Source organism: Chanodichthys erythropterus, chromosome 24 (genome assembly GCF_024489055.1).
Source record: "Chanodichthys erythropterus isolate Z2021 chromosome 24, ASM2448905v1, whole genome shotgun sequence".
NCBI lineage: Eukaryota > Metazoa > Chordata > Actinopteri > Cypriniformes > Xenocyprididae > Chanodichthys > Chanodichthys erythropterus.
The window spans coordinates 16,388,840-16,533,018 of record NC_090244.1 but is presented as its reverse complement, the minus strand read 5'-3'; the positions used below and the strand labels follow the sequence as shown (position 1 = coordinate 16,533,018).

General features: G+C 36.4%; 3 protein-coding genes across 6 annotated transcripts in view; 2 read left to right on the top strand and 1 right to left on the bottom strand.

Moving 5' to 3' along the window:
* Nucleotides 1–26,674: 26,674 nt before the first annotated feature.
* Nucleotides 26,675–92,023, bottom strand: tafa5b (TAFA chemokine like family member 5b). The gene is made up of 3 exons (XM_067379308.1): nt 91,915–92,023; nt 44,267–44,416; nt 26,675–26,835 (listed from the first exon to the last, which is right to left on the bottom strand). Exons 1-3 carry the CDS (start codon nt 92,021–92,023, stop codon nt 26,675–26,677), a joined length of 420 nt encoding a protein of 139 aa, XP_067235409.1.
* A 20,000-nt stretch (nt 92,024–112,023) lies between these two features.
* Nucleotides 112,024–131,729, top strand: prr5l (proline rich 5 like). 3 transcript variants are annotated; one of them, XM_067379419.1, is made up of 10 exons: nt 112,024–112,266; nt 113,132–113,398; nt 114,130–114,277; nt 120,281–120,361; nt 122,396–122,444; nt 123,478–123,535; nt 123,655–123,746; nt 123,840–123,974; nt 128,135–128,255; nt 130,791–131,729. In XM_067379419.1, the coding sequence occupies exons 3-10, from the start codon at nt 114,159–114,161 to the stop codon at nt 131,162–131,164; spliced, it is 1,029 nt and encodes a 342-aa protein (XP_067235520.1). In that variant the 5' UTR covers nt 112,024–112,266; nt 113,132–113,398; nt 114,130–114,158; the 3' UTR covers nt 131,165–131,729. The 3 variants fall into 3 exon arrangements, with proteins under 3 accessions (XP_067235520.1, XP_067235518.1, XP_067235519.1); XM_067379417.1 differs by lacking the exon at nt 113,132–113,398; XM_067379418.1 differs by having other exon boundaries at nt 112,024–113,398.
* Nucleotides 131,730–137,031: 5,302 nt separating this feature from the next.
* api5 (apoptosis inhibitor 5) overlaps nt 137,032–144,179 on the top strand; it is an 11,904-nt gene continuing 4,756 nt past the window's right edge. The window contains exons 1-8 of one of the 2 annotated variants that reach the window (XM_067379093.1): nt 137,032–137,326; nt 139,147–139,308; nt 139,396–139,489; nt 139,619–139,684; nt 139,851–140,002; nt 142,731–142,937; nt 143,814–143,918; nt 144,062–144,151. In XM_067379093.1, the coding sequence (XP_067235194.1) occupies nt 137,255–137,326; nt 139,147–139,308; nt 139,396–139,489; nt 139,619–139,684; nt 139,851–140,002; nt 142,731–142,937; nt 143,814–143,918; nt 144,062–144,151 (948 nt within the window). In that variant the 5' untranslated portion in view covers nt 137,032–137,254. Of the gene's footprint in view, nt 137,327–139,146; nt 139,309–139,395; nt 139,490–139,618; nt 139,685–139,850; nt 140,003–142,730; nt 142,959–143,813; nt 143,919–144,061; nt 144,152–144,179 lie in introns of both variants that reach the window. The other variant, XM_067379091.1, reaches the window with a different exon arrangement.

The window sequence follows — 144,179 nt, the reverse complement described above, 5'->3', positions numbered from 1 at the left end:
CATAATAGTCATAATTTACTTACCCTCATCTAATTTCAAAAATGTATTATTTTCTTTCTTCTGTGAAATACAAAGATAAATTTAGAAAAATCTTTCAATGAAAATGAAAGTCATTGTGGTCCAATGATTTTGAACCCCCAATGTTCTTCAAAATATCTTTTTCTCAAGTCATTCAGGTTTGGAACAACTTGAGGGTTAGTAAATTATGACAGAATTTTAAACTTTCAGAAATGTACAGGAAAATGTATCACTCTCGTTACCATTTTGTCAGTTTTAACTAGCACTCAGATGTTGAAACCAAAAGTTTCTATGACTGTAAAAAAAAAACCCATGAATATTTAATGAGTTCAGCACTGAGGCAGTTTATGATTGGTTGTCTGCATTGCAGCTGGGATTTCTCATGAGTGGGAAAGCACAGATGTCACTTATCAATGTCAAAATGTGCCTAGATCAATTTTTTATTTTAGTGTCTGCAGTGTTTTTTCAAAGAGCTTCTTAAACTTCTACTTAACAGGGAAATTTCTAAATGGGTTAGTTTACCCAAAAGTGGAAACAATAAAGAAAGCCATAAGGTTTGAGGCAACATGAGGGTAAGTAGATTACAGAATTTGACATTTTTGGGTGAACTATCCCTTTAAACAATTGACCAAAATCTAATATATTGGCTGTTTGTTGCAAAGTCCCGCCCATTTAAGAGCTCACCCAATAATCAAGGTTCCAGGCTACAAAAACTATTTGAAAGCCTGATGTCCGATGAAAATCATCCAAGCAGGACTCAAAATGACACTTCAGAGGCTGTTGACCAATCAACATTAATCTTTGCTCCATTAAAATGAATGGTAAAGATACATAGACTCCCATTGAAGAAAGGTTGCTTAACAACTCTAGCATTCTAGATCCTCAATAGAGATCCTTTCAAAATGTCAAGTGTGAAACATTGCTTAACTACGGAAGAGGATTAGGGCCAAGCAATAATAAAAAAATAAAACCATCTTGAGATTAAAGTTGTTAAATTTCGAAAAAAAAGTTGAGATAAAATGTTGAGAATAAACTCGTTAAATTACGAGAAAAAAGTTGTTCAATTATGAGAACAAATTCGTTAAATTATGAGAAAAATGTTGTTAAATTTCAAGAAAAAAGTCGTTAAATTCTGAGAACAAATTCGTTAAATTATGAGAAAAAAGTAATTGAATTACGAGAAAAAAGTCGTTAAATTCCTAGAACAAATTCGTTAAATTATGAGAAAAAGTCGAGATAAAATGTTGAGAATAAAGTCATTAAATTATGAGAAAAAGTCGTTAAATTACAAGACCAAATTCGTTAAATTACGAATTTGTTCTCATAATTTAACGACTTTTTTCTCGTAATTTAATGATTTTATTCTCATAATTTAATGAGTTTATTCTCAACATTTTATCTCGACTTTTTTCTTGAAATTTAACGACATTTTTCTAATTTAACGAATTTGTTCTCGTAATTTAATGACTTTATTCTCAACATTTTATCTCAACTTTTTTCTTGAAATTTAACAAGTTTTTTCTCGTAATTTAATGAGTTTATTCTCAACATTTTATTTAGACTTTTATTTGGAAGTTTTTTCTCTAAATTTAACAACTTTAATCTCGAGATGTTTTTTTTATTTTTATTATTGCTTGGCCCTAATCCTCTTCCGTACTTAACCTGGGGTTAAAATGAGGATAAAAAACAAAACAAAAAACATTATCTCAGGGTTAAGAGTGTGTGGAAAAAAGCCCTTTCTGCAGTGCAATCAGCATGAGTGGGATGTGATGTTGGTTCCAGAAGAACATTTTCACTCCTCTTGTTTCTGTTCTCTTTGTTCTTTCTCTTTTCTAAAGTCTCGAAACTTTGATGCCCATTTTGTTCCGCTCCCCATTTCCATGTCCCAGGATGATTTGTGGGGCTCACTGAAGGGCGAAGTGGGATTCCACCAGGTTAAAACAATGAGATCTGAGTGGGAAAGTGATAGATGAACCGACTCCAACCACATTTGTCTTCGGTTTAACATTTTCTTGTATCAATTGTTTCAGGAAAGCTTGCTTAATATGCATTTCTGAGCGTCCTGGTGCTGAAGGAAGGAATGAATCAACTCTGGAACAAAAGAAGAATAGCAAGACGATTTGGGACTTCAAGACTCTAATTAAGAACAAGGTACTTCATTCTGCCTGTTGTAATGAGAGCCTTATGACGAATGTCAGGCCGTAAATACTATTTAATTTTGTCCAACTAATGTCTCACGTTCTATATTGAAGTAAATAGTCAATTATATTGTCCAGCTCTGAAACTTGAATTATTGCATGACATGTTTGATTTCGTAAAACTGGATTCATTGTCTGTTTATGAAGCCAATAGTGAACCTCCTCCCTCTACAATGTCATGAATTAAACGATTGGCTTGGGAATAAGACAAGGAGCATCGGGAAAATATGGAAGCGCGCTCGTGTGCAGCCATGTGCAAAATTGATATTTCACAATATCTGATTTATCACGGGTCTCATTCTGTTTAGCGTCATTGTCTCTTTATATTCACTTATTTTTTTGTAGTCAGAAGATTGTCTGTTTATGCACAGAGGTCATAGAGAACTTTACGATCGGACAGTGTACAGCTGTGATGAATAGTCAGTTTTGACAGTGAAATGGATACTCTAATCTATATATTGACAGGCAGTTGATAAATGGCTTGAAAGGCAGGTGTTCACTGATAATGAGCCAGCAAAGCAACCAGCTGATTAAGCTCCAACTTTGATTCCCGAGCTCGACGTCCTTTGATTCATCCTTTGGGAAAAGACAGCATAGATGAATGGAAGAACGTCTCACGGTAGCTCTACTTCTGGGTCAAAGATGTATACAGTTTTAGTAGCATCACTACAAATAGTGTGGTGGAAAACATTACATTTTACCTGACAGTATTTCAGCAAATCAAGTGCGTCTTATATTTTTCTATTGTCTTTTTAGAATCTGAACCAGTGATTCCTTAATTGTGAATGAATCACTATTTTGAGTTGATTCTTTTCAATGAATTGAAATAGGAACTGATTCAGAACATTGTGCTTATCAATTTACAGTCTGAACTAGTGATTCCTTAAAGGATTAGTTCACTTTCAAATAAAATTTTCCTAATAATTTACTCACCCCCATGTCATCCAAGATGTTCATGTCCTTCTTTCTTCAGTCGAAAAGAAATTAAGGTTTTTGGTGAAAACATTCCAGGATTATTCTCCTTATTGTAACGCTTTCTATCTGGCTAATAACTTGTAGATTTAATAAATAATTAACTTGTTATATGCCAATCTATGGACCAGCGTCTCAGAAGGACAGATTCGCTACTGAGAAAGATGCAACACCAACAGTGAACAGACTTGAAGAATTATTTGGTTGAACACACAATGTGTATTTGTTTGACTGCATTCAAAAGGTAAGTTGAATCAATGTGAAATAATAAAAATATATATATATATATATATTTTCACAATTGAAAATATTGTTTCTGAATTTTCCTATCAATCTTTTGTTTTCACAGGTTTCGTGAAACTTTTCCCTTGATTGTCAACAAGGTAAGTACTTTGTTCACTTTAACTCAGTGTTCGATTCACCCAAAAATTAGTGTTCAAGTATCAAAACCCAAACAATACATCACTTGTCAACCCAGAAAATTGACACTTCTCAATGAAATAAAATAATGTCCTTTGATCTCAAAACCTTCAATTTCTCAGTCTTTCAAGAAAAACAGTTCTTCAAATGGTCCATAGAAGTACAAATGTCTTTTCTTTGTCCATGAGGAACATCTCCATCCAAAACACACACACAAAAAAAAGAGTTATTCGATTTCCTACCATTCGCAGAGTTCAGAAAATCTTTTGTTTCCACAGAAAATCCAAGAACAACTCAAGGGAGGCTCGCCAGTCCAAACCCTCCTCAAAACCACTGGAAGGCCGGGACAAATCCAGAATATAGGCATCGGTACATCTCGTCACATCGGACAGGACAGCAATCCAATTTGGACAAGGGCAGAACAGGGAAAACAGAACAAAACCAAACAAAAACAAAAAACCTGACCTTGAACAAACAAGGTCATGAAAATATCATGAATATCTTCATTGTAACAACATACAATAAAGTTATCAATCACTATACATCATTCAAATTACACAGAACTTGAGTATTCTGAATATATGTACATGTATCTTTTCAAATAAAGAATATTTTCTTCATATATGCAACGTCTGTGACTATTTTTCCAACATAGCGCACTAATTATTATATGACTGACAACTTTTCGTCACATACTTGAGCACACAGTTAGCTCTTATGTACTAAAAACCGCATTACACATTTTTTCATATATAAATCAGACACAAATTCAATTTCTCTTGCTTTTTCCACTTAAACAATAATAATGATTCAATTGTGATGAATAACAAGGCAAAGTGACTTACCAAGGAGATCTTTAAACTCACAGAAAATTCCAGAATGGAGCGGTTAGAACGCGTCCGATTTAAACCCTTTTCTTTAACCTTTTTAATAAAAAATACACTTCGTAAACACTTTAGCAACACTCTGTCGCTAGTAAAATATATGCATATCACCATTAACTTTTATATTTTACAAATTGAATGTCCATTTCACTCACATTACAATATCAACGTCATTCACAACCAATGGAAAATAAAATGCGTCACTGACTCCACGAGAAAACCTCGTGCAAAATCCGGAAATTAATTTCTCGGCTGCGCCACATTCTGCGCTCTCATTGGCTCACGTTGTATTAAAAACTACTCTATTGGTCACATTAATAACCAAGTAAAATATATGTTTATATAAAATTAATATTTTCTTTTATAATAGCACTCATTTTTAAGTAGTTCTCAATAGTTTTGTTTATATATTAGTATGTTTATATATTAATAACTTTATTTCTATATTACTCTGGTAACCTTGGTTACATTATAGTGGACTTCAATGGCCTCCAAACGGTTGAAGGTAGAAATTACAGTTTCAGTGCAGCTTCAAAGGGCTTTAAACGATACCAGATGAGGAATAAGGGTCTTATCTAGTGAAACGATCGGTCATTTTCGAAAAAAATACAAATGTATATGCTTTATAAACACAAATGATCGCTTTGAACGTGCTTCCGCTTTCCGCATTCTTCAAAAAGCTTATGCTGTATATCTTCCGTATTCAACTTACGGAACAAATGCGGCACCAGTTTCGGGAAGGCGTATGACATACAGCGTAAGCTTTTTGAAGAATACGGAAAGCGCAGCGACCGTTTGTGTTTATAAAGCATATACAGTTGTATTTTTCCCGAAAGTCCTTTGAAGCTGCACTGAAACTGTAATTTTGACCTTCAACCATCTGAAGGTCATTGAAGTCCACTATAAGGAGAATAATCCTGGAATGTTTTCATCAAAAACCTTAATTTCTTTTCGACTGAAGAAAGAAAGACATGAACATCTTGGATGACATGGGGGTGAGTAAATTATCAGGAATTTTATTTGAAAGTGGACTACTCCTTTAATTGTGAATGAATCACTATTTTGAGTCAGTTCTTTTTAATTCATGGGTCAAATGAGTTGGCATTTGGCATTCTGAATTTGTTTGCAATTAAGTTTAGAATCAGAACTAGCAATGAATGAATCGCTGTTTTGAGTCAGTTCTTTGAATTTCTCACACAATTAACTGATCACACGGGTTAGCAAGATATTCTGATTAGGTTTGCAATTCAGTTTAGAATTAGAGCTAGCGATACTCGGTTCATGAAAGAATCATAATTTTGAGTTGATTCTTTTCAATTAATTGAAATGGGAACTGATTCAGAACATTGTGCTTACCAATTTAGAATCTGAGCTAGTGATTCTTTAATTATGAATGAATCTCTATTTTGAGTCAGTTCTTTTCAATGAATTGAATAGGGAATCTATTCAGAACATTTTGCCTATCATTTTAGAGTCTAAACTAGTGATTTAGTTTATTTGTGAATTAATCATTATTTTGAGTTGAAATGAGAACTGATTCAGAACATTGTGCTTACCAATTTACAGTCTGAACTAGTGATTCTTAAATTGTGAATGAATCACTTTTTTGTGTCAGTTTTTTTTCAATGAATTGGTCACATGGGTTAGCACAGCATTCTGAATTGTTTTAGAAAAAAAGAGCTAATTTTGAGTTGGTTCTTTTCAGTGAATTAAAATGGGAACCGATTCAGAACATTGTGCTTGCCACATTAGCTAGTGAGCTAGTGATTCTTTAATTGTGAATGAATCACTATTTTGAATCAGTTGATTTCCATGATTTGAATAGGGAACCTATTCAGAACATTTTGTTTATCGTTTTAGAATTTGAACTAGTTATTTATTTATTTTTTATTTGTGAATTAATCATTATTTTGAGTTGATTCTTTTCAATTAATTGAAATGGGAACTGATCTAAACTGAATTGAAATCACTGTTTTGAGTCTGTTCTTTTAAGTTAATTGAATCAGGAATATTCAGAATATTGTGCTTACCAATTTAGAATCTGAACTATTGTTTCTTTAATTGTGAATGAATCATTATTTTGAGTCAGTTCTTTCCAATGAATTGGTCACATGGGTTAGCACAGCATTGTGAATCGGTTTGCAATTCAGTTTTGAATCAGAACCATACACGATTAATGATTAAATCAAAATTTTGAGTTGATTCTTTTCAATGAATTGAACTGGGAACCGATTCAGAATATTTGGCTCACCCATTTGACCAATTTAGTATCTGAACTAGCAATATTTGATTTGTAAACAAATTACAGTTTTTTTGAGTCAGTCCTTTTCAATGAATTGCTCAAATTTGTTTTCCAGTTTCCATTCATAATCAGAACTATACTCAATCCAATGATTATTCATTATTTTGAACTGGTTCTTTTCAATGTGCTGGTCAAATTAGCAAAACATTTTGAAATTAAGTCTGAATCATTTCAACGGCTCATACAGACACTTTTTTTGGTTAAGTCTTTGTAATATAGGATTAATACAATTATTTGAAACCAAAGTTGTATATCCTATTGTTGGCCAGTCAACAATGTAGCGTAGCTGCTAACAAATCTATCTATATTTTTCTCAATAGCTTGCCCAACACTGAATGTATATGTGCTACTTTCCTTATTTATGATGGCACTCTTGATTAATCTTATAGTGGGAAGTGATACGCTTTCAATATAAATGTTATTCTTTCAATCAAATCAAAGCCAGTTATTCATGCTACAAGCTTTTATGGAGGGAAGCGGATACGCATCAAATCTTTTGCTGCAATAGCAGTAAAACGGCACGGCTGGGAATCCAAACTTGTAAAAACACTCCCAAGGACTATTGCTGTTCCAGAAGGTGCCTGTGGTGTGGTCCTTATGGGATTGCCTGACGAATAAGAAGAATGATGAATGGACTGTCTCTGGGCTAATCTGTCTTCTGAGGGGTTAAACAGCATTCAGTGCAAACCTCGCTAACTGTTCTACCGTCTGAAGACAACATGAAAGCGCTTTGTTGTTTTAGCTGTGGGAAACCTTGTACGTAGATGCTCATAAAGCTTTTTTTTGCTTTTCTTTCTGATATCAGAGCATGCCAGACATGACAATTTAAAAGCTAGAGTCTATTACTGTGCAAATGAGCGAGACAGTGCCATCTTTTTTGTTTTCAAAAGATATCTTCAATCAGTACCTTTTTTTTTTTTTTTTACTGCTTTACCTCAAAGTGCATTAGTATTTTACATATTTAAAGTGAAACACAGAAATGTGTCACAGGTTTAAAAGCATTCCTGGTGTTTGAACATTGAAAACTGTGCAATCTCTTGTCTTCTGCTGTCAGTGAATGGACATTTATTCTTCATTTAGTCATTTAGACTTCATTTAAACATTTAGTCTATAGTGATAAAAATATCTCGAAATGCTTACGTTTTACATTTCCCATAGCTAAAGCAATACACTAGAAGAGCCTTTGCAGCAAACTATTATAAATTTAGCCTTTTAGATATAAATGAGGCAATTAAAAGATGTTTATGAATTATATGCCCAGGGGTTGATTTGCACTCTGTGTATATCATGAGAGGTGAAAGGTCTCAATAAAATATAAATATAAACCACTCAAGTGAAGCAGCTTTAATTAAAACACAGCTGCTGCAAGGCCAAAGACAAGCACCGGTGCAAAATGACCAGTGGTTGCTTTCGCCACTTCATCATTCACATTAATCTTGATATAATTATGTATTTTATATTATAAAATAATGAATAGACAGTAATGATTTTTCTCTAGCAGAGAGGAGATTAATGAGACTTTAGAAATTTGGCTTTAAAAAAAATCCCTAAGGATTTATAGGACATTGATTTCTAAAGGCTTACAGTAAAATGTTCTTTATCAGTACTTTTGTCTTTTCTTCCCAATAAAAAATGTCAAATCATCCTTAAGAAGCAAAATTAGGCTACATTAGATATGAAGACTTGATTTAAAAAAAAAAAAATCATGAATTCTTTTTTTTTACTCTATATATGCAGATAGTTTAGCATAAATCTAACAATTTATTTTATAAATTGGGCTCAGTAGGAAATTAATACTTTATTAAAATGGATGAATTAAATTGATCTAAAGTGACCATCTAAATATGATCATATAATGTTACAAAAAAAGATGCTGTTCTTTTAAACCTTTTATTCATTAAAGAATCATGAAAAAAGTATCATGGTTTCCACAAAAATATGACGCAGAATGAAAACTTTTCAACATTCATAATATGTTTTGCATATTAATTCAGTTTTGCATCAGAAATAAATACAATTTCTAATATATTAAATTAGAAAACAATGATTTTAAAGTCCCCCTGTAGACAGTAATTTTATCCCTTAAAACTCATCTTTGACCACCAAAATTACATATTTCAACATTTTATTTCCTGTGAAAAAAAATTCTTATTGCCTTAAAATAGCTTGAATATAACTCTACACCCTTGCCTCATTTAATATACACGGATCTAAGAATATGCTAATTAGCCCCGCCTCCACTCGCACAAGCTCAGAAATCCACTCGGTCAGCTTAATGAAGTAAACGCTGCACAATGGTTTCGCTTTTTACAATGTCAGACACATAACGGTAATTAATATGATTAGCGTTTTGCTTGACTACGTTATCAAACAGCTGCTAATAATGTGTTGCTAATGTTACACAAACCATGTTCACATTCACGAGTCTGCCTTCTAACAATCAATATTAGAAACGCTTTGAACAACTCAGAACGTCAGTGGAGAAAGGCGTATAGTTCAACATAACATCGTAATGTACATCATACACCCGCCATATTGCTAAATCTACCCGATTTTTCATATCAGCAGAAAATATACCAGTATATACTAAAACCCGCGGCACATTGACGTGATTGGTTACAAGGTAGTTTGTGACATCAGAAACACCAGCAATTTCAAGCTGCTGGTTTTACGGAAGAGGATTAGGGCCAAGCAATAATAAAAAAAATAAAACCATCTCAAGATTAAAGTTGTTAAATTTCGAGAAAAAACTCGTTAAATTTCGAGAAAAAAGTTGAAATAAAATATTGAGAATAAACTCATTAAATTATGACTTTATTCTCAACATTTTATCTCGATTTTTTTCTCGAAATTTAACGAGTTTTTTCTCATAATTTAACGAATTTGTTCTCGTAATTTAACGACTTTTTTCTCGTAATTTAATGACTTTATTCTCAACATTTTATTTCGACTTTTTTCTCGAAATTTAACAACTTTAATCTCGAGATGGTTTTAATTTTTTATTATTGCTTGGCCCTAATCCTCTTCCGTAGTCTTTGGTTTACTGCATTGTTAAAGAGAATACTCAGCAATGGTGTTGACTTATGAATTGGCACATGGTTTGTCTTAAAACATGTTAAAAACACCAGTTAGACATATAAACAACATTAAAAACTCGATTTTCACCACGGGTGACTTTAAATTGTAATAATATTTCACAATATTATGGTTTTACTGCATTTTTGATCAAATAAATGCAGCCTTGGTGAGCAGAAGAAACTTCTTAAATAAATAAAAATATCTTGCTGACCCCAAACTTTTGAATGGCAGTTTATTTATATAATATTTTTTCTTATTTTTCCCCTTGAAAAACACAAAAAGACAAAAGTACTGATTAAAAATAATGTATGCATTGTTTATATGACAACTGCAATGTTTTGAGGAATTCACAATAAAGACGGGTGATATTAGTTTTTCAGGTTCATTTTCACAGCCACATTTATTTGTTCAGCCCGTCCCTGCGACGCTGGACCCACAGGAGGCTTTTGTGTTGACTTCCCCTCTGCAGTCAATTTCCCACAATCCCAATATGCGGTTGAGGGGTAAAGAAAGGCAAGCTGTTAATTGATTGGCAGCAGTTTGCATATACAGTACTGGAAAAATGTCACGTCAAGCTGTTTGTGTGACCTAACTGGCTCTCGGTTAGAGTGACTGAAGAGGGTAATTTATCATTTGACAGTCTTTAGAACGGGCTGTCCGTGCTGTCTCGCTATTGTTAGCATCAGCGGTCAGCTGTCACGCATGTTGGATTAGCAAGCATAGATGAGCGACTCAGCAGGATGGACACAAGCAAGGCCACACAAGGAAATGTCAGAGGAAGACAACCTTCGCATGACGATCAGAGGCAATGATTAATAATCTGTGCTGTGAATGTTCGAGATGGGACTAAAAGGGCTATGGGTTCGAAAACATATTTGTAGAATTTTGATTCATTTTTAATGTATGGTGGCTTTTAAAAAAAGTTTGAAAATGTCATGTCGTAAGTACTGGAATTACGAGCTGACATCCCGTGACGTTCTACTCGGAGCTGTTCACATTCTCGTATAGCGGTCACATGGTACAAGTCGAAGCAGAATTTGGATTTTTCCCACCTCACACTTGGAAATAATGTCTGGAATGCCGTTTGAAGTCAGACATCTGACCTGTGAACTTCAGTGATCGATCAACCCCGACCTCAGTGTAGGGAAAACACCCTAGGAAGTAAAATTAGCTCAAATGAAATATTTAGGGAATTATAAAGAGTTGTTTAGATTACGACCGAGCAACTGATTCGTCCAGCGTTCATTTGCTCGAGCCGTAATAAGCTCTTGTAACGGATATAAATATCCAACAATCGTGAAAACACTGATTAGAGCACGGTAACTTGATCACAGTTTAAGACATTAAATCATAAAGCACATAATACAAGACACTTTCCTTTTAAAATCTACACGAGATTTTATTTATTCTAACACAAACTAATCTAACACAAAGGCACGCACATACACACACACACATTCATACGCGTTGCAGTAAGAAGGAAATGAGAGAGAAAGAGTTTTGAAAGAGAGAGAGAGAGAGATCTGATTAACCGAATTCCTATCAATGCATTTCAAGGACCAGAACGAACCATGAATCATTCATTTATGCACCAGTTCAGTTTTGGTCTGGAGGTACTTGCTTGCGTTGACTTAAAGGTGAATTTCCCTCGTCGTGCAGAGAGGGGTTTCCCAAGTCGATGATTGGTCCAGATCAGGTCCGTGTGGAACAATGAAGGAAGTCTCTTTGTCGCTGGAGTTGAAGCGGCAAAAGTCGTTGGTTGAACTTTGCGGCGAAACGTAGGACACGAGACTTTCAGCGGTAAAGGAAAATTAAGTAAAGAAAAGAAAAGTGAGTGAAGGTGGGATGGCTTGAATGGGCGGCTGGTCTGTTCTTCTTGTTACTCCATTGTTCTTGGTACTCTGGTCATGGTTTCTCTTACCAGAACTAACCAAACCCAGTTCGTTTTCTAACCAACTTCTCTCGTTCACTATCTTGCCATATGATTATTTAAACTTAGTTGTTTGTCACACCTCTGAGGAGTCTTGGCCAATCAGACATTGTCCTGTTTCAAGAGGGCCTTCCTCTGCCCCCAATAAAACCTAAGTGTTACATCCCGGTCTGTCTCTGCTTTAGCAGAGTGCCATTTTAACATAATTGCTATTAAATGGAATACAATACATTTTAAACAGATTTCATTCAAGTCAGAATATAGGAAAGGGAGAAAGAATCAAATTAAGTCCAAATAAGGCATACTTCCAGTCATTCAGTCAAGAGTTAATGCATTTACACGAATTGTGAGTGTTCTAAAGCCTAACTGTTTACAGGTAGTACTTGTGGACACATAATGCAAAATGTATGTAGTTAAAAGATGTTTGATAAGTCCGTTAAAATTGTTGGAACAATTTTGAAGCAGATTTATTTGTTCAACAGTCTCTTTGGCTCTCCTGTGAAGTAAGGAAACAAAAGGGTCTGGATTGTCTCTCTGTCTTCTTGGGTGACCCTTTGGTATGTCGCTTCTGCTATCAGGAAGCATGTGTCGTAAAAGTAATCAGCCTGGCTTTATCTGCAGACGGTCCGGAGCCGGAACCTCAATTCTGAATTAGAATTATGTTTTGAAAGAATCATCTAAATGATTCATTTGTCTGGTTCGTCCACAGTTCTTACATCAGTGAGACGCATCATTTGACCTTCCAAAATGGCGGTAATCATTTTGACTTCCAAAATGGCAGCAAGTCCTGCTCCTAATGAGCATAGCATAGAGCTACCTTATGTCAAACGTAAAAACAAAATGTAACATTTTTCATTAAGTTGGTGATGTATATGTGAATGTGACCTGACTGGAACTCACTGGTTTCAGAAGTGGGGCCTTTTAACTCGGATATTCCCACTTCCAACTTTGCTTCAAACGCTCCATAAAATCCCAAGAATCAATCTTTTAGTCTTTGCTGTTTTCAGTTGATGCATGAACATATCTTCACTAAACATTATTGTTAACACTCCTTCCATCCAATAATCACAATTAGCTTTGTGCTTTTATGTGAAACAAAGTCTCAGCTTTTGAATTTTGTCAATTTTATTTCAAAATTCAAACAATAAATACTGTTTTGGTGCTCTTTAATGTGGTGATCGCTGTTGCCACCTCAGTTAAAGGGAAGCAGCAGCACTAATCGCACATGAACGGATCATATATTCCTCTTTACTACTAGTTACAACACAAAATTATTTTTAAACTTTAATATAATGACGTTAAATTACGAGAACAAATTTGTTAAATTATGAGAAAAATGTCGTTAAATTTAATGAAAAAAGTCGAGATAAAATGTTGAGAATAAACTCGTTAAATCACGAGAAAAAAACTTGTTAAATTTCGAGAAAAAAGTCGAGATCAAATGTCGTAATTTAACGAGTTTATTCTCAACATTTTATCTCGACTTTTTCTCGAAATTTAATGACATTTTTCTCATAATTTAATGAATTTGTTCTCGTAATTTAATGACTTAATTCTCAAGATTTTATCTCAACTTTTTTCTCGAAATTTAACAACTTTAATCTCGAGATGGTTTTATTTTTTTATTATTGCTTGGCCCTAATGCTCTTCCGTAGTAACATAGTTTTATCACTAAAAAGTTATATTATATAATAATATTATATAATAATACTATTATATTATTATTCCCTGTTTACAGAATTAGTTGAGAGATTTTTTTTAGTAAAATTAATGTACTGTACCTTATATATATCCAAGTAAATCAATATAGTTTAGAATTCAATTGAACTGCAAGCTTGTGAATCGAAATCAAATCGAATCATGAAATTTGTGTCAATTCCCAGCTCTATATTGTGCACCCCCAGGCCACTGTTGCTCAGTCGAAACATATTAAATGTCAAATATTAGAAACTTCTTTAGGGTCATGACAATGAAATCGCTTCGGCTTGTACTAAATATCCTGAGCTGGAAAGATGAACGAGGTGAAGAATGTGAGTATGATAGAGAACGAAATGAAGACACTGACATCAGGCTCTTATCAGATGTTTCCACCAGGTCTTGGAGACTCCTGGAAATGAAGACTTAGAGACCTCTGTAGCAAAATTAATGTTCCCATATCTCCCCGTCGTCAGCTGTGGCATTCGGTGCACCTCCACCCTCGTGCCCGTCTTCCTCTCTGTGTTCCAGCATTAAGTTCATATCTCCCCATGCCATAAGCATCCCGTTCCCTCTCACCTCTGCTCTCTCTTTCAATCACCCTGTGCAGTGAATGGCAGCGATGTGGAAAGGTGACATTCAGGTGTCTGGTGAATCGTAGACGTGAATCAATCAGTTTTGGTAGATTCAGCTCAGAATGACTTGTGGTCAGAGAACTGGCACCTTGCCGGTGTGCATCTCTATAATCCTATTTTGCAGGCGGCCCTTGCGATTCAGTGTTTCTCTATTGGGTGGCTGACACTGGAGGATGCTGTTTTGTTGCATTGTGTATTTCAGCTAAGCGCATTTACCTCTGGCATAGATACTGTAATGAAAGATTTTGGGCTTGTTTGTGTAGAAAAGTCTGCAATGTCTTCGACTAGGATCATCAAGGCTGTTCCGGCCTGTAGGGGATATATGTGCAAGGTCATACTTACAGAATTTAAAAAATGTGACGCTTTGAGTGGATTCGCAAGCACCTCTTATTGGCCATTGTGTTCATGCACTCATCAGATTTGTCTGTGATTGGCTACAATGATCAATGCATCAAAAACATGTAAATAGTCATCAGTGACACAGACATATCTGATGTGTGTGAACACAATGGCAAATCAGAGGTGTTTAAGAATCCACTCAACAGCGCTCAAAGCCTCACATTTTTAAAATTTCAGTACCGACCTAGTATTGAAGTTGGTACTTTTAACAACACTAATTGACAAAGACATGAAGCTTTTAATAAAGATCACTGTTTAACCGTATATTTTGTCAGGGAAATGTAGTTTGGTCACACACATCTGTCGACTCATAAATCAGCTAAATGAATTTGGAGTTTTCTGGCATGTTACATTACTATTCTTCATTTATGGTACAGAAAAACATTTTATTTTAACACCCTAATTATACTGTCAACATTCATAATTACATCATATTTTTTCAGTAATAGTTTTCTTCCACCACCATGATTTTTTTTCATTGACATGCCCCAAACAAGGAAAGTCAGGGCATAACCCTGTAAAGCCTGACATATGAAATAATAGTCAGAAAAATCAAATTTTTGAAATGGAACAGTTTATCTAAACATATTTTATGAATCAGGCTTTTATGGCTCATATAGTGAGAATATGGAGCTCATATTTAAGGAGGAACAAATACATACATTTTATTTCGAGGCCCAAACTGAGCAAAGATATGCAGTTTGCTGCAGTTGCAGATATTTATATGGCCTAAAAGATGAAATTATCATAGCTTGTAATATAAATCAGTGAGATCTTTATAACAGTATAGCAGTATACTTGCATAAAATGCATATAAATATCAGTTATCACTGATGATTGAGAGATGAGGAAATAAGAATTCCTCAAAAGCCTTATGTGTCATATTTGATACTCACATCAATTTTAGAAAAATCATGTTAAAATGTATGGATAATTAGTCCAGTAAACGTTCATCTTGAAATATCACTAAAAAGTTATTCTTGTGTTTACTCTATAAAAATCAATAAATATTTCAAAGCAAAGTCTTGTGTACCACAACCAGAAGGGTAGTGTTTTTACAATTATACTAAAAGCCCTTTTACTTCTTAAAAAAACTAGTATGAACTTTCAATCAGACGACAGAAGACATGTAGAAGATTGTGTACAACAGCTTTTACAGCAAAGTTTTGTTCATGTTGGTAATTGTTTTATTGGGCTAAAAGATCACATGTTTCTTATTGCCAACAAAGTCCATATATGACTTTGTACAATCATTCTGACAACTTGCACAATCATTCTGCATGATTTGAATGCACTAGTGCTTTACAACAAATGAACAGATCATTTCTGATTACGATCTATGCCGGAATCACAAAAAAACTTTTAAAGGATTAGTTCACTTTAAAATGAAAATTACCCTAAGCTTTACTCACCCTCTAGCCATCCTAGATGTAATTGACTTCTTTCTGATGAACACAATTGGAGTTATATTAATAAATATCCAGATGCATCCAAGTTTTATAATTGCAGTGAACGGGACCAACAAGCTTGAATCTCAAGAAAGTGACTCCATCCATCATAAACATACTCCACATGGCTCTGGGCGGTTAATAAAGGCCTTCTGAAGGGAAGCGATGGGTTTGTGTAGAAAAAATATCCATATTTAACAAGTTAACAAGTAAAATATCTTGCCTCCACCAGACTGCCTTACATATTCAACTTACAAAAAAAAACCCGTAAGTTTTGTAACTTGTTTCGTAAGTTGAATACGGAAGGCGTAGGGCGCAGCGTAAGCCTTTTGAACTGCGAGAGGCTTTACACTTTCTTCGTAAGTTGAATATGGAAGGCGTAGGGCGCAGAGTAAGCCTTTTGAACTGCGAGAGGCGTTACACTTTCTTCGTAAGTTGAATACAGAAGACGTAGGGCACAGAGTAAGCCTTTTGAACTGCGAGAGGCGTTACACTTTCTTTGTAAGTTGAATACGGAAGGTGTAGGGCACAGCGTAAGCCTTTTGAACTGCGAGAGGCGTTACACTTTCTTCGTAAGTTGAATATAGAAGACGTAGGGCGCAGAGTAAGCCTTTTGAACTGCGAGAGGCGTTACACTTTCTTTGTAAGTTGAATACGGAAGGTGTAGGGCACAGCGTAAGCCTTTTGAACTGCGAGAGGCGTTACACTTTCTTCGTAAGTTGAATATAGAAGACGTAGGGCGCAGAGTAAGCCTTTTGAACTGCGAGAGGCGTTACACTTTCTTTGTAAGTTGAATACGGAAGGTGTAGGGCACAGCGTAAGCCTTTTGAACTGCGAGAGGCGTTACACTTTCTTCGTAAGTTGAATATAGAAGACGTAGGGCGCAGAGTAAGCCTTTTGAACTGCGAGAGGCGTTACACTTTCTTCGTAAGTTGAATACGGAAGGTGTAGGGCGCAGCGTAAGCCTTTTGAACTGCGAGAGGCGTTACACTTTCTTCGTAAGTTGAATACGGAAGACGTAGGGGGCAGTGTAAGTGTTTTGAACTGCGAGAGGCGTTACACTTTCTTCGTAAGTTGAATACAGAAGACGTAGGGTGCAGCATAAGCGTTTTGAACTGCGAGGGGCGTTACACTTTCTTCGTAAGTTGAATACCGAAGACGTAGGGTGCAGCATAAGCGTTTTGAACTGCGAGAGGCGTTACACTTTCTTCGTAAGTTGAATACGGAAGGTGTAGGGCGCAGCGTAAGCCTTTTGAACTGCGAGAGGCGTTACACTTTCTTCGTAAGTTGAATACGGAAGACGTAGGGGGCAGTGTAAGTGTTTTGAACTGCGAGAGGCGTTACACTTTCTTCGTAAGTTGAATACGGAAGACGTAGGGGGCAGTGTAAATGTTTTGAACTGCGAGAGGCGTTACACTTTCTTCGTAAGTTGAATACAGAAGACGTAGGGTGCAGCATAAGCGTTTTGAACTGCGAGAGGCTTTACACTTTCTTCGTAAGTTGAATACCGAAGGCGTAGGGCGCAGCATAAGCATTTTGAACTGCGAGAGGCGTTACACTTTCTTCGTAAGTTGAATACAGAAGACGTAGGGCGCAGAGTAAGCCTTTTGAACTGCGAGAGGCGTTACACTTTCTTCGTAAGTTGAATACGGAAGACGTAGGGGGCAGTGTAAGTGTTTTGAACTGCGAGAGGCGTTACACTTTCTTCGTAAGTTGAATACAGAAGACGTAGGGTGCAGCATAAGCGTTTTGAACTGCGAGGGGCGTTACACTTTCTTCGTAAGTTGAATACAGAAGACGTAGGGTGCAGCATAAGCGTTTTGAACTGCGAGAGGCTTTACACTTTCTTCGTAAGTTGAATACCGAAGGCGTAGGGCGCAGCATAAGCGTTTTGAACTGCGAGGGGCGTTACACTTTCTTCGTAAGTTGAATACAGAAGACGTAGGGTGCAGCATAAGCGTTTTGAACTGCGAGGGGCGTTACACTTTCTTCGTAAGTTGAATACCGAAGGCGTAGGGCGCAGCATAAGCATTTTGAACTGCGAGAGGTGTTACACTTTCTTCGTAAGTTGAATACGGAAGGTGAATAACTTGTTTAATATAGATATTTTTCTTACACAAACACATCGCTTCCCTTCAGAAGGCCTTTATTAACCCCCAGAGCCATGTGGAGTACGATTATGATGGATGGATGCACTTTCTTGAGCTTCAGACTCGTTGGTCCCGTTCACTGCCATTATAAAGCTTGGACACGTCAGGATATTTATTAATATAACTCAGATTGTGTTCATCAGAAAGAAGAAAGTCATATACACCTAGGATGGCTTGAGGGAGAGTAAAGCTTGGGGTAATTTTCATTTTGCAATTGAACTAATCCTTTAAGGCTGAAAGTATGAGTTGATTTGTGGCCTTGTTGCTTAAATAAACGTTCTGCACAGAATTTCCTTTCATTTGAAGACATTTTTATAATCTTGTCTGGGGCCTCACAAACCCACTAGCCAGATCTGTGAAATTCAGGGTACGTAGCAACTTTTAGAAAATTCTCCATTCATCCTAAAGATTAGCTCTCAGAAGCTGAATAACATTGACATATTTTTGACCTTTGGTTTAATAGCAATGGCAAATACGTAATGCTTAAATGAAGGAAGGAGAATCTTTAGACATCATTTGTTATTGTATAGGATACTCCGGGACTTGTTCAAAGACTGTCCCTTAAGAGGTCACACTGTTATTCACTGCGTCCATGCTTCATCGGTCCTGCTTATGCTGACTGTGTATTCAGTGAACAATTCAATTAATTCTTACAAAACATTACTTCATCCTGCGTGACCCTCAAAGTACTCGCCTGAATCCAAAAATTGCCTGGGCAACATCCTTCAGTAAGGAGTATGCTTGGTCCCATTGGAAACTATCTCCCTCCACAAAGTCACCGCCTCTGCTTCATCTTTATGGTCCCGTATGAAGGACCCCAAGGGGCTGAGGGTGGACAGGTAGGGTGACAACCAGGTCTCAGTAAGGTTTGGAAACACATTCCAGGCCTCTTTTGAGAATGGGGACACTGGCCAAAGATGATTAATGGCGGGCGTGTATGACTGCTTGAAGGGCAGACCATAATTCACCACAAGGACCTGGAGGAACTCGCGCAACATCCGCCTAACCCGTGGGCAAACCCTGCGCCTCCACTCAGGTGCAAAGTTGCCGTCCTTTATGTGTGCAGTTGTTTTTATCATGCTAATACATAATTGCCCACTCGCAATTACCGATAATTGCGGGGAGTTCTCTTTTAGTTTGCCTTAATCAGAAATTTGCACTATAAAAAGGTCCTGGGTTTAGATTTCACACAATTACATATTCACTGCTTTTCATCTCTTTTTAATCTCCTGCAAATCTGAAACATGGAGTTTGTTCATAAACACAGCTGAGACCCGACGATTTGCTTTGACATTTTGCTAAACGAATGAAGCAATCCTATCAATGTTGTGCCTCTGTGTCTACTGATTAAAATCATTTGAATTGCAGATGACGTCTTTGTCTAAAGAGTTCAGTAAACAGAGGCATCACGTTGATGGGCATGCCAATTTTTAATTGAAATAAGATCGCCACCCGCTTTGAGCCATAATGCACATAATGATGTGTTACCATAGAAAGACTTTTTCCGTTTATCAAATGTGGCTTTAATGACTGAGATAATCCGGATTATTGTGGAAATCTATTATAATCTGTGTCATTCAAAATAATTTTGAGAAAACTATCAGCTGAGGTGCAGAGCCTACGAAAATCAAAGTGCCTGCCTTGTTGTCCTTTCATTCTTTTCCGAGTCTTTCTGCTTAGGCGAAAAACTGTGGCTAATTTATTCATGGCTCAGCATTTAGTACCTCTAATCTATGGCTGATACTGTTACTGGTGCTTGTAATTGTATGATATTGTTAAAGCTGGTTTTCAGGCAGGGTGCTTATCAGGGCCTGTTTAGTGTGCAGCTTGCGGGAAGGGAAGCCCAAATTGAGGAGAAATCAACTGGCGCCTTGGTAAGCAGGGTCGGAATTACCGTGATGGACTGGGGCTGGATTTCTCTCCCATGCATATTTTTGCCCATTGTCACGATCTTCGTCCTTAATAGGAGCTGACAGAATGTAAATGGGATTTTAAGGGAACTGGCAAAGTCTGTAATTTTTCTCATTTAGTCCATGGATGAGTGAGCCAAGCCGGTAAGATTTGTATGGGAATTTGAGATGGTTCAGTGCGACATGTCAAACCCTGATTATGAACTCAAGGGAGCCTTTTTACCTTAGCCAATCATCTTCGTGCCTTGCCTCCGCCTTCCTTGCAGGTTGTCTAAGAAGGGATAATTGTTCACAATGACATTTTCAGTGGATAAAATAGATATCTGCTAAATGACAAAAAAGATGACTAGACACTCTTACTGCTGAATATAAAATGGCTCCTTTTTTTAACGGGATAAATCAAATGAGCCAATAAGTAAACTCGTAATCTAGCATTTTTGTAAAAACTTCAGGCAGTAAAAGCTCAAACCAAACTGAGTTAATGAAAATAATGACACACTTCCATTGGTCAAACAAACAACATAGCTCCGCCCCAAATTCACATCATTTGTTGAGCCAATGCTGCTATGGCGGGTTAGTCGGGATTCTCAAAACACCACAGATTCAGTGTTTAAACTTTTTATGGAAATCGACCAACAGATGTATTGTAGATGTCTAACAAATAGATGTAATTATAGATGTCCTCACTGAAGAAAAAAAGAAAAACGTACTGACCCCAAAATTTTGAATAGTAATATTAGTCATTTACTTCAGTTATAAAGTTGTCAAGACCTTCTGAAAAGCAACAATAAAACCAGCAGCATTCAAACAGGTTTACCGAACAACTCTCCCTATATGCTATTGGTCAAACAAGCAGATAGCTCCGCCCCAATCTTGCACCATTGGTTGAGCCACTGTTACTATATCAGACTGGCCTGGATTCTCAAACAACAGTTGTTTTAGCATATATTAGCTTCAAGTTTAAAGGGTTAGTTCACCCAAAAATGAAAATTCAGTCATTAATTACTCACCCTCATGTCGTTCCACATTCGTAAGACCTTCGTTCATCGTCAGAACACAAATTAAGATATTTTTCATAAAATTCGATGGTTCAGTGAGGCCTCCATAGACAGCAAGGTAATTAACACTTTCAATGCCCAGAAAGCTACTAAAGACATATTTAAAACAGTTCATGTGACTACAGTGGTTCAACCTTAATGTTATGAAGCGATGAGTATATTTTTTGTGCGGCAAAAAACAAAATAACGACTTTATTCAACAATATCTAGTGATGGACGATTTCAAAACACTGCTTCATGAAGCTTCGAAGCTTTACAAATCTTTTGTTTCAAATCAGTGGTTCAGAGTGTGTATCAAACTGCCAAAGTCAAATTTCGAAACGTTTCGAAACACGGTGTAATGAAGCCTCGTTTACTGAAATCACATGACTTTGGCAGTTTGATACACGCTCCGAACCACTGATTCGTAACAAAAGGTTCGTAAAGCTTCGAAGCTTCATTAAAGGGATAGTTCACCCAAAAATGAAAATTTGATGTTTATCTGCTTACACTCTTAAAAATAAAGGTTCTTTATTGGCATTGATGGTTCTATAAAGAACCTTTATCTTCCATGGAACATTTCCATCATACAAAAGGTTCTTTACGGTGGCAAAAGGTTCTTTAGATTATTAAAATGTTCTTAATGTTAAGGAAAAAAATGGTTCTGTTAAGAAATGCTCAGTGAAAGGTTCTTCGAGAAACCAAAAATGGTTCTTCCATGGCATTGATGCGAAAACCCCCTTTTCAAAACTTTATTTTTAAGAGTGTACCCCCAGCGCATTCAAGATGTAGGTGACTTTCTTTCTTCAGTAGAACACAAATGATGATTTTTAACTGCAACCGTTGCCGTCTGTCAGCCGTATAATGCATGTCAATGATAACACAATTTCTAAGAGTCAAAAAACATGCACAGACAAATCCAAATTAAACTCTGCGGCTCGTGACGACACATTGATATCCTAAGACACGAAACGATCGGTTTGTGCAAGAAACCGAACAGTATTTATATTATTTTTTACCTCTAAAACACCACTATGTCCAACTGCGTTCAGCACTCGGTTAGTGAGTTCTGATCGCGCTCTGACGACTGCAGTGATGTCTCGCGCTTATACTTCAATGAGTGCGAGAGATCACTTCCGTTGTCATGCGCAGATAAACATCAAATTTTCATTTTTGAACTATCCCTTTAAGCAGTGTTTTGAAATCGCCCATCACCAGATATTGTTGAATAAAGTCGTAATTTTGTTTTTTTTGGTGCACAAAAAGTATTGAAGGTTGAACCACTGTAGTCACATGAACTGTTTTAAATATGTCTTTAGTAGCTTTCTGGGCATTGAAAGTGTTAATTATCTTGCTGTCAATGGAGGCCTCACTGAGCCATTGGATTTTATCAAAAATATCTTGATTTGTGTTCTGAAGATGAACGAAGGCCTTAGGGTGTGGAAAGACATTAATGACAGAAATTTCATTTTTGGGATAACTATCCCTTTAAGTATCAAGGGCCACTTTTTGTGATATACAACCTAGGCAAATAATTAATGCAGATTGTTAAGATCTTAACAGCGACAATAAAAAAAGCAAACAAACAGAGAGCTCCGACATTGTTTGAGCCACTGCTGCAGTTTCAGGGTGGTCGAGATCCTCAAACAAGCAGAAAAAGTCACAATGTTTACACTTTACAGGGAAATCAACTTAAAAATGGCTTACTTATATTTGTCTCTGCATATTAAACTGAGATAGAAGAAAGCATTTTAGCATCTGAGCATATTTTAGCTTAAGGTTTAAGTATGAAGGGCCACATTTGGTGATGTACAACCAAAGTAAATGATTAATGCGAGTTGTTAAGATCATATTAAAAGCCTCAATAAAGCCAACATCATTCTTCTTCAAACCCTCATAAACACTCAGGGTACTTTTGGGCCGGGGGGTGATATTGTGGGGCACTGCGGCTGTAGCTGAGAGACGCCGTGTGTAATGCAGGCTGTTAGTGAAGTTAAATGAAGCTTGAAGCCTGGCTGACAGCAGCATTCCTCCATAGGCTCGGCGCTGAGAGAGGAGGAGAGGGGCCAACAAGGGCAGAGTAATGGTCTAAGAGAAACCACGCAGGACACGGCGCTCGTTGCAGCGGACGGGCCATTATCTCATAAGAGCCATTATCTAAATGGGGTGACCGTCTCGATATGACAGATATCACAGAAGGACTGACACATAAACAGTTTTTATAAGATGAATTTACCAGTGTACAATCTCTGCGGTAAAACACAATTGACCCATAGCTGTATACTGATGTAAATAACCTTGTCAAGGTGGGTTACAGTTGCTTTTTATGTGTGTGTATATTGTTGAATGTTGTTACAAAACAAAAGTTTACTCACAAATACACAAGTACACTATTTTCCTTCCTATATTCATTCGCAATGAAAGCAATGCGTAAATAACTTTCCAGGACATAACGTTTTTCAATTCACCCTTTATGAATAGGATCACATTGTCAGTGTTAAATAAGGTTTGCTACAAAGGTACATCATATAAAACTGTTAAATATATATATAACTTTATGACTCTGAAAATACATAGGATGGTTTCTCCCGAAGCGCAAGTCTCTGCTAGTCTCTTCAGGTCAGGTAGGTAATGACAAATCGTCTGCCACACTCGCTACGTTTCCAAATCCTGACTGATTTCAGTCCATTACACAACAATGGCAGCAGATCTACAATCGAAGAAAAGTCAAACAGTTTCGCCGCAAACGTCTTTGTTGTCCATTTTGCGTGTGCTCAGTTGGAAAAACTCCTTACAAAGCTCAGGTATGTGTTTTTTTGCTTGCGTTTCTTGAAGCTGAAGCAGCTTATGTGTTTATTTTGTGTTCATATTGGAAATCCTTTCCCACAGAAATTGTATTTCTTTGGTCTGTAAAATTCATAGATCCTTACACGTTTCACGATCCAAGTCGCAAACTATCCTGCATCCTCCATGCCAGTTTCGGCATCGGCAAATGAAGCGTTGGCCCGTTCCAACTCTGATTGACAGCACAGGGGGATCCTTTCCTCACGGTCCACGTAAACTCCATGACTAGAGGTCCTCACCCCTTATCTTATGAGACTGAAGGACTAATGGAGAGACTGACAGACAGGGCTAACAGGACTATGATGAATGCTCCCCTCCCCCGCCCCGCTGTAGCTTTGGAGAATGACGAGGTTCTTCCATATGTTGCACCTCTCTTGGGAAAATCATCCCCCACTGGCGTCAGGATACCTGGGATTTAAAAAACCCAACAGTTAGGGTGTATAACACTATCACTTATCCATTTTGAGAGTTTCTAGTGTCATCCCAAATCCTACCCTTGTTGAACTCTAACCAAGGATGTTGACAAATATTCAGGGCATGTAGGAAAGGTAAAATCCCATTCTTAAAGGGTTAGTTGACCCCAAAATTTTAATTATCCCATGATTTAGTCACCTTAAATCCAGCCTAGGTGTATGTGACTATCGTCTTTCAGACGAACACAATCGGAGATATATTTAAAAATATCCTGGCTCTTCCAAGCTTTATAATGGTAGTGAATTGGGGGCACGATTTTGAAGCCCCAAAATTCATCCATCATAAAAATAATCCATACGGCTCCAGGGGGTTAATAAAGGCCTTCTGAAGCGGAACATTGGGTTTTTGTAAGAAAAATATCCATATTTAAAACTTTATAAACTAAAATAACTAGCTTCCGGCAGACGACTGCACGCATACTGCGCAAGTCGATTTGCGCCACAAGATTAACCCTTGACGCGCCGAATGACACAGGTATCGTAAACTTAGACGCCTCTCGTGGTTTAAACAAATATGGCTGTGCAACAAACCCACACTCAAAAAAAATAATTGTTGGATTTACTTAAAAAATAAGTGTCAAGTGGTTCCACGCAACAATATTGAGTAATTTGTACAAAAAAACGATTTAATTGAATGAACAAAAGAATTTCAAGTAAAGCTGACAAAATTCCTTTAAGTAAATACAAATCATTTGAATGTCACGTTACATAATCTTTATATGTGCAGTTTACTTAATAATGTTATGTTGATTACGTAAGGTGAACACATTTTTTTTTTTTTTTGAATAATCATTTAAATAAAAAAGATACAACATATCAGAATACAGCCCCTCACCCCAAAATGCACTCAAAAAATAACTAATTGAGCAAACTCAATTGAATTGAGAGCAGGAATTTCATCCTATAGACATGCGTATATGAGTGCGCACAGCCTAAAGACTCTTCTGCATAATGGTAACCACAAAATTCAAAAACATTACAGAAACTACTCTAAATGTCCAACATAACTGAACGTTAAACACTAGCATAAACTAACAACATCTTTCCCTTTACTGAAAAACACATAAAATAACACTTTAATCCCTAAATTTACTCTCCTAATGCAGTCCCTTGCAAAGCATGCTGGGAACTACAGATCCACTGCACAGTTAGTTATGTCAACAATAATGTGGGCGTTTCACACAGCAATGTTAAGTTGACTGAACAAACACTTACTAAGTAAAGCTGACAATACTCAGTTTTAGTAGAAACAACTTAAATTACGTTCATGTAGTTACATGACTTTTTTAATTAATGTGAACACGGGTGGTTGGAGTGAAACTAACAACAGTGAAAGTTCCTTTTTTTGGGTGCAAGCTCCTGTTCTCTTTTATCGAAATCCTCTGACATTTCTCTTCAAAATTTCCCATTTTAGACTTCTAATTCATGACCAGTATTTTGTTTTGCTCTAATCCTCTGTGTTTCTACATTTATCATTGCATCATGCGTATTCCACCGCAAATCGATGCGTATGGCTATCTGCCGGAATCTAGTTAGTATGTTAATACAGTTTTAAATATGGATATTTTTCTTACAAAAACCCATCGCTTTGCTTCAGAAGGCCTTTATTAATCCCCTGGTGCCGTATGGATTATATTTATGATTGATGGATGCATTTTTTTTAGGCTTAAAAAACTTGCCCCCTGGTCACTACCATTATAAACTTGGAAGAGTCAGGATATTTTTAAATATTTCTCCAATTGCGTTCATCTGAAAGAAGATATACACCTAGAATGGCTTAAGGGTGAGTAAATCATGGGATAATTTTTGGGCCAATTTTGGGTGAACTATCCCTTTAAATTTTAATAAAAAATAATAAAAAATCCCTCTTGTTGTCAGTGATACCAATGGCTAAAATCTTTTTGAGATTTTATTCAGTATCTAACCAGAAATCTGTAAAATAGCTTTTGATTGTAGTATTAAACATCAAAATAAATAAATTACCGTCTTTTAAATGATCTACCACATACATTTATATAACCAAAACATGGATATTAAAAATATGGACATTAAACATTGTCATTCTGTCTTGCTGTTAACAAGCTAAGTGATCCTGCTCAGATAACATCTTACACATATTACACATAATCATGGAAAACACTGATATAACTTCAGGCCATCATTGTTAAATATTGCATGCTTAATTGATTTTATTGAATTAAAAAAGGTATGCTGACGCTTTCTTTATTATTGTGATCCAATAGGGTATTTGGCACGACATTAGCCTTTTTGACAAGCAAGTCTAAGTCCTGAGTTGTTGTTTTGTGGCACTTACTGTGGTTGTTTTCACTCGGCCTCCCGGCTGTGCACACGTCCAGCCCGTTCTGTTTACCAATAGGTCACAGCCTTCGTCATCCAAACAAGGCATCATCTCACACCACTGTCTGCTCCTGACAATATGTGCTGTTAAAATAGGAGGAAAACAAATATGAAGAAGATAAATACGTGGAACAACATTCGCTTACTTCTGTAAGTCTATAGATTTCTTTGTGAAACATTAAATTGAAATTAAACACAGGGTGGGATCTTATTTATTAGCTATTATTTGAATCATAGCGTGGTCCCTATGTGATTGCCAATTGGTGCAACTGAAATGCAAAAGACTTATAGTAGAGGAAATTCATCTAAATAAACCCATTTTTAGCATTGTATATGAATGCCATTAAGGTCAAGTTTAGTTCATTCAGAGGGCAAGACACTGTACAATTAGGACATTTCATGCAACAAAAGAAAATCACAATGAAAGAAAAGAGCTCCAGCACTTGGCCTAATATCCTAAGCCTTTCTCTTTGAAACAGATTGCTAAGGTCCAACAGTGAGAATTTTTTCCTGAGGTAAGATTGTTTTTGCACTTAATCAAACATAAATGTCTATTTATAATAACTAGGGCACCCTTACATGTTCATTTGCATACCATGACACCCCAATTGGCCCTTAGAGAGAGAGAGAGAAAAAGGGAGGGAGGAAGGGAGGGAAACTGAGAGAAAATGAAACGGAGAGAGAAAAAAAAGAGTACATTTGTGAAGTAGAGAAAATGATAATCAGAGTGAAATATAACCCAGGCAAGCAAAAGTACATAAATATCAGGGTGGCAGAATTTGTACGTTTGGAGAAAGGCTAACAAAGTGTTTGGAGAACAAGTAGATACAAATGGAGGCGAAATGTTATTCTCTCCAAAGGAAAAGGCACGTTCTTAAAGGTAAAAAAAAAATAGTTGTAGAGATGGCTTCCAAACTCAAAGTAGTTTGTTATGTAGTGAATGTTTCCCTCACAGCGTCTACTCTAGGGACTAGCTTCCGCTACTAATCTCCAGCATTAGTATTCACTGTTATGCCCTGGGCCATAACGACAAATAAAAGAGCCTTTCATGCAAATTTGGTACGTCTTCATTCTGTAGGCATGATTCACAAATCCGTAGGTTGCAGACAGTGGTGCTCTTATCTACGCTTTGAGTTTACTATGCTATTTAACACCAGTCTTACAAGTAGGTTTTTTTTTTTTTCAGATGTTTAAAATATTAATTCAGGTTTGGGTGAGGGTTGGTTGGCTTGGTTGGTTGGTTTCACATTGATTGGAGGGCTTGAACAGAATTAAACGGAGTGCGTAAAAGTAAAGTCTATCAAGACAAACTTTGTTGTTTTGACAAAGCCTTTCCTGAATGCTTAATATAGAAAGCCTTGAAAGTTATGTAGGCCTTGTACTTTGAGGTGGATGGATGGATGATGGATGGGTTGATAGATGGATGTGTATATATTATCAATGGATGGGTGGGTGGATAGATGTGTATATATAGACGATAAATGGATGAATGGATGTATGAATGGGTAGATAGATGTGTATATATAGACGATGGGATGGATGGATGGATGGATGTGTATATATAGACGATGAATGGATGTATGAATGGGTAGATAGATGTGTGTATATAGATGATAGATGGATGGATGTGTATATATAGACGATGAATGGATGTATGAATGGGTAGATAGATGTGTATATATACACGATGGGATGGATGGATGGATGGATGGATGTGTATATATAGACGATGAATGGATGTATGAATGGGTAGATAGATGTGTATATAGATGATGGATGGATGGATGGATGGATGGATGGATGGATGGATGGATGGATGTGTATATATAGACGATGAATGGATGTATGAATGGGTAGATAGATGTGTATATATAGACGATGGGATGGATGGATGGGTGGATAGGTGTGTGTATATAGATGATAAATAGATGGATGAATAGGTAGATAGATGTGTATATATAGATGATGGATGGATGGATGGATGGATGGATGGATGGATGGTAGATAGATGTGTATATATAGATGATGGATGGATAGATGTGTATATATAGACGATGAATGGATGTATGAATGGGTAGATAGATGTGTATATATAGACGATCTGATGAATGGATGGATGGGTGGATAGGTGTGTGTATATAGAGGATAAATAGATGGATGGATGGGTAGATAGATGTGTATATATAGATGATGGATGGGTGGATAGATGTGTGTATATATAGACGATGGATGGATGGATGGATGGATAGATGGATGGGTGGATAGATGTGTGTATATATAGACAATGGATGGATGGATGGATGGATGTGTGTATATATAGACGATGGATGGATGGGTAGATGTGTATATATGGATGGATGGTTAGATGTGTGTATATATAGATGATGGATGGATGGCTGGATGGATGGGTAGATGTGTATATATGGATGGATGGATGGGTGGATAGATGTGTGTATATATAGATGATGGATGGATGGATGGATAGATGGATGGGTGGATAGATGTGTGTATATATAGACGATGGATGGATGGGTGGATGGATGGGTAGATAGATGTGTATATATGGATGGATGGATGGATGGATGGATGGGTTGATAGATGTGTATATATGGATGGATGGATGGATGGATATGTATATATAGACGATGAATGGATGGATGGGTAGATGTGTATATATGGATGGATGGATGGGTGGATAAATGTGTATATATGGATGGATGGATGGGTAGATAGATGTGTGTGTATATATAGACGATGGAAGGATGGATGGATGGATGGGTAGATAGATGTGTATATATAGATGATGGATGGATGGATGGATGGGTGGATAGATGTGTGTATATATAGACGATGGATGGATGGGTAGATAGATGTGTATATATGGATGGATGGATGGATGGATGAATGGATGGGTTGATAGATGTGTAGATGGATGGGTGGATAGGTGTGTGTATATAGATGATAAATGGATGGATGGATGGATGGTAGATAGATGTGTATATATGGATGGATGGATGGGTTGATAGATGTGTAGATGGATGTGTGGATAGGTGTGTATATATAGATGATGTATGGATGGATGGATGGATGGTAGATAGATGTGTATATATAGATGATGGATGGATGGGTAGATAGATGTGTGTATATATTGACGATGGATGGATGGATGGATGGGTGGATAGATGTGTGTGTATATATAGACGATGAATGGATTTATGAATGGGTAGATAGATGTGTATATATAGACAATGGGATGGATGGATGGATGGATGGGTGGATAGGTGTGTATATAGATGATAAATAGATGGATGGATGGGTGGATAGATGTGTGTGTATATACAGACAATGGATGGATGATGGATGTGTGTATATATAGACGATGGATGGATGGATGGATGGATGGATGGATGGTAGGATGGATAGGTAGATAGATGTGTATATATGGATGGATGGATGGATGGATGGATGGATGGATGGATGGATGGATGTGTAGATAGATGTGTATATGTGGATGGATGGATGGATGGATGGATGGGTTGATAGATGTATAGATGATGGATGGATGGTTGGATGGATGGACAGACAGTTGGATAGATAAATGGATGGAGGGATAGACAAATAGTTTAAATTATAGTCCAAGTTCTTCATTGGAAGTATGTGGGATTTTTGATAATGCTCTGGGAAAACCGTAAATCAGATCAGAAAGTAAAGTTATAGCATCCCAAGTCAGGCTGAAGGACATGAAAAGCTCGAAAGCTCTAGGAACCGTTATATTTTATTAATGTCTGTTCTTGCATTAGGGATTTGTCAAGCCAACATACTGTAATAGTGATGCCCCCAAAACCCTTTATTTCACAGTAAAATACTCGGCTACTCCAAAAACCCCCACATCCCACCACTAACTCATTCTCTGCCTGTCTCTGGTAGGATGTCGAATCACTCCGGGCTTCAATGATGCATGACACATGACAGATCATCAACATTTTAACACTTTAAAGAAGTCAACAAACACACAAACAACAGCTGAAGAGAGTCCTGTCAGCACAACACAGTAAGCTCTCAGACTCGCTCTCTAATGAGCTGTCCTCCGTCTCCTGGTATTGAGCATTGAGACTGTCACTCCACTGATGGCAAACCGACTATGACAGAGTGCACAAAGTGCCTCCGAATCAACACATTAAAGAACTCTGTGAACTTGGAGGTTTTGGTCAAAGAGGCACAAAAGTAATATGAAAGTTTATACTGAGAGATAATATGCTTTTATGTATCTGATTCTGAATAGAAACATTTTGTGCTTGCTTATATAAAGTGCTCAGCATAAATGAGTACACCCCCTTTGAAAAGTAACATTTTAAACAATATCTCAATGAACACAAAAACAATTTCCAAAATGTTGACAAGACTAAGTTTAATATAACATCTGTTTAACATGTAACATGAAAGTAAGGTTAATAATATAACTTAGAGAACAAAATTTTCAGTTTTACTCAAATTAGGGTGATGCAAAAATGAGTACACCCCACTGAAAGTCTCTGGAGCAAAGCTACATTTTAGACTACAAATGTCTAATTTAACAAGAATGCAACCACAGGTGGGTCTAATTATTCATTACACAGGTGTCCAGCAGACAGTTGACTATAAAAGGGTGTTAAAACTCCTTCCCCATTTCATGCTGTCAGCAATGGCACTACGTGGAAGAGAAATGTCACAAGACCTGAGAAAGAAAATAATTTCTTTACAGCAGAAACGTGAAGGCTACAAGAATTTCAGCAAAGCTTTGCTTATCAGTCAGAATACTGTAACAAAAGTGTTACAAAAATTTTAAAAAGATGGAACTGCAACCATCTCACAGAGACGTCCAGGTCGTCCACGGTAGTTAACACCTCGACAGGAGCGTCTTCTGATGAGAAGGGTTGAAGAAAATCGGAATGCAAGTTCACTGCAGTTATCTAAAGAAGTAGAAAGCCAAACTGGGTTGACTATTTCCTTTGACACAATACGGCGTACACTGCAGAGGAATGGCGTACATGGGTGCCGGCCACGAAAGAAGCCTCTCCTAAAGCCCAGGCACAAAAAAACCCGTCTAGAGTTTGCCAGGGCCCATGCTGACAAAGATGAAGTCTACTGGGACTCTATACTCTGGAGTGATGAGACCAAGATCAATGTTTTTGGAGCTGATGGCTTCAAAACTGTATGGCGTCACAAAGGTGAGGAATACAAAGAAAACTGCTTGGTGCCTACAGTGAAACATGGTGGTGTCAGTGTCCTTATGTGGGGCTGCATGAGTTCTGCTGGTGTCGTTTCATTGATGGCATCATGAATTCACAGATGTACTGCTCTATACTGAAAGAGAAGATGCTGCCATCACTCTGGGCCCTTGGTCGTCATGCACTTTTCCAACATGACACTGATCCTAAACACACATCTAAGGCCACTGTTGGATTTCTGAAGAAGAACAGGGTGAAAGTGATTCAGTTACTCCTGATCTGAACCCAATCAAACACCTATGAGATTTGCATTACTCAAACTCCTCTTATTGTTAGATGCTTAAAATTGAATCTGTTGAATTATAATCTGTATATCTGAAGTATCCACACGTTGGGACTTGGAAATTAGAAAAAGGCAAAATCAAATATCAAAATAATCCCTGTAAACAATTCTTGTGCAAAGATTTTCTTGCTAACTATTCATGCATCTCTCTTTGCTGGTACAGATGGCATCTAAATTGTGACAGATCACTGAATACCTCCATTATCACCCCCAAAATGATTTCTCTACAATTCTTTTTTTTTGTATACGTAAAATATGCAGTGTGCCTTTCAGCCGTGGCTCTGCAGTTCACAAATATTTAGTCATTATTCAAAATGATTCAATACAAAGAAAACAGATTTGCATTTTCTAAAGGAAATATTAGAGCTTAAAAGGCAGCAGAAGAATAGTAAGTTTAAGACTTCTGTTCTGTGTAACTGTTTATTCTCAGCTGTTTATGAGAGAACGTTTCTGCAGTGTAAAATTAGATGCAAGAAAGAAATGACCAATCACAAATCAGTATGCAAATTGACTTAAGGATAGTTCAACTTAAGAATGAGTAAATGATGACAGAATTTTTGGGTGAACTATCCCTTTAGGAAAGAACACCCATCACAATAAATTTCAAATAACAATTTGAATGTTTAAAAAAAAAAATAGCTGGAATGTTACATTGCAACAGCAATGACACAAATGAATCATTTGAATCAAAGATTTGATTCTTTTGAAATGAATAGTTGTAACTGATTCACAAATAATGTTGTTTTTTCACCTTGACTTTAATTCAGAGGCACTATTTCAGCATTTAAATTAATTGACAAATAAAAAAAAACATTAAAATCATCACAATATTGCCTAATTTTTATATTTCCGGCAACATCATTGAGAATATCATTGCGAATATTAGATATCTTGCCTCACTCTACATGCAAGCACTGTAATGGTCAAACTCTGGGTATTTTTTTAACCTAAATTTGTTTTTTGTAATGGGGTCTTCACAGTGTTCTGAGGAAAGGTAGTTCCAGTCCTCAAGGCCCTGTCATTCCTGCCCCAGTTAAGACTTTAGCTGTGACTGATGACCGATGCAGAGGCCGGACTCGAGATTTATCGGGACAATAAATGAGATGGGCTGCTCATTGCAGCGGACTGTGATTACTCAAACGTTTGGCACAGAGGAGAACATCAAACATCTGTCCATACATTTTTACAGCAGACACAGCTTGAGAATTCTATATGCTTAACATTCACAGTAATGCCACACACTAGTATTCAGATCAGCTTTGCTTACACAGGAAATGTCCATAATTTACAAGTAGCACATGTTCTTTTTTATAATGAATTCATGAGCTTACATTTTAAACAGTTTCTTCACCAATACCCCTTCTGTTCTCAGCGTTGAGCCCCCCACTGTGATGCAATCAGTGAGGGGAATTTATGATGTCATAATTTGCCTAGATAATGAATTGGATGTGAATAACAATGAATATTTTCTATTTATTGTTTTGCACCCATCTTTATTACACCAGTATTTTCTACACCGCTTTTCATGTCGCTGCTGAATCTATTTATCACACGTATTCCATTCAAAAACAAACATACACTACAACCAGTGTAATCAGATTGAATGAGTTCTATGAAGGAGTCAAAAAGACTCACAAGTTATTGGTTTGAATCAGTCTGAATGAAGGAAATGAGAAATCTGAATGAATCACTCATAATACAGTAAGTCTGATTAATCCATTTTATGAATGAATGAACTGAATCAGTCAGATTGGTTACTGAATAAACATTTTAAACAAGTTATTACTTTCATTTTCAAGTCATTCAACTCAAAATCAAGGGAAGAACTGTTTTGCGTACTTGAATCAGTAGCATTACTTTGATACAAGATACAAATTTGCAACAGTTTTTTGTATATTAAACTTAGTCTTGTCAACATTGTTTTAAAATGGTACTTTTTAAAGGGGGTGTACTCATTTATGCTGAACATTGTAACTCAGACTAAAGAAGATTTGCATTACTCAAACTCCTTATTGTTAGATGCTGAAAATTGAATCTGTTGAATTATTATAATCTGTATATCTGAAGTATCCACACGTTGGGACTTGGAAATTAGAAAAAGGCAAAATCAAATATCAAAATAATCCCTGCAAACAATTCTTGTGCAAAGATTTTCTTGCTAACTATTCATGCATCTCTCTTTGCTGGTACAGATGGCATCTAAATTGTGACAGATCACTGAATACCTCCATTATCACCCCCAAAATGATTTCTCTACAATTCTTTTTTTTTGTATACGTAAAATATGCAGTGTGCCTTTCAGCCGTGGCTCTGCAATTCACAAATATTTAGTCATTAATCAAAATGATTCAATACAAAGAAAACAGATTTGATTTTCTGAAGGAAATATTAGAGCTTAAAAGGCAGCAGAAGAATAGTAAGTTTAAGACTTCTGTTCTGTGTAACTGTTTATTCTCAGCTGTTTATGAGAGAACGTTTCTGCAGTGTAAAATTAGATGCAAGAAAGAAATGACCAATCACAAATCAGTATGCAAATTGACTTAAGGATAGTTCACCCAAAAATGAAAATTCTGTCATCATTTACTCACCCTCAAGTTGTTCTAAACCTGTTAATTAAATGAAATGAAATATTTATAATTGAATGTATACATTTAGTATTTATTAATAATATAACATTTTAATGTTTAATGTTATATTTTCTATTGTATTCTAATCTGTTGTATAATGTAATATTTATTTATTTATTTGCCATAACAAAATTCCAGACAATTATGTTTGTCATGGTAAATAAGTAAATACATTTGCAGCAGTTTATATTTGAAAGTTATTACAACATTAAACAATTTGATGATTTAATGATAATATTAATAAATATTATTTATAATACACACACAATATACACAATATTTAGTATTTATTAATAATATAGCATTTTAATGTTTTAAAAATTAAATTTATTGTATAATCATAATATTTTTGTAGTGATTTTACGTTTATACATTATATAAATATATAAACACTGTATATTTATTTTCATTTAATTACACCATCATAAAACTTGCTTTGATAATACTCTTAGATTAATCACCAAATACACAAATTTGTGTACACTGATGGTCCTCACTTGCATAATAGATTCAGGAAAGCAAAATTAAGGTATTTTTGTGAGAGGATGTTTGTGTAAAATAATATATGAGGAGTCAAGGCGGAGAGTCTGTGTAATCTGTGTTACCATGGGCACACCTGCAGACACTTCATCACAGGGCATGCTAATTTTTACAGCATTGTGGAAACACAGAGGATGCATTATATAATTAGTTTCTAGTGGGACCACTTATGTCAAGTCTCTGTATTTATTTAGTGAGTGAGCCAAATAACAATATAGTTTGTGTCCTTATTTATCCTTTCAAAAATATAAAGCCATGCCAGCAACTGCAACTCGTATTAAATTGTAAAGAATGTGAATGGCAACTCTAGCTTTTGGTGTCCCCGACGTGATATCCCCAGATGAAACGAGCTCCATCTTGACTTCGGTATTTTGATTGATGGCGTGGAGCTTCTCTAGCCACTCCCGGATGTTTTGGGGAGCCGGTATCCCATTTGTAATGCTGCCGCATAGTACCAGCGATATGAGGCAGATGCTTTGAATTGGCTGCCTGGGGTCAGCCCTGACCTATCACATCCATCTAGGCTGTGTGACTAGGGAAACATTACTAATCCTTGGACTGACATTCCGAATTCGATTGAGGAGTCAAAGATATGGAATTAATGCAGGTGCTCAGTGAGCGGGACTTGATTATCCTGACATCTGGCCGACGATCACCTTGTCTAATTGTTAAAATGCTCTCCTTCCCTTGACTTTCGCGCATAGTTTTCAGGGCATATTCCAGCTGTCGGCTCTCACCTCCCCGCTACCACCAGCTGAGGGAATTGGGTTCTGTTGCTGTCACTTCGTGCCCGCTTCCAGGCAGAATCCGCAGTCCCTTTGAGTCCCAACATGCTGCAGCCGCCTCTCGTTTAGCTTTTTCAGTCTGATTTGATATTGATGCCAGACTTTCCAGGCCACTTTGATTCTGTTGTACATGAAAACTTCATGACGGTTTAATTTCCTGTTGGTTTGATGATAAATTCATTTTAATTGTCTCGTCGACATCATTACCCAAGACATCTTAACGGATTCCAGAGAGCAAATGTGTTTTCAGCTCTGCTTTTCTTGTTATTCATATTACATGGAGGCAGTTTGCAGTCAGAACTGACCTGTCAATGTACTTGTACAAGTGAAAATTTAATTATGCTAGGAACATGAATTATACGTAATTTCAGCCTGGTTTCATGCCAAAGAATGTTTTTTTTTTTTTTTTTTTTTTTTTTATAAGGTTCAGTCTGTGTGTGAGTACTTAATTTTCAATGTTAAACACCACTGATAATACAATGCTACACCTCCAAGTTTTGACTATATACCCTAGTAAAAAAAAAATACTATACCAAAATCTATTTAAAATACATTTATTTCATACTAAGTATACTTCAAATCCATTAACATATTTATTGACATATCACTTAAAGGGTTAGTTCACCCAAAAATGAAAATTATGTCATTGACTCACCCTCATGTCGTTCCAAACCCGTAAGACCTCCGTTCATCTTCAGAACACAGTTTAAGATATTTTAGATTTAGTCCGAGAGCTTTCTGTCCCTCCATTGAAAGTGTTTGTACGGTATACTGTCCATGTCCAGAAAGGTAATAAAAACATCATCAAAGTAGTTCATGTGACATCAGTGGGTTAGTTAGAATTTGTTGAAGCATCGAAAATACATTTGGGTCCAAAAATAACAAAAACTACAACTTTATTCAGCATTGTCTTCTCTTCCGGAATCCTTTCCATTGAATTGTTTCCATTGAATCCTTTCATCTGTCGGCGTTGGTAATGCACTTTTACGTTGCCGTTTTTGTTTTTGGCGATTAGGACATCCGCGGCATGCACACTTACGCACCATTTTAAAAAAATACAGCAATACCAAAATACAAACAATGTAGAATAGCTTGAATACAGCGTGCGTCTCCCTCAGACTGTAAACGAAGCTCGGGCACACCGGATAACACGTCAGCAGCGTCTTACATCAGCAGCGTCACTGCGGAGTCGTGAACCACACTCCGGAGCAGAAGGGGGCGGTAATGCACCAATAAGCTGGATGCCAACCGCCGTAAAACAGGAAAGAAGAAGAAGAAGCGGAGTCGTGAACGCGGATAGACAACAAACCCGGAAGAGAATACAATACTGAATAAAGTCGTAGTTTTTGTTATTTTTGGACCAAAATGTATTTTCGATGCTTCAAAATGTCGCGGATGTCCTAATCGCCAAAAACAACCACGGCAACGTAAAAGTGCATTACTAACGCTGACAGATGAAAGGATTCAATGGAATCAATTCAATGGAATCAGTTCAATGGAAAGGATTCCGGAAGAGAATACAATGCTGAATAAAGTCATAGTTTTTGTTATTTTTGGACCAAAATGTATTTTCGATGCTTCAACAAATTCTAACTAACCCACTGATGTCACATGAACTATTTTGATGATGTTTTTATTACCTTTCTGGACATGGACAGTATACCTTACATACATTTTCAATGGAGGGACAGAAAGCTCTCGGACTAAATCTAAAATATCTTAAACTGTGTTTCGAAGATGAACGGAGGTCTTACAGGTTTGGAACGACATGAGGGTGAGTCAATGACATAATTTTCATTTTTGGGTGAACTAACCCTTTAAGACTTACTGATATAAAATTATAATTAAATTTTATTTGGAGCTATTAAACTATTAGTAAGCATTGTATGATCTTTGTATAATATCAGTCTTAAAGTATTAGTTCAGTTCAGAATTCAAATTTCCTGATCATTTATTCACCCCCATGTCATCCAAGATGTTCATGTCTTTCTTTCTTCAGTCGAAAAGAAATTACAGTTTTTAAGGAAAACATTCCATGATTTTTCTCCATATAGTGGACTTTAACAGCTACCAACGGGTAGTCCAAATTACAGTTTCAGTGCAGCTTCAAAGAGCTCTACACGATCCCAGCCGAGGAATAAGGTCTTATCTAGTGAAACAATTGTCATTTTCTAAAAAAAATAAAATAAAAAAAAATAATATTCTTTTAAACCACAAATGCTCGTCTTGCACTGCTCTGCAATGTGCCACACATGACATAATCACGTTGGAAAGGTCACGGGTGACGTAGGTGGAAGTACTGAGCAAGTGTTTACAAAACAAACGTGCAAAGACAAGTCAAACTGCCTTTACAAAAAAAGTAAAATTGGATGAGATGGAGTTTTTCAACCTACCGCGATACTTCAGCCTACATCACGCGTGACCTTTCCAACGTGAATACGCATCGCAGAGCAGTGCAAGACAAGCATTTGTGGTTAAAAAGTGTATACATTTTTATTTATTTTACTTTAACAACATGTACTTACTATAGCATTGGGGTTGGAAAAAGGTAATTATGCATGTAATTATGCAAAATTAACTATTATTACAATAACAAGGACACTGTAAAATATAGTGTTATCAAAATGAATTATATTTCATATTATATTTGTAAAATATACTTTTACATTGAAAAATATGTAAGGAGGTATTGCAAAACATGACATTTTAGAGTATTCAATTGATAATTTTCTTTAAAAAGGTATAAACATAAACTTGTACAATACCTTCTTTGACATGCACACTCTTATTGTCACTGAGCCACATGAGATCTACAGTGTCATCTTGTTTTACTGGTCTTCAATGTGCTAAATACAAAAGTCTGCTCACCTTCCATCAGCAGGGCTTGTTTACTCAGCACCTGCTGTCATGCAACTAAAGCTGGCGGTCTTAGTTCTAATACATAATGGCAGACGTGACGGCTATTCTTTCTCAGTATCAAAACCTGTCTGATTGCCTGCCTTTTATCAGATAAAGCCACAGGGCACAGAACAAGATAAAACAGCATCAACTCATTTGAAGAGTTTGGGCTATACTTAGCAGAAGCCTTTTATCTAAAGAAACAAAACGACTGAAGAAATCAATAATTCTTTAATAGCTGCAGACACTCAGAGAGCCAAATTACACAAAATTAAAAGTGAGTGGGGTAAATAGTTAAACAGCAAACAAAACTGAGGGGATATTGAGGGAGCTTTGTATTTCAAGAAAAGATTGTCTTCACATGCAGGGGGTAAATTGTCAATTGGATACACTGAGATTTTTTTTTCTAAGGCTTAAAATTATATCTGAAGAGAAGAATCCATCGGTTGTTATGAAATAACTGCATTTTTGAAAGGCCAAAGCCTCAAGATCTCTGCTCGCACCGATGGAGAAATTGCATCTGGCTATCTTGTTAGAAAATGCCAATGTAGAGTGACTGATTTTTATTGTCAATTTGTTTGGTAAGCCATGAGAAAATTTTCCAATAATGGCAATGAGGAATTACTGAGAGACGAAATCCACAGTATTTTTTTTTTTTTTTTCGACTTGCATTGTTCTGTTTACACTAATTGTATTATTTCATCTTTATCATTTACTGGATTCTGTGCTATTTTATCATGCTTTTGCTTTTTTAAGACTTTTTTTTCCCAGCCACGGTTACTGATTGGCATGTGGTGTAGCCCACTACAGGTGATGTAAGGTCGTAGAAACATGGAGGACTGTGTCTTTCAAAAGCAATTACTCAAGAACACCTACTTTCATCTGGCCACGAAGAAACTCCTACCTTACGAAATATGTCTTGAAATTACTCGGGTGTCATAGCAACAACTGAAAGCAAGAAGACATGCGACCACATGATGATAAGTGCAGGTCACGCTGAAAACCAGTCCACACAGGACTAAAACTAAATGCAACCTATGCAAATGCAAAATATCATTTAAAAAGCTCTCGATTAAGTGGTGCCATTTGCTTCAAGTTGACATAATCAGTTTAATCACATTAAAAAAGCTCGGATACAGCAGCTGTAAAAGGACCTTGTATTACATCTTTCCATTGTGTTCACTTTACGGCTGCGGGTTCTTTTGAATCAAATATTTGAGAAACTTAAGTTTAACTCTAATGAGCCAGTTCATTTAAAGGATTAGTTTAATTCAGAATAAACATTTCCTGATAATTTGCTCACCCCCATGTCATCCAAGATGTCTTTCTTTCTTCAGTCAAAAAAGAAATTAAGGTTTTTGAGGAAAACATTCCTTGATTTTTCTCCATATATAGGGCCCTATAAAATCAGTTTTATTTTTTCCCAAATTCCGTTTTAATTTTTCTAGATTCAGTTTTTTCCGTTTTATTTATTTTTTGACTCCGTTTTAATGGTTAGATTAAATTTTAGTAATCAAAAAGCATGTCTAATTTATTGAAATAATAAATCTTGTCCAATTTACCAACAATTTAATTAAAGTTTAACAAAAAATTACATTTTTTTTAGGGCCCTACGTTTCATTCTTTCCCCTCAAATTTTATTTTTACCAAATTCTGTTTTCTGGATTCCATTTTAATGGTTTAATTCCATTTTAATAATCAAAAAGCATGTCTAATTAATTGAATTCTTAAAAACAACAATATTAATGAATTAAAAAATATATTTTTATGATTTATTTTTTCTTCATAAGTTCTGTTGTGTATTTAAATTTTTCTGGCAATCAATTGAACGCATACCATTTAATTTAATTAAATTTTTTGTCCAACAATGTGCTGCACAACAGAGCTTTACTGTTAAAATTAAAACATCGAAGAAACACTGAGATTGTTTAAAATATATTTATTATTAAATTAATTTATCTAAATTCTACTGTACAACAGTAATATGTTTCTGTCAAGTTAAATCTAACTTTTATTTTGACTGTTTGCTTTGAGTTTCTCTGTGTTTATGATGGTAGTTTTCTCAAACAAAGCAGTTAAATGCTGATGAAGTGACTTTCAGAGCAGCTCTGGAGATGAATTCGTGTGTTCATATAGTGAGGCGACAGAGGAGGAAAACACCTCGAGCGCAGCATGTGCTTCAGTGTGTGTGCGTGCGCGCGCCCGCGCGATTGTGTGTGAGGCGATGTGAGGTAAATGAAACTGCGCTTCCACATCATTCATTTCAGAGTCACACAAGCATGCAGGATTCATGTTTAAATAGTCTTTTTGCGGTTTAATGTTCACTCACTAGTCTGTATCGCGATTTAATTTACGTGTACTGACCTGCTTTTAATTCATTCATCAAACATTTGACAAATTCCGTGACATTCCACGTTATATAGTAAATTCCGTTTTCATGACTGGATTCCGCGATTCCGTGATTGCGCAAAAAATATACTGCCCTACATACAGTATAGTGGATTTCAACAGCTACCAACGGGTTGAAGGTCCAAATTGCAAATTCAGTGCAGCTTCAATGAGCTCTACAGGATCCCAGCCAAGGAATAAGGGTCTTATCTAGCGAAACAATCGTCAAAAGTATATACTTTTTAACGACAAATGCTCATCTTGCACTGCTCTGCGATGCGCCACGCATTACTTAATCACATTGGAAAGGTCACGCGGAAGTACCGCCAAAAAACTCAAATTTTCTCCAACTTTAAAATCGTCTGATATTGTTGTTTTACCTTTTTTTGTTTGTAAAGGCCGTTCGACATTCTTTGCATGTTCACTTTGTAAACACTTGCTCGGTACTTCCACCTACATCACGCGTGACCTTTCCAACGTGATTACGTAATGCGTGGCACATCGCGTGATGAGCATTTGTGGTTAAAAAGTAGGGATGGGCATTTTTCCAAAATATTGTATTCGAATATTTTTTTTTTTTTAATTCATCAAGATTTTGTAACCATTTCTGAACAAGCTTACGATTAGGCAACATGCAAAACAAGCTTATGTTATATATTAAGGTTTTCTTTTAGTTCAAAGCATTAAACAATTTGTGCAAACAAAAAAATATATACTATATATAAAGAACAAAAACATTTAAGCTCAAGCAGCACGAGCGGGAAAAACGCTTATAAAGCAGACAGCGCCAGTTATCATAGAAACGTTCATAATACACTCGAGTCAGTAACGTTATATGGTATGGTTATCATTTTCATATTGTTTCACATGTTCATGTTGAGAAAAACAATAATATCCACATGCTCGGGTGAGAAAACGAGCCGCAACAGACATTACAGAAACAGAAAGATAACGAAAATACATAACGGTATGCTAAGCTAAGTTTCTAACAGCAGCACTTTGTGATTTCTGTTAGTAAATATATCTCCCTCGACGAAACTTAACGAAAAAGCATATGTCTCAAAATCATTTTGCTATCAGATAAGTTCTTATCGGCTCATTCGGGTTACAGCTGCACTTACCTGCCGTGAATGCAGTAAGTTAATGGATAGCTGTCTTTCCTCATTCGACGGGTGTTCAGATTTCATTTTCATGACGATCAAATAAAATAAACTTGTTGAACACGCTCCACAGCGCCACCTGGTGCATTTAGTTATAACTGCGAGTTTTAGTGCTTAGGATTCATCATGGATTCACTGCATTTACGGCCAGCAAAATTCGAATAGTATTTTTATTTTTCGAATATTCAACTATTTGTGCACATACCTATTAAAAAGTATATAATTGTTTTTGTTTTTTTATAAGACCCTTATTCCTCAACTGGGATCATGTAGAGCCCTTTGAAGCTGCACTGAAACTGCAATTTGGACCTTCAACCCGTTGAACCCTGTTGAAGTCCACTATATGGAGAAAAAAACCTTATTTTCTTTTTTGTCTGAAGAAAGAAAGACCTGAACATCTTGGATGACGTGGGGGTGAGTAAATTATCAGGAAATTTTAATTCTGAAGTTAAGTAATCCTTTAATGAATCATTCAAAAATCACTGGACTACCGTGTCTTCTGAGGCAGCGGCAGAACCATAGGAGGCTGGTACGTGCAGCTTTATTCCGCACTGTCATCGCCGCCGGTTTCAAAACATATCTCCGTTATGTTGCGTGTCCGGCACTTTGCAACAACACAACCTTGTTTCTGCAGTGACTTTTAGCATGTTTTCTATAACAACGTCTGACATTTTTGTTTGACTTGGCATGAGAAAGTCACATAAACCACACAAAATCTAATCAGAGCAGTCAGACTGAAACGGATTTCCAGAAATGTGATTTGCCATTCACACAGAAACGGATTTGCCATTCACACTTGCTAAATCAGATCGTATTTCAATCAGATATGCACAAAAATCAGGTTTGGACTGACAGTCTGAACAAGGCTTAACATTCTGGTTCCCTTTCGAAAGGGAACTTCGACTCTGCGCTGAATTCGCGCCATGGGGAACGTATGGTGAGTTCAGCACAGAGTCTCGTTCCCTGTTCTCAGGGAACCATGGTTACATTCGTAACCTGAGACGTTCATAAACAAATGACTCTAATGAGCCAGTTCTTTTAATGAATCGATCAAAAAGACTTACTGGTTTGAATCAGTGTGACACATCCTTCACTTAATATGTTCACTGAATCCATTACATCGATTACTTAACATTTGACTCATTTACTGAACTGCATGTCTTTCAGTTATGTTTGACTCCTAATGCAGCTTTGCGTATTTAAAGATACTGGAAACTCAAGTTTGTTCATATAACAACCTGTAGTCAAGATTCACTTGTCATTTGTGTTTGCCAAAAGTTTACTATTTAAATAACAAGCAGCAGCTCGGGGCTAATCTCTCCAAGTCTACATTTCCCCTGCGTCCGTCACCTCGTAACACATTCGGCACACGTGACCTCGGGCACTGATGAAACCTGCAGCAACATTCCAAATCCTGTGAGTGACACTTCAGCCACACTCAGTGAGCAGTGTAATCTCATGGATCAGTTTGGAATCTGAAAGCCCCAGCTATGGCTGCTCTGGTGGGCTTAGAGGCAGTGGCACCAAAGCCTGGAAGAGTCCCACCTCAGCCCATCCTCATTCTTACCATCCACACATGCTGGACTGGCTCTGGTAGTGCCGGCAATCTGGCCCTTCCTGCAGGCACACCTGGCCGTCTGCCGGGCGATGGTCCTCCTTGGCTGACTGCTGTCCCTGTCCAGAGTCACGATTTCACATGTACCTGCCACCAGCTGACCTGAATGAAGGACAAAGAGTTTAGATAAATGTCAGATGGGCTTTCAATACCACCAGGATGACAATCAAATCTTTTTTAAGAAAACATGAGTGGTGCCAAACTCCCCGCCACAATGTTAAAACGTTGTGGCTGGTTGCCAGGGTGTTGCTATGTGGTTGCTAATATGTTCTGAGTGGTTTTAGCACATTTGTATAAAGCACACTCAAGTCTGTAATTCCAGTCCTTAACTATGGCTCAAGTCTAGAGCTGCATAATTAATCGAAATAAAACTGAAATCTCGATATGACTGTGATAAAGGCTGTGATTTCATTTAATAAATATATGCAATGCATATTTCAGGGTGAAGCAAGTCACTGTGATCATTTATAAGCATTTTTGTGTTTATTTAGTACACACAGTAAATGCTGCTCCACATGAACTCAGTTTGGATTGCTTATAATGTGCATTTGGGAGCACAACATGCATCAACCATCTTCACAAACTGACTATGAGAAACAAAACAGAAATATTAGTATTTTAATTTCACAGATCGTAAAATATAGTAAAATAAATTATTATTATTTTGTTTTTCTTAAACATTTTACAGTGAAATATTCCATTTTTTTTTTACATTACAAATAGTAATATTAAAGGTGCCGTAGAACGTCTTTTTAAAAGATGTAATATAAGTCTAAGGTGTCCCCTGAATGTGTCTGTGAAGTTTCAGCTCAAAATACCCAATAGATTTTTTTTTTATTCATTTTTTTAATTGCCTATTTTGGGGCATCATTAAATATGCGCCGATTCAGGCTGCACAGCCCCTTTAAATCTCATGCTGCCCTCCCCCGGAGATCGCGCTTGCCTTAACCAGCATAAACAAAGTTCACACAGCTAATATAACCCTCAAAATGCAGTATGTCTAATCGCGTAAGTATGGTATTTATTTGGATGTTTACATTTGATTCTGAATGAGTTTGATAGTGCTGTCCTGATCACCAGTTGGAGTGCCCTAGTTAGCCACTAGAGGGCACTCCAACCCAGACTGTTCCTCATCACACTTTTGGACTTCATTTCCCATTACCTACTTCCCGGACTCATTTCCCTTCATTGCACCCAGCTGGCTTGAGTTATGTTATTAGTGTCTGTCTATTTATACCGAGTTGTTTTCATTTATTTCATTTATGGTCACTGGCTTCTCTTTTTTTTTTTTTTTTTTTTTGGTTTTCTTGTTTCGTGTATGGACTGTTCTGTGGATTGTGACCCTTGCCTGATGGATTACGTTTTTGAATTACCCAATTAAAACTGCATTTGGATCTAACTCTCTCGTCTCTGTGCCATCCGTGACAAGTGCTCTGTGGCTAAAGCTAACATTACACACTGTTGGAGAGATTTATAAAGAATGAAGTTGTGTTTATGAATTATACAGACTGCAAGTATTTAAAAAAAAAAAGAAAATAATGACAGTCTTGTCTCCGTGAATACAGTAATAAACGATGGTAACTTTAACCACATTTAACAGTACATTAGCAACATGCTAACGAAACATTTAGAAAGACAGTTTACAAATATCACTAAAAATATCATGTTATCATGGATCATGTCAGTTATTATCGCTCCATCTGCCATTTTTCGCTATTGTTCTTGCTTGCTTACCTAGTCTGATGATTCAGCTGTGCAGATCCAGACATCCTGTCCTTGTCTAATGCCTTGAATATGAGCTAGTATATGCAAATATTGGGGGCGTACATATTAATGATCCCGAGTTTAAGACTTACTTTATGTCATTTCCATGTACTGAACTCTTGTTATTCAGCTATGCCAAGATAAATTCAATTTTTAATTCTAGGGCACCTTTAATTTTTTTTTCATATTTTAATTTAGTAGTAATAATAAAATTATTATTATCATCACAATAATTGTAATATTTATTATTATTTGATTTATTATTTACTACTAATAATTATTATATTTATAATATTCATATACTGTATAATCCCAGCATTTTTTGTCCAAATTGTGCAACCCTACACTCTAAAAAAAAATGCTGGGCTGAATAAAACAACCCAAGGTTGGTTATAAATGGACAAACCCAGTAGTTGGGTTGTTTGTTTGTTTGTTTTTTAAAGATATATTTTTGCCGTTTTTGCCTTTATTATGAAAGGACAGTGATCAGACAGGAAGCGAAGTGGGAGAGAGAGAGGGGAACTCGAACTGGGGTTGCCCGAAACGCATTAGCGCCACATGTCGGCGCGCTACCCATGAGGCCATCGACGCCAACGTAGTTGGGTTGTTTTAATCCAGCGGTTTGGTTAAATGTTTGCCCAACCTGCTATGTATTTTTATTCAACTCAACTATTGTTTAAAAATTCCTGTACTGCTTGCTTAAAATGAACCCAAAATATGTTGTAAATTAATAAATGTTCACATTTTGATTATTATTGTTGCCTCTAGTGTGTCTGATTTTTAATTTCCAACCTATTTTGGGTTAATTTTAAGCCAACCATATAGAAAATTTTAAACAATAGTTGGGTTCAATAAAACTGCAATACAATACAATACAACAATGTTAATACAACCCAATTGCTGGTTTTGTCTGTTTTCAACCCAACTTGGGTTGTTTTTAACCCAGCATTTTTTAGAGTGTACAAACAAGCACAGCAAACCTGGAGCTTTATCTTTTCTTTTTTTCTTTTACTGCAAATCACATTTAAAATGCCCAATTCCTCCAAATCGTGCAGCCCTACTCAGGTCCCTTCTTTAGTGTAAGTTTATGTTTTTTTGTTGTTTGTTTTTTTTGCTTGGTCTATCATCTACCAGGCAAAAATTGCAAGCCTGATTGCTAAGAAAAGTAATAGTACAGCTCTCCTCAGCATGCCTCATGAATTAATCTCATAATTATAGCACAAACAGTGAGGAACTTGTAAAGTGAAATTTAAAATTGCAGTCATTTTACAGTATACATATATAGCCTTTTTAACAGAAAAGAATAAAGTTGACAAAGTCACAAAGCAATGCAGATTCAAACCAGCATCTCCCACATGAACACCACAGCGCACCGTGTTTGGAAGTAGCCCACAGCTTTGACAGAATAAATGGATTTTTACGCTGCTGAGCTGTTAGTTTCCCTACTAATATTGTAGACTGAGGCATCACCCTTGTTAGCAGACTGATGGGGACCAAGTTCTGCTGAAGCTGCACACTGCAGCCATTGTTCAATGTTCCTCTATTATCCTGCACCTGCATAAACAGGAATCTATATACACGCTCTCATCAAGCCAGTGCAATATGTTGGATATGGACCTGCGACAGTGAATCATGTCCTAGCAGTGACGTGTCAGCAGAAAAAAGCTTGATGCATCAGGGTGGGCTGCAGATCTTCCACAAAACCCACTGCAAGTCCAGACAGATGGCTAAGCAGGCAGCGTACAACCTCTTGAGAGATCGCTTATGTTAGATGATGATTAATCCTGCCCCTGGATGCCTCAACACCCTTACAAAGGAATGGTTATGTATACTCTTAGGCTATCCTTTGCCAAGCTTTCAACAGGCAGTTGGTCACAATTGCCATAATGGCTTTCGCATTACCTGCAAGACAAAAAAACATATAAATCTAAAAACTACCGCTGATCATAAAGAGTATGCGCCGTGCCATGAGCAAAGTATCTCTTTGAGGAATCTGATTATTATTATTTTATTATTATATTATATTGCCACACATCCAGAAAGCAATTCCGCATAATTTAAACCCTTAAATAAAATTATCATAAATATTACAAATGTATAATAATAAGATTACACTGATGTACAGATATTGTTCCAAACAATAAAAATAATAATAACAATAATTTCTTTTTCTTGACTAGGAAGGTTTGAGCATCTTACAGTGTGTTTCATGGCACTTTTATCTTAAAAGATCAAAGAAAATGTGATTCCTTGTGATATGGTCGCTTTAAACCCCATCTACACTACAGATAGAGACAATTACGTTCGCTACAAAAAGAAGCGTTCATTCAGAGAAGTGTGTCTGAGTATTGCAGTCATTAGTAGTATGTAGTCTGTGATCTAGTGTAGCTGTGAGTGACATATGAGTGTATGTCTGTAGCACATGATGGATTATAGCATCTTCTCGACTAGATATGGCGGCCGTGGAATTATTGGCATGTAAAATTACCTGTGTGTCTATATATGTATTCAGCTGAAGTTTGATCTACAGTGTGTGAAATGGTTCATCTCACCAAACATGCATGAGCTCCAACACAAACAATGATGGATGGCCCTTCGACCGCCACTGACGAGGCGTCAGGGCAGAGGCACTGAATCTAAAAGCACATCCAGGCTGGATTGGGTTGGTTTGCATATCTGTTTTTTTACACATAAATAATATATATTTTTTTGCATTTATGAGCACAGCTGAAAATCTGTTTGCCCCGGGCACTAGAGAAAAGAAGCCATAACTTTCAGAGGCTCTCCTCTCGTCTCTCAGCCCATCATCGATTCATCAGGATGTGAAGCCCATCACCTTTTATTACACCCAATATTTCAGTCTACATTTGAAACTGAGAAGAAAATATTGCAGGTTTGTCAGAACTGCCAAAATAAACACGAAAGAATCTGAAGAAAAGTTCTCCAGACGACCCTTGTTGCAAGCTACTCTCGTCATAAAATACCAAGAGAACTTTCAATTCAATCTATTTTTGGCCAACTCAGTTGCTGGAGAGCTTTAGTGATTATTGGAACATTTTCAAGAAGTGATTTGATTTTTTCCCCCTCTCTATCTGTTTTCCTCTTCTCCAGACATCATTTCTCACTCTCTTGCTCTTGCTTCTCTCTCTCTGCAAAATCAAATATCAGCATACAAAAAAATCAGAAGACATTGCTCTGGTATCTGCTCTAATAGGTGAACATCTGCTTTTTCTCTCTTCAAAGACACTGAATTGAACTGAAGCTCTGAATAAAGTGGAATTGTTAATATGACGGCAGATACTTCATGATTACATCATCACAGAATATGATACGAGCACGACTCACAGGAAATGAGAGCGGTGATGTGGGTGGAAACTCCTCGTTATCAAAGTTGCTCTGTATTGAATAATGTATTCTTCAAAATAAGCTCTCTGATTCTCGAGACGTAGGACTAAACGGGCTACGGAACTGAAAAAATAGACATTTATGTACAGAGGTATCATTTTGGATTTCTTGCTTCTTCCATTTTCTCACAAATATGTGTTTTTCCCTGCTGTAACTTAATCTGTCAGGCCATATGCAGATAAAAAAGTATCTAGTTCAGTAGATGAATTCGTACATTTGTGTTAAGAACTTACTAGTGATCATCGCTGATTGATATCAAAGTGCAAATGTTGTTACTTAAAACCAGGTAAAAATGGAACACAGAATCAGTGCACTGCCTTTTCCCCTTTCTAAAAAAAAGTTATCTTCTCGTCCTGTCATGTTTGACAACATCCAGGCTCTCTCTCTTTCTCCACGGCGCCCTAGAGGTGAGCCCCACTCCAAAGCTGGAAGAAAAAAGCTTCACCATTCATTTCCAACTTCAGCCCCAAATAGGCAGTAATGACTGGGCTCTGATAGCTGCCGGAGAGAGAGGAGTCCATAGAGCCATTCATGGAGGCTAATCAGCATGCCAGGAGCAAAGTCTGGCTCTGCAGTGACTGAATGCAGACTGTGAGCGCCCCTCCTTTAATCTCTCACTCATTCATTCGGGCCTGCTATGGCTTTATGACAAACTCAACACGGCCACTGTTTTCCGCCACCTTATCGTGGCCTCCTTTCCTCTGCCAACCTTTTTTCCCTATACATTCCGTTTGTCAGAGTAAAGAATCATTCAGTGTTTACATGCACATTCTTAACCTGAATATGCATAAAACAACAATGCGTGTGGTCATGTAAACATGTTAATCTATCTACCTTTTATCAGAGTAAAGTCATAAACACCTTCAGCAAAAACTGATTGACACAGCTAGATTTTTGCCCATTACCTTACCTGGCATGTAAACACCTTAACTTGCATTTTGTTGGCTTATTGTAGTGCGTGTGTCTGGCTATGTGGTTAAGCGTCCTTAAGATGTGTCACATCTTAAGGACGAAAAAAGGTCAATTTTCAATAGAATAGCAATAGAATAGAAGTCTAGCCAAGCCTATATCTGTCGGTCAGTGCAGTGAATTATTGGTATTCAGTGACTCAGATCAGATCGGGACCTCCCTAGTTTTTAATGCTTTATTTAACATCATAACTTATATAACATATGGAATACTTTAAGTCAGATACACAAATGATTAAGTTTTGAGATCACTGCAAGGAAAAAACCTGATTTATTAACCCTTTGAGCGGTATGGTCCCACATATGGGATTTTTATTTCAGTGCCCCTGGGCGTACGGTCCCACATATGGGATTTTGAACGTTCAGCGACATCACATAACTGCCAGATTCAAACTGTGCTTTCGCGCCCTGGCTGCGCAGCTCTTGTCATATACAGGGCCGGATTATCCATAGACGGGATTGGGCGAGTGCCCTGGGGCACCAGCCAATAGAGGGGCACCAAGTGATTAAGATAATTTTTTTTTTTTTTTTAAATCATGCTTTGAAAATATTTAGCTGGAAAGATACGAATACAAAATTAACAGTTAATGATACAATATATACAGAGAGAATATAAAGAGCCCTGCCCCTTTGATCGCGAAAGTGAAAGTGCCCAGTTCGCATCGTGGTAGAGATCCACGGGACCCAACGCAACAGAGTGCGGCGCAGGACAAGAATTGTTGGGCTCAGGGTGGCGAGACACTACTCGTGTGCGGGTTGCGGGAGAATCAAATGATTCCTGCGGGAAGCGGGCGGGCGGGCGCGGGACTGAAAAAGTCCGTCCCATCCGATTTTTCATTCCTACATCGCGGTGCCCCCGCGTTCCCATTTCTGTGCATGCCGCTGCATGGAGGACACCAGGTTTATTCTTGCCTATTTATTGGGAAAATCTTATTAAAACCAAAATTATAGGCCTATGTGGTGTCCCATGCACTGACAACCATATAAACATTCACAGATAGTCCGGTGGCTGACGATTCTGTTATTTCGGTCAAATGCAGGCAAATTTCGCTGTGTATAAAACATACAATACGCTTCAAATGATTATAAATATATGTAAATGTTCATGTACAATTTATTTTACCTAGGAAGCTCGTATTTAAGATAATTCCAATGGCACGTGAAGGCAGAATTAATGATTTTGCATGCACCAATTCTAGAAAAAAGATTTTCTGCTTAGGTAGGGCTTATTTACCATTATTTCTCAGCAAATATGTGACGCTTTTGTCGATTTGAAATTTTTGGAATGTTTTTCTCTTTTAGATGGTTACTTAGATGCTTGTAAAGTTCAGTGTGTGTGTTTTGCTGCTGAATTCAGCTGTTATGATTGCTTGCAACCGTCTTTCTTGGGCTTGCTTTTTTTCTTTTTCTTTTTTTTTTATACATATGGTTTTGCATGTAGTCCTCATATATGCCTTTTATGATGGAAATAAAGATATTTAGCATGATATGTTCATGTTGCACTAGCATAGGGGGGGCACTTCAAATGTGGTCAACCCAGGGCACTACACTGTGTTAATCCAGGCCTGGTCATATATCACAACTTGCAGTGTTTTCAGCCACATAACGTTTCTTTTAAGGTTTCAGACATTTAAATACGCATAAGCACCATTAAAACAATAGTTTATAAAATGCACACTGATGTCAAGACATCAGTGGAAGGAGCAATAACAATCCATTCAAATACAATTTGCCGACATTTATTCATATCCGACACACATAATGGGCCTAAGTAACTATAAAGTTTACTCTATTATTCTTCCAGTTCACCAGCCACTTACTTGCTTATATTTCAGGAGAAACGGATGAATTCACCTGCTGTAAATCCGACTGACAGACTCTGTGAACTGCAGGGCAAACTAAGATGGCGGCGCCCATCTCGCATTATAGATCAAGATAAAGATCATTTATAAAGGCTTTTAAACGACAAAACACACGCACTTACACATATTTGAGGATCGGAATATCAGATAGTTGATGACATGGTAAGCAAGTTTGTGAATATTTTAAATAAACAAAGAAAAACAAAATAATAGCGATCCATCTGTCATACAGTGTTATTGTGGCTGCGTTCGGCGCTTGTGACAAGCAAGACGCGTCACTATGGAAAAATTAAAGGCAAACGTTCTAAATTAACGGTTGCCTTAAAAAAACTCACTCTGGGGGGACAGTTAGAATATTTTAAACTCACGGTCGAAAGGGTTAATAAAGTCTTGTAAACATGGTTTACTTGTGTTCCCAGGTTATTGGTTAGCATGTAAACTGGGACAACAGGCTATTTAAATAAGCTGATTTCCTTTTAAGAGAACTCATGCTGCGTTGGAGAAAATGACGCTATGGGAACTTTTCTGCGTGATTCCACAAGGAACATCAGATCTCTTAGGGCAGGACCCTCCAGGAAGAAGTGGTTTACACCTCAGCATACTCCTCCTCAGTGACCTTAGGGGACTGTTCTGCCAACCCCACCACCTCTGGTGCTTCGGGGTGCAGCGGTTTCCAGCGAGTTCAGATCTCCGTGTCGGCCCGGAGACGTTGTGGCACTGGAAGACTTGCATCCTCAGAGAAGGTTATTAGAGGAGTCAGTTCGGTTGTTTCCTGTTGGTCATCCGCTTCAGGGCACTTGACTGAGTACTGACTGACAATCTCAAGAGATTGGTTACCCTAGGTAGAATGGGAATTTATGCCAAATGTGTCACATTGAGTCCTGTTGATGATAGAAAAAGGATACAAAATTCAGTTTGGTTCTTTTACCTTAGTTATGTGGAGGAAACCTTGGTTCTTGTCCCAAGGGCCCATGCTGGGATCTGTTGCATTTCCTCAGTATTATTTTGAGGCTAAGGTCTGCAAGCTGCATGAGGGTACTGGCCTGGGATTTGGCCACTGTTTTAGAAAGGCCTCTCTACGGCTCCGTTCTGGTTATAACGTTGCTGAAGAGAGTAGGAGACCTTCAGACCCTATCAGTTGCCCCATCATGCTTAGAGTTTGCATCTGGTATGGTGAAAGCCTTTCTATACCCTAGGCCGGGGTATGTTCCTAAGGTCTAAACTAATGTGGCACAATTTATAGTTTTGCAGGCTTTTTCTCCCCCCTTTTGTATGATGGACCAGGAAAAGCTAAATCTACTATGCCCAGTTAGGATACTGGATGCTTATGTTCACAGAGCTGCACTGTGGCACAAGACTGATCAATTGTTTGTGTGCTTTGGGTCACCTAGAAAAGGGACCCCAGCATCCAAGCAAAGAATGAGCAAGTGGATAGTGAATCTCTCTTGCATATGAAGCTTCTGGACAGCCTTCACCGATGGCTGTAAAAGAGTATGGCGGCTTCAAAAGTCATATTGTCAGGGGGATCCCTACAAAACGTGTGTAGTGGAAGGCTGGCCCTCTCCGCACATATTTGTGAGGTTCTACAAACTAGACTTGGATCCCACATTGGGGTCCCAGGTGCTTATGTCTCACCATAATTCACACTTGACAGGCACTTGTCAGTACAACGGAGTGGGTATTATTGTTCCCATAGCTTCGCTATCTCCGAAGCAGCTCAAGTTACCTTACAATTGTAACCATGGTTCCCTAAAAATTGGAACGAGACACTGCGTCGCCCTGCCACCATTCCTGCATGTCTGTGATCGACTTATTTCGGTCAATCAGAAGCTGCCATTGTTTGGTCCTATTTATAGACCTTATGGTCATGACGTCACACGCTATGGGGAGACGTCCCGCCACACCATTGGACACATTGGACTTACACACGTGCGTCAAGACGCAATCACACAGAGGGTTCAACCATAGTTACAGTCATAACCTGAGACGTTTTTGTGAGTTATCAGTGTATTGGTGTGCATGTAAACGTGCTCTCATTATAGTGTATGACCACTGGGATAATTCAGAGGAAAACACAATTAAACACACCGAATCTGAGACGGCAGAGGTTTCACCCCAGGACAAGCCATTATGACATCATTAACACGGCAAGAATGCAAGTCAACACTTTGCTAATGGTCACGGAGCTACACCGCTCTGATAAGCTCCAGATTTGCTCGCATTGTTCTAAAATGCCTCTAAGTGCTGCAGCTTAGACGTGTTAAGCGGCGCAACTCGTGATAGATGATACGCCCTCCTTGTCTGTTCAAATAGCCCCGCTGACAGCGAAATGTCTGATTCATCTCCAACCTCTCCGCTCTCTCCCCAGGATCTTCTGTATACTCCAGTGCATGCGTTTTAGGGATGAAAGAGCTGCCAACCATGCATCTCAGAGATGGAGACTTGCTGGCTGTGCTGATCTGAAATTCAAAAGCTATCCTTTACAGGCTGTCAGAAAAGTGATGGAGTGAAAAGGGAGTCTATCATCAGGGGACCGATGCTGGACTCCACCAGCACACCGCACGATGCTATCAGCCTTCATTCTCATGCCAAGATCGTTCAGTTCAATTCTATAACTGAAAGCTTTATGCTGCAGTTATTGCCTTGCAATGTGAGTCAATTGGCCTCATTTAACTGTAAGATGTTTTCATTAAGAAAGACCACCAGTAACAAAAGCATATATGAATAATATAATGGGTCCCACTTTATATTAAGTGGCCTTAACTATGTACTTACATCAAAAAATAAATACAATGTACTTATTGGGTTCATACTGAATTGCAAAACACTTTTGCTGCTATTGAATTGGGATACGGGTAAGGTTAGGGAAAGCTTTGGTGGTATGGGTAGGTTTAAGGGTAGGGGTAAGGTGTAAGGGATGGGTCAACAGTGTAATTATAAATGTAATTACAGAAATTAATTACAGATGTAATTACATGCAGGTGTTTTTCAAATATAAGTACAATGTAAAAACATGTATGTACGCAATAAGTGCATTGTATCAAATCATTCATTTAAATGTAAGTACATATAGTAGTTAAGGCCACTTAATATAAAGTGGGACCATATAATGTTCTGAGACAGGGGAGTTTTGATAAAACAATTAGGATATTGCATATAGACATACAATGTGAAATAGAATAATTAGATGTTAAACACTTCATAGTCTGAGCTGGAGTTTAGCCCAGGATCACAGAAAGTCAAATTCAAGACAAAAATCAGAAAGGTCAGATATGAGACAACACAAAGTATTTAACGATTAGAAACCCTGACTTTTTAACTAGTAAAAAAAAGAAATAATAATAACACAAATATTAGGCAAGTTCATTATTTCAATAAATCACTGGACAAAATTCATGTCGCGAATTGAGAGAAATGAAAACAAGCTCCAAAAAATGTATTTTATTCAATTTTATTTATAAAATGATTATAAAATAAAATGTTTTATTTTATAAAATAACTGTTTTTTATAAAATATAAATAAATGTATTTATTTAATAAAAATAAATGTATTTATTTTAAAATATTTTTAAAAAACAAACTAAAAATTATATTAATTATTATTTTAAAATAACAATAAAATCATTAGATTTATAAAATACTTTTATTAAAAAAATAAAAAAATTATATTTCATTTAGTTTTATTCAAAATGTTCCTATAGCTTAAACAGTACATGCCATAGAAATGTGAAAGTCAATAAAAATGACTGCCAAATGCATAAATGTAAATTTAAAATGTTGAATGTAAGTCAATGTTACCAATTTTGATTACATGTCCTTAGAGACTGTGGCAAGACAAAGACTATGCAAAAAGGCCACAGGAAGTCAAATTCAAGTCAAAAAGAAAGGTCAGCAATGAGAATAAAGAATAACTATAACATAAAATTAATGTATTTTATTTAGTTAAATTTTGTTAAATGCAATATCAGTCACTTTGAAATAAAAGTGTCTGTCAAATGCATGAATGTACATGTTGCAATACGTTTTCAAATCTTATTCCATGTCCTTAAAGACTGTGGCAAGCCCAAGACCATAAAAACACTGAGTACAGCTTTTATATTGAGTAGACAGTATTATTGTAACCTGAAATTGAGGACTTTACATCCTGTATCATATATTTTAAGTCAACATTTTTTATGACAAGTCCTACTATTCAGCCAGTAGCTATACATCATAATTTCAACTGCCAATAACTTGCTGAAGGGCTAAGGATACTTTATCTGGACAGTATGTATTCCTTCCTGTCACCCTATACACCTATTATCCTTGTCTAGATTGGAGCAGTAGTCAGAGGGAGGGCTGGTGGGGGACGAGGGTCTCCTTTAGAGTCGGTAATGACAGTCAGACTGAGATTGGACCTGATGCCAGGTCAGTCTGGCTGGCCTCTGAGCTCAGCAGGCAGCCAAAATCTTTGCTTCCACAGTCCAATCATACCAAAAAGCCCCTGCAAAGTGTGACTGCAAGACGTCTGCTTGTATGGACTCCTGGGGAGTGTTTTAAACTAATTTATTTAGAATACTTAAAATGTACGCGGAACACTTTGTTAAGACACGCAAGCCTTCCACAGCCCTCACTGTTCCACATTGTTAATCCCTCCATGGTTTCAGTCTGGCATCCATCCTCTTTCAAGCTATTTCCATCAATTAGCAACTGCTGGGGGAGTTCAGGTGGCCACAGTAATGGTAATCTTTGTAGCCAACTGTTCATTTGAAATGCTTAGCAGTGTATGGGGTTTTTGAGTAATTCTTTCAGTTCGCTCTCATCGTCATCATGACCTGAACTCAATGGTCAGAGATTTTGTTTGAACTGAACAGCCAATGGCATCAAAACACAATGGAAGTAAAAATGATGAATGAAACTAGAAATACTTAGTTTTGTAACTGCCTAGTTTTTTTGTGATATACATACACTCCTATAAAGGATTTGTTTGATTCACGCTCTGAACCAGTGATTTGAAACAAAAGATTCGTAAAGCTTCAAAGCTTCATGAAGCAGTGTTTTGAAATCGCCCATCACTAGATATTGTTGAATAAAGTCTTTATTTGTTTTGGGGTTTTTTTGGCACACAAAAAGTATTCTCATCTCTTCATAATATTAAGGTTGAACCACTGTAGTCACATGAACTGTTTTAAATATGTCTTTAGTAGCTTTCTGGGCATTGAAAGTGTTAATTATCTTGCTGTCAATGGATGCCTCACTGAGCCATCGGATTTTACAAAAAATGTCTTAATTTGTGTTCTGAAGATGAACGAAGGTCTTACGGGTGTGGAACGACATGAGAGTGAGTAATAAATGACAGAATTTTAATTTTTGGGTGAACTAACCCTTTAATATACAGTCATTATCAGAATTATTGGCACCCTTGGTAAATATGACCAAAGAAGGCTGCAGGAAAAAAAATCTGCATTGTTTATCCTTTCAAAAAAAAATCACAAAAATCACATTGAAGTAAAACTAATAAGTGGAGGAGGAGGAATAACATTATGAAATAAATGTTTTTCTCTAATACATGTTGGCCACAAATATTGAAAATTCGTATGAGTAAAATATATAGGAATTATATTACGCTTCATATTTACTCTTTGTTTTTACCACACCAGAGTGACTAGGAACATGAAATTATCCAGCCATGAACTCCTGTTTCACAGGAATATAAATGAGATAGGCCTAATGCAAAGGCCAAATTCTCTTAATAATTCATCACAATGAGTAAAACCAAAGAATATAGTTCTGATGTGCAGCAAAAGATTATTGAGCTTCGCAAAATATAAAAAAAGTGTCTGTAAGAAAATAGCTAAAGCATTCAAAATTCCCATTTCCACCATCAGGGCAATCATTAAGAAGTTCCAATCAACAGGAAACAAACAGGTTACGAATCTGCATGGAAGAGTGGATTTTCTTAATGTGAAGTGAGGAGGATAGTTTGAGTGGCCAAAGACTCTTCAAGGATCACAGCTGGAGAATATCAGAAAATAGGTGAGTCAAAGAAAAGCCTCAAAGAAAATATCAAACAGCACCTAAATCCCCAGAAGTACTTTGAGAGGGTTTCAAGAAAAATATTCTGCTTTTATCCAAAAACAAACTCCAGCATATTCAGTTGTCAGACACAACTCAAACTTCAAGCAGAACGGGGATGAAACTAAAAAAAATTGCTTTTTAGTAGCAAACCCACAAGATGGGTTTGGTGCACACAGGGATAAAAAAGTACTCCATGTGTACGATTAAATTTACTGCTGGATCTTTAATGTTGTGGACCTATTTTTCTGCTGAAGGTTCTGGACATCTTGCTCAGATACAGATTCTATCAAATACCAACAGATACAAAATCAAAACCTGACCGCCGCTGCTAAAAATCCAATAATGGGCCGTGGTTGGATCTTCCGTCAGAACAATGATCCAAAACAAACACCAAAATCAACACAAAAATGTGTCACAGGGCACAAAATTAGGGTTCTGACCCAGTCCCCTGACCTGAACCCTACAGAAAACTGAATAAAAGGGTGCCATTCTAAGAGTGTATCAGTACTACAACATTACATCCAAAGCACCAAATGAGACCAAAATGGAGCCTTAATAAAAATCTATTTTTATTTATAATTTTCCATTAAATATAATATATTGTAATATAATGTATATATTATACATTTTTACCTTTTATAATACATTTTTATGAGATTTAATACCTTAAAATTGGCATTTTCAAACTGTTTTACTTCTATATTATGACTTTCTGAGTTAAACAGAATATTAAAAATAAAAAAATGTTAAGGGTTCATTTTATCATCCTTAAGAAAAAGTAGGTCTTTACTGCATTGCTGTTAACTGGCATGAAATTGTACTCACTATTAGCAAGATTTGAAAGAAAAAAAAATGGCTTCAGTCAAAAAAAGGAAAGTGTTTCATTCATTTTAACCGGCATGAAATTTTGCAAACGAGATTTAAAAAAAAAAAAAAAAAAGTTTCAGTGATGTTATTATTTTTAATGAAAGATAAAACATTTTTTCATAATATCCACTGTTGAATCATTCACAATAACACCAGAAATGTGTATTAGGAAAGTAAATATTCTCACTTTGGATTTAATTTTGACTTCCTAACTTTATTTGTTCTTTATAACAATCAGCTTTGATGAAATTATATTTTTAAAGCCATTGGATAATCCATTCTAAATGAAGCATAAACAAAACTGACCTAAAGAAGAAAATAAATGGAGAAATGTTGGAAAATGTGAGCTAAGTTCTGAGGTCGGTGCATTATAATATCAAACACCTAACGCAGCACTAAGTCTCTGTATGTTGGAAATGAAAAGCGTTCGGGCAGATGCCTCCTGTGGTTCTCTCTATCACTATGCTGGAGGTCACTGCTCTATTCCTTGGCACTTTGTGAGAAGCAAACCCATGCATTCTCCAATTATTTTCTTAAAAGCCCAGTTACTGTGGCAACCAGGCCAACATGGTTTGTTTGCCATGGCGGCAGGCCAACTCAAACCTTTAAGCTGTTCAAAGCTAGCTCACACATAATGGGTGACTGCTCTTACGCATTGAACCTTACACCTATACTGGTATCGCACAAAGAAAGAACTCTAAACTTAATGATAGCATTGGTTCACTTAGAAGTCCATTGATTGGGTAAAACTAGGGCTGTCGATTTAACGTGTTAATTAGATGAATTAATTACGGAGAAAAACAATGTGTTAAATGCACTTGCCCCACCCCAGACCTACTTAGGTTTATTGATGACGAATATGGAGCAGGACAACTGCTCTCTGCATGATGGAGCCTATAGAATATGGGTTCAAATGTGATACTGATTTTATATAATAGTTCAATAAATATGTTCATATTGTGTTATTTTAGATACAATATTGTCTGTTTTACTCAATTTTGCCAATGAAAATATGAAGACAAAGCAGAACTGTTCACACAGCAGCATTTCATTTCTGAATCCGCGTTTTGAACGAATCGGGTGAACCATTTACTTCACTCCTGAATGAATCAGCCATTTGAAAGAATCGAATGAATGATTCAATGACTTAATCATTAAACATTTACCGCCACCTACTGGCAGTTTTAGTTTATTATTTAGAGTGTAAGTTCATTTGAAAAACAACAACAACATGGTATAGTTCACCCTTTAATGTTACTCACCCTTATGTTCCAAAAGAGTGTGTTTAATAAATTCTATGTTGAATCAAATTAATTATTTCTTGCTGAAGCTACTTTTTAATGTCTATTTGATGCTTTACACAATACTGACTTTAAATTATCTCTTGGGAGTAATTTCTCAGCCAAATTTGATGTGTGATTAATTTGCGATTAATTAGATTAATTAATTGCCACATCATGTAATTAATTAGATTAAAAATATTAATCGCATAACACCCTTAGTTAAAACAAAACACATCTGCAAGGGCTGTCGATCAAAAAATTCAATTCCAGCTTATGTCGTAATGCTTTATTTAAAGATCTGTAGTGAGGAAGTTTTTGAATATTGAAAAATAAGTGTCTGTTCTCTGAGCTAAAAAACAAAAAAACATCAGGTCATGAACATGTCTCAACTATTTCACATCATTCCTTATACTGAGACCCTTATGTAACATGGATCAATTTTGTGAGGCAGAATTTTCTTGCTTTTTCTTTTCAGAGCGTATAGAAGCCAAAAGATGTCAGACTGAGCTCTATGGTGTCACATCATCACCTCTATCTATCTATCTATCTATTCACAATGCTGGTCTGCTCAAGGATTGTCAGATTGTGAATACAGACAGATGTGTCTTTCTTTAGGTTTCTTCACAATGCATTTCACAATCCAGTCTATATGCTATTCACAATAGCATTTCTAATAACAAATGGTTGTAAATCAACTTGTAAAACCAAATAGTTTTGATATCATCATGCAGCTTAGTCTTCAAACTAGGTTACATGATTGTTGTTCAGTTACAAAGAAAGTCAGAAAATTACATTAATATTATTATGGCATTTCCTTAAGTAAATAAACGGAGTAGCAATTCAAACAGATGATCCTTGGTTTGGCCTTAAGCTAGATTTAAGTGCACAGGTACATGACAGGTTGTGCACAAATCTTTTTTCTTATCAATTCTGATGCTAGATGAATGCGGTGTATCACTGATGCACATAAAGTGTCAGAACATATTCTTGTGTCTTTGCCATCACATTGTTTTTGCGCTATACTGACTTCCTGATATAAGCAATATGTGTCATAGGGTTGTCATGATACCATAAACATATCTACGAATACCAAGTAATATCACAGAATCATGCAGTATTTTGATGTAAATGCATTAATCTACAAAATGGACCAGATTTTCATAAATACATAGATGTAAATGAAAACTACTAGATTTATTAATGAGAATGAAAAACTGGCTATTGTTAGCCTACCTATCACATTAAATCAGTGTAAACAAAATGCATCTTAGCACTGCAGAAGTGGCACAGAAACTGCATCTGAAGTGACATTTACATGTATTAATTACACTGACCATTTAATGCTGCCCAGGGGTGTTATTACTGCAATTACAATTGCAATAGCATAAATAATGTTATGAGATTAATATTTTAAATATAAAATTCTAAATACAGAAATATGAAATGTTGTTCAAAAAAATGAAATAATCGGTCTACTTTTAAATGGGAAACTAAAACCGCCAGTAGGTGGCGGCAAGTCTTAATGATTGAGTCACTGAATCGTTCATTCAAACAATTCGCTCAAAACGGCTGATATTCATTCAGGAACAAAATGAGCGTGGCCAAATGAGCACGAACTGAGAGATTAAACTCTTATGTAAAGATGTTATGATGTTGAATAGAGATGTGTGAGCTAGTAATATAAAATCCTTTCAGTTTCCTTCATCTGATAAACCAGTGCACAAACAATGACGTGCAACTTCTCATTACAATGTTAGAACTGAAGCGTCGGAAACACTCAATAAGGCCCAAATTACGCGGCATTTACTACACAGGGCACAGCAGGAAGGCGAAGGCACTCAAAAAGACTCTCTTGTAATGTTTTTAAAGCCATTAAGTGTTCAAATGAACGTTTTAAATAGTGTTACTGCCGCAAATACAACATATAGGGCAGTACTGACCATACTACGTTTATAAACAGTGGCATTGCCAGTATTTTGAAGCTTTAATATCGCGGTATACCGTGCAACCCTGATGTGTTATATGGCACTCTAAAAAATATTAACTTAGTGAAAAAGAACACTTATAGGTTTAAATAGATGTTCTCCCTATTTTGTATAACAAGGCAGTACATATGGTTTAAATATTGGTAAAAATATATTTTTGTAAGTAAATCTTAGAAACCACCTTATAATTTGTGGAGAAAGGGGCATTCCCATCCCACAATTCCCTACACAAATGTATGTTTAAGTTTTTTTTTTTTTATGTTGCATTTTATTTAGTTCAAGTTTACTGCATTATTTTAGTGTCTGATGATGTTTGTGTATTTTAACTGTACATTTTTTGAAAACAAAATTTTATATTTAACAAGGCAGTACGTACAATTGTGGTAAAATATAGCTGAAATAATATTTTTTTCTGTATGTAAATATTAGAAACCACCTTATAATTTGTGGAGACAGAGGCATTCCCAAACCACAAGTTTTTAATGTTGCATTTGATGTTATTAAGCTCAAGTTTACTGCATTATTGTAATGTCTGATGGTGTTTGATGTTTGAGTGTAACTGTACAGGTCTGTCTTTATGCCATTATAGTTGCTGTAGAGGCCAAATTTGATTAACGCAGTCATGAACTTCCATTGTTCCAACTGTGCAATATACATTTCAGATTTTAATAGCTCAAATAGGTTGGTATTGATATTATATAATTGAATGACGTATTTAGGAGAAATAACGCGAAATACCCAAAAGTCATCAAAATGTTTGCAACATCATCACCAGATATATTTTTACGGCAAAGTTCTGGCAACCACAACTGCTTGTTTTTATTATAATAATTTACCGTAAAATTTGCACTTTTATATGTATGGTTTTTTTTCCAGCATTCATTTAATTCTGCCAAGGACAAGGAGTACTGCTTACCTTCGCCGAAGAAATGCGCTTGAATCAAGAACAGCAGAAAAAAGCCCACCGCCGCTCCCGCGAGCGCCCACGCCACACGAAGATGCTGCATCTCTCTGATGACCTGATGCGTTCACAACAGCACATCCATCCCGACTCAACACGCAATAAACATTCCCGTATTCTCAGGAACAACAGGATGCTCGGTAAGGACACTTTCCATGCGGAAAAGCTGATATGTGTGGAAACTGCTCGCGCGACAGGTTTCTATTCGGAGAGATTAAAGTTCAAGGCGAGTTTCAACGCGGCATCTGACACTTCGTGCCCCATTAACCGCTGCATAGTCTCTCGCTCACTGGTCGTCCCGTAATATTTAACAGGCGACTGGCCGCATGTATTCACAAATCCACGCACGAGCCTCGAGCTACATAAACTGTCGCCCCTGGAATTCCGTTAAAGTCCAGAAAAAGACCTCAATATGTCCAGTATCACGCGAGAGGTCTCTAGTCTACTGCATTCTTCTGTTGACTTCCCAGCAGAAATGTTGTGCGGACGCGCGTGCATTCCGAGAAAGCGCGCGGTGCTGCCAGTCTGAGCGTCTCCTATTTAACTGAGGCTGCGGGTTTGCACGCGAGTTTCATCTTGGTTGAAATCGACGTCACCACTGTTAAATCTGTCAATCTCCGAGCGATTCCGCTTAGAGCGCGAGTGAGAGAGATGGAGAGAGCGCGCGCGGGGATACCTGGTCACAGTAGGCCAACAGATACTGTTTTTACTCCAAAAAAGTTTTTTTTTTTGTGCCATATTTCTATTTTCATCTGACAGGAATACATAGGCTAAGTTAAAGCGTCTTCAAGCAAAAACGTATATTTGATATGCTGTTTAATATGTGGATCAAAGATGAGTTTCCATTAATATTAATACATTATGAAATGTTTTTTTTTTCTCTTTTATTTACTGCAAAAATAAAATGGAAGCTGTAGTTGCCATAACTTAAAACAGTACAAGCATTTCAGTAACTGCATATTTTCTTTTAACTTCATAGTTTCTGTAAGATATTGGAAAGCCACAAGTTCAATCACACAAACATAAATGCAAGGTAACTTGACAGTAAGTAGTATATAGTAAATAACATAAATGCAATATAAAACAATTTAATTTTTTTTTTCATTAAAAAAATGATTCATTGTTTTACTTCAAAAGAACAATTTTATGTTTTAATGTAGCCTAAAGTATAGCCTACTGTATGTACGCTAAAAAAAAAATGATATGTTGTATTTTCATAACTTTTTTATGCCAGCAGGTTCCACGTAACCGTTATGTTGCATTTAATTAACATTGTTTATTTCAGTTAACTTAAGTTTTTATTTAAGGTTAATTCAATGCCATTTAGTTGAATCAGGTTAACATTCTTAATTTTGTCCAAAACTATTAAGTTTAATTATCCTAAAATTAATATCAAACAAAAATTATCCAGTTTAAAGGGTTAGTTCTCCCAAAAATGAAAATAATGACATTTATTACTCACCCTCATGTCGTTCTACAGCCGTAAGACCTTCGTTAATCTTCAGAACACAAATTAATATATTTTTGTTGAAATCCGATGGCTCAGTGAGACCTGCATTAAGAACAATGACATTTCCTCTCTCAAGATACATTAATGTACTAAAAACATATTTAAATCAGTTCATGTGAGTACATTGGTTTAATATTAATATTATAAAGCGACGAGAATATTTTTGGAGCACCAAAAAAACTAAATAACGACTTATATAGTGATGGCCGATTTCAAAACACTGCTTCATGAAGCATCGGAGCACAGATGAATCAGTGTGTCGAATCAGCGGTTCGGGGTACCAAAGTCACGTGCTTTCAGCAGTTTGGTGGTTTGACACGCGATCCGAATCATGATTCGACACAAAAGATTCATAACGCTCCAAAACTTCATGAAGCAGTGTTTTGAAATCGTCCATCACGTCCATTTTGGTGCACCACAAATATTCTTGTTGCTTTATAATATTAATATTGAACCACTGTAGTCACATGAACTGATTTAAATATGTTTTTAGTACCTTTATGGATCTTGAGAGAGGAAATGTCATTGCTGGCTATGGAGGCCTCACTGAGCCATCGGATTTCAACAAAAATATCTTAATTTGTGTTCCGAAGAAGGTCTTACAGGTGTGGAACGACATGAGGGTGAGTAATAAATGACATTATTTTCATTTTTGGGTGAACTAACCCTCTAAATAAATTATTTATTGAATGCATTCAAGAACAATTTTTATAACCTTCACAAATGTTAACTGACAAGAAAACCTTTTACAAAATCTTTACTCCGTAGGTGTTAGGCGCTAGCCAGAAGACAGTTTTGTTATATCCATGACATGTCCAAAATAGTTGTTTTTTATTATTAAAACAACTTTAATTGTTGTTAGCAGGTCCTCAAGCTCTACACTTCACCATAATGGTAACCTCTAAAAACATATGAAACTCTTTTAAATATGAACATAAAAGAACATAAACATTAAGTCTCCCAATTTTTTCTTCTTCTTGAAAAACCCCCCGCATAAAATAACATTTTATTTCAACATTTAATCTCCCTATCCAGTCATGTGCAAAGCATGATGAGAAGGGGAAATCCTGTTTCTTTAATGTTATTTTAACACAAACAAAATCATTTATGTACTCTCAACTCAAATATATTAAGTAAAATGGATGAAAAGAATTATGTTGGATTAAATTCATTTACTTAAGTGAATTGAACAAGCATCAATTGATATTTTTGGTCTACTCAATTGAAACATGTTCTTCCAAAATGAAAATTTTGAGTTGAGCCAAAACATAACTGTTTCAAGTCAGTTTAACACAATGCAATTGTGAACTGAAAAACTGAACAGTATCATAAAATAATTTTCTGAGTGTGTGTGTGTGTGTGTGTGTGTGTGTGTGTGTGTGTGTGTGTGTGTGTGTGTGTGTGTGTGTGTACATATATGTATAATTTAAAAAAAAATAATAATTTAAATAGCTTGCATGGTACTCCATAGCTTACATATGCAGGTCAAAATTGGTTTCTTTCATTTTCCATCTGATATCAATCTAATGTAGGTAATTATTGTTAAATATCATGTTGATGTTCAGATTTTTATTTAGCGAGAAAGTAAATATCAAGCTGTCATTTAGGAGAAGCTTTTATCCGAAGCCATTTACAGTACAGGCTATTTATAACAGTGACAGTCCCCCTGGATCAGGTTAGGTACACACACAATCTAAATTAACATTCAAATTGAATGCATGTATATGTAGACTTGCTTTCTCATAGTTTATTAGTTTTAGTTTTTTTTCTTAAACTCTAAAACTGCTTCATCCAGTGATAGATAGCTATTTGCTTTGTCTCTTGATGATATAATTAATAATGATCTATTTTAATGCATATATTCAGATTTAAAAGTAATCCATTTTCTTTGCAGTTAATGTCACTTTTCATATTACCCTCAAGTACATCTGTCCACACATGACATCCCATCATATTCTCATATTGTTCTCACGTACTCCGAGCTTCAGTGGAAGAATGGCAATCAATCAGCAGGGACCCAATTAAATATGTTCAGAATACCGCACCACTGCAAAGTCAAGCTGCTACTGAAATATCCTGCCCTATAATAACATGTTCCTCCTGTGTTGCCAATATATCTCCTACAGATCTAGTATTTTCCTCCCGCTCTATCTCTCAATTTCCATCTTGTCTAAGGGGAATATCTATATTTGACTCTGCAGTGTTTGTTGGAGGTATTGTATGAAAAAATGAGGTGGGACAATAGACAAGGTTCCAATTTATTAAACCCGCTTTCATTTATTTACTTTTTACATTTGTTTTCCATAGTAATTGCAACGTCTCAGAGAAGACACTGGAAAGCAATATTGCTGTGATATATATAAACAATATCAGCCAGACCCAGTACCCTATTTTGTTTGCTATTTTTGGTGGATTAAAAAAAAAATCACACCAAGCTAATTCTAGCAATAAGACCTGCGAATGACGGCAAACCATGGAAAACAAACCTGAGTATGAATATTTATTTTTGAACTGTTTTCATCAAGTATTTAGCAGCTTTTATGGTGAAAAATAAACAGTGTGAATTAAACAATTGTTGAAATTCCACACACCGAAATAACACATTGAACTGAACTGAAAAACTCAACATTTCAATTCATGGACTTAATCTCTCAAATCAATGCAGGGACAAGCCACTGTTTGCCCTTTTTATCTAAATCCCTTTCTTTGATTTGGAATCAGAAATCCATTTAACTTCTAAAACAGATTGCTAGAAGAACATCAGCACCAAACTTTAGATTTGAAATGAGAAAGATTACTTACTAAACATTTATCTCATGCTAATGAGAGCATTAGAAGCATCCCCAAAAAATGAAAACTTTGTTAAGCTCCATAATGACAAAAAGCACCAGAAAAGTAGGGTAGGGTGGGGAAAACGCCCCCCCTTAAGGACTGTGTCATTTTTTTCTGCGAAACAAAAGTTAAATGTGTCCAGAATAGCTATCGTAGTTTTAGTGACAATGACATAAATTATAAACCAAGTATGAAAAATGACCAGAGTTTTTCATGAAATTAGATATTTAACAAAAATTAAATTCGTACCAAGGTTGTACCTAGTTAGATTATATTTGATTGAAAAACAAAAGATTTGATGTTCAGAACAGAGTAATTATGATAGTGCGAAGGGGGCGTTTTTACGTAGAACCGGACATGAAATGCGGGAAAAAAATAGTAATAATTCGAACTGTAAAATAATTTGTTCCCTCGTTTTACTAAATCGTGTGCACACTTTACAATTTCTTTCCCTTGATTTATTATCAAATTAGTAAATTGTGTGCACGATTTAGTAAATTGAGGGAACGAATTAGTAAATAGTGCGCACAATTTAAATGTTATTTCTTGCATGTCACGTGCGGGGCTCTGTATGTTTTACCCCACAGACTATATTTGAAAATGTTTTTTTTGTCATTCTGAAAATATAATTATATTTTCCTAAAAGGTACAGTGTGTAAATTGTAGCGACATCTAGTGGTGAGGCTGCAAATTGCAATATAGAGAAGCTACGGTGACCAACACAGGACAAATATGTTGTCGTCTGAAACAGCAGCCAGTCCAGCAAACGTGTAGAGCAGTTTGTCCATTTAGGGCTACTGTAGAAACATGCTGGCACAAAATGTGTATGTAGATAGAAATGGTTCATACTAAGGTAATAAAAACATAATGGTTCATTATGTAAGGTCTTTATACACAACTGAAAACATGGTTATGTCTATTATATTGCATTGCTAAAATTTACACACTGCACCTTTAAATAACACATACTCCCTACAGGCCTTACTATTCTCATATCATATATTACTGTGATGTTACAAAACAAAAAGCTTTGCGATCTCAAACGTATTCTTAAAACTATATAATTTTCAACATCTTCAAAATCAATATTTTGCTCACTAACAGCTTCACCAGATCCATCCAGTAAAAGTTAGTCATATTTGATTGCGTTCAGTACTTGCTCTGCAGTAAATCACTGAGCCATTTCATGTTTTTCTTATTATTTCGTTTTCTGTCTGAATGAGTCGTCACTTCAGCATTGTGTATCAGACATTGCCACCTTGTGGAATAAAGGTGAATTGCACTTATTCCAACATCTAAGATTCAATTAGTGTTGTGAAGAAAAAATATACGTACACTCATACACGCCTCGGGTCATTAGCGACCCTATACAATTTTTCCAAAAAATTAATACAAAAATAAGCATTCTTTTATAATTTTATGATTTTTTTCTTTTTATATTCTTTATAATGAATCGATTGAGGAATACCAAGAAGGTGGATGTCTAACTTTAAAAAATTAACGAGGAGGAGGGTAGTGAATGACGTCCTGGGTCACTAAAGACCCGAGGTATACATTTAAGGGTTAAAACACTTTTTTTCTTACTGCTGAAAATGTGATAATTTACAGTGAAATCTGTTTTCTTTCAAGTACGTCACCAGTGTAAGCTTCGCTGTAAATAATTCTACATCACTCTTGTCAATGTAATCCATAGTTGCAACAAAAATGTATCTTGACTTTACCTAGTGGTTATTTTGAGAAAAAGAGCAGGGGGACGTTTTACCCCATCATTGAATCAGTTGAACTTGAGATCCAAACTGTTTAAAAATAGTTTGAATGAAGTTCAGGATATTTTAAGAACAACATGAGCTAATGTGCTTTAGAGGCAGGGTAAAAGTAAAGAGGGAAAAAAAACATATTAACGCATCTTGACTTACACCATTTTCCTGTCTGAGAGCCAAGGGCGCTCTCACCTGCACCGTAATGTTATGCAGCATTTCTGTCAGCGTTATCACTGCAACACTCTGGGGGAGCAAAGCGCAGACCACCGCTTGACTGCTGAATGTCCCTTAAGCGCAGTTTCCACTCCACAACACACCTGACGACATGGTGAGTCTCGTTATGATCAATATCTTTGTCATTGTCAGGAATAGTCATGGGGACTTAGTGTAACCACCGTCTTCACTGACCCTGGGAACCTGCTACCTTGATAAGAAAACACACATCAAGTGAGCAAGAAAATTATTCTGTAAAAGATTGTTCTGCAAAATACTACTCATCTAAAGAGATAGTTCAGCCAAAAATGAAAATTCTGTCATTATTTACCCTCATGTCATTCCAAACCTGCATGACTTTCTTTATTCTGTGTAACAAAAGAAAGAAGATATCTTGAAAAATGTCCAGTTGGGTTATTTTGGACCCCCATTCAGTTTCATTGTATGGACAAAAGCAGTTATATATAATATTTTTGTTACACAAAAGTTATAATGAACTACAATGATGTTCGGTCTCTAGTGTGACATTTTAGCACGTCATGAACAAACTCTTAGTGCAAACAAACTGCATTTTGAGAAAAGCCAACCAGATCTCATAAGAAAACATAGCTATTTTACGATTCGACAAATTTGTATGATTTCACTCATACAACGATTTTTAGAAAAAGCAAGCATGAAGGTCCATCTCTAACCCCATCTCTAAATCGAACCCTCAGTGGGGAGCAGATTGAACGAAAACCTGCAATTGAGATTGTTTGAATTCATAGAAACTCGCTGCCAATTCGACAAAATGAGAGTGTATTGGGTAAAGCATATAAAAAAGATTGTTGTATTAAAGATCATTTCAAGGTCATTGTTTATAATCCTTTTCCTGGTTTACCTTACTGAGATACCCCAAAAGTTCATTTGTCCAGTCATAGTTTCTCTTCAATTAACTGTTTACTGATTTCTACACAACCTCTGTTAATTAACCAATCACTGTAGCTGTGCACTAATGGGTCCTGATTTACAAATGCCTGCAGTGATGCACAATAGACTAATGCTGCAGAGCCCGTTGTAGTTTGAAAACGCTGGGGTTGTGTTTCAGTATAAACGGACCAAAACGGAGACTTCTGAAAACGATGACGTGGCTGCCCACGTTCGCTCTGCGTATCCTTGATGACCGTGTAAACAATAACATGGAGACTGATCTGCAATCTTTGCTGGCTTTGTTGTCATTTTTAGCAGGCATTGTGCAGTTAAATCAAAGTCCCTTTAAAGGTGCCCTAGAACTTTTTTTTTTTTAAGATGTAATATAAGTCTAAGGTGTCCCCTGATTGTGTCTGTGAAGTTTCAGCTCAAAATACCCCATAGATTTTTTTAAATTCATTTGTTTAACTTCCTATTTTGGGGCATCATTATAAATGAGCCGATTCAGGGTGTGTGGCCCTTTAAATCTGGTGCTCCACGCCCCAAGAGCTTGCGCTTTCCTCAAACAACATAAAAAAAGTTCAAACAGCTAATATAACCCTCAAAATGGATCTTTACAAAGTGTTCGTCATGCAGCATGTCTAATCGCGTAAGTACAGTGTTTATTTTGATGTTTACATTGATTCTGAATGAGTTTGAGGCTGTGCTTCATGGCTAACGGCTAATGCTACACTGTTGGAGAGATTTATAAAGAATGAAGTTGTGTTTATGAATTATACAGACTGCAAGTGTTTAATAATGAAAATAATGATGGCTCTTGTCTCCGTGAATACAGTAAGAAACGATGGTAACTTTAACCACATTTAACAGTACATTAGCAACATGCTAACGAAACATTTAGAAAGACAATTTGCAAATATCACTAAAAATATCATGATATCATGAATCATGTCAGTTATTATCGCTCCATCTGCCATTTTTCACTATTGTTCTTGCTTGCTTACCTAGTCTGATGATTCAGCTGTGCACAGATCCAGATGTTAATACTGGCTGCCCTTGTGTAATGCCTTGAACATGAGCTAGCATATGCAAATATTGGGGGCGTACATATTAATGTTACGTAACAGTCGGTGTAATGTTGAGATTCGCCTGTTCTTCGGAGGTCTTTTAAACAAATGAGATTTATATAAGAAGGAGGAAACAATGGTGTTTGAGACTCATTGTATGTCATTTCCATGTACTGAACTCTTGTTATTTAACTATGCCGAGGTAAATTCAATTTTTGTATCTAAGGCACCTTTAAGACAAGTAATTTTACTCTGTAACCATCTTTGAAATGGCCTCTCGGGCATGCAAGTGCAACTCCTATCTCTTTAAATGGGGAAACATCAAATTCTCCAAAGCTGTTTACCAAGCTTGCCATTAAATTTCATATTGGATCAAGCTAATGTGCAGTCCTAAGTGTGTGTCTCTATAGGAAACAAGAGTCTGACTGTTTCTATAGGAACCGGAGCTTCTAATGGCCGCTGCAGTGATGCAATGACTTTACCAATCAGCGATTGGCTCTTATTTAGAAGGCGGGATTCCGCTGTTTTGTGCATTGCACTTTCTCCTATTCATAAAAATATAGGGTACCGTCTGTATGTAGAGTCTTTCATATAGGCCTCAGTTTATTCTCTGTTTATATTGTGTATCTTTTGCTTGTGTAATCTGAATAAGATTTATCTTTATTGAATTTTTGTATTTCTGTTCTTTTCCAGAAATCACACATTATGTACTCCCTGCTCATTTGCTCTTTTCTACTTGCTTCAATGGATGAATAAAGTGGTCATATGGAACTGTACTCCTGGACTCTGTGTTCTAATAGACAGCCCTACTGGGATCAAGACATTCCTCCTTAACCCTATCCTCCCTTACAATTGTACTAAATGCTCTGAAGAGCTTGATCTGAAACAGCGCCCAGCTGGATTTGTGAACTGATCAACTGATTCTCTGAAAGGATCAGATTTAAAAGAACAATTTGTTCATGAAACAGGCATGAGATTCATGCCTAATCTTACATTTTTCAATGAATAATGACTCTTTGTCAGACAAAGCTATCATCCCAGCTAACGTTCTCAGAACTAAGACTAACATTCTAAAAGGTTCTCTCAAAGTTATCTGGTTCATATTTATTAGTGATATCAAAAACATTAGCACAGAAACAATGTATGTAACGTTTTAGTTGGACGTTCGCATAATATTTTTTAAAAAATTTTTACTAGTTTCAGAATGGTGTTTAGAACATTAAAAATTAACAATCATCACTAAAAAGTGCTGGGTTAAACCAAAGTTGGGTTAAAAATGGACAAACTCAGTGATTGGGTGGTTTTAACCCAGCAGTTGAGTTAAATGTTTGCCCAATGTGCTTGGCAGTTTTATTTAACCCAACTATTGTTTAAAAATTACTATATGGCTGGCTTAAAATAACCCCAAAATAGGTTGGAAATTAAAAATCAGACGCATAATTACTAGAGGCAACAATAATAAGCAAAAGGTGAACATTTATTAATAAGCAAGTTAATAAATGTTTATTGTTTAATTATTATCAAAGTCCCTTTAAGACAAGTCATTTCACTCGGCGACCATCTTTGAAACGCGATGACTTTACCAGTCGGCGATTGGCTCTTTTTTAGAAGGCGGGACTTATTCCGCCATATTGCGCGTTACACTTTCTCCCATTCAAAACAATACGAGTGACACGTTGTTACAGTTCCCTCGTCTCCAAGACTCCATTTCCCATGATCCTCCTGTTTCTACACCTGCACTCACTTCCCTCGTCAGCTCCTCATCATCACCCATCACCATCACCTGGACTTCCTCTTTTACACTCCCTATATAATTGGACTCACTCCCTTCACTCCTGGTCCGTTCTAAATGTTATATTGTAGTGTTTGGTTGTGTTTTTTGCTCTTACTTTCATTAAATACCCATTAATTGTGGATGTCCATATACGACTCATCTATTGCAACCAGCACCCGTAACAGAAGAACAGACCAAACCGTTGGACCTCCACATCATAAGATGGGTATCTACCTGGTACCGGTTTCCACTACTGCTCATCATATCGAGGCTCCCACTCCTTCACCACCTCTCTCTGCGGCGGAGCGGCTCGTAGGACTCTTCCAGGTTGGCCGTTCACTGGAGAGGTATGTGGAGGAGTTTGTAGAGCTGGCTTTCCTGACTAACTGGTCAGATGCACTTTTGAACGCCCTGTTTCTGGATGGACTGGACGAGGAAACTGTCCGTTTTAATGAACCTGAAAATTCTTTTTCCTTGAGCGAAACCATTAATCTAATTTTGTATTTAAACAGATCTAATTTCCTTGTTGATGAGGTTCAGGATAAGTGTCAATCCCGTCCAGTCCCTCCAGAAACAGAGGTGGCCAGGCCAGTTGGTCAGACTTCCTCCTTGGTTCTTCCTCCACATGTCCCTCCAGTGAACTGACTTCCTGGTCTACGCTGGACCCACAATCCTCCATTGGGCCCAGAAGGCATAGGAGGAGGAAGCAAGCCGCTCCAGTGTCTCCAGAGCCCGCTCCAGTGTCTCCAGAGCCCGCTCCAGTGTCTCCAGAGCCCGCTCCAGTATCTCCAGAGCCCGCTCCAGTATCTCCAGAGCCCGCTCCAGCCCTTTCCGAGCCTGCCGCTCCAACCCTATGCAAAACGCCAGATGATGCGGTCTGGTTAATTGACTTTTGGTCCGAGCCCTCAGCTCCAGCCGCCGCCTACGAGCCCTCAGCTCCAGCCGCCGCCGCCGAGCAACCCGCTCCAGCCGCCGCCGCCGAGCCCTCCGCTCCAGTCTCAGCCGCCGAATCAGCTGCTCCACGTGCCGCCAAGCCCGCTCCATGCTCCTCCACCCACATTTCCATGATGTCTCTGGGACTCCTTGTTGCTATCCTAAACCTCCCCAAGTATTTTTTTTTGGGGGGAGGGCAAGTACCCGTGGGTGGGGGACATGTGGGGAATACACATGGGGGTGGGCTCCGAACACTGCCGTGGCTGCCCACTGCTCCTGACCCACCATGGCTGCCCACTGCACCTGACCCGCCGTGGCTACCCACGTCTCCTGACCCGCCGTGGCTGCCCACTGCTCCTGACCCGCCATGGCTGCCCACTGCACCTGACCCACCATGGCTCATGGACCCTCCCTGGAGACCTCCACTCCTACCCATGCCTCTCCCTGCACCGGCATGAGGTCTCCAGGGCGCCCACCCCCCCTCCCCGGTGTTACATCTACGGCGCGAGGTCGCGCCTACCGGGAGGGGGAGGTACTGTTACAGTTCCCTCGTCTCCAAGACTCCATTTCCCATGATCCTCCTGTTTCTACACCTGCACTCACTTCCCTCGTCAGCTCCTCATCATCACCCATCACAATCACCTGGATTTCCTCGTTTGCACTCCCTCACTCCCTTCACTCCTGGTCCATTCTAAATGTTATATTGTAGTGTTTGGTTGTGTGTTATGCTCTTACTTTCATTAAATACCCATTAATTGTGGATGTCCGTATACGACTCGTCTATTGCAACCAGCACCCGTAACACACGTCTTGTGTTATTCTATAGTCTTTGTTATTATTCATTAAACTTCTTAATGTTCATTTATTAAACATTAATACATGATAATTTCCAACATTTTTGGGTTCATTTTAAGCAAGGACTACAGTAATTTTTAAATTAAAATAAAACTACCCAGCTGCAGGTTTTGACAATTTAACCTGGGTTTGTCCATTTTCAACCTGACTTGGGTTTGAACATTCAGAAATCTTTTTTCATAACTTAATTGGAATGAAAGCAAAACATTCTTAGAACATTTTTTATTAGCTGGGATATGACTTCTGAAGAACTTGGATATATGATAGTTTTATAGTGCTTTTTGTCATTTTGAAACTTCACAGCTCCAGTCATCATCATTCGCTTTCTCTATGTGGCCAGAATTGTCTTCAAAAATTCATCTTTTGGGTAAAGAAAAGCATGAATTATGGATTCAGAACATCATGAGAGTGTGTAAATAATGCCAGTATTTCATTTCTGGATGAACTACACCTTTAACGCAAGACAAAAGAGCACCCTATCAGAATGCCAATGTATAGCAGGTGAAATGACTCATAGCTCTCAAAATCAGATTTAAAACTGATGTGCAGATGTAAGACTTTCTGCTCTGACAGGTGTTCGAACCACAGGATCGTGGCTTCTAGGGTGTGAAACTTTCATTTCAATTCAGCATAATTAGTCAAGACAGATTTTAACCAAATAAAATACAAGAAGCCTGAAGAGGAGAAGAAATTGATACACTCAAGGAAATTCCACCACCAACTAATGTCTAAACTGCACAGCACATCCTTATTACAGTTTGGGTTGTGCAATCCAATTTGGATGAATCCCATTAAATGTGACATCCACCTTCACAATATGCATTCCAGTAAATCTGCTGCATTTCAGCAATGTTTTTTTCCCCGGATTCAAGATATGTTGATCCATATGGCATCAAATCTCACACTCTTGTTTAGCTACTGTGGAACCATATATATTTAAAACCACATGGTGAAACTGTAACTGTATCCTTTGAAATGGGCGGTGAGTGATGTGTTTCTGCTGTCAGAGGTAATCAGAATGGATTTAGCCTCACAGTTTTACTCCCAGACAGTCCGAAAGAAAAGCTGATAGTAGAGATCCCAATCAAAGAGAGGTGGGAAACTGTGACAAGTCCAGATACGTTGAGTGATAAGAAGGCAGGGGCTCCTCTTCTCTCGCCTGCCCACAAAGACTTTGTAATCAATCTACACAGACTAATTTGGGCCGGTCATCACATTGTGACTCAAAAAGAGGCGGAGAAGGGAAGTGAGAAATGGTCTGACAGGCCAGCTGTAGAGTCATGCGTCCTGCAGTGCACTACATTTTAATTCCCCCATCAGATACATGTATGGCTTAAAATATTAAACTCAGTTTGTACAGTTGGAACATATTAATTCGATATTTTATTGTGATTATATTCAACTCGCTGATGCAGTGGAGTTGAAAAAGACATTTGAACTATTAATGGTGTGATGGTGTTAAATTAAGTTGGATTATTATTCCGTGCACTTCATTATTTTAAATAAATAATATTTTAATTAAAATAATTTCCCCTCCCTCTTGCAGCAACATCTCTTCTCTGATGACATATTTACTGGTGAGAGGGCGGGAAAACATGTCATTCACATGAGATTGACCAATAGCAACCCATCCAATCATTTCGCAAAATGGACAAACATTACATTACGCCCTACATTTTTTCTTGTTCACGCCGCTGTTAAGGCCCATTTACACCAAGATAACTATAAAGATAACGATAAGGATATAGTTCTAAACATTGTTCTACATTGTAGCACTGTCCACACCACAGCTATGACGATAATGATATAGAGAAACAATATCGTTGGGATCACTTTAGATTTTTTCCAGCTGCTGAACGATAAAACACTGACAACCAATCAGAATCCAGTGGAATTTTAAAGCTGCCCTAGAACTTTTTTTAAAAGATGTAATATAAGTCTAAGGTGTCCCCTGAATGTATCTGCGAAGTTTCAGCTCAAAATTCCCCATAGATTTTTTTATTCATTTTTTAGGGTATAATTAGAAATCAGCCGATTCAGGGTGTGTGGCCCTTTAAATCTGGTGCTCCACGCCCCAAGAGCTTGTGCTTGCCTTAAACAACATAAAAAAAGTTCAAACAGCTAATTTAACCCTCAAAATGGATCTTGACAAAGTGTTCGTCATTCAGCATGTCTAATCACGTAAGTACAGTGTTTATTTTAATATTTACATTGATTCTGAATGAGTTTCAGGCTATGCTCCGTAGCTAACAGCTAATGCTACAGTGTTGGAGAGATTTATAAAGAATGAAGTTGTGTTTATGAATTATACAGACTGCAAGTGTTTAAAAATGAAAATAGCGACGGCTCTTGTCTCCGTGAATACAGTAAGAAACGATGGTAACTTTAACCACATTTAACAGTACATTAGCAACATGCTAACGAAACATTTAGAAAGACAATTTACAAATATCACTAAAAATATCATGATATCATGGATCATGTCAGTTATTATTGCTTCATCTGCCACTTTTCGCTATTGTCCTTGCTTGCTTACCTAGTCTGATGATTCAGCTGTGCACAGATCCAGATGTTAATACTGGCTGCCCTTGTCTAATGCCTTGAACATGGGCTGGCATATGCAAATATTGGGGGCGTACATATTAATGATCCCGACTGTTATGTAACAGTCAGTGTTATGTTGAGATTTGCCTGTTCTTTGGAGGTCTTTTAAACAAATGAGATTTATATAAGAAGGAGGAAACAATGGTGTTTGAGACTCACTGTATGTCTTTTCCATGTACTGAACTCTTGTTTTTCAACTATGCCGAGGTAAATTCAATTTTTGAATCTAGGGCACCTTTAAGGGCTTGCACATTTAAAATGGCAGACGACATTGCGGAGAAGTTCATCATCTACATCCAGAAAAATGTTTGACAAGTCAAACCCCCTTTTCAAGGATACTTTAAAGAAAATGGATATATGGAAAACAATCAGTCATACCCTCGGAATAAATGGTGAGAAGTATTAACGATATAACACAAAATTACCTCAGGTATCCAGCGCTAGTTTCGACAACATTGTCTTGCTTCCTTTGAAGTTGCAGTGAAAAAGACTAGGCGTTGTTTTTATTCCACTATATTGATTTCGTCAGCTAAATTCCCTTTTAGATTAGATTGATTACACTAGCTAGATTCACTCGGAACACAGCATGCTGAGGACATCTGCTGGTTAAAGCCGTGTAAATGCAACAACAGGAAAAACATGATTGATGACATTATACATACTTTGAAACAGCAGCACGAAAGTTTAGAATAAACCGACAGTTATCATACGTTGGAATAGACGCACATATAGTTATAGTTATCGTTCTTGGTGGGAACATGTTTACATCATAACATAGGAAGAAAAGACAATCAAAAACTCTGTTTCATGCTGACTATAAGACTTGTGATTTAATAGTTCATAAATTAAGGATTAAATATTTATTTTAAATAGTTTCAATACTGTTTGGATGAATGTTGCCATTAGAGCCATTTTCCAGAGTACTTTGCACTAATTTCTGCAACAATTATTACAATTATTGCCTATTTCTATAAGTCTATTTTACCATTTTAGAATAAAACACTTGCTTAAAGAATTAGTTCACTTTAATTCAAATGAAAATTACCCCAAGATTAACTCACCCTCAAGCCATCCTAGGTGTATATTACTTTTTCTTTCTCATTAACACAATCAGAGTTATATTAATAAATATCCTGTCGCATCCAGGCTTTATAATGGCAGGAAACGGGTGTATGAAGCTGAAGAAAGTGTATACCTCCATCATAAACATACTCCACACGGCTAATAAAGGCCTTCTGAAGCGAAGCGATGCTTTTGTGTAAGAAAAATATCCATATTTAACAAGTTATGAAGTAAAATATTTAGCTTCCGGCAGACCACCTTCTGTATTCATCTTACGAAGAAAGTGTAACGCCTCTTGCTGTTCAAAACGCTTACACTACGTCTTATTCGACTGTATGCGACTTACGAAAAAAACTAAGTGACGCAACGTCAGTTACGCTTTTTTCGTAAGTTGAATATGGAAGGTGGTCTGGAAGAAGCTAGATATTTTACTTTATAACTTGTTAAATATGGATATTTTTCTTACACAAACGCATCGCTTCGCTTCAGAAGGACTTTATTAACCCCCCAGAGCCGTATGGAGTATGTTTATGATGGAGGGATGCACTTTCTTGAGCTTCATACACCCGTTCACTGCCATTATAAAGCTTGGATGCGACAGGATATTTATTAATATATCTCCGATTGTGTTCATCAGAAAGAAGAAAGTCATATACACCTAGGATGGCTTGAGGTAATTTTCATTTGAAAGTGAACTAATCCTTTAATTACAACACAGTCAAGTTATAGAGCTCAATAGGTAATACATGAAAGAAATGACTCCATGTGTAAAGTCAATATTTACTGAGTGAAACAGCAGTGCTTTGGTCTGTTTAAAGGACAGATTGGTGGTTTCTAAAAGGGCATGAGGTTGGAAAAGCTCTCTGAAGTGTTTTCCTTGCAGGCCAGGCCAGTATTTTTATAGACAGTATTAATTTGAAAGAACTAACATTTTGCCCATTGACCGTGATGCACCATTGTAGCTAGTGTTTATGAAATGGATAGCATGTGTGAAATTAATTATTGACAGATTCAAATGTGCTGTCCACAGCGGCGTAAATGTGGATAGTAAGCAGTTTTTGACAAACGTTTTAGATAAATCATTCAGACAAGGTGTAGTGGGCAAGCAACCGAGCTTAAAACGGCTTTCGTGTGAATGATGCAGGGGTAGATTATGAAGTTGTGATGCTGTATTCACTTAGCTTGTCAAAACATAGACAAGTTCTGTGACCACATTTCTAAAGTGATACATCATTCGGTACAGTGCAGATTTCCAACATCACTAAGACATGCAGTGAGATGATACTATGTGCAGTGACTGAAAGAGAATGAAAAAAGAGATTGCTTATTAAAATCTAATATCTTGTAAAGGATCAGTAAAATGAAATACAGATTTGACTAAAATATTGTTTAGGCCAGAGATGTAATCACGAGAAGGCGTTCCACTGAGGATAACTCCATTTTCTCAAACTGTTGGCGGCATTACCACCAAATTGAGAGAGAGAGAGAGAGAGAGAGAGAGAGAGAAGAAAAAAGTTAACATGCTTGTAAAAGATGGGCCACTTTATGAATTTTACTGCCCACAGGTCAGATGGGAATACATTCATTCTATATTCAGTGTGGAATTTATACCAGTTTCCCGTCGTTGCTATGCAAAGCACACAAGAACTGTTTCAAGGCAAATCATAAAGCATCTGGCCTTCAGTAGTGGAGATTGAGAAACAATTCTGAAAAGGTGTGAATGTATGTGTGTGTGTGTGTGTGTGTGTGTCCTTTAATACTTCTCTCAGGACATGCCTTTTTTTAATTATTGGTCTATATAAAGGTCAGTGAAATTATGCTCATTTTTTTTTGTCTGAATCTATTCATTTATTCAGAAAAACTTTAACTCTTTCCCACCAGCGTTTTATAAAAAAGTTAGCATCAAGCATCAGCATTTTTGATCATATTCACAAAACTTTAATTGCCTCCAGAATATTTTGTTGTATATATGTTTGTTGTACTATGTAAACACTCAATACATCAAAAGAACGAACAGTGCCTCTGCTTTTAAACATACAAAAAACTATGTATTCTAGCTTTTATCATTCATTCTTTTGAATATGGGAAAGTTTCATAAAAAAACAACATTTGGAGCAAAAAGCTGAGAAAATCACATTTTTGTTAAAGACTTCAGCATCTGAAATCACATACTTGCCTACTATATAGCAGGCGAAAAACAGTATGTGACAAAATAAGTATGACTGAATTCACAGTACTCATAAAAGAGTAGACAAAACGTACCCAATTGACCTTCTACTTTCGGTAAGATTCTGAAGTGGCATACAATGGACACTTCACTATCCTATATCATGTGATAAGGGCAACATGGTGAATGTCCAGATTACATCCATACTATATACACTGTGTGCAGAATTATTAGGCAATTTGATTTTCTGATCATATTTTTTTCCAAGCACATTTTACCAATTCCAATCCACATCAATCTTTATAACTACTATTAATGTTGTTTTTAATCATTTATAAGTGATATATAATTGTTCATGAAGGCTGGAAATGAAAAATGCCTTATATTCAGGTGTGCTGAATTTCAGGCAGGTTTTCTTTTACAGGCAAAATGAGCCAAAAACGAGATTTAACTCAGACTGAAAAGTTAAAAAACATTAAATACTCATGAGAAGGATGCAATACTAATGCAGTACTAGAAATTGTAAAGTTAAAACATGACCAAGGGACAGAAAAATGCTCATTAGGTCAGCGGGGTCATACAAAAACAGCTGGAGAAGAAAAGACACATGTTAACTGCAAAAGAATTAAAAAATAAAGGTGCCCTAGAATAAAAAACTGAATTTATATTGGCATAGTTGAATAACAAGAGTTCAGTACATGGAAAAGACATACAGTGAGTCTCAAACTCCATTGTTTCCTCCTTCTTATATAAATCTCATTTGTTTAAAAGACCTCCGAAGAGCAGGCGAATCTCAACATAACACCGACTGTTACGTAACAGTCGGGATCATTAATATGTACACCCCCAATATTTGCATATAAGGCATTAGACAAGGGCAGCCAGTATTAACGTCTGGATCTGTGCACAGCTGAATCATCAGACTAGGTAAGCAAGCAAGAACAATAGCGAAAAATGGCAGATGGAGCGATAATAACTGACATGATCCATGATATCATGATATTTTTAGTGATATTTGTAAATTGTCTTTCTAAATGTTTCGTTAGCATGTTGCTAATGTACTGTTAAATGTGGTTAAAGTTACCATCGTTTCTTACTGTATTCACAGAGACAAGAGCCGTCACTATTTTCATTTTTAAACACTTGCAGTCTGTATAATTCATAAACACAACTTCATTCTTTATAAATCTCTCCAACAGTGTAGCATTAGCCGTTAGCCACAGAGCATAGCCTCAAACTCATTCAGAATCAAATGTAAACATCAAAATAAATACTATACTTACATGATCCGATGTATGCAAGCAGTATGCATGACGAACACTTTGTAAAGATCCATTTTGAGGGTTATATTAGCTGTGTGAACTGTGTTTATGCTGTTTAAGGCAAGCGCGAACTCCGGGGGAGGGGGAGCACGAGAATTAAAGGGGCCGCAACCTATATATTGGTGCACTGTTAATGATGCCCCAAAATAGGCAGTTAAAAAAATTAATTAAAAAAAATCTATGGGGTATTTTGAGCTGAAACTTCACATTCAGGGGACACCTTAGACTTATATTACATCTTTTAAAAAGAAGTTCTAGGGCACCTTTAAGGTGAAGAATTAAGTGTGAAACCATCACGAACCCTTTAGTCTCCAGCGCCACCATTTCCCAGTACTGAAACCTACCTGGAGTCTCCAGAAGTGCAAGGTGTCAGGATCTCAGAATCTGGCGTAAGTTTTGGAAGATCATTATAGTCCATCTCTGCAAGACAGACATTTCAGCATAAGAGACGGACTAAAAGTGAGCTCCCACACCTTACTGCCAGATTCTGGAAGATAAATTCTTCAAACAGTGGTACAAGAGGATGTGGTGCTGGTCAAGCTGTTCGTCTATAAGGTTTGGAAATGAATGGATGATTGATTCAGCTGCCGGCACCATCTCCTGGCGAGACACAGGATCTCATTCAGTGCGCGACTCTCACAGTGCATTATGGGTATTCTTTTAACTGTTGAGCGTGCATCGGTTGTACACTTGTTATTGCGGTGCATTGTGAGATTGAATGAGAGCATCGTCCACTATGGTTTTGAATACCACTACAAATGGCTGTCCCCTCAAATAGTGCCCTATTTAAGGGTATATGGGGCGATTTCAGACACAGCCTTGGTTTCGCAGATTTTTTTATTCACTTGTTTTTGGTTCTGAAGATGCTGTACTATTTCTGAAAATGTGTAACAGCGCCCCCTACCATAACAATGAAAATGCAGATTGCCAGAAAACCTTGTCAAAGGCGTGGGAAGAATTGCGTAACAATCGACAGAAAATCTCTTCAAATACGGGGAAAGAGTTAAAATGCAATTCATACACTGAATAACATGAATATACCTCTGTTATGATGAGCATGTTATTAATAAATTCCTTTTGATATTTATGGGGGCATAAAGTAAAAAAAAAATCAGGTTTGCACAACTGTACTTATATCATAATGCAGAAAAAGCCTCATTAAAAGAATAAAATTCATGAAAAGAAAACCATTAAATAGTTTGGTTTGATATGATCATATTTCAGAGATGTCTGAAGAAAAAACATTTTAAGAAAACTGCTTTACTGTTCATTAATATTTAAAAAAAACGTTTGCGTGTGCAAGCAACATGCAGAAAGATGCAGGGGAAAAAAATAAACAAAGAGAGGAAATGATGTCATAGAATGGACAGGAAATGATGGCATAGAGAGGACCCCTGCATCAGACAGTAATGACTGTGTCAAGATCATTAAATCTCTTAAAATAACAGATAATTTGACCTTTTTATGACAAAGCCATTAATTCTGATGTGATTTTGATGTGTAACACCCAAAAAAACGTAATGATATTTTAAAATTGATATGAGTCATCATGATATTATATGATGTTATATATAAAAACAGTTAAAAAGAGTATGTTTCTAAGAATTTTTGCTACATTTTTTAAATATATTTACTTTTATTTGTCACTGACCCATAAACAGATGTCTCAATTTGTTTAAACATCCCATTCCCTGAGTTTATGACACATTGTCAGGTTTAAAACACGTCTCGAGACCTCTGTATTCTGTTCCGTTCAGTTTTGTGTGTGAATTAATAAAATGCATGTCAGGGGTTATGTAGGAACTTCCAGAACAAAGTGATTTTTCTTGTTTACTTCTGGCAGCGTTCATTGAGCTTATGAAAAATGAATGTAGATGTATAACGTCGCCAAGCAATGATACTGTTTCAGCATTTGACCTGAGGTTAAGGATGATTATAAACAAGCTGGTAGCGTCTACAGTCAATACCGACAAATACTTGGAAAGGATGCGGCTAAAAAAATATGAATAAATGAACAAAATGACCTTGGTAGCAGCCAAGCTCTTTGCATACGACAATTTGTTTTCAGAGACCGGCGAAAGCATTCCAACGCTGCCGCAAGAGCGATTCTTGAAAGCTTTTCTTAAATTATTTGAGCCACAAAGAGATTCCGCAAAAAGCAAAGGCATCAGCTGCTTTACATTATTCAAGACTTACACAATGGCACTTCTGGCACGTCTCCTGCTTTCAAATTGAACTTGATTTAGTTAAGCTGGGAGAGCACAAATCTGAGGATAGAGTGGCCTGCCAGACGGCAGGGAGGAGAGTCACTAACAGACATGCTGCGGTCTACACGTGGCGCGAAACGCCGTTGACCTTCTGTCCGAAAATGTAACAATGCTTTGGTTCTGAAAGTATTACATTTGCGGATAATGAACCTCGCCCACTGAAAGTTTTGGAGGGTGAACGTCGAGAATGAGAGAGATTCTTTTCGATATTGCCACGAAAACCTAATATAACACATATTAATAGGATTCGGCCGGGACTATATAGTGCCAATACAATCTAACATTTATTGCTCCCGAGAAAAAGAGCAGAAGCAAGAAACCAAGGTTTCAGGAATTGAGCAGTAGAGAGATTTGGTTTCCCAGAGACAGCCAATGAAGCTTAACAAAGCCATGTTTCAAAATGTATGAATGTATCAGCTGGAATTACACTGTTCCAGTTGAATAAATATCTTCAGGGTTTCTCTTCCCCTGTGTCCGTTGAATGAGCTCTTGTAAACACACACTTTCTCTCTCGCGCGCACGCTCTTTTTCTCACCCTCAATAGGTTTTGCAAACAAACGGACTGATTGATCTATCGCAGGCTTGTGTCGAAGTGTAGAAGGTACCTCAAAGTCAGCGCATTATTGGAACGGAAGCTTCGGAGGAACGCGGGTAAAAAGAACTACACCATAAACCACATTAATTGAGCGGCTTCATTATCCGCCGGCTTTATTAAAATAGCAGCTCGTTTAGTTGTCGCGCACCAGACTTCATATTTCTTTCCCGGCGCTGCTATCAAACTTGTTTATTTTTCCAAAGCTGTTTATTTCCTCAGCTACGAATCGTTGGACCAAAAAAATTCTCCTATCTACTTTAGTTTGATTGTCTCTTTTCACTTCTTTTCTTTGTTTCCCAGTTTTATTATATTTTTTTTTTTTCAGAAGGTGCTTCCTTCAGAGGAAAAAAAAGCTCACCCTGCCCCCACAGTGGAGCAGTGCCTTAGGCATTCAGTATTTTGCAAACTAAAAAACTTCTTTGTCAAGTCCTGTAAGTTTGAAATTTTTCTCAAGGCGTACTTTTGTGCTCTCTCATCTTCAAAGTGACTAGCTTTGCTCTTTGTGTATAAATGTATGTGTATGTGTTCATTTATGCTTCATTTAAGTACACACTGTTCCTTTCTATGACTATGCCATTTTTCCTCTTGTACAGTGTTGGCATCTTGTACAGTAGTGGCATTTGTACCATTGTTTTGAAAACATCTAAGCTTTTGCAGTAACAAGCAACTTTTTGTAGTGAGTAGAGGGGTTGTGTGTCAAAACTCTACATTGCTGTTTTTAATGTTACTTTGTGTATGCTGTACAACTATTAAAGCTGATTTAGTAATTAAGTTGTCTAAACTGTTCATTCAACCCTAATCATTTTCTTTCTAGTGATTTGGTTCATTCAGATGGTTCATGTAAATGAAGATGCTTTAATCCAAAGTCGCTTACATTGCAGCTGAGATATATATTATATCAGTTCACGCATTCCGTGAGACTCAGTTGAGTGAATGATTTTAAAACTGAATCATCTGAGTCATTTATTTAATTCTGAATGAAACAGAGAAAGGGATAGTTCACCCAAAAATGAAAAAATATCCTGGCTCTTCCAAGCTTTATAATGCTAGTGAACGGGGGGCGTGTTTTGAAGCCTCAAAAATGCATTCATCCATCATAAAAAATCATTTATACGGCTCCAGGGGGTTAATAAAGGCCTTCTGAAGCAAAGTGATGGATTTTTTCAGATGACCGTACACATACTATGCAAGTCGTATTGCGCCACGAATCAATGCGTATGGTCGTCTGCCGGAAGCTAGTTATTATACTTAATAATGTTTTAAATAGCAATATTTTTCTAACAAAAACCCATCACTTCGCTTCAGAAGGCCTCTTTTAACCCGCTGGAGCTGTATGGATTATTTTTATGATGGATGGAGGCATTTTTAGGGGCTTCAAAATCAGGCCCCCCATTCACTACCATTAGAGCCAGGATATTTTTTAAAATATCTCCGACTGTGTTTGACTGAAAGCATGACAAAAACGTACCTGCGAAATACGTACCAATGAGTACATATCGCTGAGTGGCGCTAAAAGCGTGTTCTTTTTTTTTCTTTTTTTTTGCCGGAGCAGATAATAAGGTGAATGCAGTATGTTTTTATGATGTTGCTTGTTACACGAATCGACGCTGTTCTCGATTTGACATTTGCACTCCGTTGCGTTTTAAAATAACTTCCCACCAACGCTACGCCTCAACCTACCAGATAGCGTTAACAAAAGCAAACGTGGCGTAAGAATCGTCCGCGATTGTACCGTTTTTCAGCTCGTTTAGATCTTTTTTTGTTTGTTTTTTGCCCCAGTCAGGCGCCTTTCACGGGATTCGTACCCAGGCAGGAGGGGAATCGACTCCTCGTCGTAAGTCCAACTCCGTATCGGCTGAGCTACCGAGCAAGCTTGGTTGCGGTCCAAAAAAGCAAAACGCGAAGATCCGGAAAGTCCAAAGTACGTTCGTTTACAAATCGGGCGCTCCGGTAAGAAGGGTTTTGAAGTCGTGACATCACATTGTGCTAGGACACGCGAAAACAAGTCTTTATTCATCCATAATCCGACCCCGGCCGTCATCAAAACCATGTGTGAAAACAAGCAAAAGCGCCTATTGACGCTTTACCTGCCTCTAGCGTTCGTTTCTGTCAGAAACTGCAGCAAGACGTACGCATCAGTAGGAAATTTTGTGTCTCGCGAAAACGTGCCCGCGGGTACGTCTCTACTATGAGACCAGGTTGGAAAGAAGATAGTCATATACACCTAGGATGGCTTGAGGGTGAATAAATCATTAGATCATTTTCATTTTCGGGTAAACCATCCCTTTAACTAATCAAATCAGTTGATTGAATGATTCAGTGACTCATCCCTAAAGCCGTTCACCTTTTGTTCAGTGTTTCTGAATGAATCATGAGTAAAATGATTCAATGACTCACTCAAGGAAAATGGATTGTTTCGTTCCTGAATTAATCTGTTTCTGAATGAATGATTTTGTGGTGCCATTCATGTGCCTCTGACTCATAAATACAATGTTTCTGACATGTTATGAACACACCATTTGCTTCCGTTCCTAAAAGAAACTGTTTTTGAATGAATCGCATGAACAAATGATTAGATGATTCTGATCACTCATAAGAATCACTGAATATCCCAGTGACTAATGCATAGATTGATAGTCTGGACTATATATAAAAACTGTTGAAATGTCACTCAGCCAATCAAATTCAAGTACAGACTGTTGTATATTTATAATTATAAGGAAGTATTCTAGTTGTATTTTTTATAAAAGTATTTTCCCAAATTTGAAGTTGGTATCACCTTAATTGGAATAAATAGATTGTTTATAATTAAAGGTACAATTTGTGATATTTTTTTCCGCTAGAGGTCGCTAGAAGCCTATTCAGAGCGGAAACTTGGGACATGTGGTCTCCATCTCAACGGACGGTGCAAAAGAATAGGGATTGGAGTCTGGAAGAACTCATGTTCATGGATGCGATTATTAACGTTACTGTAGTATGAAGTAGCGCAGGACCGAGTGTTGCGGGAGCTGAACGAGGAGCTGGAGCGATTGATCAACACACGCCTCACGAGCAGCGGGACTTTTATTATGACACAGTCGCCGGCGCCGCTTCCGCTTTTCCGGTCATGAGTTTACGGGAGCTGTCCTTGTCGACAGAACCAGCGGCAGATGGTAAACAGTAATTATGTTCCATAAATAAGTAACACAATCCACCATAAAACGTGCAAGAAGTAAATAAAGAACTGCTTGAAGCAAGCTAGTGGTTTGCTGGACGCTAGACTCTACTTCCGCATTTGTCCACGACACTGTTGTCATGTGGTTTCTACGTCAGTAAAGGCGGTAACAAAGGTAACTGACGTCATTGACAGGCGACTGCACTGCCCCGTGTCACTGTTTAGAATGGGAATTTTCTCATGATTTACAAGTAGTTGAAAACATTAGAGATATTGTTAGTAATCAGCTGGACAAAATATATAACACTAGCCTAGTGGTTTTTGGATATTTTACTGAAAAATTTTACATATTGTACCTTTAAAAAGATATTAAAGTAGCTTCAATGTAGTTAGATATTTTTTGTTAGTAGCTTATAATGTATCTAGCTAGTTCTCTTTTAGCTTAGCAAGCTAGTTTCAAAGCAGCTCCCCAACAGTGCTTTTGTGTGAGGAGTTCCTGGATGATCTGCCTCAGTTTTCATTTGGGTGCTGAAGCTCAAGTAAGAGAAATCCAAAGTTAACATTATGATTCTCTAACTGCTCAACTATTTTGAGAGTCTTTTCCACCCTTTGCATTTGAATAGCCATTTTAATGAATCCCATCTCTGCTCTTAAAACGTTAAAGCAACAACTCCAAGATCCCCCCTCATGAGAGCTCTTGAAAAGTGAGTGTCGTCAGAGGAATCCAATGTCTCATAAGCACTTTAGAAGGGAATGTTCATAGAAATTCAATTTTTTAAGCTTGGTTGTTTGAAAGGAAGTTTAAAAGAATTCTAGCGGCCTTCGTACTACCTCATCACATGCATAATAAAGCACATCCCTGGACAGCATGCTAAATTTATAGAAATACAAACAATAAATGGTTGCTTTCATGCAAGTACTTCATCATGAGCGGTATATAGGTGCTCTGCATAATGAGCCTGTAGGTCAAGAACCACTCGCACTCCACTGGTCATCAAAGCCATTGCATAACTTGATTTTCAAAAGCCAGAGAACAGTATAGATGGATTAAAAGAGTACGGTGTGTCAGCTCTGGAATAACGACTTCTTAAAATCCCATTGTCTTGTATTCTGACTCAGCACACCACTCAATATATTACAAATTTTCAGTATGAATAATTTGAAGTCAGTGTCATGCAGAGAAATGGTTGATTCAACTGTTTTAAGCATTACAGTTGCTGGTTAGAAAACAGATTTTAGGTTGGTTTTTTATGCTTATTATTTGTATGCACTGAACAGATGGCCTGTCTCCAAGCTTATTGTGAGTTATGGACTCTAGTGTGGTGCTTGTGCTTTCTAGCTTTAAAAGATGAAAAATAGCTCAAATACATGGATAAAGATTCTTGTTGCTTTTAATGAAATGATTTGTCTGTCTTAGACCCCCACATTAGAAGTCCCAAAATCTGTTGAGGGGGTAAAAGGGTGTGTGAATGCTGTCTCCGCAGAGCAATCAATAAAGATTTCCTTTTACTGGCTTGTCTTAGGAAGAACTAAAGATTTTAATGTGCTCAAGTCAATATGCAATGGTGACTCAGACAAGAATACAGCCCTTCTAAAGCTACAATGGACTCTGGGTGTCTGCTCCAGAAATGCTACATCCCCTAATAAAACTGATTAAGGGGTTTTGCCCATTTGCTGAAAGGCCACTGGGGAGGAAGTGTCTGTTTTTTTGCTGTGTCCTCTAACTAAATGCAGTGCTATAGATGGAATCAATAGGACAACACAACGCTAATGAAGACTCAGGCAGTGGGACAGCCATAGTACAGTGGGGCTTGACTCCTGAGTCCCCAAACACCAGACCGGTAATCTAGTCATATAGGGAATGAACTTGATTAAGTTAAATGTAGTGACTATATGGGCATCTCTCTCACACACACACACACACACTCTCTCTTTCTCTTTCTCTCTCTATCTATCTTTCTAGCATAGACTGTAGAAATAAAAAAGTTGGTTGGTAAAAAATCTCTATCATCTATCTATCTATTTATTGTTCCTTCCTTCATTGGTAAAAGTCATGGAATTAGTGTCTAAAAATGATCTATCTATCTATCTATCTATCTATCTATCTATCTAGCTATATATCTATTGTTGATAGAGGTGAGGGAATTAATGTCTAAAAAATTATCTATCTATTTATCTGTCTATCCATTGGTGAAAGTGAGGGAATTAATGTCTTAATTAATGTAAACCATCTATCTATCTATCTATCTATCTATCTATCTATCTATCTATCTATCTATCTATCTATCTATCATTGGTAAAAGTGAGGGAATTAGTGTCTAAAAATGATCTATCAGTTATCTTGTTGGTGAAAGTGAGTGAATTAACCTAATGTCTAAAAACGATCTATCTGTCTATGTATCTATCTATCAATCATTCGTTCGTTGGTAAAGGTGAGGGAATTAGTGTCTAAAAATTATCTATCTATCATTGGTAAAAGCGAGGGAATTAGTGTCTAAAAATGATATATCTATCTGTCTAGCTATCTAGCTATCAATTTATTGTTGGTAAAGGTGAGGGAATTAATGTCTAAAAATTATCTATCTATTTATCTATCCATTGGTGAAAGTGAGGGAATTAATGTCTTAATTAATGTAAACCATCTATCTATCTATCTATAGTTGGTAAAAGTGAAGAAATTAGTGTCTAAAAATTATCTATCTATCTATCTATCTATCTATCTATCTATCTATCTATCTATCTATCTGTTGAAGTGAGGGAATTAATGTCTAAAATGATCTATCTATTTATCTATCTTGTTGGTGAAAGTGAGTGAATTAGCCTAATGTCTAAAAACTATCTATCTATCTATCTATCTATCTATCTATCTATCTATCTATCTATCTATCTATCTATCTATCTATCTATCTATCTGTCTGTCTTGTTGGTAAAAGTGAGGGAATTGGTGTCTAAAAGTATCTATCTATCTATCTATCTATCTATCTATCTATCTGTTGAAGTGAGGGAATTAATGTCTAAAATGATCCTCTTTTATCTATCTTTTTATCTATCTTGTTGGTGAAAGTGAGTGAATTAGCCTAATGTCTAAAAAACTGTCTATCTATCTATCGTTGGTAAAAGTGAGGGAATTAGTGTCTAAAAATTATCTATCTATCTATCTATCTATCTATCTATCTATCTATCTATCTATCTATCTATCTATCTATCTATCATTGGTAAAAATTGGGAAATTAATGTCTAAAAACGATCTAACAGCACTTGGGGTTAAATGCTCTAACATAACTCCTCGTTTTGATTTATCCTGTTTTCATATCGAGCTTATAACTTAACCAAATAATTATTGCTGTTAAACTTGCAATTACATTATAGAGTTATGGGAATAAATTAAAGATTCATAAGGCAGAAGAGCAGTTTAGCTACTTACCGCAGTACAGGATCAGCAGACCGCTCAACAGCACCACAACCCAGAAAGTTGAGGACATCGTCAGCCACGCATCCCTCTGTCTAGTCCTCTTCCTAAAGGGCGAAGCCATCAAAGTCAGTCTCAATTCTCCAGTCAAATTAGCCTCCAATCAGGCTCATATGGCCAGCAGCTATTCACGCGTCGGCTTTCGTCTCAAAGTTGCCATAAAGAAACTAGGGAAAAACGGCGCGAACGTATCCGTGAGAAGCACTGAAATGAGACTGCAAATGAAGAAGATCCTACGTGATCAGCGATGCGTTAGAGACTGCTCAAGGTAAAACGATAAAGAAAAATAGGCTAAATCATGTCTCACAGAGCTACTAAGCGACAGATAACGTAAAAGAAAGAGAAGTTGGGGGGTAAAAAAAATAGACAACGTATAAACTTGAAAAAGAAATAGGCTGAGTCGGAGAGAAGCGCTGCTGCCATTTCATCTGGCGACTACAGAAAAGTGCTTGATAACTGAAGTGAAGGTGTTTTTGATTCAGAGAAGAGAGCGAATCGGTTTTTGTGCTTATTTAGCCCCATAAAGCGCAGTCAAATGATGCCTTCCTGACTGAAATGTTTATAATACTCCAGCTATACATGGGTCAGCGACGGTATTTTATTTGTCTGGTCATGTTATAATAGATAAAATCTTACATAAAAACGTGAAATTTTCATTAAAAAATGCAATTAATACTAAAATGACTTAAATACACTTCTTTATGTCTTCTTGGAAGTGTGTGTGTGTGTGTGTGTGCTTTTGTTTATATTACATTGTGGGGACCAAATGTCCCCATGATGTAATATAAACCTGAGTTCACCTACATCGTGGGGACCAGCCAGCGGTCCCCACAATGTAAATGGGTTTATAAATCATATAGAATGAGTTTTTGTGAAAAAGTAAAAGTTTGCACAGTTTCCTGTGAGGGTTAGGTTTAGGGGTAGGGGCAGGGTAGGGGGATAGAATGTACAGTTTGTTCAGTGTAAAATGCATTGAAGTCTATGGAAAGTCCCCACAATTCACAAAAACAAACATGTGTGTGTGTGTGTGTGTGTGTGTGTGTGTGTGTGTGTGTGTGTGTGTGTGTGTGTGTGTGTGTGTTTAAAGATAATATCTTTTTAATAATGATCAAAGAGATGCAAGGAAAGTTTTTCGGTTTTTACTTGATGCCACCTTACATTTTAGAGCCACTAAATCAAGAATTCTGTTGAAAATATCATAAACACTTCAGCAATGAAACCAACATGAAGATAAAAACTCCATTTCTTAAACCTGGCACTTGCAAAAGATTTCTCCTGTGTATCATTTCAGACATCTGCATTTGTCATTGACCCACTATGCATTTATCTCGCTGTGTGCGTGTTAGTATTCACAACATTACGTGGCATTTTTCTCTGCGATAAGCCTCTGAATTCAACATCACCTCAAGCTGTGGACACCGACATAATATCCAAGCAGAGACCAGAGGAAATGAAAACCTCTTTGATTTAGCACTTAGGAAAAGTGCTGTTTGTAAACAATATCTAAACCGTTTAGATGGACCTGACTAGTCATAAACATGGGATTCAACTACTATTGAAGGGTGGAGAATTTACAATCTAATTAAGTCAGCCCTCAGCACTGGTTTACTCATGGGAAAGCCTTGTTTTCCTACGTCATCCACGTGAGAGATGACGGTGTTTGATGGTTTTATTTATGACATGCTAAGTTTCACCCCTTTGAAGGATCAATAGATCAAGTGTGGATGGGTTCCTGGGGCAAAGAGTAGACGCTGATGTCTGGCGTATGTCTATAATTCATAGTCCTAGAGCTTGGGTTGCTGGGCTGCTCAGATGATTGTGTACAATAGTAGACATCCCTCGACCCACCTCTTTCTAAACCCCTCTGTGTCCACCCCTGGCCCCCTGGCTATTCCCAAGGGAAATCACAACTACTTCAAAGCGGTCTGCTGAAGGAAAGGAGAAGAAATATTTCAAACTGTATAATTTTTCATGCCTTTCGATCACAACATCCTAGCTCTTCAAGACCCTCAAAGTGTAACTTTTTCATGAGGTGGCGATTTCATATTAATTTGAACAATGTGAATCATATGAAAATGTAAATTTTTTTTGAAAAAAGTATTAGGTCCACCCCTAACCCCAACATAAATGTAAACAGATGCAAAAATGTAAGAAAGAGCTCATATGAATTCATATGAATTAAAGGGGACCTATTATGCAAAATTCACTTTTACATAGTGTTTGAACATAATTGTGTGCCTGTACACAACCACCTTATAATGGTAAAAATCCACCCACTCCTCTTTTTTAATCCCAATAAATCATACGCAGTGTCTCAGAATAAGCTGCTTGCCGATTCTAGCAATGTAACTTCACATTGCTGATGTGGATGGAGACACTTTCTTCACCTCATACCCTTTGGTAATGCTTACTGTCATTATAAAGCTTGGATGCGTCAGGATTTTTATTAATATTTCTACGATTGTGTTCATCAGAAAGAAGAAAGTCATAGAGATGATAATCAAAACCAAACAGATGTTTCTTTGGCAGAGTATACGAGGCTCCGCCCTCTTCTGGAAAATGGGGTGGGGATCAGCAGCTCATTTGCATTTAAAGATACATGTACAAAACAGCATGTTTTTCCTTCCACTCAAAGATGGGCATATACAGCATGGTATAATACATAATCTGTGGGGAATTTTGAGGTGAAACTTCACAGATTCATTCTGGGGACACCTGAGACTTATATTAAAAAGGGGTATAATAGGTCCCCTTTAAAGTGTGGTCACATTTACATATCCCTGGAGCGAAACCCAGTAATTTCAATTGGAATCTGCAGATCGGGAGTTGCAGATGAGGGCAAAAAAGTTCCCCGCACAGATTTTGCTTGTGTTCATATGAATTTGCCATGCTAACCAACAGAAAGCTGAATGGTTTGAAAGTGACTTCTGTGTGAACAGTGCATCACTACGCTATTGACAATGGACAATGCCTTTATTGCCCAGCAAATTTCTCTAGTCTCAGCCTGAGACGTCATGCTCACAGGACGCTGGCTGAATGTCTGAAGCATACGTCACAAAATATTGGAAGCACTTCAGGAGTTTCAAAGTCGTCATCTGATTGGTTGAACAAGATTTCTGGGAAACGTGTGTGTCACGTTCTTTAACGGTGCTCCTGGAAAAAAAGCCATTGTGAAGCCAAACCCCCTCATGGAAAAAGAAAGTTGTGGTGTTTACAAATGTGACTGTAAACTTTATTATTATCAACTAAACGCTGGATTTTCAAAAGTATGTGAAGTTCACAGCAGAGACTCTTTAAAATAGTGTCTGTTATTGTAGGGACATTGACTCCTAAACATGACTGTCTGAACAAAACAAACTCTGATTGGTTGCTTTACATGTCAGTCAAAGGTCTCTGGGCGGTCCTTGGCCAATGAAAGCTTCTGCATGAATTGCAATGAGATTGCGTTGAGATTGACCTTTAGCACCAACTTTCATCTTCTCATTGTTCAGAAACAAGCTGACTATATTATAATACCATGAATTTCTATTTCTCTTTTCACAGTTGGTACCTGTAACATAGTGAGTGAGCGCTTCTTTCTTACAGGCATGTATTTTCTTGTTTTACAGCTCATTAAAGTTTCACTAGTGACTACTCTGCTTGTTTTCATTCAGGACACGTATCAAAATTGTTTGTCTATGCGTGCAAGCATCATGCTGTTTCAGTGAGGAGACAATATACTGCGTTTAGTGGACGGGGCAAGGAGATGTCATGAGAGAAGAACATTACTCAGCCACTTAAGAGGTAGGAACCTTCAAAGCAACGTGTGTCACAAGAAGGATTGAGGATGCACAACACCGATCTGATAGGACCTGAGGGAGCAGTCAAGGTCCTTGTCACTCTGCTTATGAGATGGATTAAGCACGAGTGACTGACAGGAAGCATGTCTTCATACAGCCTGTAGAAATGAATCTAATATGATTATGCAACCAGTTATTATTGAAAGTTATGTTGTTATTATTGCTGTGTAGCTTAATTGCGCTTGCGTTCCTTTCTCATTACTTGTTTTGAATTAAACTAAATTGTTTATTATCCTGAGACTGTTTGGAATTAAATAACGGGGAGTGATAATACCAATCTTGTATCCCCTGTTCATTATTATTTCATAAAGTGTGTTGTTAAAAGCCATTTATATTGAAGTAGCGTGTCGAATGGAAGATGGCATACATGATCTGGTTCCCGAGGTTTTAAAGTCTGGGCATTCTTGCTTTTTAAGTGCCATCCATTTGAATTGCAAAATTCATGAAAATGAAAACTTGGCCTATTTATTTCCACAGTAAATTAAATCCTTGAACGTAGCACTAAAACACTCTCAACTGTTCCGATGTTAAAATTTTCTCGATAGACAATCGTAAATAAGCCATTTGTAGGTTGATTTTACTTAAAAGTGTAAACACTATCCTTGTGGTGCTCTCAAAACTGTGCTGTTTATTTGAGCATCCTGACTAGCACAAAATATGTTTGTCCAAACAATGGAAGACAGTGAGCATGTTTGAAAACCTGTTTTCACTATACATTTTGCTATATATATACACGGATGAGCCAAAACATGACCAGTCACAGGTGAAGTGAATATCGTTGATCATCAACAAGGCCACATATTAAGGTCTGGGTAGATTAGATGGTAAGCAAACAATCATTTCTCATAATCAATATGTTGGATGCAGGATAAATGGGCAGGAATAAAGATCTGAGCGACTTTGACAAGGGCCAAATTGTTATGGCAAGGCGACTGGGTCAGAGTATCTCTGAAACGGAAAGGCTTCAGGGTATCTCTCCGGTTTTCAAAATGTTAATGATGGTTATGGTCGAAAGTGGCTACAATGGGTACATGAGCGTCAGAACTGGACGTTGGAGCAGGGTTTCAAAATGTTTCAAAATATTCTAGACCAATAGCCAAAGGCAAAGCATTCATTGGACTAGTAACCATTTTATTAAACTAAAGTAGGCTATAATATTTTGATAACTATGTCTTTTCTATTTTTCTGCCCATACGGATGTTAAAGGTGGAGTAGGTGATCTAGGAAATGCTAATGTTAGCCTGCTAGCATTGAAAGCATACGAACCCACCCTCCCTGCAAATCCAAAGCCATGCCTCCTCCAAAACACATGAACGCACACACACAGCTGTTCTCGGCAAAGTGTTAAACTACACTCTAAACCCGGATTTTGTTTTAATGAAGTGGTCATTACTTATTCTTTTTTGTTTTTTTTTTAAACGTCATTACTAAATCAAATAAGTTGTTTGCACTAATCAGACAAAATATTGAGTGCACTGTTAAGCTGTGATAACTCCGAATGTAACACTTTTGTAAGGGAGGGAGGGGCCTATTGAAACAGGTGACTGATGCTGTGTTCACACCAGACGCGACTTGCGCGAATAAATCGCGCTATTCGCGCGTAGTTGGACGCTTGAACATTTTGAGTTTACTCGCTTCATTCGCACGTGACATTCGCTTCATTCGCGCGTGAAAATCCCTTCACAACAGACGCGAATTCGCGTCATGAGAGGGGCTCTCCCGCTCCTTTATGTGTCCCAGACTCTCCCACTGCTTCTGCACACTTCCTCTGAATAAACACAACTTGTCAGTGGGGAAATAATTGTAAATTACAGCGAATAAGCTCAATTGGTCGTCTTTAGTTGGCTTGTAGTCTTAATATGTATTTATATATATGTATATATATAGCTCAAATTGAGTAAAGACCGTTTTTTACAACTTATCAGATTGTCCGACCTCCTCACTCACTTTCTTTCAAACACGGTCCTTTTTATTTCTGTTTCTATAAATGTATGAAGATGTACAGCGACGATGATTTTGTCCTCCATTGTTGTTTCGAATTTCTGCCTCAGCTCGCTACGTCACGTCACTACTAGAGCAAGCTCCCGATTGGTTAACGCGGCGCGGAAATTCGCCAAAGTTCAGATTTTTCAACTTGCGCGATTCGCGCGAATCGCGTCATTCGCGCGAATCGCTCAATTCGCGCCGCGTCATTCGCGCGAATCGCGTCATTCGCGCCGCTTCATTCGCGCGAATCGCGCCGCAGGATGTCAATTCGCGTCTTTGCATTGACTTAACATGTAAATCACTCGCGCTTACCGCTTCATTCGCGTCCGGTGTGAACGCACCATGACAGTGAGCAGAGCGCGCTGTTTGAAGAGTGTGCTCGTCCTGGCTAATGCTGCACGCTAAACATGGATTTTTGAAAGAAACTTTAAATGGTAGCCTAAAGGCCTGTACACACTGGGACAAATATCGCACGCGTTTATCGCCAGCGTTTTTCGAGACATTTTTTGTGTTCACACCCAAGCGATTTTCACTGGCTATGCGCAGAGTGAACGTGCAAATTCACTCCCTGACAGTATGTGGCGCTTGTGCTTAATGGTAGTGCAAATAAACATATTTATGATATTAATAAAGTTAAAGAAGATAAAAATGCAGATATTAAATGGCATATATATGAGAGATGGTAGTCAGAACGGTAGTGCAAATAAACATTTATGAAATAGACATTCTCAACTATATTTCTTGAATGTAAAAGAAAAAAAAAACAGCAAAAATACACAAATAATACACATCTATTGGTATGGCCAAGAACTAGAAGAGCACCCATAGCGTGCGTCTCAATCAGCTCCCTAGTTCACTAGTCAGGGCACTGATATTCGGCCACATTCATTTAAATGGTATACTGATACACGACCTAGGAAGCTAGGGAGCTGTTTGAGACGCAGGGATAGTTTGTAGGGGTCTTCCTCGTCTACTGAGAAGGAGGTCTCTGCGGAACAAAAGGGGCGGTTCCCAACTTTGGGGTGTTATCACACGGGAATAGGTGTTTTTCAACCTCTTTACCTGATTTGCTCAAATCGAGTGGGATATTTCCGGAAAAACAATAAGAGATATGTATTGTATATAAATGCAAGTGTATTGTTTAAGTTGTTTAACGTTTCTTTTGTGTGAATATGCTTGCTAGCTCGTTGTAAAAAGCTCCAAGCAATCTTCCACTCACTTCTAGCGATAACTATTATTAGCTAACATTCGCTATTCTATTTGATGTATATGTTAGTCACTTGATTTAGTTTTGCAGTTAGGTTGTGGCTACAGTGTCTGTGGTCAATAAAAATGATTATAAAGTTTAAAGTCTTCAGAGTCATTTCAGGTTAACACTTTTTTTTTTTTTTTTAAGTTTACAAAAGGTCAGTAAGTCAGTAGTCTTATTAATGCATATAAAGCTTATACTTATACAATATGAGGCAGTCATGTGTTTCTGTGGTTGATAGCCTATAAAAAACAAACACTTCAAATTAAAGTTAATTATATCACAAGCACTGTCTAGCCTACGTATTCTCTCTGCTTGTCTGTTGATAGTGCAGTGGTGGTTATGTCATTTTAATATTATATAATATATATAATATTATATAGCTTTTATGACGAAGGTTTACATTATGCACGTGAAATTTGGCATGCGAGAGATTAAATAAAATAGGCTGTTGATCGCGTGCCTGCTCTTCTGCGTTATTCATATTGAAGAGCATCAATTATTAAACAAGACTTGTAGCACAAGAAGGATCTAGCCTTAATAAAAGGTGAGGTGAAAAAATACCGTAGTAATTTATAGAAAGTACTATAGTGTTTTTGAACCATACTTGAATTAATTTGTTGTGGTAATTCTAGGCTATTGCTGTGGTAATAACAACTATAGTAATATAAACAAATTACGTTACCCAATACTGTTATGTTTTCTTTAAACTATATTATACTACAATACACGCAGTTAACTGTAGTACAAACTAAAGTACTACAGCCTATGCTGTAGCAATAATTAACAAAGTGTTGTAAATACTATAATATACAGTATATTTACTGGTTCAAAAACACTATTTACTATCAATATAGTAGTTTTACACCCCATGTCCAACCAAATGACGCCGATTGGATAAGTTCAGACAAATGACTATTTGTCTATGTAAAATATATAGCCATTGTGACAAAATTACATCCCGTGTCATTATAATTCGTAGGCTAGTTTATGCAAAATAATAATAATAAAATAAATAAATAACTAGCAGTAAAAAAAACGGAGTAGGCTAATATAACTTGCATAAATCATATATTTCGCCCTCTCGAGCTATAAGCTACAGGTACTGTAAAAATAGTTCATACTCTTCAAAATAAATGAATGCATTATAGTAAAATATATCTATGCAGGCACTCGGGAAAAACGTATAGTTTCCCTGTTACGGAAGTAAAGCATGCAGCAATATTTTATTTATTTTTCATTATCTCGATATAATTGTTTCTCGGGATCTAAACATTAAAAAAGTAGTTGTAATCATAAGAAAACAATAAATTAATAAAATAATAATGAATGGCCTTTCGTACTTTAAAAAAACGCATATCCCGGCTTCCGTACTTTTTTGGTTGGATCGTTATAAACACCTCTCTGAGTTAGAAAACACCCCAAAATTGGGAGACGCCCCTCTTTTGTTCCGCAGAGACCTATGCTGCGTTCCAATTCGCCTACTTATACTACGCCCTAAAAGTATGTACTCTTTCTGTGAACAAAAAGTACTTACTTTTGAGTGTGTAGCAAAAGAGTAGACAAGCTTTGGGACATACTAACACGTCATACAATCGCGTCAATTCTCTCTGTCGCATCCTGTCACCGTAAACTGGCCTGTCAATCATCTTACATCCTCCACATTTCATTTAGTTAATTTCCTACCGTATCGGAGAGAAATGCAGCACGTTGATCTGCAGTCGCGGGTCTTTCATGTGGAGAACTGTCCTCATATTTATGCATAATGATGCATTTAAAAGTTAATGGCCATTCGGATCTTTATAAAAGTCCACATTGGTATTTGCAGATGAAAAATAACACGGGTAACATTAAATATATATTTTCTATCAGGTTAAAATGATTATTTTCGCGATCGCGCGTATCCGCCATGTTTTGTAGTTTTTTAACACTTTTTACTCGTGTTTGTAGTTCTGAACTGAATCCTCGTCCAATGCGCAATGGGTTGTGGGCAATATTAGCCTTTATAGTGTGCACGGATCCACACTTCGAAAATCTACCGGAAATAGTAGACCATCCGGGGACTTTTGGCATACTCTTTTCAACATACTATGCTTTGGGACACACTTATTTTAATCTCACATACTATTTAGGATGGATAGTATGGACATTGGAACGCAGGGCTATACTTGCGTCTACTTACTTTCTCTTCGTCTTCTTGTGTGCTCGGCAAGACCGTTTTGTGCTTGAGCGCCACCAAGTCGTGTTTTACTGTAACTTCAGCAGCTCCAGGCACGTGAACAAAAGCACCAATCTCATTGGTCGGCCAGTTTTTAACGCGGCGCGTCAAACCAAAAAAACGAACCCGAGGCATTTTTTAAAAAATGACGCTTTTACGTCTCGCGTTTTTCGCGTCGGTGTGCACACTCTCATTGGCGCCCGTTGTTTAGTCACGAGGCGTTAAACGTCGGCGAAAATTGCGTGCGATATTCGTCCCGGTGTGAACAGGCCTTTAGTGTATAAATCTTATCTTTCTGACAAAAGTGATTACCCCCAAACCGGGCCGATGTTAGATGAATGCTAAAAATGTAGTGTGTGCCGGTCAACATTAGTTTTTTGTTTTTTTCTTCTGTCTGTTCACAGATCATGTTAGCTAACGTTAACATTTAACGTTGACATTTGATGTTTCTGTCAAGTCACAGTTTATAACGTTAGCCAGTGTGTTTCTGTAAGTTCAGAGTTTTGCTGTAACGTTTGCATTTCGTTGTTTCATATCATAATGTGTGAATGTATGTACATGCTTGTGGCTATCGCTAGCGGATGTCTCTTTGGTGTATCATGGTAACAGTTCAAAAATTTGCTTCTTAAGGTCCATAAGCCAGATGGTGGAACGCTGTCCTGCTCTTTTTACAGGAGATATGTTCAGAAGTGTTATTACTTATCTTTCTATTATTATTTGATGTCATTGTTTAGTCATTTACACACCCTTATGCTTTCCCAGATATATATGACTTTATAATTTATAAATTTACAGTATAATTTAGTTTTTAAATGTACTGCTCTGTATTTTTTTCTATTTTGCAGGTGGTCATGGAGTTTAACAGGATTGTGGGAAAGAACCTCAACTAGGAATTCTATGAAAGCATTGATCGACACAGTCTTAAACTAATTTAGATCATTCGATCTAATAGAGGGAATGTTGGACAGCTGTTGACACCGCTTTCACAACAAACCAGGGTTAGTCCATATCCATTATACACTTGCATTGTTGCATTGTTTTTTTACAGTAATGAAAACATGTCACAATAAGTGATGCTATATTGGTTGTCTAATACAATCAAAATTGTGCTTTGTTGGTTGAACTTTCTTGTAGATCATTTCTTGTTATTCTATCTATGTAACTTTTTTTTTTTTTACCCAAAAGACTCAAGAGCCAACTGATATTATGTCACTGGTGCTCAGAGGGCTCACGACTGTCCTTAGTGACAACCCCACAAACTTCTTCAAAGCATGCTTTGTAAGCAACTTATTTTCTCAAAGGACCATGACAACATAATCCTATTATTAATTGATAGTCCTTGTGTTTGATAAAATGTGTACATAGAGCTTAAAAGTTTAGTTCACCCAAAAATGAAATTTCTGTCATTAATTACTCATCATCATGAGACCTTTGTTCCTCTTCAGAACACAAATTAAGGTATTTTTGATGAAATCTGAGGGTTTCTAAGAACACATTGGCAGCAATGTCATTGCACCTTTTTGTGGTCCAAAAAGGTAGTAAAGACATCATTAAAATAGTCCATGTGACTACAGTGGTTCAACATTAATTTTACTAAGAGACGAGAATACTTTTATTACTTTTTATAAATTCTCTACCCTGTCAGTCTCCTGTGGTGTTCATGTTGTAAACACAATGTAGCGCTTCCGTGTTTACGTCCCTCCATTAAAAGTCTTGTTAATCTCAACTTACAGGTTTAAAAATGTCATAAAGGCAACATAAAATAAATCCATATGAATATACAAGTCTTTTGAGGACATAAGTGTTACGTATCTGGCGCCTACTGGTTCCTGCTACTCCCCACCAGAGGTCGCCGGTTCACCATTTCATTGCACACACAGTCATACATCACTCTGGACTACATTTCCCAAAATTCCCCATCTAGGAACCAATCACACACTCGCACCTTTTTCCCATCAGTTCCCTTTATAAGCTGCACCCAGACACACACACAGGGCTGAGTATTGTTTAGTCATATGTTTTCCGTGTTAATTCTTGTTCATAGCCTTGACCTTTTTTTGACCCTGGACTGTTTCTCCCTTGTTTGATGATTGTTTGCTGCCTGCCTTGACCATTGCCTGTGACTTGGATTACTCTTCTGCCTTGCCCTTATGTTTCTGTTTGCTGTTGTATGACCCTTGCCTATACGACTACACTCATTCTAATAAAGCCTGCGTTTGGACCTACCTCTTGTCGTCACGACTCCCAACGTTACAGAAAGATGGCTTTATGTGACTTCGAATGAAGAGACAGAAACATTAACACAAGTGACATGAGGGTTAATAAGTAAATGACAATGTTAATTTTTGGATGAACTAACCCTTTAATGTACTCCAGCAGTCATATTGTGCAACAACTTCACACATTCTCCCATGTGTCTGTCTCATTACAAGACTAATGAGCAATTTGATGAATGTTCTCTTTTGTTAGGGCTCCGATGATGATCACTCATTTCGCCACCTTGACTTTGGGATCCCCCTTGGTGTGCATGAAGGTGCTCTGCTCCCATTTTCCCTTCTTCTCAATCCAGCTTTAATTAAGATCATCATTGAGGGAGAAGTTGTGATGGAAGGTATTAAAGACTTGCCAAAAGCTGTGTGCATTTTCTTTGGACTTGCATGCACACTGTATCTCAACTACCCCAAATCAATGAAGAACACATCCAACCAGTACTTCTCATGTTGGGCCACAGTGAATTAAAACCCTGTGCCATGCCGAGCAGAGTCATACCACGCAGTGGAAAAGCGCCATTAGAGAGCTTGTACATGACTGCTGCAGATTAATTTCGGTGTTGATACTGTTGACATGGATATGCATAATTCCAAGTCTGACTGAACAGCTCTGGTTAGAACATCACAGGTTGCCATCTCTTAATTACAGTCGTTAAGGCATGAACGCAGCATAAGCTTGTTATTTTGTACTGTAAACTGTAGGAACTGTAAAACATGGCTGCTGTTTGTTTGTGGTGCTCCGTGACTGAGGTCTGTTTGTAAACTCTGCATAGCATGAATGCGCTGATGACGTATGATGTCTGCGCGAACAGGGTGCACGAGGGTATGTAAAAACATACGTTGACAGGCGGGTAGGACATCGTATAATTTCATTCAGACTGAATATAATAATTAGATGAACATTTTATGGTCCTACGCCTTCCACAGACAATTTATATTTATAACAATTCATTTAGACCGTTTAACATAATGATTGCCATCAGGGTATGAGAAGACTTTCAACCAGTATAACAAAAAATGTTTCTGTAGAGAATCACCTATTGAACCTTTAATAGGAACTCTTAGAATTTATGCAGACTCTCTTGGTGTTGAGTGGACTGAGTTAGGGACAGGAAGCCTGAAGAGACCCTCTGCCATGGACAAATGACTCAGGAGAACTTTTCACAATCCAGAAAATGCTCTTCCTCCTTCCTCCGTGTCTTGAGCAGGGTGTCCTTGGTGCTTTTGTGGCCAGTTGTCAAGGGAGTTTTGTCTTTTGATGGTGAAAGAGACCACACACAATCTTATGCTGTCATCTGTAATTGGTTGCCTGCCCAGAGGACCCTCCTAGCTGCCATTCTTCTTTATCTCTTCACTCTTATCAGTCCTTTTTCTCCTAGAGTGTCAGCAGGGCACTAGATGTGTGTTCATACAATTGGAGGGCACAGCGGCAGTGATCAACCTTGGTCTTTGTATTGCCAGGAACATTATTTTCTACTGAAAGGTCCGAAGTAACCTTTGCGCCTTAAAAAGCTGTTAAGTCGGGTGAGCTCTAAAAGAAAAATATAAGACAACAGTTGACCAAAAAGCGTGACCAGAGCACTAAGATTTATATCGGAACATGAATATCATTCTAAAGGAATAACATCATAAAATTTGTTAGTATGATGGCTTTTTTGTATTACCAGTGCTGTGAGATTTGTATCAGACAGGGTTATTATCATTAACTAAAACAACTAAAATAAGTTTAAGATGAATTATTAATAAATAAAAACTAAAGCTAACTAAAACTGAAATCAAAATAAATTGAATATTTTTATTCATTTCTATAAAATATCTTAAATAGCAATATTTTTAAAAAATGACAAAAGTACACAACTCAATTACTAAAAATTAAACTATATATATATATATATATATATATATATATATAATAGGCTAATATTGTTACAAGTGAGGCTCCCTCTCCGCTTATATATAGCAAAAATATAGCAATAAAATTTGTAGGCATCAGATGTAGACTGCGGAATAAAGAGAAGTTGATTTGTTTGGGATGGAGGAAGTGCAGGAGTGGGCGGTCACTGAGGCAGTAGGTACCTCATAAATCAGTCATGGCATCTGAGGCCAGCAACCTCAGCTAGCCACACTGAACTGCTGAAAGATTCACTTTTATTTTCTAAAGCTTTTAGAAAATAAAGCAGGTTCCTTAAGTTGTGGTTTTAATGGCATGTAAGATCAAAGTCCTCATTGTGAACTGTCCCTCCCTTACAGTAAATCCTTGCGCAGGACTGATTCGCTTTGATGGATTATAGTCATTTTAATAATGGAGCTAAATTTGGAGGTGGATAACGTCAACATGAGTCCCACCCGTACAGTATTCTATTGTGGTCTCAACAACAAAATAACACGATTATCTGTCCCTCGTGTCACTTTCTATTCTAGCTGATACTGATGTTTATGCTAAAAAGTCCAGACTTTAAAGGTGAAGTGCATTTTTGCACCATTTCAAACAGATTTCGCAAACACTCACCTGTCTTAAAGATTAGTTCACTTTCAAATGAAATTACCATAAGCTTTACTCTCCCTCAAGCCATCATAGTTGTATATGACTTTCTTCTTTCTGATGAACACAATCGGAGTTATATTAATAAATATCCTGACGCATCCAAGCTTTATAATGGCAGTGAACGGGACCAACGAGTTTGAAGCTCAAGAAAGTGACTCCATCCATCATAAACGTACTCCACACGGCTCTGGTGGGGTTCAATAAAGGCCTTCTGAAGCGAATCGATGCGTTTGTGTAAAAAAAAAAATAATAATTTAACAAGTTATGACGTAAAATATCTATGTTAAGCTTTTTTCCGTAAGTTGAATAGGAAAGGTGTAGGACGTAGCGTAAGCTTGTTGAACTGCGAGAGGCATTGCGCTTTCTTTGTAAGTTGAATACGGAAGGCGGTGTGGCGTAAGCTAGATATTTGACTTCATAACTTGTTAAATATGGATATTTTTCACACAAACGCATTGCTTCACTTCAGAAGGACTTATTAGCCGTGTGGGTGAGTAAATCTTGGGATAATTTTCATCTGAATGTGAACTAATCTTTTACATTTACCTTTTTTTAATCAAATTATCACTGTTCACACACCTCACAAATTATCACAGGTGAAATCCAGTCAGTAATCCAGTAGCAATTATTAAATTGTGAATTTTGCGCGAGGGCGTAAGTTTTCCCCACAGATTTCGCAAAAAAGATGGTCCCGCGTTGACAAACAGAAAGCTGGTTGGTTTGAATGTGAATTATCTGTGAGCTGTGCTAATACTTTAATACATTATTGGCAGCAGACAGACCCTTTTTGCTCACGAAATTTCGCTAATCATTGAGAAATTTCTCAAGGGAAAAAAATACTATTTTTTATCGTCAATAGTGTCTACGCGTCAAGTCCACGTGACCAAAATGAGGCCGTTGCAAAATCTGTGCGCGTAAATCTTTCATCCTCACGCGAAATTCCCGATCGAATGGATTCCTATTGTAGGCTAATAACTGGATTTCGCCTGGGAACAACGGTATAATGTTGAAAGTACCTTTGTTTTTCGTTTACATTGTGCCAGTAGTCATCTTAGACTTATACTGACACCAAGTGGAGTTGTGGGAGCATCACTCAAAACCAAAAGTTTTTATATTTCCAATGAAATTATTGTAGAAACGCTTTATTCGCTGAAATAGTTAATTTATTCCACCAGTGAAAGTTTCCAAAAACAAGGGGATACAGAGATAAAACACGTGAAGGCTTATGTGATATCAAAATGGTGACCTGTTTCATGTAAACAAACAAACACTTTCTTAGTCTACTGACAGAACTGGAGTAATGATCTCATCTCTCTTTTTTTTAAATCTATGATTCATTTATCTGTAAAACTTTTTTAATGAAGAACAAATTACTTTTGTAATCCTTTTCAATGAATGATGCCCCCTATTACATTGTGACTAAGTACATTTAGAATGATTGACTACAATTATTTCACTAACTAGATCTGTTATCCATAAACATGATGAGACACACATCGGCCCAGACAAGAATATGAAATGACGGAGAGTGACGAGAGCAGAAGAATCACGGAAAGCAGGAAATCGCCAGGGAAACAGAGGTGACAGGGACTGAGAGAGAGAGAGAGAGAGAGAGAAAGGCTGTTTCTGCCTTGTTGCTCCAGAGATTCATTGCTCTCTTCATCAATCATGGAGGGCTGATGAAATTGTTCCTGCCCAGAGAGAGCCTCATGGCTCTCATGTGCAGAGTTGGCATAAATCCTGCTGGCAGGGAATAGAAGTGGATTATATTGTGCAAATTAATTGTTGTTTGAATTTGCCACTTTTTCTTCCTGCCTGCGGAGGGCTTGGAACATGAGCAGCGTATTGTCTTGTTCTCATAGCTGCCTTTTTTTCCGCCATGTGCTGGCACATCTCCTAGATTCTTACCTACTCAAAGGGATCATGTCAAGAATTTCAATTTGAAAGGGAAAAGGTTGAGGATCAGCCTCGGAGAGCGATTTCTGGATGTAAGTGATCCAAACAGCAGGTCAAAAATGGACAAATCTTCAGCTGGAAACTTACACTGAATTCCCATGAGCACATAAATCCACACCTTCACTGAAGAACAAACAAAGAGCACCACCTTCACTACCTGCAGATCACTCATTAATGTTCAGTTTATTTTTAGACCACTTCCCCTTTGTTTGATCGGGTCAGAGCTGTAGACAAGCTTGGGAACGTCTCTCTCTCATTAGTGTTTAACACGGGACTCCTGTCGTCAAGGTCAACAGGACCCCTGTGCCTCGGCCACTGTCAGGAGGGCCTTGCCAAAACTAATGAGAGGACCACCAGTCGCAGAGAACAACTTATTGCGTCTTTATTTTCCTGCTCTGGCTCAAGACATTTATTGTCCTTTACCTGACCAAAAGGTGATTTATTTTTATACATTTTTTTGCATTTGTTTGCTCGCAATTAGTTATATAATATGTTAGTGCATAGAGCTAGATATGATCTTCATTTGATAGTTTATTTTAAATTGTAGGCTATTGATTTTATCTATTTACTTCTTAAGTTTATTGCAAAATTACACAAATCAGGGTTTTTTGTCACCGATTTTGGGAACAGGGTCCTGTAAAATGAATATAAAGTTACACAGCTCATATATTATTTATATATTATTATTTGACCTTCTGAGTCTGACAATAATTTATGAAGGTTAAGCAGCTAATTACAGTTTGTTGTAAAAGAAAAAAAGTATCTATGCATGCTTCTTAAATGTGCTAACTGTAGTTTTTCCTTTGAAGGAATATCGATATTTCAATGGTAAACCAGAAAAAAAAAAAAAAAAAGGTTATTCACCATCTCAACGTGTTGACTAATTGTAATGTGCTGAATGCAACTAAAACTCACGAGCAGTGCAATACTGCCCTCTAGAGGATTTTTTCTCCTAAAAAGTAATTTTAAAGTATTGGCTAAATCATGTTGTCATTGTCAAATCTTTAATTTCATTTTTAAATTCAGTATGCGGTTCAGCAGTTCATCTTAGAGGGGAAAAAAGCTTACATGGCCTAAAATAGGCTAATATAATACGTTTAGGACTCCTTATTTAAACTTATAGGCCTATAAGTTAAAGTAAGTGAAGATGCTTGGGGATTAAAGGGTTAGTTCACCCAAAAATGAAAATAATGTAATTTATTACTCACCCTCATGCTGTTCCACCCATAACACCTTCGTTAATCTTCGGAACACAAATTAAGTTGAAATCCGATGACTCCATGAGGCCTCCATAGGGAGCAATGTAATTTCCTCTCTCAAGATCCATTAATGTACTAAAAACATATTTAAATCAGTTCATGTGAGCACAGTGGTTCAATATTAATATTATAAAGCGACGAAAATATTTTTGGTGCGCCAAAAAAACTAAATAACGACTTATATAGTGATGGCCGATTTCAAAACACTGCTTCAGGAAGCATCGGAGCATAAATGAATCAGTGTGTCGAATCATGATTCAGATCTCGTGTCAAACCGCCAATTGCTGAAATCACGTGACTTTGGCGCTCCGAACCGCTGATTCGACACACTGATTCATTTGTGCTCCAAATCTTCCTGAAGCAGTTTTTTGAAATCGCCCATCACTAAATAAGTCGTTATTTAGTTTTTTTGGCGCTCCAAAAATATTCTCGTCGCTTTATAATATTAATATTGAACCAATGTACTCACATGAACTGATTTAAATATGTTTTTAGTACATTAATGGATCTTGAGAGAGGAAATGTCATTGCTGGCTAAAATATCTTAATTTGTGTTCTGAAGATTAATGAAGGTCTTACGGGTGTGAAACGACATGAGGATAAGTAATAAATGACAGAATTTTCATTTTTGGGTGAATTAACCCTTTAAAGGGATACTTCACCCAAAAAAATTAAATTTACTTGAATTTCTTTGTTCTGCTGAACACAAAGGAAGATATTTGGAAGAATGTGAGTTCCGGGAACGTTCTAGGATGGTTAATGCCTGGCTCACACTACAGGAGTTTTAGGCCGATTTATGCCCAATTTTCCCCTCCCGAGAATCTGAAAAAAAATCTTGTCCACGACCTCGATCGGTTCCGATGTTCGGCGCAGATTATCTGGTAATGTTAAGGGAACATTTGATTCATTGTTATGAGAACTTTCTGGGAAGGTTAGGGGAACGTTCTCCAAACCAACAGGGAACATTCTATTTACGTAAAGAAAAATTTCCTGGCTAACCACCAGAGAATGTTAGGATGTATGTTCTGGGAACGTTCCCAGAACATTCTGGGAACCAGAAACTAACATTCCCAGAATGTTCTGGGAACCAAAAATTGTTAGCTAGGTAGCATCTACCAAAAAATTCAATGTAGAGAATTCTTACCTAAAACTGACATTCGTAGGCCTAAAAATAAATAAATATATATATATATATATATATATATATATATATATATATATATATATATATATATATATATATATATATGATTTATGTTAGCTTGTAAGAGAGAATCAAAGATTTACTGAACAAAAAGAGAATTTCTTTACTAGCCGAACAGAAGTAGCCTAATGTTTTAAAATAAAACATACAGTACAGTCCAAAAGTTTGGAACCACTAAGATTTTTAATGTTTTTAAAAGAAGTTTCGTCTGCTCACCAAGGCTACATTTATTTAATTAAAAATACAGTAATATCAGTAATATTGTGAAATATTATTACAATTTAAAATAACTGTTTTCTATTTGAAAATATTTTAAAATGTAATTTATTCCTGTGATGAAAAGCTGAATTTTCAGCATCATTACTCCAGTCTTCAGTGTCACATGATCCTTCAGAAATCATTCTAATATGCTGATTTGCTGCTCAATAAACATCTATGATTATTTTCAATGTTGAAAACAGTTGTGTACTTTTTTTTTTTATTATCTGAATTTATTTATCTGAAATACAAAGCTTCTGTAGCATTATACACTACCGTTCAAAAGTTTGGGGTCAGTAAGAATTTTTATTTTTATTTTTTTGAAAAGAAATTAAAGAAATGAATACTTTTATTCAGCAAGGATGCATTAAATCAATCAAAAGTGGCAGTAAAGACATTTATAATGTTACAAAAGATTAATTAAACACTGTTCTTTTGAACTTTCTATGCATCAAATAATCCTGAAAAAAAATATTGTACACAAATATTTTGTAAAATTGTACACATTAAATGTTTCTTGAGCAGCAAATCAGCATATTAGAATGATTTCTGAAGGATCATGTGACACTGAAGACTGGAGTAATGATGCTGAAAATTCAGCTTTGATCACAGGAATAAATTACTTTGTCAAATATATTCAGATAGTACACAGTTATTTTAAATTGTAATAATATTTCACAATATTACTGTATTTTTAATTAAATAAATGTAGCCTTGGTGAGCAGACGAAACTTCTTTTAAAAACATTAAAAATCTTAGTGGTTCCAAACTTTTGGACTGTACTGTAGGTCTACTGTAAATACAATCGTATCACAGTTTTATCAGTGCAATAAAACAGTTGGTTTTGATAAATGTGCAAACATTTAAATTAATTGTTTTATTCGGTGTATGCTAAATGCAAATTATATTTTCGATCTAAATAAATGTTGTGGTTATGAGCTTAACTCAACTTCAAAGGGAAAAACCCTGATGGCAGAGGCCACGAGATTAGGCAATAACGTCAGGTGTTTTCGACTTGAAGTAGAGCAGACGGTAAAAAAATAAAAATAAAGAAAGAAAAAAGTAGAGCAGACTCTTTCGAATCCTTCTCAAGGTACTTTTTGATGTCATACACCGATCGGTCTGAGCAGCGCCGCTTCAAGTCGAACACTCACTACTATGACCGAAAAGAATCACTCGAACCGAGCTGTTCAAAAGAACCGATTCCGGAAATGACTCGGACTCATTTCATCGCACTTGTTGCATGTGCTGTAAAACAGTTAGGGTAAACTCCTCCCATGGACCGCCCACGAGCGGGCGCTTCACACGGTAGCATCTTTCTTTCTTGTCTCACCCGATGAATAATAAGTTGACAAACAGGCTTGAGGGTTGAAGTTTTACTTTTAAGGGTAGCCTATGAGTTTTTACAGTAGCGTTCGTCGAAGTTGCATTGAGGGTTTAAATGTAACCTATGAAAACGGTCGCGGAAATTACAATGTGGCCAAACTAACACTCAGTTGAACAGGACTGAGAAGAACAAGCGGGTAAGTGCAACATTTACTCAGTAGCGTCTTAAGGAGATTAATAAAACGTGTAGAACTTAATGTCATTTGAACTGATTTCTTACGTTCTAACTAATGAATGTAATGTAAGTTAATGTCATTAATGAATGTTTTTAGAAAGTGTTACAGTGATGATTCCCCAACATAACTTCATTGGGATGCTTCATTGGCTGCGCCTCAAAAACTAGTACGCTACAACATTTCGGGGCATTTATTTAGGCACAATCAGAAGTATTTTGCATTTTATTTAAAAGGATAGTTAACCCAAAATTAATATAATTTGCTTACCCACATGCCATTCTTTCGAACAGAAAATTAGATATTTTGAAAAATACCATACAGTGAAAGTCAATGGGGTCTAATTTTGTTTTGGACAAAAAAACAAATCTTCAAAACATCTTCTTTTATGTTTCATAAAATCATACAGAATTGGAACTTCACAAAAGCAAGTATATGAGAACAGAATTATATATTTTTTAGTGAACTGTTCCTTTAAATGAACGGGAAAGGAAAACTTTCAGTGTTTTTCATAACCAAACAACACTTTCATTAAACGTTTTCAGGCTCTCCAAAATTAAAACCAAAAATAATTGTCATAGTTGAGGTGTGCACTTCAATGTTTTCATAGAAGTATGATTATTTAAACTTCATATAGTTATCCTCCTTCATATAAACAGGCCTTCAAAAAGTTGACTTTAAGAGTCTGCTTAATGTACTTAAGCCAGGTCAGCAGTTGGACGCGGATGATAAATGAGGCTGTTTACTCTCCTCTGGTCATGCTTTGAGATGCTGCAGCCTTAATTGCATTACCTAACTGGCCTGAGTACTTGCTCATGTCTGTTATTAGAAGTTCACCAGTCAACCATCAAACCGGACAATCCAAGCCCTAATTCGCCAAAGCACTTGGTGAATAAATTAATATGCCAGAGCTGAAAGAAATGAGATTGTTCTTAAGCAGCCGGGCAGAAGCGTGATGTCTTGGTTAGTGTGATTTATGACCAGAGGCGCCCCATAAGCTCAATTCATGCGAATTATGTATGCGAGTGCAGAGAATGAATCAACAGCAGTGGGAGTGTGCAGCATGGCTTGCTTTTGGCCTCGTAATTAGCAGATGGTGAGTATGGATGCATAAAATTTTCATTCATAATGTTAGACTGTGAATGAGCTCACTTTCTTGCAGGATGCAACGGATTCGGTGTGCCATCTGATATGACATCATTGCCATCTTGCTGGTGGATAAAGTACCAATTTCACCCATCATAGGCTTTACAAAGACAGCCTATAATTGGAGTCATTGTTTGCCCTCTCATGGCAGCATAGTTGCCGTTGCTGCAATGATTTTGTCAGTGTGGGAACAGGCTGAACCTATTATTAGGCATTTGGGATAAATATGTAAGTTTACAGTTGCTATCTGGTATCAGATGTGTGTGGGATCGAGTTGTGATGCCGTCAAGGGTGAATCTGTGAGCAAGACAGCTTGAGTCAGAATTCTGGGAAGCATTGGTGCATAGGAAACCAAGAAGAGCGGCGTTTGAACGTGTCAGCATCTGGTTAACTGCATCCTAACAGATTTTATGCTGTTATCAGATACCTCCTCAGCCATAAGTTCACCAGGAAGTCCCATGTCAGGCTGCACATCAAAGGAAGCGTGCTTGTTTGTATGGTAGACGTTCTGTGCGGCTTTCACTATGACACAGGCATCGATATAAATGAGTCACCACAGATGAACCGTGTAAACAACTGCCTTTTGCGGTGATTTTGTGTGTTTTTTGCGTCACTCTTTCAGTGTATCTTGTGGGAGGTGTTGCCTCTAACGTGACTTTCTGTATCTCACATTTGTTCTAGCACGTGCCTGTCCTCGTCTCAACTAAACCATGGGGTCATACCGAAAGCCCAGGCCCCGTTTCATGAGCTCGCCTGTGCTGTCAGACCTCGCCCGCTTTCATGCCAGCTCGCCAACATTGCAGCTGTCCAACGCTAGTGTTTGGAACAGGTGGGTGGTTCCCTTTTTCTCAAGGATGAAAACGAGAAAAGGCGTTGTTCCATTAACTGCTATGAGATTTGAGGATTTTGTATTTTTATAGACACTAGAGATTTTTTTTAAAAGAGAGAAAATCTGGCATTATTTACTTAAAGGGTTAGTTCGCCAAAAAATGAAAATTCTGTCATTAATTACTCACCATCATGTCGTTTCACACCTTTAAGACCTTCGTTCATCTTCTGAACACACATTTAGATATTTTTGATGAAATCCAAGAGCTCTGACTCCTCCATAGATAGCAATTTAATTACCACTTTCAAGGTCCAGAAAGGTGGTAAAGACATCTTTAAAGGTGCCTTAGGACGTCTTTTTAAAAGATGTAATATAAGTCTAAGGTGTCCCCTGAATGTGTCTGTGAAGTTTCAGCTCAAAATACCCCATAGATTTTTTTTTATTAATTTTTTTAACTGCCTATTTTGGGGCATCATTAAATATGAGCCGATTTAGGCTGTGGCCCCTTTAAATGTTCGCGCTCCCCACCCACGGAGCTCGCGCTTGCCTTAACCAGCATAAACAAAGTTCACGCAGCTAATATAACCCTCAAAATGGATCTTTACAAAGTGTTCGTCATGCAGCATGTCTAATCATGTAAGTATAGTATTTATTTGAATGTTTACATTTGATTCTAAATGAGTTTGATTGTGCTTCGTGGCTAAAGCTAACATTACACACTGTTAGAGAGATTTATAAAGAATGTATTTGTGTTTATGAATTATACAGACTGCAAGTGTTTAATAATGAAAATAACGACGGCTCTTGTCTCTGTGAATGCAGTAAGAAATAATGGTAACTTTAACCACATTTAACAGTACATTAGCAACATGCTAACGAAAACATTTAGAAAGACAATTTACAAATATCACTAAAAATATCATGTAATCATGGATCATGTCAGTTATTATCGCTCCATCTGCCATTTTTCGCTATTGTTCTTGTTTGCTTACCTAGTCTGATGATTCAGCTGTGCACATCCAGACGTTAATACTGGCTGCCCTTGTCTAATGCCTTGAACATGAGCTGGCATATGCAAATATTGGGGGCGTACATATTAATGATCCCCACTGTTACGTAACAGTGTTATGTTGAGATTCGCCTGTTCTTCGGAGGTCTTTTAAACAAATGAGATTTATATAAGGAGGAGGAAATAATGGAGTTTGTGACTCACTGTATGTCTTTTCCATGTACTGAACTCTTGTTATTCAACTATGCCAAGATAAATTAAATTTTTAATTCTAGGGCACCTTTAAATTAGTCCATGTGACTACAGTGGTTCAACCTTAATGTTATGAAGCAATGAGAATACTTGTTTTTATTTGCGCAAAAACAAAACAAAAATATCTTCTCTTCTGTGTCATTCTTCTACGCTGTTTACGTTCATCACCTCCAGGTTCTACATCAGAATGCCGAGTCATTATTGGCCTGTTGAATCACTGTAGTCACATGGACTATTTTAACAATGTCATTAATACCTTTCTGGACCTTGAAAGTGGTAATTAAATTGCTGTCTATGGAGGAGTCAGAGCTCTTGGATTTCATCAAAAATATCTTAATTTGTGTTCCAAAGATGAACGAAGGTCTTACGAGTGTGAAACGACATGATGATGAGTAATTAATGACAGAATTTTCATTTTTGGGTGAACTAACCCTTTAATAATTACAAAAGATTTTTAAATATATTTTTAAAAAGTTTTTTTTTTTTTTTTTTTTTTTTTTTTACAAATGTTATGATTTATTCATTTTAAAATATTATTACATTTTAGGGAGTCGCACCTAGGGTTGCAAAGTTTCCAGGATTTTTAGAAACTTTCCAGGATTTTTGGGAAATTTTCGGCAACTTTTGGAAAGTTTCTTGAAATTTACCAGATAAATTCAGGCTCTTTTGCAACCGTGGTACGACCACATGACATTTTACAACCTGAACTAAAATGTCTTGTCATGGCAAGAAATGAAACCTCTTAAGTAAGGGTATCCATTAAGGGAAAAAAATCCCTCAGGCAAGGGATTTCTTTAAGAGTGTTGCAGCAAACGTCTTAACTGTCACCCTTACCTAAGTGTTTATACTAAGCATTTTGCGATAGTTTCTGGCAAAACGAGGTAATGGAGAAGCAGTTGCTATATAGTTATGAAATCTCCCACAGTAAACAAAACATAATGGACCACTGACTTTAAAACAAGTTTAACATTTACTAATTGAGTTGTGGAGATTATTAAAGGCAGTCTGACGCACAACACGGAGCATACTAAAATTCATCATTGTTTCTATGAGTCCAACTACGACACCAGAGGATACTCAATCTTGCTGCGCCACTCATATAGTTATTTTAATGACATTAGTCCAAATCATTATTATATTGTACTCACGCATCAATGCCTGTTTGGAGATTATTCACTGACTGAATGATGCATTCGGTGATAGGCGGCACGGCTCGACGTCTAGTCCTGTGTGCTAAAAAATAAATCTAAACCAACTGCACCAAGGACTTTTTTTTTTCTTTTTTTTTTTTTTAAAGGGGGGAAACACCCAAGCATGCCACTATAATCAGTCACTCTTGTGCACAAGACAAAAACTTGGCACGAGGCAGTTAATTCAGGTGCACAGTGGAATTGATTAAAAACGCTGTGTTCATTCAATTTTATTTTTTCTAATAATCGCTGATTCATGTCATACTTTCAACAGACTTATTTCGATCGCTAAAAATACACATCGGTACTTCCTCATCCTCAGCATGAAGTCACGTTTCATTAAGGGCACCCTTAACCTTATAACTTAAGGGCTTTCATGCAACTAACCTTATTTTTCATAAAAACACATGGGCAAGTTCTTAGAAATGTATTTGTTTGTTTTTATGTTGGTTTAGTAGGAGTTTGAAAAACTTTTATGCCATTTTCAAGAAATGTTTATATCCACTGACCCTAAACATGTCATGTGGTGTAAACATTAAGTAAAAACTAATTACATATTTTCCTTGCACGTTGTTTTTAAATATAATTTAAATATAATATAAATATAAAATATAAAAAATACAATTATCATTAATTAATAATTCATAAATATTCCGTTTTTAGCCACATGACAGTTTGAACTCACCTTATCCTGTCATAAAAAGATGATGGTTACTATCTGATGTTTTAAATGATCATACTTAAATACTTACTGATCTTGACACACACTAATAAGGGTCCTCTCAATGACATCATGTCCTGTTTTGTTTTTTGTAGTTTTACCACATGCTTTGGATTTAGCAGGCAAAAAGTCTTTCGATTATTAATAAACAGTGTACCAATTTTATAAAAATATTTTTTTCTAAAAAATAATAAAAGATTATGCATTTAAAAAGTTTTCTTTCCAATTTTATTATTTCAGCAGTGGGAGTTTTTTTTTTGTCTTTTCTTTTTTCATTACAATATCAGGACTGTAGCTGACCGTGACCATATGGTCATGTATACCATTTTATATATTTATATACAGTTGCAAGAAAAAGTATGTGAACCCCTTGCAGAATCTGTGAAAATGTGAATAATTTTAACAAAATAAAGGAGATAATAGAAAATGCATGTTATTTTTTGTTTAGTACTGTCCTGAGTAAGTTATTTTACATAAAAGATGTTTGCATTTAGTTCACAAGACAAAACAATAGCTGAATTTATTAAAATAACCTCATTCATAAGTATGTGAACCATTGATTCTCAGTACTGTGTGTGGTTACCTGATGATCAACGACTGTTTTTGTGTTTTGTGATGGTTGTTCATGAGTCTCTTGTTTGTTGTGAGCAGTTAAACTGAGCTCTGTTCTTCAGAAAAATCCTCCAGCTCCTGCAGATTCTTCAGTTTTTAAGAATTTTTTGTACATTTGAACCCTTTCCAGCAGTGAATGTAGGATTTTGAGATTCATATTTTCACACTGAAGACAACTGAGGGACTCAAACACAATTATTAAAAAAGGTTCAAACATTCACTGATGCTCCAGAAAGAAACACAATGCATTAAGAGCCGGGGGGGTTAAAACTTTTGAACAGGATGAAGATGTCACAATTTTTCTTACTTTGTTTAAATATCATTGTTTTTCATTTAGTACTGCCCTTCGGAACCAACAGAAGACACTTGCATGTTTCCCGGAAGAAAAATTAAGTACAATTTACCTTGATATTTGAATTCAAAAGTTTTCACCCCTCGGCTCTTAATGCATTGTGTTTCCTTCTGGAGCATCAGTGAATGTTTCAGATTCTGCAAGTGGTTCACATACTTTTTCATGCAACTGATATAATATACATATATATACATATATATACATACACAGTACAGTCCAAAAGTTTGGAACCACTAAGATTTTTAATGTTTTTAAAAGAAGCTTCGTCTGCTCACCAAGGCTACATTTATTTAATTAAAAATACAGTAAAAAAACAGTAATATTGTGAAATATTATTACAATTTAAAATAACTGTTTTCTATTTGAATATATTTGACAAAGTAATTTATTCCTGTGATGCAAAGCTGAATTTTCAGCATCATTACTCCAGTCTTCAGTGTCACATGATCCTTCAGAAATCATTCTAATATGCTGATCTGCTGCTAAATAAACATTTAATGTGTACAATTGTACAAAATATTTGTGTACAATATTTTTTTTCAGGATTATTTGATGAATAGAAAGTTCAAAAGAACAGTGTTTATCTGAAATCTAATCTTTTGTAACATTATAAATGTCTTTACTGCCACTTTTGATTGATTTAATGCATCCTTGCTGAATAAAAGTATTCATTTCTTTAATTTCTTTTTAAAAAAATAAAAATTCTTACTGACCTCAAACTTTTGAACGGTAGTGTATAATGCTACAGAAGCTTTGTATTTCAGATAAATGCTGTTCTTTTGAACTTTCTATTCATCAAGGAATCCTGAAAAAAAAAGTACACAACTGTTTTCAACATTGAAAATAATCATAAATGTTAATTAAGCAGCAGATCATCATATTAGAATGATTTCTGAAGGATCATGTGACACTGAAGACTGGAGTAACGATGCTGAAAATTCAGCTTTGATCACAGGAATAAATTACTTTGTCAAATATATTCAAATAGAAAACAGTTATTTTAAATTGTAATAATATTTCACAATATTACTGTTTTTTTACTGTATTTTTAATTAAATAAATGTAGCCTTGGTGAGCAGACGAAACTTTTTAAAAAAACATTAAAAATCTTAGTGGTTCCAAACTTTTGTACTGTATATATATATATATATATATATATGTATATATAATATATTGATGTATATATAATATATTGATGTATATTGATTTCACTGTAGATTTTATTGTAGAAATGCATGAATACTATTTGCAATTTTTTTTTTTTATGTCATTGACCCATATAATGACATTTATATGTTACATAATTTTCATTTTTGGGTGAACTGTTCCTGTAAATAGATAACACAAATAAAAAGACTTTAGCTTTAAATTTGTATTCAGGAAGCTGTGAACTGAGTCAAAAATAGAGAGGTTTACAGTACGGCTGACTCAAATGTGGAACCTTGCTTTTTCATATATAACTTCAAACTTGCCATATTTAGTCTTTGGGAAAAACCCTTTAGAGAGACAAGTTTTATGGCATTACAGAAGGAAGCAGACAGCAGCCTTTGCCTTTACCACTTCCTTCTGGAAACGGGACCTCTGCTGCCCCTCTCTCAGGAAGTGTAGAGCAGGATGTTAGTCAAATGTGGACGGTTGATTTGCGGGCAGTGAAAGTTTACTGGCAAGCAGACAAAAAACGCTGACCAGATTCATAAACAAAGAGAGAATTTCCCTGACACAGGTGACATTTCTTTATTCTGACATCTTTTTACAAGTGGAAGTCTTGCATATAAAGGCATGTTTTGCATAGAATTTGCTTAGCTTGCAAATCAGCGGTCAGGGCATTTGAATTCTGCATAATATCCGAGTCATTTCTGTTTTGCAGTGTTCAATCGGCTGTAATTAAGGTCTTCCAAGGTGGGGGGCTACAGTCCAATGAGCTCTACACCCTGAATGAAAGCATACGGTAAGACATTAATACAGAGAATAACTGCCTACATGATTCAGTTTCAGGGCTGCCAACTTTTGAGATACAGGGGGTGGGGGTTTTTGTATTTTGCAAGTGATCAAAACATTTGATAACTGAACAGAATTTCGTTAGATTTACTGACAATATGTTATGTTTACATGGTACAAAGACTGGTACTGTGTTTTTATTAGGGCTGGGTATTGACACAAATTTGATGATTCTATTCGATTTCGATTCATAAGCTTGTGATTCGGTTGGAATCTTGATTCAATTTGATTCATTTGAATATATGTGGTGCAGTACGTGTTAATGTTTCTCAAGGGGAAAAAAATCTCTCTGAACTGCTGTAAACTTGCAGGGAACCCTGTCAGTTGGTACATGATTATTAAAGGTAAAATTAACAACTGATTTGTTTACAATTGACCCTTCGCAAAGACCCGCCCCCCTTAGTTACTGTTGCTTTGTCCGACAAGCCATGGCGCTGTCATGCCACACACAGTGAAAAATACATGGCGGAGCAAAGAGAATACTGAAAACATGTCGACAGACAAGACAGAGCAGGTTACTTATGATATTAAACAAAGTCTGAATGCTCCTCTCTAGAGTTCATTTGTCTAGTGAACTTTACGGTCATTGAATGGCTTTTCTGAGGTAAATTTAGCATAACGTGACATTATTTACAAGCTGTTTTATTGGCATCTTTCTGCAATTGAAAAAGCCTAAGCGATTACATGAGACATGATTAGTGTTGGGGAAAGTTACTTTTAAAAGTAATGCATTACAATATTGTGTTTCTCCCTAAAAAAGTAACTAATTGCATTACTTAGTTACTTTTTATGGAAAGTAATGCGTTTGCGTTACTTTTTCTCACCTTGGTTGGGCTTGCTTGTTTGTTTTTTTAATAACAGAAAAGTTCTATTTTTGGCAAATGTAAAGACCCTTTCACAACAAAAGTGAAACGAATAAACCTCAGTGAAGGAAATGCAAATTCACGCCTGTACAGTAGAGGGCGCAGCTCAAACAAACAAACCTTTCAGCTGTGCTGCCATTCTGGATTACAGAAGAATAGGATACAGGAGAAGAAAGTTCAACTCTTACTTCAGCAATAAACACTTTTAAAATATAAAACACAAATATGATGTTTATCTAAAGTAATTTTTGTTCAAGTGAGATGAGTAAATGCTCACATTTAGTGTAGAAGTACAATAACCATCATGTTTATACAGCGCACACAACGCCTCTGCACTTACTAACAATTTCTCTCAACATGGGGACAGGAGAGCTGTCACTCTCAATAAATGGGAAAAAGTAACATGGATATATTTTGTTGTAAATTTAAAAGTAATGCATTACTTTACATGTTACTTGAATAAAGTAATCTGATTACATAACTCAAGTTAAATGTAATGCTTTATCCCCAACACTGGTTATGATACATTTCGGTAAGTTGTACTGTATGTTTCAACATACCTTCTGATGTTCATTCATGTTTATTTCATGCTATAACTAGTATTAAAGAGGAAGAGATTATTGGTACCGGCGCTACAGCGATCTGTCATGCCAGATTACTGTATACATTGTTTAAATTTAGTAATAAAATTGATAGAATTTGAAAGCATGAAAAATATATATCAACATACATGACAACAAAAGTAATCTGCTCTGTCTTGTCTGTCGGTGCATTGTGAGTCTCCGCTTTGCTCCGCAATGTTTTCACTGTGTGAGAAAATGGACATGTGGCGAGAGATTGTGAGAATTGTGTCAATTTCGTGAGTCTTATTCTGAATGTGTGAGCGTTTGCCACCCTGTTTCTGTTTTCTAATCTAGTCATGATCAGAGACTTTTGAATTGAGCAAGTAGGCAATGACCCAGAAGAACATGCTAGTAACCACATGCTAGTAACACACTAAAATCCACTTTCGACATTTAGCAACAACCCACAATACCCTAGCATTGTGCTGGTGAGATCTTCAGAAAATGTAAAAATGTACTTTATAAAGGCTGGTCTGAGCTGTTGAACTGTTTTAATAGGTGGCTTTTGAGGACCGAGATGGGATCATTTATCACAGAGTACTTTCAGGTAAAAATGTATTTCAGTCTTGAAGACATAATAATGAATTACAAAAATTACTTTAAAAATTGAGGTTACAGTGAGGCACTTACAATAGAAGTGAATGAGCCCAATTTTTTGGAGCATTTAAAAGCGTAAATGTGAATTTAATAAATCCACTTACAAATATTCTTGTTTTAAAGGGTTAGTTCTGTCATTAATTACTCGCCCTCATGTCATTTCACACCCGTAAGACCTTCGTTCATCTTCTGAACACAAATTAAGATATTTTTGATGAAATCCGAGAGGTATATGACTCCAAAAAGGTACTAAAAGACATTGTTAAAAAAGTTGATGTGACTGCAGTGATTCAATCTTAATGTTATGATGCAACAAAAATGACTTTATTCAACAATATCTCCTCTTCGAGTGTCATTCTCGTACGCTGTTTATGTCCAGCGCTTCCTGGTTCTACATCAGAATGGCAGCTTTACAAAAATATTTACATTTTTTAACAATAAACAATATATTTTTACAGCATTTATTAATCTTTGTTAATAAACATGTAATAAAAGTGTTCATGTTATTTCACGGTGCATTAACTAATTTTAACAGATGCAACTTTTTTATATTAGTAAATGTTGAAATTAACATTAATTACAATTAATAAATGCTTTATAAGTATTGTTCATTGTTAGTCCTGTTAACTAATGTTAATAAATACAATTTTATTGTAAAGTGTTACCCACAATTTTTAGTAATTTAAGGGTTTATGACATTGTTTTTATGGCAACAAGTTAGTATAACTTTTTTTTTACACTATAATCATGTAAAATTGTTTATTTCTTATGGCAATCCTATTGAAACGATGAGTATTCTAATGCTTACAAATCGGCCCCATTCATTTCCATTGTAAGTGTCTCACTATAAGACAAAAAAGAGATAAGCTGAAATTAATTTTTGGTGCTAATCAGCATTATACCACAAATGCTGTCAATTGAGCTTAACTTGTAATGAATCCGGAATATTCCTTTAAAGTACTTGCATCACTCACTTTTTCCAGGATCAGCTCTTGAATAAGGGTCTGACGTATATTTTGGAGAAGATTCAGCTTCATAATGGTAAGTGCCAAACCAGATTTTTTACTAATTTCATGGCCTGCATGCGCTTTAATTAGGTTTTATATAGATGTGTGTAATTCAATCGCTTCCTGCATTCTTCTCCCATTTCTCATGCCCAGATGAAAATCTGCTCCAAGCGCTGTCTGAGATGTGGGTGAGGTTTTTCACAGAGATCCTGCCAACTCTTCAAGCTATTTTCTACCCTGTGCAGGTATTAAAATGATCTCACCTACCATTCAAAGTAGTAGGTCGGTGTCAAGTTACCGACACTATAGTGAGTGGTGTTTTTTGATTGTGTGTGTAGGGTCAGGAGTTGACTGTGAGGCAAATGTCTCTGCTAGGCTTCAGGAACATAGTTCTGTTGAAGCTTCCTCTGGAGAACATGTTTCAGGGCTCTTCATACCCTCCTCCAATCACACAGATGCTGCTGATCCTGCAGGTTAGTTCTCACTATAGATTATTTCATTTGTACACTTAAAGTGGTACTTCACAGCTGGCAAAATGGGCTTTCAATAAAACTTGGCTGCCTATACAGTAGAAAGGTGAAACAAAATTTGAAATGGTTGCTACCTGACTAGAGAAAACAGAGAGTTGTCTCTGTTTTGCCAAAGAGGTTGGAAAGCATCAACACCCATAATGCACTGGGCATGTTGTCGTCCAAGGCCATTCCCACCAGTTTGCTCCTTTTGGATACGCTTGACCAGAGTCAAATACAGCCTTGCTTGAGTAGGAAATACTTCTAAACAAACTTTTAGTCATAATGGTGTTCATGTGTATTGTTCACAGGTGCAGGAATTCAGAGAGTAAACATTTAGCGGGAGTGAGTTATTTTTGGTTTCCAGGCTGGAAAGAATTATAAATATAGAGAGAACGCTGCAAGGGAAAATCTGAAAAACCTCTGTGTTTGTAGTCAACATTTTAATCTGAATGACCACAAACACAGTGTTTTAGGCCAAACAAAGGGGAAAAACTGAAAGAAACTGCCTTTTTCATAAAAGCCCTGGAGCTGTCAAAAGTCCGCCGGATGACGCGTTTTACGCTTTGCGTTACACTGAGAACGAGTAATCATTGTTTATTTACATAGACTACTGACATTGTAACAATATGAAGCAGGCTGAAAATCTTTACACTTTAATAATGTCCCAACAGTTTTCTGAAGCATCATGAACATTTCCACCACATCTCGTAATTGGAAATTACATTTTAAACATTTCTAAGCAGACTTTTTCGTCCTGCCAATGTTAGTTTTATAGCAAAATTAAATCATATTTTCACACGTTTTGCATAATTTGACAATTTAAATAAAGTTAAAATAACTTTTAACTACAACTTTTGAATTAATAAACTCCTAATTACTGCTTATTAATAGCTAGCAAGGTAGTTGTTAAGTTAAGGTATTGGGTAGTATCAAAGTCCTTTTCAAGGAAAGTCTGTTCACTCGGCAGCCATATTTGCAACGCCTTCGGGCAGTTATTTCAGGCATCCAAGACCAGGTCCTATCTATTTGAATAGGGGAATCCTGAAATCTCAAAAACTGCTTGGCCATAAATGTTGTTTCTTATGATCAGATAGCATAAAAAAGCTTATTCTTCAGGCTAGACGAGCCAATGCGCATGTGCAGTCCTACGCGTGAGTCTCAGGTTTCTATGGGAACCGAAGTTTCTAATGGCAGCTGCAGTGACGCAATGACTTTATCAATCAGCGATTGGCTATTTTACTTAGAAGGCGGGACATATTCCGCCATATTGCACGTTGCAGTTTCTCCCATTCATAATTAATGGAGTGTATGCACGTGGCGTCACTGACGGCCGTTATGACTGTTGTTACGCCCACTGAGTGGCAGAAAGACGTGAGTGGCAGCATTGGATTTCAGTGTGAATGCTGCGAAAAACACACAAAACACATCCAAAACGGGAAAGAGCTTTGCAACTGACTGTACAAACAACACAAAATCTGAGGTATATTTTTACAGACTGCCGAAAGCTACAGAAAAAAGAAGCAAATGGATCACTGCAATTCACATAACAACTGGACTCCAGCAGAGAAACAGATTTACAGTTATCATTTTGTGTCAAAATGTTGATTTTTCAGTAAAATCATACCCTATATATTGTGTTGACAACTCATCAATTAAATATTTACCATATCATATTCTGCATAATTGGGTGTTTTTAAATAAACACTGACAAAAACTATACAAGTTTTAGGGCTGGACGATGTGACGATATATATAACATTGATATAAGTGATCACTCCGATTTAGACCTACCTATATTGTATTTATATAAGGCTTTCATTGGCAGATTTGCTTTATGTGTTTCCCCGGTGTCGAAATCAGGCACATAGAAATGTCAGGAAACACGATTCCTGGCTGCATGCCAATATCCATGGATTAGGTTTATTTGACATGTTATAAGGAATACTTTCGAGCCCAAGGTTTAGAGTAATCGTTTGTTTTACTCGCGTTTTCACAGTTTCCCCTGTTACATTCAGTCACACAGCAGGTTCTTTTGCCACTCAGTCCAGCTGAGGGAGCGCGTTCCGGCGGGAAAGTGACATCAATGCATACCCTCTATAGGAGTGAACTGTCTTTCTATATTTATAGTCTTTGGTAGTATTAAGGGATGTAGAATATGGTAATATTAAGGCAGAATAAGGCATTAATATGTGCTTTATAAGTACTAAATGAATATGTGCTTTAAAACTAGAGTGTTACCAAATAATCTGAGATCAAATTATATTTACCTCCATTTTTTCACACATCACTAATATGTCCTTTACTGACACTGTTGTAACATTTGAAAAAAAAGTATGAAAATGGATATAAATAATTTTCACACAGTAAATATTAAAATGGTTTGTTTATTATACTCTATTACATTTTTAGAATGTATAATCTGAACAATGTTATGATGATTTTCATATTTTTATATTTACAGTCAAGGTAATTTATATATAACAAAAGTAGCAAAAGTATGGAAGAGGATTAGGGCCAAGCAATAATAAAAAAAAAAAACATCTTGAGATTAAAGTTGTTAAATTTCGAGAAAAAACTCGTTAAATTTCGAGAAAAAAGTCGAGATAAAATGTTGAGAATAAAGTCATTAAATTACGAGAAAAAAAGTTGTTAAATTACGAGAACAAATTCGTTAAATTATGAGAAAAATGTCATTAAATTTTGAGAAAAATGTCGAGATAAAATGTTGAGAATAAACTCATTAAATCACGAGAGAAAAAAACTCGTTAAATTTCGAGAAAAAAGTCGAGATAAAATATTGAGAATAAAATCATTAAATTACGAGAAAAAACTTGTTAAATATTTTAAAAAAAAGTCTAGATAAAATGTTGAGAATAAAGTCGCTAAATTATGAGGAAACATTTGTTAAATTATGCGACAGATGTCATTAAATTTTGAGAAAAAAGTTGAGAAAATGTTGAGAATAAACTCATTAAATTATGAGAAAAAAGTCATTAAATTACGAATTTGTTCTCATAATTTAACGACTTTTTTCTCGTAATTTAATGACTTTATTCTCATAATTTAATGAGTTTATTCTCAACATTTTATCTCGACTTTTTTCTCAATTTAATGACATCTGTCGCATAATTTAACAAATTTTCTCATAATTTAACGACAAATTTTCCTCGTAATTTCATGACTTTATTCTCAACATTTTATCTCGACTTTTTACAACATTTTTCTCATAATTTAACAAATTTGTTCTAGTAATTTAATGACTTTTTTCTCGTTATTTAATGACTTTATTCTTAACATTTTATCTCGACTTTTTTCTCGAAATTTAAAATTTTTCTCATAATTTAACAAATTTGTTCTCGTAATTTAACGACTTTTTTCTCGTAATTTAATGACTTCATTCTCAACATTTTATCTCGACTTTTTTCTCAAAATTTAATGAGTTTTTTCTCGTAATTTAGCAACTTTAATCTCGAGATGGTTTTATTTTTTTATTATTGCTTGGCCCTAATCCTCTTCCGTACAAAAGTAATGATGAAGGCATCTAATGTGAACTTCATATCAGTATTCCTTTTGTTAAAGTATTAAAAATAATTTTCATTAGTTGAAATAAAGCTGAAATAAAATAAAATATAATATAAAATATAAATGGTCAGGGTTTTGTTTTGTACACTGTGTTTTTTGTTCCCTGCGACCTAGTTTCTCAGTTTGTTTGATTTGGTCATTCTGTTCACCTGTCATCTCGATCCATATGAGGATAAATACTGAACTTTGAGAGAACATTCCTTGAGTGGCGGTGTGGGAACATGTTTATATCTGTTTTGTGCTGGTGTAATCTCAGATCAGATTTGAAGTGGCACCATGAAACCAAGCACCTTGACCCAGCATTCATTTTTAAAATCAGGCCTCTCCATACAAAAGAAATTTGTCAGCTTTGTTCCAGAACAAGTGTGAGTACCACAGGGATACAGTGTCATGCTTTAGGGTATAATGGTGATGCATCATCCGTTGCTGAATTACTCCCACTCGTCAGCTGCCTTGGGATTGAACCCAGATATTTAACTATTCATCTACCAGCGGTCTTTATTTTGGATTCATATTTTCATTATGTTCTCTTTGGGCAGGGCATTCATGAGCCTAATGGACCTACGCAAGAGTATTTCCGACTGGAGAGACTGGTGGACATGGCTGTATCTCCCTACCTGAGTAACTACCTCTACATGAGCCCTAGTGATTCTTCTTCAGGTGCTCATTCATTTTATGTGGTCATTAGCTTATGTTAATTTTATATCAATGACATGATGCTTTTTTTTTTTTTGTCTGGATCTATTAATTTATTCAAAAATGCATTAAAAATGCATATATACAGTGAATTGAATACCATTGCTATGATGAACAAGTTTTTTTTTAATTTTTAATGTAGTTTTTGGTAACACTTTACATTAAGGTATCATTTGTTAACATTAGTTAATGCATTAACTTACAGAACTAACAATAAAGCAATATATTCTTACAGCATTTAATAACCTTTGTTAATGTAAGTTAATAAAAATGTTCATGTTAGAACAGTACATTAACTAATGTTAACAGATACAACTTTTGATCTTAAATATGTAATAGTAAATGTTGAGATTAACCAAAATTAATAAATGTTGTAGAAGTTTGTTCATGTTAACTAATGTAGTTAAATTATGTTAACAAATGAAACCTTAATGTAAAGTGTTACCTAGTTTTCAAAATCTGAATTAAATTAATTTTGATATTTTTGGGGGAGGCATAAAGCCAAATCTGTCAAGGTGGTATAACTGTCCTAATATGATAAAGAAAAGGCCTCAAAAGAATGATATTCTTGAAAAAATCATTTAATAGTATTTCTTAGAGGAAAATATTTGAACAGAACTGCTTCACAATTTATTAATATTATAATAATTAGAAAAGTTTGCCCAGAAAATGAGTCATATGGTGTAACAAACATGCAGAAAAAGTGTTGTTAAAATCAATAAGTCTCGTAAAAAATTAAGATAATTTTATCTATTTTTGACAAAGCAAAGTTAGTTCATGCTGTTAAATGTCATGTGGTGCAACTACCAAAACATGATATTTATGAATTAATAATTCACGTTATTTGTAAAAATGTCTTTGTACCTTAAAAATATATTTAAAAACGATGAAAAAATTAAGAAAAATTAAATGATTAAGATGTGTACTCTCATGTGTATTCAATGTGTAAGGAAAAATTTATTTTAAAAAAACGGGGCCTAAAACTAACTTTTTGCCACACCTGCCAATGGCCGGTGACTTAAAATTTACCATGAAACATAGATTAATCCTTATTAAAGTTACAAAAGTTATTCAGTCAACACTCAAAAAAAAATGTGTTGGCTCTACAAAAAAAAACAAAACAGTTTGCATCAATTTTTTTGAGTTATGACAACTGTGAGTGAGTTTACGTTCAACCAACAAGCTACACTGAGTTAGAGGAACTTAATTTGTAGCATAAACTCAATTTTTTAAGGTCGTTACTCAAAAACATTGAGTCGCTTTAACTACCAGATTTGTAGCCCTGGAACTATTTCAGTTCAAATCCACAGCTATCATAGCACATGCTAAATGTAACTTATTTAACATGTATATTTAATGAACAAGTAAGATATTACTTGTCAGTGGCATTAGCGCAGTCATTGCTTATAGAGTCAATGTAGTGTTACCTTCATCTATCTCTTCAGCACAATGGTAAAACTTCAACATTACAGAAACTCTTTTAAATGTCAAACATAACAGCATTAAACACTAACAGGTCTTTCCCTTCACATAAAATAACACTTAATTTCAACATTATCCAGTCCTACGCAAAGCATACTGAGAACTAGAAATCCACTGCCTAATTTCTGAAGTTATCAAGACAAATTCATTAGGTTACTACAACCTACAATCCAATTAACGCCGAAATTTGAGTTATAATTACAGACGACATTAAGTTGATGTAATAATCAACATTATTAAATCAACACACTTTACAAAATAATGCTTGCAACTTAAAAGGTTTAATTAAAACAATAAATTAGATTTTTAAACTTGCAACAATGCATTTATTTAAGTTGTAGTAACAGGTCCCCTGAATAATTTTTTTAAAGAGAAGAGCAATGAGTAATTATTCTTTGTCTTTTTATTGTTTGATTAGCATTAAAAACAGAGACAGCAGCAGGTTTATTAGGCTGCTGTCACTTTAAGAGCTAATGCACTGATCCAGTATACTGATACGCATGTGTTTTATTTCTCAACTGTTTACATTCAGTTAAAACATAACTGATACTTGCAAAGATGGGCATTTTGACATAATTCTGTTTGAATATGTCTGTTCAAGTGCAAGAAGAAAGAGAGCTTGATTCCGTATCCATGCGCTGTCTGAGACACATAACGAATTGAGGTTCCCTTTTCGCGTCTTCTTGAGCTTGAAAATTTAAATTGGCAAAGCTTAAACTTTCGTGTCAATGCAGAACGTTCATGTTCTCACAATTTTGCACTGTTAGAATTCATAAAAATGTTAGCAGCCGACTGGCGATTGACACCATTTCATATTCTCGCCAACACCGATTTTTACTTTATAGGCCCTGGTCATTAAATATAAACTTGAAGTTTTTCTAAATCCATGTGAAACCAACAAAAACTAAAAGAACTTGATGCATGTGGGGGTTTTTTTTATGTCATTGACCCTAGTCTGATTTATGCATGTTGTAATCAGCACTTATCTAACCACTGTCATACTCACTTCCTCACCAGAGGATCGTCTGGAAGGCATGAGACTGGTTAACACTCCACACCTCAATCAACCTGAGATTATGGTGACACACTTTGCCCACGAGTCCTTCTTGGCACCTCTAATCGAACACGAAGGCGAAGCCTATTTGGAAAGGACCGGCGGCGTACGACGCCACACTGTCGCCAATGTGCAATCGGACATCCAGCTCCTGGCCATGAAAAACAGGATGTGTTCAGAAAAAGTCGAGGTCAGTGGGGCAGCCAGGACGACCAAGAGCAAAAAGACACCTAAGAGTTTCTGCAGCGAACCGGCCTTTTTTGACTCCCGGCCAGGTGGCGTGGAAATCCTTCGAGGGCAAAGCACTGCAGAGATAAAGTGTGGCTTAACTAGTTAGAAATCTCTTTCTCACAAAACGCCCACTGCGATCTTCTAAAGTTATGATAACTGAGACAAGCTAGAACCTGTTCATTAAATACAATATAAAGTCTACTGTTTTGGAAGTAGGCAGTGGTTTGTGTGCTAAATACTGTTTGGCCTGTCAGTTTAGCCTTTTTTTAATAAGGTTAGAGGGTGGAGGGTTGTTAAAGAAGCCTTCGGTTTAGCCATTTCTTGTAAAGCACACCGAGAGTCACACATTTTTTCTGTCGTGGAGGTGGTAAAGCTGTGTGAAAATATGCTCACGGTTTACAGAGGTACAGCAAAAACCATACTGAGACGCATGAGATCACAAACTTATCTGCACTTACTTGCAGTTCCTGTCTTTTACCTACTCTTTCTTAAGCGTTCTTGCGGTTTTGTTTTTTTGTAGTGGAAACTAAAGAGGCATTTTAGTCTTTTTTTATGAATATTTTGTTTTATTTTATGGAATTTTAATATTATTGTAATTCAAAAAATGCATTCAAGTGTGTATGTAAATTATTGTATATTTTTTGTAGTAATAAATTTAATGATGAAAGTGATTTTAAATTCATTTTGGCATTCGATTCATTTTTTAGTAAATGTCTAGAGGTTCGTGTGAACATTTCTTTGCGGCTCCAGCATTCAGTGTGCCATTAAGAGTTCCTTCAGCAGATTAGCTGTTAAGGAGCTTTAGATGCTGTTTTCCAATGTTGATCACCTCAGAAAACCTTTGTGGCAGTGTTTCAGCATGTGAGCCCTGCCAAAGAGCTTTATGGCAAGTGTATTAATTAAGAACATTTGACCTTGGTGAAGGTAAGAGCAGCTGGTTGAATGTTTTTGTTGCAGCAGACCTATATCATTTAGACAGAAGTATTGCAGATGTATCAGATTTGTGAAAATGTGCCAGATTCATAGAGGAAGTTCCTCTTGTGACTGTCACTGGAAGGAAGTTCAGTGTAATCTTATTTGAGTTGATTAGTTCAGTCCAATTTTCCTATTAAGAACATTAAGAAGCCAAAGAGCACAATTTCATGGGACGTAAGTTTAAAAAAAGAGAAACATTTAGTGGTCTTTGATGCCATCTTCTGGAGGTTTTACTTGATTGCAGCTCACAGTCAATAAATATAATTTCTGTTCTGGGGGGGGGAATAACAGCTGTAAATAAATATATATTGTATATACAGTTGTGGTCTGAATTATTAGCCAAATATGAGCAAAAAAGTCTGTGAAAATAAATATGCATCCTTTTTGATCTTTTTATTAAAAAAAAATTAACCAAAACAAATTAAAAAAAAATTAATTTCATTAAACCTAGAATGCATAAAGGGGATCTGATTGACATACAATTTAAAATAGTTGATCAATGAAGACATTTATCTATTTGATATACCATGAATTCTTCAAAAAACTTGTTTCTGACCCTCATCAATAACATTTTTATATTTCTTCTTGGTCATAGGATGGGGGGAAAAATGGTATCGCTACCCCAAGAATGCATAAAGGGGGTCAAATTGACCCGTATTCATTTCCTATGGAATTTTTGGATACATTTTTGTCAATAATTTTTTTTTTTGTTGGTTTTTTTTTTTTTACACTTGACCGGAAAAAGTGGAAGCAGCAACTTTGGCATAATAAAAGTTCTGTTTCTTTTGAGGCGTGTGTCACGCTCATCCCTCATTAGCAATCGCTCCAGCTCCTCGTTCAGCTCCCACAAAACTCAGTCCTGCTCTGCTTCATTCTACAGTAACGTTAATAATCTCATCCATGAACATGATTTCTTTCCGAGTCCTATCCCTATTCTTTTCCACCGTCCGTTGAGATGAAGACCACATGTCCCAAGATTCTGCACTCAAACTTGGCATCATCAAGCTACACCTTTATTTTGAATAGGCCTCTAGCGACCTCTAGAGGACAGAAAATGTTACATACTGCACCTTTAAAGGCACAATATGTATATTTTCGCCGCTAGAGGTAGCCTATTCAAGACAAAGGTGTAGCTTGATGACGCCAAGTTTGAGCGCGGAATCTTGGGACATGTGGTCTTCACCTCAACGGACGGTGGAAAAGAATTCGACGGGACTCCGGTAGAAATCATGTTCATGGATGTGATTATTAACGTTACTGCAGTATGAAGCAGAGCAGGACGAGTGTTGTGGGAGCTGAACGAGGACGCTGGAGCGATTGATCAACACACGCCTCACGAGCAGCTGAACTTTTATTATGACACAGTTGCCGGCGCCGCTTCCGCTTTTCTGGTCATGAGTATGAGGTAACACAGCTCTGTTTATCATATTAGATACATTTGAGAGTGTTGAAAATGATGTTATAACGTTACTCTGTGCGTTCACTTAGCGGCTGCTGTGAGACACTGTTACACAATGCAGTAAGATAGATTGATTTTAGAATATCATATTAAATGCTGGATGGCTTGTTTTGATAAATGGCATGCAATTAATTTTATAATTTTTTCTCCATATGATGGAGAAAATGCTGTATTACTGTTACTAAAAATAAAGCTGCATCTGATTATGCTATGTTAGCTACTTGACAAAATAGTGTTTTTCTCTGAGGCATGATAAGCATGGTACTCGCAAAAAATCAAGAAAATTAGATTTAAACAATTAGACTAAACGTATGGAAGGCCATTTCAGCATAAAAACGTTCCAGCGTTACTCGTCGTAATTATATTTTTACTAGTAACAATTAAATTAAAGAGCTCTATAATTTAATTTGTACTAGTAACAATTACAATTACAGAGCTCTATAATTCAATTTTTACTAGTAACAATTATAATTGTAGAGCTCTATAATTAAATTTTTACTAGTAACAATTATGATTATAGAGCTCTATAATTCAATTTTTACTAGTAACAATTACAATTAGAGAGCTCTACAATTAATTTATTACTAGTCATATGTCTCCATTGACTTCCATTCATTTTTAATTATAGAGCTCTGTAATTCAATTGTTACTAGTAACAATTGGGATTATAGAGCTCTCTAATTGAATTGTTACTAGTAACAATTGGGATTATAGAGCTCTCTAATTGAATTGTTACTAGTAACAATTACAATTATAGAGCTCTCTAATTCAATTCTTACTAGTAACAATTACAATTATAGAGCTCTCTAATTGAATTCTTACTAGTAACAATTACAATTATAGAGCTCTCTAATTGAATTCTTACTAGTAACAATTGAATTACAGAGCTCTCTAATTGATTTATTACTAGTAAAAATACACATTAAAGATATGTGTAATTGCAGAGCTCTATAATTGAATTACAGAGCTCTCTAATTCAATTGTTACTAGTAACAATTGAATTAGAGAGCTCTCTAATTGTAATTGTTACTAGTAACAATTGAATTAGAGAGCTCTGTAATTGAATTATAGAGCTCTATAATCAAATTGTTACTAGTAAGAATTCAATTGTAGAGCTCTCTAATTGCAATTCTTACTAGTAATAATTGAATTACAGAGCTCTCTAATCGAATTGTTACTAGTAAGAATTAAGTTACAGAGCTCCATAATTCAGTTCTTGCTAGTAACAATTAGAATTAGAGAGCTCTGTAATTGCAATCTTACTAGTACAAATTGAATTACAGAGCTCTACAATAGCAATTCTTACTAGTAACAATTGCATTACAGAGCTCTGTATTCGGCGACATATCATTATGCTAATCGTGCCTTATGTATATTCAACTGGGGTCAGTGGCGTAACTTTGTTTTACAAAGTGGGTGGGACAAGAATGTGTATGGGGGGGGGGTATGTTGTATTATTATTATAATAATAATATGATTTTAAAATGATAAATGTGTTCAAATATGATAGTTTTCCTACATCTGCTATAACACAATGTCGTTAGTCTCGAGAGTATGTATATTAGTTAATAAATACGACGATCCGCCTCTGATAATTGAATGTCTTGGTGGACTAGTGGCCATTTCTCCGTTTAGGGTGCAAGAGGTTGCCGGTTCTAATCCAGCCATGTATAATTTTTTTTTCTCATTAAAACCAAATATTTTCATCAGTGATTGTATATCAAGAGCAGAGACACGTTTATGTGCATTTTGTTTTTTGTGATTTCAACGTATCGAATAGAACCCTGTTGCACGCGCCTCTGATAACAGTGACAACGAGCACTCAACAACATGATTTAAAAAACAACACATCCCAACGCCAAATCGCCTATTATTAACACAAATTGATAATCAACTAGAGGTGTTTATTTTGTATTACATATCCGCGATAATCATTCTATTATTGCATAACAATACTAAACACTGTAAATATTTAAAATGAATTTATACTCCTTAATATCAAGTTTGTCAAAACACTTTGGGTGGCTTAGGGCATTTCACCCTATATTATGTCCAGTGACATGGAGTGTTCTTGGCTCTTAGCTTTACCAATATACAAAGGTGAATGAATACAACGACTAAATATAGGCTTTCATCTCAGGCATCATCTTAATTTTGCTTTAATGTGAACATGATTAATATCTTACCTAAGTCTGTAAAATATTTCAGGATACTTTAGAACCACAGGGCTTTTATTTTGAAACGCACCTTTGTAGGCGGGAAATCTGCAATCTGTTTTGCATCTCATGAATAGGAGTTTTTACTAGTAATAATACAATTATAGAGCTCTGTAATTAGAATTGTTACTAGTAAGAATTGAATTAAAGAGCTCTCTAATTCAGTTTTTTACTAGTACCAATTACAATTAGAGAGCTCTCTAATTCAGTTTTTACTAGTAACAATTGAATTAGAGAGCTCTCTAGTGGAATTGTAGAGCTCTGCAATTGGATTATTACTAGTAACAATTGAATTACAGAGCTCTGCAATTGAATTCTTACTAGTAATAAATGAATTGTAGAGCTCTCTAATTGGAATTGTTACTAGTAAAAACTGAATTATAGAGCTCTACAATTCAGTTGTTACTAGTAAGAATACAATTGCAGAGCTCTATAAATCAATTAGAGAGCTCTACAATCATAATTGTTACTAGTAAAAATTGAATTATAGAGCTCTATAATTGTAATTGTTACTAGTACAAATTAAATTATAGAGCTCTTTAATTTAATTGTTACTAGTAAAAATATAATTACGACGAGTAATGCTGGAACGTTTTTATGCTGAAACGGCCTCCCATATAAACGTGTTGAGCTATATAACAACAATTCGTTTTCAGTCTATAAATATATCAAAAGTTGTTCTCTTGTCTATTAAAACATATAATATATTAAAGAGTCTTTGGTGTTTCTACAAAATAAAACCGGTAACCGAGGATCACGCGGGTATGACGCAATTGACACGTCGACTCCTCACACGTCCCGGAGCCTTGATTAAAATTGCAATTTTCTCACGATTTACAAATAGTTGGAAACATTTGGGATATTGTAAGTACTCAAGTGAACAAAATATATAACACTGGCCTAGTGGTTTTTGGATATTTTACTGCAAAAATATTACATATTGCACCTTTAATAGACACTTTACTATCCATAGACCATGGGAAATGACACAACTCACACTATAGCTCACATGACAATGCTAACATGATCAAATTTGACACTATTTTTTTTTTCACATATAGAATGAGTACAATAGGGCTAAAGCTAAAAATGCAAAATCTGTTATCATTTATTCCCTCAAGTTACTCCAAACCTTTCTTTCTTCTGCTGAACACAAAATATTTTGAAGAATATGGGTAACCAAACAGTTGATGTGCGCCATTGACTTCCATAGTACGGAAAAAAAAGTAGCTACTATAGATGCGTCTTCAGTCACCCGATCCAGCAGATGGCGCTCTCAAACAATGACGCTGTCAATCACGTCCCAAAAACGCCGAAGTGACGTTCATCCCGCCGCACAGAGCAACAAACCCAAGCTGGCGTACTACACGCGACAACAACGTTTGCTTTCATAATAACAGAACAATCACGGCCCACATCACATTTGTGTTTTAAAACCCTGACGCGTTTGTGCACATCTCGAGCGGATACAGCGGAAATATCACAGAAGGAGCAGCAAAACTGCAGTAATTCATTGAAACCCCGCGGAGAAGAGTCGGACACGCTGATGGCGGCGACAGTGGAGGATCTCTACCGTAACTATGGCATCCTCGCCGACGCAAAAGAGGATCTCAGCACGGTAAATAAAGCCTCATATATCTGTGATGTCGCTCTTTAGGAATAATACTTTTTAGATATTCAGTTTCGGCGGGATTTTATAGACATTAAAGACTGCGAGGCCTCTTTAGACTGCTAGCTCATTAGCGATAGTTGGTTTTTTTTTTTTTTTTTTAAAGGAAGTAAGCTAAGATGGCCATCTGCGAGCCTTTAGGGCAGCTGTGCATCCACAGCATATGTACCTGATGAAATACTTGTTTCTTTCGAGGTTTGTTGAAGAGAAAGCTATCGCGTTTATAGGCAGGCTAGTGTTACGCTGTGAACGTAATGTGTTTGTGAATTCGGGTTTCCGCTGTTCTGCGCGCAGTGATACTGATGAATGATTAAAAGTTGAGGATAAGCTTTCAGGAGGAAGGATGAGTATATTTACATAATGCAAATCTGCTATCTTTTCCTTTGTCTGGATGCATTAAATCTGATGGAATTATCAAATGCGCTGTATTTGTTACATATTTATATATTCTCTAATAAAAATAATCATTTGACTCTTTGTTCACTTAGGCTGCATTTATTTGATCAGAATTACAGCAAGCACTGTAATATCGTGAAATGTTATTACAATTTAAAAGAGCAATTTTCTTTTTTTAATTTTAAAAAGTTCATAAGATGGCAAAGCTGGTGCTCAACTAACAATAATGTTTCTTATTCATGTTGAAAACAGTTTTTGTTGCTTAATATTTTTGTGAAACTGATATAATTCTGCTAGAAAATTCAGCTTTGCCATTATAAGAAAATCATCCCTCTAAGAAAATTTGGCCAATATATTAAAGGGTTAGTTCACCCTCATGACGTTCCACATCCGTAAGACCTTCGTTGAACTTCGGAACACAAATTAAGATATTTTTGTTGAAATCCGATTGCTCAATGAGGCCTGCATAGTCAGCAATGACATTTCCTCTCTCAAGATCCATTAATGTACTAAAAACATATTTAAATCAGTTCATGTGAGTACAGTGGTTCAATATTAATATTATAAAGCGACAATAATATTTTTGGTGCGCCAAAAAACATAATAAGCTTCGGAGCATAATGAATCTTTTGTGCGAATCATGATTCGGATCACGTGTCAAACCACCAAACTGCTGAAATCACGTGACTTTTGCACTCTGAATCATGCTTCGATACGTTGATTCATTGTGCTCCGAAGCTTCCTGAAGCAGTGTTTTGAAATCGGCCATCACTAAATAAGTCGTTATTTTGTTTTTTTTGGTGCACCAAAAATATAAATATTATAATATTAATATTATTTTCATTTTTGGGTGAACTAACCCTTTAAAGCAGATAAATAATGGATTATTTCCTTCAACTGAGACACTTCAGATGCGTACTGTTCACCATGATGGTTTTGAATTGCTTGAAATATGATTGAAATCACTTCAAAAAGGAAAATACAGTGCAATGTACAGCCAAGTCTGTCATATAGGCTACATAAAATTATAATAATAACATTATAATTGTGTGCATGAGACATGGCTTTTAACTTTTGTTTTTATAATCAGGCTCTCAAAAATTATATAATTTTGATTTAGATTTATCAGCCAATATATCTGTTATCGGTTTCCAAATATAAAGAATTATCGGTATCGGCCAACATTTTCACATTTGATATTAATCTCAACATTTACTACCACATTAAGATCTTTTAATAAAAGATGTAAAGTATATCTTGTTGTTAGTTTATGCTTTAACTAATGTTAACAAATGCGACCTTATCATAAAGTGTTTCCTTTTTCATTATTATTTAAAATGAGTAGTACTAAATGTCACTTTTCTTTTTTTCAGCACAAAGATGCTTATCAGGTAATTCTGGACGGCGTTAAAGGAGGTCCAAAGGAGAAGCGACTGGCCGCACAGTTCATTCCTAAATTTTTCAGCAGTTTTCCAGAGCTGGCCGATGCAGCCATCAACGCACAGCTTGATCTGTGTGAGGATGAGGATGTATCCGTGAGTACATCATCACGTCAGGGATTTGCATGTTGTGGGTGGTTATATCAGAAAACATATCTCTAAATTCTTCTTTTCTGAATATAGATCCGAAGGCAGGCTATCAAAGAGCTCCCGCGTTTCGCATCAGGAGACAATTTACCCAGAGTCGCAGACATCCTCACACAGCTGTTGCAGACAGGTAGCCTACAGTTTTCAGTTGAGATCTCACATTTACTAAGAACCTGTTTGTTAGATGATGTAAATAAACTGAATGACATGCTGTTTTTCCAGCTGTTTGATCCTGGTATTTTTTTGTCATATCTTCTAGACGATTCTGCTGAATTCAATCAAGTTAACACGGCTTTGATCTCCATATTCAAAATTGACGCAAAAGGTATTAATTTCCATTATGCCCTCAGTGCTTTATGAGTAGAATGTGGTTTCTGTTAATTCTGCGTATAAATACTGATTATTTTTGTATGGTGTCTGTCGTGACTAAAAGTGTCTTATGTTGTAGGTGAAGTTATTGTCCTTTTTGATCCTGGTGTGTTTCTTTAAAGGAACTTTGGGAGGTTTGTTCAGTCAGATCCTGCAGGGAGAAGATATTGTTCGAGAAAGAGCGATTAAGTTTCTCTCTACTAAGCTGAAAATGATGCCAGATGACACGATGACAAAAGAGGTTGAGGATTATATCTTCATAGAGACAAAAAAGGTATCTACACTCCATATTTTTATTTTCCACACATACACTACTGTTTAAAAGTTTGGGCTCTGTAAGATTTTTACTTATATTTATTTATTTTTGTTTTGTGGAAATTATGACCCTTTTTTTCAGGATTCTTTGAACTGAAAGCTCAAAAGAACTGCATTTATTTGAAATAGAAATGTTTTGTACCATTAAATGTCTTTATGAAAACTTTTGATCAATTTAATGGGTCCTTTCTGAATAAAAGTATTCATTTCTTTAACGTCAAACTTTCGAATGGTGGTGTAATAATGAAAAAATAGGTTTGTGTCAATGAAAAGTAAGTGTCTGTGAATAAAGAAGGGCAAAAATCATTTAAAAAATCTAGTTTAAAATGCATGTGCAAAGTTCTAAAAAAAATGTATAATATAACTTTACAACTTTTATCAAAGGTTTAAGTTTATAAATTTATTGTAGTGTAACTATCAAGTAATTGAATTGTCTTAAAGGTGCCCTAGAACTTATTTTTACAAGATGTAATATAAGTCTAAGGTGTCCCCTGAATGTGTCTGTGAAGTTTCAGCTCAAAATACCCCATAGATTTTTTTAAATACATTTTTTTTAACTGCCTATTTTGGGGCATCATTAACTATGCACCGATTCAGGCTGCGGCCCCTTTAAATTGCTCATGCTCCCCGCCCCTGAGCTCTCGACTATAATACAGTACCTAAACAAAGTTCACACAGCTAATATAACCCTCAAATGGATCTTTACAAGATGTTCGTCATGCATGCGTCGGATCATGAGTATAGTATTTATTTTGATGTTTACGTTTGATTCTGAATGAATTTGAGGTTTTGCTCCATGGCTAACGGCTAATGCTACACTGTTGGAGAGATTTATAAAGAATGAAGTTGTGTTTATGCATTATACAGACTGCAAGTGTTTAAAAATTAAAATAGCGATTGCTCCATGAATATAGTAACAAACGATAGTAACTTTAACCACATTTAACAGTACATTAGCAACATGCTAACGAAACATTTAGAAAGACAATTTACAAATATCACTAAAAATATCATGTTATCATGGATCATGTCAGTTATTATTGCTCCATCTGCCATTTTTCACTGTTGTTCTTGCTTGCTTACCTAGTCTGATGATTCAGCTGTGCTGCTCCAGACGTTAATACTGGCTGCCCTTGTCTAATGCTTGAACATGGGCTGGCATATGCAAATATTGGGGGCGTACATATTAATGATCCCGACTGTTACGTAACAGTCGGTGTTATGTTGAGATTTGCCTGTTCTTCGGAGGTCTTTTAAACAAATGAGATTTATACAAGGAGCAATGGAGTTTGAAACTCAATGTATGTCTTTTCCATGTACTGGACTCTTGTTATTCAACTATGCCAAGGGAAATTACATTTTTGAGTCTAGGGCACCTTTAACCACAAGTTATTGGTCAGGAAATTAGCAAAAATTGAAGATATTTACAGAGAGTGCACGAAAGTAAACGCGAGCGCGCATTCAAACACGATTTCAATACCCCGCATTTTGAAAGCGGCTCCCTGATGAATGCAGATATCTCTCAATATGAAAGCTATTATAGGCTGGGCAGTGTAGTTGTAACCATCTCTCAGCTCTGTATCAAAGAAAAATTTGGTCGTCTTTGCACTTTGAATATTGAGAGAGTGTGATTTATGGTTGCACTTATTGTAAAGTGTTACCATAAAAATGAATAAGTCTTCTCTTAATCTTATTAAGCACAAACAGTAAGGTTTCATTTGTTAACATTAGTTAATACACTGAACTATCATGAACTAACAATGAATGACTATTTTTATTAACTAACATAAACAAAGATTAATAAATACTTTAGCAAATATATTGCTCATTGTTAGTTGATGTTGGTTAATACATTAATGTTAATAAATGAGACCTTATTGTAAAGTGTTAACATTTTTATTTATACTGTTTTAATGTCTATGATCTGTTTGTGGAGAGGAGTTCAGTTAGGAGATCAAAAGTCAGCACATTGGGTCATAAAGTGACATCAGCCTAATATTCCTGCTGCTTTCTGTGCCATGAATGTTAATCAAACAAAAAAAGACTAAGAGAAAAATCACTTTTGTAGTTTCAACACAAATGAATTATATTTAATTTATACAGTGGGACTATGCAGTGTTATTTTTAAATTTGATTATTCAATTTCTGTACCTGAAAACTGTTAGACTTGCCTGAAAAATATAAATCATTATTTAATTTGTATCTGTTCTATTATATTTATCTATGCTTTGTTCATTATTTTCTATGCATATTCACTCACCTACAAAATCACCCCAATCATCCTAGAATGATTCATTCTTTCCAAATAGAGCTATTCAAGTCATCTGGTGAATTTTTTTTCTCTTCATATCGTGATTTATATTACAGAAAAACAAAATATGGCAATGTCAGCCCTACTAAGTTACTTTATCTACATTATTTGTGCAATTCTTGCTAATTTCCTGACCAGTGATTTGTGATTAAAATAGGTAAGACCTTTAAAAGACCACTAAATATTTAGCCATTTTTGGCTTGGCCCATTTATTTTGCCCAGGAGTGTATGCTTCCAAATATAATTTTGAGAGTGAACTAACCTGAACTAACGTTGCCTTGTCATAGAAAGGTCAAAATGGTCACACCACACAAGGTTGATGTGATTGGCATTGAATCATCCTCACACTTGACCTGTTCCTCTTTCATTGTCTTAGGTGCTAGAGGATGTGACGGGGGAGGAGTTTGTGCTTCTGATGCGTATCCTGTCCGGGCTGAAGAGCATGCAGACTGTGAGCGGGCGGCAGCAGCTGGTGGAACTTGTGGTGGAGCAGGCCTTCCTGGAGCAGGCGCTAAACCCTGCGGATGCTGACAGCGTCGACCGCCTCTTGCAATGCACACGCCAGGCCTTGCCACTCTTTTCTGTGAGTGAAACCACAGCAACGGTCAGAACCTTAAATATCTCATGTATCACACCGTGGCGGATGTGATCAATCAATATAATTTTGTTTTTCCAATAATATACTATTGAATATCTGACAAAAGCTCAAAAGCCTGAATAAATTGTTCAGCATCGGAAACGAATGCGTCTGTTAAATACGGAAGAGGATTAGGGCCAAGCAATAATAAAAAATTAAAACCATCTCGAGATTAAAGTTGTTAAATTACGAGAAAAAATTCATTAAATTTATGAGGAAAAAAGTCAAGATAAAATGAGAATAAAGTCATTAAATTACGACAACAAATTCGTGAAATTAAGAAAAAATGTCGTTAATTTTCGAGAAAAAAGTTGAGATAAAATGTTGAGAATAAAGTCGTTAAATTACAAGAACAAATTCGTTAAATTATGAGAAAAATGTCATTAAATTTCGAGAAAAAAGTCGAGATAAAATGTTGAGAATAAAGTCATAATTTAATGAGTTTATTCTCATTTTATCTCGACTTTTTTCTCAAAATTTAACGAGTTTTATCTCGTAATTTAACGAATTTAATCTCGATGGTTTTTTTTTTTATTATTGCTTGGCCCTAATCCTCTTCCGTAGTTAAAAATGCCAAATTTTAAAAAAATGCTGTAGCTTCAAATTTATTTTATTTATATAAGCAATATTTCACAAAACAATTTTTTTGTTTACATTTTTTGTAAGAATGTTTTTATTATAGTTTTATTGTTAGTTTCCTTTCAGACTTGATTTTTGTGTTTGTTTTGTTTTGGTCATGTCTTCCACAAATATATTTCACTACTAATGTTGCAAATCACAATTATTGACTTTTTTTTTTCTTTTCGTCCTTGTCTTCTCCAGAAAAATGTGCATTCTACTCGCTTTGTGACATACTTCTGTGAATTTGTTCTGCCTAACCTCAGTCTGCTCACCAGCCCTGTAGCAGAACTGGACATCCAGCTCGAGGTTTGTATCAGATGATGGAAATCACAGAAAAATCATTTGTCAAAAATTGTCAGAACCCTAAATATAGTCTCTGCATATTAAGCTTAGATATTTTTATTGAAGTCCAAATATTCATATAAAGAAACAATATTTTTGCATTTCAGGTACTAAAGTTGTTAGCAGAGATGAGTCCATATTGTGGGGACATGGACAAACTGGAGGTCAACCTTAATATGCTGTTTGAGAAGCTCCTGGTAAATCATACATTAAACTCCTGAACTC

Excerpts from the sequence above, each read along its gene's own strand:
- tafa5b (XM_067379308.1), bottom strand. The coding sequence starts at position 92,023 with ATGGCTTCGCCCTTTAGGAAGAGGACTAGACAGAGGGATGCGTGGCTG. Across the intron at positions 44,417-91,914 it reads TCTGCTGATCCTGTACTGCG|GTCAGCTGGTGGCAGGTACA; the intron begins GTAAGTAGCTAA and ends TCCTTCATTCAG. Across the intron at positions 26,836-44,266 it reads CAGTCCAGCATGTGTGGATG|CACATATTGTCAGGAGCAGA; the intron begins GTAAGAATGAGG and ends CTATTTTAACAG.
- prr5l (XM_067379417.1), top strand. The coding sequence starts at position 114,159 with ATGGGGTCATACCGAAAGCCCAGGCCCCGTTTCATGAGCTCGCCTGTG. Across the intron at positions 122,445-123,477 it reads TTATCACAGAGTACTTTCAG|GATCAGCTCTTGAATAAGGG; the intron begins GTAAAAATGTAT and ends CACTTTTTCCAG. Across the intron at positions 123,747-123,839 it reads CTATTTTCTACCCTGTGCAG|GGTCAGGAGTTGACTGTGAG; the intron begins GTATTAAAATGA and ends TTGTGTGTGTAG.